The following is a 141,126-nucleotide window of genomic DNA, read 5'->3' as shown; positions in this document are numbered from 1 at the left end:
TGATCAAATGACACAGGATCAATTCATAGAGAAAGCGAACAATAGTAAAATAAGGGAGTGTTTGCATATGGAGCCTGACTCTCTCACTGGAAATAGCATGTCCGATCGAAGCAGCCATACTGAAGACAAAACTACTTTCAGCTGAGCAGCCACTGCCTTCATTGTCTGAAAGAGAAACTGCAATACAAGCTTCCCACAGACGCATTTGTGTTAATGTGATTTGCCCACATTGAGCGATGGACGGTATAAACTCCCACACAATAACCTGACATTCAAAATGTCCCCGAATCACCAGTACAGTAATCAAAACAACGAAGCGTGCATGCGGTTAAAAATCTTTACTAAGACACTCATTACACCAATACACTTTTTTTTTTTTACTAAAACCTATGAATGTAATAAAAGGTAAGAACAAAAAAGTTATGCGTGTGCAGGAATGCACAGTACAGGTAGGGTACATTTCTGGAATTTAAACAATCTTTTTTTGCAAGTATGGATGGCAAACTGTCAGCATTTTCTGAAAAATCCCAATTTGGCTCTATATCCGGATGCTGCTCCATAGCATGCCGCTGTGTTAAAAGCACAGCACGCACATCATCTGTGTTTGTTTCAGGCAAAGTGTCTTGGTCACTAAGGTGACACAGCTGAGAATTCTTCCTCTGACATCCCCTCTGGTGTTGTCAGTATTTCAGTTTCGGTTTCATCAGCACGGTACAGGGTAATCGCTCAGTAACAAGGTGCAAACAGATTGATTGATCTGTCAAGCTTTTACTACAGTGGCAAGATAACAAGGTGAAAACAGCTGACTGGTGGATTAATAAGAGTGATTACTACAGTAATAAGCAGTGCATTTGTTATTTAAATCTATGTAAAATAGAACTGTGACAAAGTGGTTTGCAGTGCGCAGGTGTAGGGGTGATGCAGTCCTCAAGACAAGAACAAACAACAAAATACCAGATGAAATGATGGTTTATTTATTTATAATCAACATTCTGATGACAATAGTTAACAATACACGATAACAGGCGATACACAGCATGGTGTATTGCTCTGTTTAATCCACGGGTTCAGTCCTGAAATAATGGTCCCTATATTTTCTGCACTCGCATCACCTCAAACTCAACCTATAAATCTGACCTCATTTTCTTCCCCTCCTCATCTTGCCCCTCTTCTGATCTCTCTATCTCCATTCCTCTGGAATCTACCATGCTCTCTCTCTCTCATCCTCAGCTAAGAACCTCAGAGTAACCCTGGACCTCTGCCTTTCCTTCTCCCAGCATGCACCTGTTGTTTCTTCCTGAGCAATATATGAAGAATCCGACTTTTCCTCACCAACTACTCCCCGCCACTCCTCCCTGCGTCCGCCATCCATCCGCTCCAGCTAATCCAGAACTCCACAGCTTGCCTGGTGTTCTCACTGTCTCGCTTCTCTAACGCTACTCCACTGCTCTGCTCACTCCACTGGCTCTTGATCACCGCTCCCATCCAGTTCAAGACTCTTGTACTTGCCTACCAATGCCTTGACCACACTGCACCCAGCTACCTCCAGACCTTTGTCTCTCCCTACATTCCCACCAACCTCTCTACTATGCCTGCACTAGAAGACTGGCTGTACCTCCTCTACCCTCCCCTGCCTCCCGAGCCTGCTCCTTCTCCACCCTCACCCCGCAATGGTGGAACAACCTTCCTGTGGATGTCAGGACTGCCCAGTCCCTGACCACCTTCTGGCACCTCCTCAAGACACAGCTCTTCAGACAAAACCTGTAAAACCCAACTCTTCCCTTCTGGACAATATAGCACGCTGCCTTTAATGCGCTTTAACTTACACTTATCTGCTCCCTATTTAACTGTATTTAATCCTGCACTTAACCCAATCTGTAGTATTTTGTATTTCACTTGCACTGGTATCTAACCCTGATGTAACTATCAACACTATTATCTGCTCTTGAACTGCCCTGATATCAAATCGTACTGTGTTTTGTATTTGCTCTTATTAGGACTGAAGTCATTGTATTTTGTATGTTGCTCTTAAAATGTATTGTAATTCCTGAGATGTATTTTTTGTACACAACTATAAGTCGCCTTATGTAAGGGCATCTGCTAAGAAATAAATAAATAAGAAGAAGAAGACGAAAAATGTAATCCCCCAATAAACCCAAACATGGTCACAAGTCTGTAGCGAGTGTTGTATTGCTTGTGGTGCAAATACAATTAATTGAGACTCAAGTGCAGTGTTGTCTGGGTTTCATGCTGGCCTGTAGCAACAGCTCTGGATCATGTTAGCCGTCTCATGACAACAAACAAGTATTTTTAAACATGACCAAACAAACAAAAACTCACGATAACAATACGGGTTCTCCTTCCGGTTCAGCATTAACCATAAAAAAGGAACAGATCACCTTGCTACTCCCCCTAATATACCATCAATCCCACCCCCTTGGTTAACGATTGCAACCGCTCCTCCAATCCGTGGCTGCCACATTGTTTCCCTTCCGGGTTGATGATTTAATGTTTATAGATAGTTGACTTCCACCTAACCCTGGGAATGAATTGTGTGGCCATCCAGTCCAGGGCACTCTGTTCCCGTTACACAGTTCCCAGGTCGGGAGGGAGATTTATCACCAAGAATTATTTTATCTCTGTCACAGGCACATAACGAGATCTTGTGTGTGGGCCTGTGTGGCACATTTATCTCTGTGGATATCATTTCACCCTCCAACAGATCACCAGGCTCTGACCAAATTAGTGTCATTATGCCACAAACCTCTTAGGTGATCTGATCGCCTTTACCAGTACAATTTCGAATTGGAGTTTAAGCCTGGCCGACTCAATCAAGTAGCTGATCATCTTTCACAGCAGATCAAACTCCGATGGGAGAAAATACAGAGGAAATGAAGTTAGTGCTGATGTTCCTGAATGCACTATCTGCATTGTAACCCCACGACTTGGAACGAGAGTCTAGGCTGGACACGGTACTGCTAGAACTATGTAAACACATACAGAAGGGTTGGCCCCAGCAGATTCCAGAACATGTAAAAACATTACCTGAGAAGTAAAACTATCGATCATGTGACTACTTCACCCTACCCCCCTGAAGCCAACGGTGGAGTTGAGTGGTTCAATAGAACCTTGAATGTTGACTTAGAACCAGCATGCTGGAAGGAAAGACATTCTCAAAAGCTCTATTAACCACATTATAACACTATAGAGCCACCCCACATGCTACTACTGGAGTTTCTCTGTCCATGCTGATGGTGGGCAGAAACCTCCACCTGCCATTGGATCAGATTTGAAAACCCCAACCGTCAGCAGTACCAGTTGGAACTAGGAGCAGAGCAGCTGAGAGACAAAGATCAACAAAGAGATATACAATCGCCATGTATATCATGGTGTGAAATACCACAATGTCAAACACTTATTAACACTAATAACTACACAACACCTACCATGGACCTTGCTACATAACTGCACTTATTGTTGCTGGTTTGTATATTTAAGTTGCCTGAATGTACATGACTTTTTCTTGCATGTAATTAAAAAAAAAAAAAAACTGTGAGCAATCAACAAGCAATAAGCTTTGTAGCGTTGCTCTTCAATGCTTGTTTTTGTAATTTTTTAACTATAATTAGGAGAGGATTGGTGTTTTATATCCAATGATGATGTCACATTTTAGAACTCTCAAGCATTATTACTTTCTGAATTTGAGAGCTCTGTAAGTAAGACTTTTCTGCCACATCATAACGCAACACACAGTAGCTCTTGTATCACGAGTTTGTTTTCCGATCCTGTTAAACTGTCTCCACTTTGCTCTAGCTAAGCAGTTGTCCTTTACCAATTCTGCACGCAGATAAGTACATGATTATTTATTATGCAGGAAAAACATTTGCAACCATCTGCTTACAAAGTTTACAACTGTTCTGACTCAGTCAAATTACAGTTTTGGAAACGATGCTGATTTATAAACAATCTAAGAGATAATTAAAATCTGATTATGTAGCCAAAGCACTTTTTATGACTTCTGAGACCCAGGTATTCTAAGGTTGGCTATGTTTTATGACCCACCAAACACAGAGGGCATGTGCATTCATTCGTAGCAAACAACATACTGCAATATAAATAATAACTGTCATATAAATAAGCGCCAAGTGGCCAACATTTCAATTTGGTCAACATATCTTTCTAATGGGGTGTCTGACATGTGATATAATGTTATTATGTTTGTATATACCTCCTGTATATAAGTAAGAAGGCGTGAAACTATTATCATACAGGCTGTTTGGGTCCTCCTCTGATGGTACATAATGACGGTAACTTTGTATTTTGTTCAAAGGCCAGAGAGATATGCTAGTTAATAACTGCCACGGGTACAGTCTTAGTCAGAGTTACACGCAGCCACTGTGGGAGAATGCCTCTCCATCTTGTGTTAGTGTTGGCTTTGGCTGCATCAGCTGCGGCCCAGACTGAACAGGATGCTGCAGCCTTCTTGGAAAAATTCAACAAAGAGGCTTCAGCTTTGATGTACAGTTATTCATTGGCATCATGGGAGTACAACACAAACATCACAGACGAAAACGCCAATAATCTGGTGAGTGCACTCTGGTTAACACTTGGCTAGTAAACTACTCAACGTGAATGTTTTTTTTTTTTTAAATATACTTATCAATTGTTTTAATTGTTTTTTAGTGATAAGTATGCTCCATTTGCTTGATTTCAACATTCAAAATGTAGTTACAGGTATTTTAATTCCTGAACTGTGGTTGGTTGCTATTGGCCAGATTCTACTATCCAAACCTGGTTCTGGAAACCATTCTTAATGAGAACTGTACCAATGATAGTCCTTGCTCTATGTAAGTGGGTTTATTTGGGCCTCTGGCAACAGGTAGTAAATCATCAACGCAGGCCGAGTTGGCGCACCTGGCTCATAGCAGGAAATAAGCCATCTCTGAGGCTTGTGGTCAAAAGTCTTAGAGAGAATTGATTTAGAGAACCATCTATACTAAACTGAAATCTGTTTCCCAAAACCTTTAATCTGTCTCAGAGAGGAGTTTCATAAGGGAAACCAAAACTGGACCTTGAGACCACACATTTTCAATAGAAGAAAACCTGTTAGTGGCCCACATTTACCAAAGAAGAATAAGCCTACTACAGCAGTACATGTGGTAACGTTACCAAATGGAGAACGGAAAAATGTTTAATATGAGATTTACAATAACACAGCAGCGATTACATTTCATCCAGTACTTTCCTTTAAATAATTATAACCACATTTTAATTAAATATATTCATTTGTTTATTTATTTGAAATTTGATATAAGATTTGTTTTAAGAAAAACACATTTTGTTATGCTGTCCATTTTTCTTTATCTTTTTCTGTGTTTTGAATTTCTAAGCAAAGCAAACCAAATTGAGTGCCGTCATTTCTGTTGCAGTATGGCATGTTAAAGGCACAAAGGTGACTGAGATAAGTGAAGCCAAGCACATGCTTCAAAATTATAACTGGAACAGTTGAGAAATGTAGCAGATAATTATACACAACCCCCCCCCCCCCCCCCCCCCCCCCAAAAAAAAAAAAACCCACTATTTTAACGATCGTAATAAAAAAGGGAAAAAGAAAGTCATTCCAAGATGACTGTACTGTAAGAATCATATTTAAAAAAGGTATGTTATATAACATTCAAAATAGTAATATTATACTGAGATATTGTCGAACCTTCAGACTAAATACATTACTGTACTTATACATACTATATACAGATATGTTAATTGCTCACCTTATATTAACTCTATCAAAAGAGTAAAGAGCCAACTGTTTACCAGCAATATACAACACACATATAAAGGGTAGGCACAAAATTAAGCAGCATTTATGTACTGTATGCTTAGACTGTAGTTAAAATATGTAAAGGTCTGCCGTATCCTAGAGGAGATTAGCAATAACTTTATTTGCACTACAATAGACAACCAGGACATCACTGATTACAGTTCTAATGGTTTGTCCATCTTCTGTATAAAAAGTTTTATTATGACCTTTATGTTTATGTTGGAGTAGTATTTCAGTATAAAATGGCCAATGCGAATTGTGCCTCAACGCTGCAATCTATTCACTGATGAGAAGAACTGAAGATCAACTGGAACGCTGCTCTGGACCAGTTTAATACAACTTGTTTATTCAGTAACAGAATCAATGGTATAAAAAATGACTTTATTCTATTGGGAAGATTCTTTAACCCTATGCAAATTCTTTGATTTACTTCACAATAAAAGCTCTGCTGTCTAGACTGAAACCTTTTGAGAAGACTTGCTATTGGTGTTTCTATAAACTTTGCATCAATTAAATTATCTTCCTGTTTAGAACTATTTTTTAACCATATACATTCTATTAAAATTAATTTTCTATGACGATTAGGAATATTGAGTTGAAGAATGCCTGACAATTTGATAGATAGACAATTAGATAGATTTATACGCAAACGTTTTCACAAACCCTACTGTATTTTTACATAATGAATCACTTCTCATTGACTTTATCTAAATATTTTCCTTTTCCTAAACAGAATGTAATGGGCGCCAGGTGGTCTGAGTTTTACAAACAAGCATCAGCAAATGCTTCCCGTTTTTCTCCTGATAAAATTGAAAACCCCACTATTAAACTCCAGTTGCAGCTCCTTCAAGAAGGTTCCAATGTCTTACCAAAGGAAAAACAAGATCACGTATGTTTTTACTGTACTCTATAGTTACTGAAAATCTTTTTTTTTTAATACAGTGAGCCATGCAGTAAACCTTATAATACTACATATTTGCATAGCAGCTGTCCCTATAATCTACCGTATATGGAAGTTGCAGTTTCCCTTAGACAGTCAACCCCTTTGTTACAGTTGTCTTGGTTTTTCTTTTGCTGACTCAGTGAACATTATGGAAATGTTTGCTAACCTCCAAATCAAGTGCTTGTCAACCAGATTCTCATGTTCATGTGTTCACTTTAAAATTAAAATGCTGAAGTTGCTAAATTAGCCCCATATTTATTTTCGAGTAATCTATTAAATATTTAAAAAAAAAAAAACATTTTGCACAATCAGGGAAACAAATTTATGAAATACATTGATGAAAATATGCTTTGATAGCCTTGCATTCATGCTTGGTTCCTCTCTTTACAAACTAATAATTAGTTATTTTAATTAACCATATTCAACTTATAAGACAATAAAAGCATGATTGCAAGGCATTGAAAATGTACATACCAATACACTTGTTTCTTATAGTACAATACAAAGGTATGGGGCAATATTATGGCTTGCTATATGTTAAAATAATATATTACAACACTGTTGGCCCTTTTTTTGTTACATGTGCAATAACAAAAGCAATAATTACTTAAGAGTCTTAATTGTATAAAACTAGAAAGATACATTTGTTTGAAATCTCCTACCTACAACTAATATGTTTCTTGCTAATGATCTGCCATTAAAGCTATATATAGAAAAACCTTTTCCCTGTTCACTTGTTTCTAAGCAGGAGCCTAGTGAATGTAATGGTGTGCATGTGTTCATTTTTAAACTAGGCTTCTGAACAGCAGTGTTTTTACAACTCTGTTATCGGTTCATTGCAGCTAAATCGAGTCATGAATGAGATGAGCACAATTTACAGCACTGGAACTGTATGTCAACCAGATGACCCCTTTAATTGTTTAACATTGGAGCCAGGTAATCGTATCTTCATTGTATTTTCCACAAGTTGAAAACAGTTTCCCTTTCTTTGAATGTTGTTCACTTTCTACCTTTAACATAATGCAAAATAACTGCTGAATGAATAACCTGCTAGAATGTATTATAACACACCTGCAGTCTTGAAAGCTTCATTTTGTCAGTTCTTCGAAGCTAAACAATGTTGGGCACAGTTAGTACAGGTACTTAGATGAGGACTGTTAAGAAAAAATCAGATGTTGGTCCTCTCTCTGAACTGTGCTGTAGAGAGGATCTGTGAACACAGTGCTCATTAAGGATCCCATGGTTCTTTCAGTCATGACAAGTAAAACATGAATACAATTCCCTTAGCCTATATCAAAGGAGTCTCCATTCTCAGTTGGTCCAATCTTGTTACATTAATGCTTTGTTAGATTGCTATTATACTATAGTGTAATCTCAAACTGCATCCTTCTAGGACTGGAGAAGATTATGGCCGAAAGCAAAGACTACTACAAGCGTCTGCATGTCTGGGAAGGCTGGAGGGTTGAAGTTGGCAAAAGGATGAGACCGCTGTATGAAGACTACGTTGACCTGAAAAATGAGGCTGCAAAAATGAATAGTAATTCTAAAAAATAAAATAAAAACTATTTGACATAATGTATACTGTTAATGATTTATTTTAGGGGGTTCCAGGGGCTGTAATGGGGGCATATCTTCTTAGGTCACCAAATTTGAGTGACCTGAGAATTGAGTGCTCTTACAATTAACCCATAGTACAATAAGTAGTGCATCTAATACACTGCGCGTTACTTTTTAATAGTCGTGAGCTTGATACAGCAAGAGCTTGGCTGATAATTGATTAAAATGATACCTGGAATAATCAGTTTGTATATATGCATACTTCTATATTTGAATACTTGCATTTCTGCATATACTTTACTTAACAAAATGTATTTAACAAGAACAACAATAACAAAAAATAACAAAGAATAATAACAGATTTGGCAAGCAAAATGAAAAATAAATAGCATTGGTATTTAGTATGGTACTGTAACTATGTTTTTGTTCTGCAATAAAGAATATAAAGACTATGGTGATTACTGGAGAGGAAACTACGAAACCCAAGACAAGGACTTCCCATATGCCTACACCCGAGATCAGCTTATGCAAGATGTTCGAGATTTATATAAGGAGGTAAGATAAGCGTTCTGGTTTTCTGTTATTCTATTATCTGGTGCTGTTATTAAAGCATAGTTTCACAGTAGCAAAAAAAAAAAAAAGTTTTAACTGGACCGGCTGTGCTGCTTAGAGCAGACTCCAAACTTTGTATATTATTAGAAGTTGCCAGCTGCTGTTAATCGATTAGTCCCCTGAAAAAGGCTTCAAGAACATTGACGGCTCCAGGAGTATCTACAGACGATCTGAACACGTCTACAATGCTTCTATGCAAAAAAGAGTGCTTCTCAGGATGGCCTGGATTGTAACAGATGTATATGTCAAATGTTTCTGGAATTTGTTTTAACTTCATATTTCCCTTTCTCTAAACTTAAGTTCATGGGGCAGGAGCCCAGGCTATTAGAATAGCTTGTTAGTTCGTAGATTGGGTTGGTAGAGGAGAGACCTCTAAAGAAAACATATAAAGGGTTGACTTGTTCGATGAGGAGTGGAGTGGCCTCCAAGACTGTGCACAGCATCCCTCGAGGATGGAATAGGTAGCAGATGCAAAATGAAAAGGACAGAAAAGTAGTTAACCTGGCTATTGGAGAGCTGCTCACGGTGGGAGCAGAGAAACTCCGTCAGGGAATCTGGAAGGTAGAAGGTAGAAAAGTTAGTTAGGACATTGCATAGCAGGCTGTCCCAAGTAAATAATAGAAAGAAAGAACTGAGCCTCTGTTTTCGAGGTAAAGAATAGCGCATGAGCTGTGAAATCATAGGTGTGGTCCCCACTGACTCGATGAGAACCACCCTCATCCAAAGGCTGAGGTGACATCGCCTGACCCAAGGTCGTGGCAATGAGATCACTTGCCCCCCCCAGCAGGGACTGATGACAGAGGCACGTGGTACAAAAGGAGGAGGGGAGGAGGGAAAAGCAAAACACTTGACAAGGGATATAGGCGTGACTAGGCTTTAAATGTGAAGTAGGTGATGACTGACATGAGCCGAAAATTAAAAGAGCTCTAGCTCACGCCCCCCGAATCTCACAAGGTCAAATAAAATAGAAATATTTCAGTTTCTTTATCTCTGATTTTAATCAATGAAACACTATCTAAACTATCAAACAATGTTAACATTCAACTCTTTTATGATCAACAAGGAATTATTAATAAAACACAAAATATACAAATAATAAATTAATTAATTAATAAGTTGAATTCCTTTCTACAAGCGAAAGCCCATGATGCTGTCCTCTGCACCGTTTGGAACAATAATGAAACAGCAGCTTAAAAGCTTAAAGGTTTGAGCCTTGGTGATGTTGAGTTTGTGTATAGATGCTACTGCAGTCGCCGATGTTCCCAGAGCCTTTTGCAATGGACAGACTTTTGTTATTATGAGTGTGAATAAAATACAGTATTGAAATGCATACTGTATCTCTCACTTCAGAACTCTTTTCTATATGTGCTGATTGTTCTGACCGCTTACAAATACTTTTTTGGGCCCAATTTTGAAACTGGATGCAAAGGTGTATTGCACCCAGTTTAGGACTGTGAGCCACAATTCTGGTACGATGCCCATCATTGGTCTCTGTTTTTGAAGAGAGTTTGAATAAAGCCCATAGAAACTACTTTATTCTTACATTGAATTTTTATATAGCTTTAAAAAAGTGACATTTAGATTAATTCTGGTTTTGATTTGCATGAGTGAAAGTGGACTTCAAGGCTTCTTACAGCTGTAAACACATGGGTGTTGGCAAGGTGGCAGCTATGTTTTCCATGTTTCAAATAATTTTTATTACATACAAATGTCAATTTCAGACACTGCCTCTGTATCAACAACTACACGCCTACATGAGGGCAAAGTTGCATGACACCTACCCTGGGCATATTAGTCATACTGGAGGCCTTCCTGCTCATTTACTTGGTAAGATGATGAAAAAAATATGGGCGTTTTTACAGTATATATTCGAATATGCTATAAAAATATAGCATATTAGAACTGGCTTACTGACAACTGTATACGGCACACTTTGTTTTTTTATAATGTTAATATCTGAGCCCTTAGTTACTTCTCTCTTATTTTTTAAATTACTTCTCTCTCTTTTTTTTTAAATTTCCCTTTCAGATAAATGTTTTTTTTTTTTTACAATAAACAATAAAATACATTATTGCAACAAACACACAATGAAGGGGTGTACAATAAGACATGCCTGTATGTGTTGTGAGACATGAGGCCATAACCATACAACCATGGTAAGATTACACCCTTTCGTTTTGTGTTTGTGCTTATAGAATTACTCTATATTGTAATTAAAAATAATATTTTTCATAGTTTGTGCTTAAAATAGCATAACTGCTTGCAAATTACGGGGTTAAAAAAGTTTTTAAAAAGTTTTGAAGTCACCATGCTACAGTACACCATGCTACAGTAGATGACATTTTAAGATGAACAGAAGAACTGTATTTATTGATCTGTTTATAGGAAATATTTGAAAAGCACAGAGTATTATCCAAGCAAGAGTAAGCAGTTGTAATCAGAGGGGGGTGGGAGAAGGGTTACCGGCTTGGGGCTTTAACTCAAGACCATATTACAATGAAGCTATGCATACTGATTGTATTCACCCTAGAGTTTCTGTGTTTTTATGTTCAGGTGACATGTGGGGGAGATTTTGGACAAATATGTATGCTTTTGCAGTACCGTATAAAAACAAACCAGACATTGATGTGACCTCTGCAATGATCAGTCAGGTAAGCATTAGTTCATTTTATAATCAAGGCCAGCAAACAATGAACCCCCAACTTACAGACAGTCAAAGTGAAGAATGGGATGCGTTTTCTTTAACTATTTTTTTTACTTATGTTTTATTTGAAATAAAACTAAACTATGCCATGTTTTATCTAACGTATGCTTTGCTATGTAATAGTCAGTAAGAAGCTTTCAAAATTTGTTCCAAAGCACCCCAGCTGTTAGCATTTTTCTAAAAGACTTCAAGTGAATAATTCTAGTGGTCCTGCAATTTCAGGGCTGGACTGCTGATAGGATGTTTAAGGAAGCAGAATCTTTCTTCATATCTGTTGGCCTGTATAAAATGAATGACGAATTCTGGAACAACTCCATGCTTGAGAAGCCTGATGACAGGAAAGTTGTCTGCCACCCAACTGCGTGGGACATGGGCAATGGAAAAGATTTCAGGTACAGTGAAATTGAACAATCGATTAATCATACATGTTTTTGTAGTGAATTGTATTGGAAGACAATTTCAAGTAATGCAAAATAGCAACATGCTGCTGCAAATTATTTATAATGCCAGTTAATGTTTAAAGAACACATATTTACTGATATGTAATTAGACAGTTTGAAAATATTTACTTACATGTAATTGGAAGTTAACCAAAGTGAGTCATTTAAAATATAAACTTTGTTTTTGATAGTTGCTTTTTGGTATACCGTAAGCTTTCAAGTTTTGTACTAATAAAGGTAACTTACTGAGTGCTATTTTGTGAAGTTAGCTAAAGAGAAATGTAATTCATTGAGTGCTATTTTGTTTTAGAAAAAAAAAATAGCTTTTCATTTACTGACACCGTTTGAAAAAAAATATGTTGAATTAAAAAAAAAAAGATAAACTTCCTTGAGTCCTTGAGACTAATATGATATGGTAAACTTATAATACTTCAATGAAAGGAAGGCACCGGTGAGCAAGTGTTAGTTGCAGTTTTTTTTTTATCATTGTGAAACATGATAAAAACAATGTGAGTACCCTCTAATTTTTCAAGATTTCTTTCTCATGCACCGTTTTTTAAGTAGAGAAGATTAATTGATCAATAATTGATCAATAATCAATAAGCCCACAGGTGTGATTAATCGATTACAACCTGTAATATCTTTTTTTTGTTATATACACAAAAGATTTAAATGATTAACAAATAAAGTATTTTTTGTGTACATCCAAAAAATCTTTAATTCATTTTTGTACACTAGTTATACATCCTTTCAAAGATATATATAAGCTGGGTTTAGACGGTAATTGCATGGGGACCTTGAAACCAAGAAGCTGCATCACTGTCTTGCTTAAATATCTTCACGATGTCACTATAAACACATATATCATTTAAAAGACACTGCACCTTAAATACATTTTTGTGTGTGTGTGCAGGATAAAGATGTGTACTGAGGTGAATATGGACCACTTCTTGACTGTTCATCATGAGATGGGACACATTGAGTATGACATGGCTTATGCCAATCAGAACTACTTGCTGAGAGATGGTGCCAATGAAGGATTCCATGAGGCAGTGGGGGAGATCATGTCTCTGTCAGCAGCCACCCCTGAACACTTGCAAGCTCTGGGCCTTTTATCTCCAAGCTTTGAGCAAGACAATGGTAAGAATCTGTATAGCATTCACTTTTTTACTGTGTAAAACACAGTATTTGGAATCAATAATGCAATGTTGATGTTGTTTTTAAGGACCAAGCTATTTCAGGGGTGCTCCCCCAGGACCAAGTGTTTTTTGGCTGTATTTGACTCTCTTCCTATAAAGAAAATCACTAAAGCTCTTGTACATTATGGGGTACTTTCTGAAGTACATTGTAAAGTACTTTAGAAATCATAACACATGCTCTCTCTTTTTTTCAACACTATTTAGTATTTTTATTAATTTCTTAAAAAGTTAAGTTTTTTTTTTATTATATATTATGTATTCCTCTTAGTGTTTTCAAATAAATTATGCCTTATCATTACAGCACAGGCAAATAGAGTCCATTTAGTTTGTTCTAAACAGGGGTAAATCTTTTTTAAATAAATAGTTAAAAGACCCCATTTAATTATCTCCTGAATTAACTTGTGGAAGCTTCTAGCATTATAATTCTGCTTTCACCCTCTCCACCACGATCCTTTCTGTCTAGAGACTAGCATTAACTTCCTGCTCATGCAAGCCCTGACCATCGTTGGCACACTGCCCTTTACTTACATGCTGGAGGAGTGGAGATGGCAGGTCTTCCAAGGAACCATCCCCAAGGATCAGTGGATGCAAAAGTGGTGGGAAATGAAGTAAGTTGTCTTCTTTTTCACTTTGGCAAAGAATATAATAATTCACTCAGTGACCAATATAGTATTGTACAATTTTGTTTTCTACAGTATATAATTCCTCTGGAAGATGAAAAGATGCACAACGCTTGCACTGAAATGGCCACATGTCACTTGCTTGTCACTAGCCAACTGGGATTAGCCATGGCTGGAGCAGTGCTCATGCCCCAGGAAATCCATATGGATTGTATTAGCCACTTGTTTCTAAGGGGTAATCAATCCCAGGATAATCACATATAGGTTGTTGATGCAATCCAGAGTTCTATAGTTCTGTAAAATGTTGTAAAAAATACAGCTGGGCAGGGTATAGGTTGATCAAGTCAAATAGGCAAGCAAAACAGCTTGTGTCTTAATCAGTGTTTCTTTTCAATCTACTAATTAGTGTTTTTTAAGTTATGGATACGTTGCTTATCAATAACAGGATGTTTTCCTCTGGTTCCATACTTCTGAAACCCCCTTATAAATGAACTTCAAGCCTAATATACTCATCAACAATGTATTTTCAGGAGAGATCTGATTGGTGTGGTGGAACCACTACCCCACGATGAAACCTATTGTGATCCGGCTGCCTTGTTCCATGTATCAGGTGACTACTCTTTTATTAGGTAAGGCTGATCACAGTTTTATCCAAATTCACCTAAAAGACAAAGCAAAGGATGAAGTCATAACACACTTGAAAGTAGAAAATAGAGATAAGATGAAGTATTTGACTTCATAAATATTTGGGAGACACTGTTGTTTGGGTGACTTTAGTTCAAATATGAAAGCTCACATGATGCACACTGCACATCTTGTTTTAAGTCAAATAAAATTCAAAGAACCGCAAAGATGACACTGACAATGAAATATAGTTTCATAATTTGCTGTAGGCAAAATTCTTCCTGAAACCTGTGATCTGTTTGCAGATATTTCACAAGGACAATTTATCAGTTCCAGTTCCAGAAAGCACTGTGCGATGCTGCAGGCCATAGTGGGCCTCTTTACAAATGTGACATCACCAACTCTACGGCCGCTGGTAACGGGCTAAAGTAAATGAATATTTTCTCTTCTTGATAATGCATAAACCATTACATAATTAGGGGCATGTAGTTGTTATAATCCACAGCTAAAGTGTTTTGTGCCATTTTTCTTGAAATGACAAAAAAGGCTAATTAAAAACTCTTATTTGTCACTTAATTTTCAGAAGGGGTTATTAGAGGGGAACTAGGTTTTCCTTAACAATTTAAAATTATTAAAATAAATTCTAACTAAATAACATTTTTTTGTTTTGACTACATTGACTCCTCTATGATGATTACAAGGTTGTGAGCTGAGAAGCTTTTTTTTTGCGTTGTACTAGCTTCTCTACACAACACGCAATATGTTACAACGGTAATAATATTGCCCTGACCTATCTTCCTAACAATCAACCATGAGGAGTCTTTTCAGAAGCATTTTTGGAATAGTAGTTAGCTAAGCTAAAAGAACAATTGAGAATTGTAAAAAAAAAAAAAAAAAAACACACGACATAAAATGTAATCACACTCCAAAGGTGTGAGAGAACAAACAGTCCTTCAGCCATCACTTACACTTTGCCAGAGAATCAGCATTTCCGATGATCCCTGGGAAAGCATACCAGCGACCTCCCAGTGTGACATAACTGATATAGAGTATCCCTTTAAGAAAGAAAGAAAAAACATTTTACACAAAGTCACCTTCTTCCTCTAGGGCCATGCTTCAGTTAGGAAAATCTGAATCGTGGACAAAAGCTCTGGAAAGTATAACAGGCGAGACCAGAATGAGTGCTCAACCTCTTCTGGAATACTTCAGTGAATTGCACGAATGGCTGAAAACTGAGAACGCTATTCATAACAGAAAGATTGGTTGGGACTCAAAGTGGGATCCATGTAAGTACATTGTATGTTATTATGCAACATGTTGTAATGTGTTTACTGTATATGTATAGAGCAGTTTGACTGTAGCTGGTCCCCAACTGGGAGTTAGTTTTCCTGGCTGGTCAGATTAGAAATATTGCCTAGGATTCTGAGACCCATTGAGTCGTAGCATTGGAAAAGTCAATTTAGAGGGCACATGGTGAGAATTATTGATAACAAACTGTGTTTTTGTTTGTGAGGAACAGTTTATTCTTAATTAAAGAGCTTGGCTAAAGGTTTCTCAGTAGTATCCTGACCCCTATATTACTTTGTTTTCTTTCAGATTCAACGTATGCTTTAAAAGTGAGGATCAGTCTGATCACAGCACTGGGAGATGATGCAGTAAGTTGCTATAAACATTCCAGTGTAACTGAATGTAATAAAAGTATTAGTATAATTAAAAATGTATTTAAATGATGTATAGAAAAGCCATAGATGATCTCACAATGAAATCCATTGCAATCCAATTAGATTTCAACTGAATTTCCTTATAGGTGAAAATACGTTTTTAATGTTTTATGCATTAATATCCAACACAACATACAGTACAAATAATTGAATTGCTGAATATAAAGAGTTCTTTGCTGGAGTCAAGGGGCGTAGAATGGTCAATAATCTAGCCAGTATAAACCAAAAAAGAGAAATCTGTTTTTACTGTAGGTTTTATTTAAACTGGTCCATCCACATTCTAAAGACCAGGAAGCATAATACCTTTCCTGGTGCAATAGTGCAAATTCCCCTGAAACAAATCAAAGAAAAATATTTCAGAGAAAGAACTAAATGACACACCAAGAACACATTACAAGTCTTGAGATTGTTTTGGTTTCTGTTTTTATTTGTATTTCTCATTCACAACTCACTGTGAAGCTGTTAAGTACAACACCATGTAACAGACTTTGCCTCCTAGTTAAGGAGAGTAGTGCATTACTTATTCACAGCAAGGTCCAAAGTGCTACTGATTGGTCTTAACAAGAACAAGAAATCCACAAGGTTCAAGGTTGTTTGTTCAATAAAAAGTACCCCACATTAGTACACTACCTAATGTATCCTGAAACATTGCTTTCAAATCCTCACTTACTTACGTGATTGATGTATTGTTGCGTAACGACGGCCTCTGAACAGTGACAATATAAAATCAAACCAAACAAAAACATGACCTAATTCACGTATGCGATTCTTTTTTCTAGTACAAGTGGGATGAAAATGAAATGTTTTTCTTCAGATCAACAGTAGCCTATGCCATGAGGAAGTATTTTAAAGAAGAGAAGAGTCAAACAGTTTACTTTGGGTGAGTGATCTTTTTGATCAGTTCCCTGGGGTTATGGTTCGGTGCATTAATGTAAGAGTTGAGGTTAGGGTTAGGGAGAATGTTAGGTTTAGATGGGAGGGAAATTAAGGTTAGAACTGAGGTTGGGATTAGTTAGGGTTGAAGTTTGGGTTAGGTTAGGGATGGAGCTAGTGTTAGATTTGGAGTTAGCATTAGGGTTGAATTTAGGGTTGGAGCTTAGGTTAGGGTTAGAGGTAAAGTTAGGCTTAGAGTTAGGGTTAGGGTTAATACTACAGGGAATCTGATAGATAGAGAACACACAGGACACTCTCCAGTGTGTATCAATTCCTTCATTCAACATGTCAAGGCAGTTCTGGATATCAAAGTTTGCTGGGCCCTTATGGTAACTAGTTCTATGTACTGCATGTACACTTATATTCATTGTGACTATTGAAGTGTACTTAGAAAACATCATATTTGTCTTTTCTTGTCTTTTATTCCAGTACGGAAGATGTTATTGTCTATAACGAGAAACCAAGAATCTCCTTCTATTTTATTGTCAGAGACCCAACTAACAATTTAGCTATCATCCCAAAAGTGGATGTGGAACGTGCCATATGGTAAGATATGAGTGGGTCCTGGAATAGTGAGGATGGGGGTTCATTTTGGGTGTGGATCTGACACTGAAGCTAGGGATTAAACAGCATGCAAAGTATTGACCATATTTTGCATGGTTGCACTTAAAATAAATCAATAAATCTTTTTTCATCAACTTGTTTTACTAATTAATGAAGAGCATATGCTTGGAACAGTGGTGTCACAAGGGTCCTTTTAAAAGGGACCAGCATGAATTGGACATCCTGCCAGAATTATGGATTTTAAATTATTTTAATACCAAAATCAAATTATTTTTAAACCCACCATAAGTAGTGATGTTGTCGTACGTCATACACAGCAAGTTATACATTTATAATAATAATTGTACTATTCTAACATTATCCTACATTTGCCACAACCACCCTCATTGTAATTACAAACTTGATTCTACTAAAATATTCCACAGGTATGTCTTTACAGCAAACCTCCAAAACATTTTCTTTACATTCTTCAACACATCTACGGCACCAGCAGACCACCATACTGTTTGTGTCTCCACATGTTTTCCCTTGCTGAGCAGCCATTGGTTTATCATGGTTATCTTTGTATCTTTTAGCTCCACAGAGTCATGCTTTAAATTAAGTCTTTATAATATAACCAGTAAATGTTTTTTTACAGGTTGTCAAGAGGCCGGTTTAACAGTGCTTTCCTACTTGATGATAAAACCCTGGAGTTTGAGGGTATCCTAGCAACATTAGCCCCACCTCCTGAGCAGCCTGTGACAGTGTGGCTTGTTGTGTTTGGTGTGATTATGGGGATTGTTGTGCTTGCTGGAGTCTACCTGGTCTTCACAGGATACCGAGCTAGGAAGAGGTAAGTATAAGGCTTGCTGTCTTCAGAATTCTATTCCAAGGAAATCACCCAAGGATAAAACAGACTTGTGTTCAGAAATTCATTGTTCAGTTTAGGTACCTGAAAATGAACCAGACATATACTAATTGATGGTAATACATACTAGACAAGATTTGCTAGAATTAATTTGTCATGTATATCTTAATGATTGTGGTATATATTGTATTGTATAATATATATATAAAATGAAAAAAGGGAGCAGATCATAAAAAATACTATTGTGTATTTATGGTCATGATGTTGATTTAATTTCATGAACAAATACCATTTTTCCTCTCATATAGAAAAGCGAAGGAGCAAGAAGAAAAAGAAGCATCACAAAACCCATACGAGGACGTTGGAATTGAGAACCGTGGTTTTGCTGCCGAAGAAAATGATCAAACAATTTAAAATCACTTTTAAAAAGTTTAAAGTGCTGTATAATGGTGATATAGATCATTGGAGTGTTCATAATATGTTTTTATTGACTTTTGCAGAATTTAAGATTCGGCTGTTAACCGAGGAAACTTGACTTATTGGTATTACCTACATTTTCAGATTCAACATTAGGGTGTAGAAAATTAGAAAAATGATTATACAGTATTGACAGACACATCATGTTGCTATATTTACATTTTAATTAAACTATGATAACTCTGTGCAGTTTTTTTTATTTTGTATAAAAAGCTGAAAAAAAAATCAGTTAATATTTGTTTTGTAATTCAGTACTTTTTAGAAGAACTGTGACACAATTACATAAAATGGATTCAGGAGAGTTTATTTTTCAGTAAAAATATATTTTATAAATAAATGTTAAACAATATGGAGGAATATTCAGTGACAACCTTACAAATGATCTTAATAGTGTTTAAATTTCAGTTTCCAAAGATTCTGTTAAAATGTGATAAATAAAAGAAATTTCTCTTTTTAAAATCTTTTTGTAGACTTGTGGGTGGGTAATAGATGATCATAGTAACCGCTTAAAGATACATATTTACTCCAATTTACACAAACAACAAACACTGGCCGAGATTTAAGGATTTTTTTTTTGCATCTGCATTATACCAGCATGCAATCTTTCTAGGCGCTGTATATATACACATTTAAATTATTTATATCTAGCATTTCAGTATATTGTATGTGGACCAGCACAACTATTCACACATCATCCCTTTAACTCTTTTGCTAATGTGTGTTTGTTGTTTGTATTTTACACATTTATCTATGAATTGATTGTGGTTGCAAGCACTGCACTGTAAAGCTCATTTGTGTGTGTGTTGTTTTTTTCTGGCTACTCTAAGCTTAAACATTTACACCACATACTGTACAATGCACATATTCCAGAGTGCTGTTACTTGGGTGTTGTCTGCAGCTGGCATTGAGTTTGACTTGAGAGTGATTTAAAATTGACAATTAATTTCTATAGGCAGCAGAGCAATATACATGGAATTTTTTGAACCACTAGTTTGGAATTCACTCAGAGAGAATTCACTAAGGAATTGACTAAACAAACCATTTGCAAGTGACTTACAGTGACATAATACAAGACTAGCCCAGTGCTGGCCCTAAGCAAAGCAAACCTTGCTTAATACAATTAGGGGGAAAGCTGCTGTTGAAATATGTTTGCATCTCTGTCATGTTCATCCTGAGAAAATAAATAAACACTGCTTGCAATACTACTGTTGTGGTGAGTTTATACACATATATATATATATATAGTGGACAATCTGGCCATAATTTGGGTTTGTGCCCCTTTAAAAATGTGACCCAGAAATAAAAACTTTGATTTTTAGCACTTAAATTCAAAATCCAAACAAACACAAAAGCAAACAAACAAACCCCTAGCTCCCTCGATGCACTAACTAAACATTGGCAGGTCCCTGACTAATGCTCAGGACAGCGACACTGTTTACCTGCCAAACAAAACATAACACACTTTTGACAACAAAAACTTTTAAACCAGACATAGGTTTTACCTCTATATCTGCACAACAGTCGAGCTCTTCACGCTACAGCCACAGCCCAGAACAAACTGACTGCACTCTTTAAAAACCCTGCACCTGGCTTCAATTTACAATTACCTCCAGGTGCAGGGGATAATTAACAATTAACAAATACACTTAACAATTAAATTAAACAAAATGTGCATTTTCACATGTTTTTAGGCAGGGAGGAATCTGACCCTCCCCCTGCCACCTTACTATATATATATATATATATATATATATATATATATATATATATATATATATATATATATATATATACAGTGCCTTGCAAAAGTATTCAGACCCCTGACCAATTCTCTCATATTACCGAATTACAAATGGTACATTTAAATTTTGTTCTGTTTGATATCAATTATTAATCAATTATTGTAAGCTGACATTGGTTTTATGTTGGGAAATATTTTTAAGAAAAATAAAAAACTGAAATATCTTGCTTGCATAAGTATTCAACCCCTGTGCTGTGGAAGCTCCCAGTTTGCACCGATGAAAGAAATTGCCCTAACGAGGACACAATTGCCTTACCATTGGCCTCCACCTGTGAACCATTAAAGTTGCTGTCACATTTTCTGGATAAAAGCCCCACTGTTGAAGGATCATTGGTAAGGCTGTGAATCTGAAGGAAAATGAAGACCAAAGAGCATTCTACAGAAGTTAGAGATAAAGTTATACAAATGCATAGATTAGGGAAAGGGTACAAAATAATATCCAAGTGTTTGGATATCCCAGTGAGCACAGTTGGATCAATAATCAGGAAGTGGAAGCTGCATCACACCAGCCAGGCTCTGCCAAGAAAAGGCTGTCCCTCAAAACTGAGCGCTCAAACAAGAAGGAGACTTGTGAGAAAAGCCACAGAGAGGCCAACAATCACTTTGAAGGAGCTACAGAGTTCAATGGCTGGGAGTGGAGTAATGGTGCACGAGTCAGCCATATCAGAGCTCTGCATAACACTGGCCTGTATGGGAGGGTGGCAAGAAAGAAGCCATTACTCAAAAGGTACCATCAGAAAGCACGTCTGGAGTTTGCCAGAAAGCATGAGAGTGACCCAGCTGTGATGTGGGAAAAGGTTTTGTAGTCAGATGAGACCAAGATAGAGCTTTTTGGCCAAAACTCAAAGCACTATGTGTGGCGCAAACCTAACACTGCCCATGCCTCAAGACACACCATCCCTACAGTGAAGTATGGTGGTGGCAGCATCATGCTATGGAGATGCTTCTCATCAGCAGGGACTGGGCATCTTGTTACAGTTGAAGGAAGAATGGATGGAGCAAAATACAGGAAAATACTGCAAGAGAATCTGCTTCAGTCTGCTAAAAAACTGAAGCTTGGGAGGAAAGTCACCTTTCAGCAGGACAATGATCCCAAACACAAGGTCAAAGCGACATTGGAGTGGCTCAAGAACAAAAAGGTGAATGTCCTACAGTGGCCCAGAAAGTCCTGATCTCAATCCCATTGAGAATCTGTGGCACTATTTGAAAATTGCTGTCCACAAGCGTCGTCCAACCAACCTGAACAACTTGGAGCAAATCTGCCAAGAAGAATGGGCCAAAATCACTCCGACACTGTGTGCAAAGCTGGTACATACTTACCCCAAAAGACTTACAGCTGTTATTGCAGCGAAAGGTGCCTCTACCAAATATTAATGTATGGCGGTTGAATACTTATGCAAGCAAGATATTTCAGTTTTTTATTTTTCTTAAAAATATTTCCCAATATAAAACCGGTATCACCTTACAATAATTGATTTTGAGTTTAAGTGTTTTAAAATAAAATATAGAACAGAACAAAATTTCAATGTACCATTTGTAATTCAGTAATATGAGAGAATTGGTCAGGGGTCTGAATACTTTTGCAAGGCACTGTATATATATATATATATATATATATATATATATATATATATATATATATATATATACAGTGCCTGTAGAAAGTCTACACCACCTTGAACTTTTTTCACATTTTATTGTCATTGCCTCAGAGTTTCAAATATTCAAATGAGGATTTTTTTCCACTTATCTACACACCATACTCCACACTGTTGAGGGGAAAAAAGTTATTGGATAAGTCTCCACCCCCCTGAAAAAAAGGGGAAAATAATTGGATAAGTCTCCACCCCCCTGAGTTAATACTTGGTGGAAGCACCTTTGGCAGCAATTACAGCTGTGAGTCTGTTGGGATAGGTCTCTACAACTTTGATTGGGCTCTGACTGGGCCACTCAAGGAAAGTTGCCTATTTGTTCCTCAGCCACTAGTGTGGCTTTGGCTGTGTGCTTTGGGTCGTTGTCATGCTGAAAGGTGAACTTCTGTCCCAGTTTCAGCTTTCTTGCAGAGGGCAGCAGGTTTTCCTCTAGCTCTTGCAAAGTTGCCATTGGCCTCTTGGTAGCCTCTCTGATCAGTCCTTCTTGCTCGTTAGTCCAGTTTGGAGGGACAGCTTGATCTAGACAGGGTCTTTGTGGTGCAATACACCTTTCACATCTTAATAATCATCTTGACCATGCCCCAAGCAATATTCAAGGCCTTTCATATTTTTTATACCCATCCCCTGATCTGTGCCTTTCAGCAACTTTGTCCCAGAGCTCTTTTGAAAGCTCCTTGGTTGAGTCTTTGCTTTGAAATGCACTACCCAGCAAAAGGAATCTACAGGAACTGCTGAATTTATCCTGAAATCATGTCACTCACTACAATTTAACACCAGTGGAGGCCACTTAACTTGGTGTGTGATTTTGGAGGTGATTGGTTACACCTGAGCTAATTTAGGATTGCTTTTACAAGGGGGGTGGACACTAATCCAACCAAGCTATTTCAGTTATTATTTTTAATTCATTTTATACAAATTTCTAGAATATTCACTTGGAAGTTGTGGGGTAGGATGTGTAGATAAATTTAAAAAAAAAGTTATATCATTACATAAACACCTCAACAATATGTAGTAAAAATAAATGTTCCTTTTTTAATATTCACGCTGTTATGTAATCTTGCCTTCCAATTTTGCTACCTTTCTCTTACCTACTGTATACAATTTCAAAGTTTTACTTTATTTTACTTGCTTTATTACCAAGTCCTGCATTTCCCCTCCCTCCCCCCTCTGTGTCAGAATGTACTTAGCTATTTACATCTCTGCAAGGTTGTTTGTTGTATTCACACTGTATCATGGGGGGGGGGGCACTCCATAAACAGAGATATAACAATGTGAATCAAAACACATTTCAACATTGAAGACATTGAGAAACACAATCAAAACAACTTAATCCTTTCTTTTTGTATCACTACATACACCACCATTAAGTATTTCATTGCTACGGATGGTAGAACTAAATATCTCACACAGGAAATATTTGCTATGGGATTTCTTTTGACTGTAAAAGGTATACTGCCTATAGAATAATTGGTCACATCGAGAATTCAGAAAACAAGATGGAAGACCATATAAACCTGGTGTTAATGCAGGGAACTGCAGTTAGGAGGATTACATATTGCAGTTACATGTGGAACAGTGAGGTTAAACGTTTGCATTTTTTTTTATAAAGAAAAAGAAAGACTGCTCAGATTCGATTCCCTTTGGTTTCATCCTCACAGCTCCCTTCAAGGGCTCGCTTAAAAACCAATTCCGGTACTTTGCAGATTCAAATCGGCGAGCGTTATCTGCATTTGCTTTCATGTAGAACACAAATTGCCAGGTGGGAAGGTCATTTGAGATGTGCCTAAGCTCTTCTTTATGGCAAGCCTGGAAAAGAAATAACAATGGAACGCACATTAAACTTTGATAAACCCATAAATACTGTTACTGTTTGTTTCCTCACTTGCTATACAACCCTCATTCTGGGTCATGTGGTGTACTATACAGCATTTACCCAGTGGTGTGTCTGCCTCCTCACACACACACATACACACACACACATTAGTAAGAATATTTGCATTGGTTGCAATCTTCACTTTTATAGGGATATGGTGCAAAAAAAAAAAAAAAAAAAAAGTCAAAATAAACAGTAAATTAATATAAACAGTTTCATATTTATTCAGATGTCACGTACAGTAGCAGTTTAGCTTAAACTTCTCTGAAAGACATGCAGCCATTGCTAGTACAAATAAATATGAATACATTTAGTAGTCAAATACAAAATAATTAATCAAAGAATCACCTTGTCCACATTCTGGTAAATATCCAACTGTGACTAAAGCATCCAGTAGTCCCCAATTATGATTTGGTTTGGACAAAATAAAAACTCCTGTCGCAATACTGTCAATGTTGTTGTGAAAAGTAGCTTTTTGAATGTCAAAATATTTATTTTGGTATCCTTGAGGAATCCGAAAACAAAAGTAATCTTACCTGTCGCTTTTAAAAATGTTGCTAACAGTATATTTTCCAGGTATAGAGAATCTACTTACATCAACTTTCAGAATCACTTTATCTTCAACTTTATCGCAGCACAGAAAGCAGTTGCTTTTGGTGAAGTTCAGGACAACTGGTGTTCCAAGGAAGGGTCCGTCCACGTAATCAGACTTATAATGATAGATGGTCATGTTGGCTGAAACATATGATAACCACTTTTTTTTTTTTAAATAAATATATATTATAGGTAAGAATAACATGTTGATGAGCAGTTTATTGTAATTTGCATTATGTGTTTAATTTATTTTAATATCTTTTATTAATAATTTACAGCTTTATTAATTATATTTGGCAATCAGATTCTCAGTGTCTAATGTGTTATCCTTAGCTATCGTGCCATACAAATAATATACTTCCACATTAGATATTTTATTTACTGACCAACCTAAATCTGGGTTTCTTAGTGGTCGAGATGACACAACGGAAGGGAAGGTTTGTTGTATGTAATTTTGGCTCAACAGGCTCCGGATTATAATATTATCCTGTGTCCTTTCCAGCAATAAATTAGGGCATCCACGTGACACTAAAGAAACAAGAAAACAGAATAACACAATTAAAGCAAGAGTAAGGAACCTGTTATGTTGTTGTTTCATTAACGGCCTGGAATAGCTCACTCAGTTAGAATTAGGCCAATGCCACTTTCTATCTGTATCCTCTTCTGTCACTGCATGCATACTTGTTATGTTTTCTATTGATGTATCTACTAATTATAATGCATATATGTTTTTTCAAAGTTTTGAAATGGCAACTTTTCGAATCCCATAGAGCTCACACAAACAGTTTTAAGCATTTCTAAAAATGAAATTAAAAAAAAAAATTAAAACAAAAACATGACAAAAGGGGATGTGTAAGATACCAGAGATGAGATTATAAAAAATATCTATTCATCTGAAATGTTTATGAGCTTTTGAGAAAGCGATTACCATTCATTTCTGAATGTCCAGCTATGAGTACATAACCAAAACCATCCAGTTGTATTGCCTGCAATTATACTACAGCCCTGGATTTTATGCCTCAATTGTATTACAGGCAACATAGATGCTTGGTTCATTTCAATCACAGCACCTCTTGATTTCTTTAATAAAGGTTAAGATCCCTGTGCTGGACCAGCCACTGAGCTCACAACATCTGGCCTTTCTAAAACCGCACAGATGAAAGGAACTATAAACGTTAACATTCGAATCGTTGCAAAGAGTTGCTAATAATACACCATTGCAAAGTTTTTTTCTCCAAATAATTTTCCTTCCAAGACTGGTTTAAGCAATGTTTTTTTCCCCCAAGGATTTTTTTTGTTAAAAGGTTAAACAGTTATTTTTTAAAACTGAAGATATATTTCTAACCTTCTCTAAAGCTGTTGAAAAAAGGTTTTATGGACTGCAAAAACAGATTGCTTAATTAAAATGGGCTTTAAAAAGCAGTCCTAGACAAAACATTCATTATAACTCCCCTTCAAGTTTGTGAATAGGGCCCAACATGACAATGAAAACAAACAGTATCACAAACAACATTATTGAAAGCTCACGAAGTGGTTTCTGTCGTAACATGGAAAAGTGTAAATCTACTGACCGAGTGTCAGCGTGCTTGCTTTTGACAGCATAACGACGTCATGCAGATTGCAGTTTTTACTGTGGCAGGTGCTGCAGCTGGTTCCAGGAGGTCTCTCGTGGCCTCTCCCCTTCACAATGGTGACACTGGTTTCAGAGAGGGACACAACCAGCAGCTCCTCAGCCTCACACCTGCCTTCATCAGGAGGACCACTGGCTCCAGGGTCCTTCTTATCATCTGAAGTACCAGCTGTTTCTTCCTCTTCAGTTTTATCTTCTCTTTCCATCTCCATGCTGATGTTTATAACCGCCATCTCTTTGAAGTAAGGCTGGTAGACACCTTTATTCAAGGATTTCTGTGGGGTCTTACTAGGCTGATGCACTGTCTGAAAATAAATAAAAACACAATCAGAATGTATTGCATTTGTGCATGTATAAGTGGTAAAGAATTAAATTAAAGCTAAAACCACCCTTCATTTTAAAATACAACCGGTTGCACCAGTTAGTCAAATAATTAACCCAGACAACATTCCTTGACTTGCCAATAATCTTGTGAGGTTGTATTTTGTTACCTGTCATAGAGTTGCTCAAGAAACTGTTTTGGAATTTGAGAGTGGCAGGAGCTTCTCTGCGCCTGCAAGCACACCTCTGTCCTCACCTCAACTCCTCCTGCCATTCCCAGACTGACAACTCTGTCAAACTGTGACAAACTTTGTTGTGCTAAATACAAGAGCTACTGTGTGCTACATAGCACACATTTACTCCAGTCTTTGTTTTTCGAAAGATGAAAATTCGACGATAATTTACCTAACTGACAAACAAACAACCTGAGAGTCAATTGCATTGATAGTTTTTCTTTTTTTTTTTTTTTTTTTTTAGAAAAACAGCAGTTAGATAAAGACTGTGAAATTATTATTATTATTTTTAACAAGGAATACAAAATCAAGGTCCTTAAAAAGTTATAAGGATCATTATAGGAACTGCAGTAGACAACACTGTACGTGGAAGTAATAACATTGTTGCATGTGATAAGGGGAAATACAATTTAATTAAACTGACCTGGAACTTCCAATTCATAAACTGTCTACTATACTATAGTTCCTCGAAGATATGAAAACATCCTCAATAGGGCCATTGTATTTTTATTTATTTATTTATTTATTTTTTAAAGGAAGGTCAAAGCTTCAAAGGTCACCTAGTAAACATAGTGCAGGTGAAGCAGGGATGTCACTACCAAGGATACAAATGTTCAGTACCTTCTTACAAAATGTTTCTGTTATTGGACAGTACCATAGTGCATGGACGTAGCTGTCTATCTCATCTCCTGAACAGCACTGATATGTCTGGGTGTCTTAAAGACCTTTCAGAAATAACTTTCTGCTGGAAATGTGTGCTCTGTGGAGAACCTTATATTGGATATGGTTCACTTTAGCATTCCTAGAAGCTAAAAGAGTATCACTGCATAGTTTACCCCAGAAAACAGAATCATGTGGCAATCTAAGATCCCTCACCCACTTGTTAATGGGGGCAACAATCTCCCCTTCATAGGATCCCAAGAAACGATAAGGCCATTATTTCAATCATGAAAAAAAAAAAAAAAAACATTTAACTGATATATTAATGAATTCAAACCAAGTTGCTACTTTGAACTCAGCTAAGATATAAGGTGATGAATAAAGGTTAAAAAATGAGAAGAGAAACATGCAAGTAAGATTTATTTCAGTGAACTACTCAAGGGCACTGAGGGTAACATGTTTTTTTTTTTTTACAAGAAGACAACGGATAGCATCCTGAAGGAAATCAACAGTGAAAAGGGAAGATCCTCTTGTGGCTTTTAATAATACTTTCACTGCTTTATTTTGAGAAACAAAGATGTTCCAACTGTCAGCTCTGAACACGTACTGCACAGAAACCTTGCCAGAATACAGGGCAGGGTTCTCCCAAGACTCCACGTCAGGGAAACAGACCTGGGTTATGTGAAATCAACAAGCAGAGCAGAGAGAGTCCAGTGAGAGCCCTACAGTGGGTCACTCAACCTTGTCCGGCCACTATGACCATACCACCTCGCTGGGTACTTGAGCATTAATACTATGATTTTATTTTTCTTTTCCAGGGAAAGTCAAATATAGATTACAGTGCACACTGCAATATAAATGAACATTAATTGATATTTATGTCTATTTGAATAAGGGGTGATTTGGTACCATGATGGGAGAAGCCATTGCTGGATTTTATTAAAGTATTTTAGAGCACTGGGGAGTCACCCTGGATTGCATCAAACACTGATCAATGGTTATCCTACAATTATCCCTAAAACAGGGCTTGATTCAATCCAGGTTGATTCCCCAGTGCTGTTAATTGCTTCAATAGAAACCAGCTGTGACGAAGCGGGGTATTGGTTCATCCAATTAACTGCTTAGTTAACAGTTTTTTGCTCTGTGATGTAAAATGAACAGTCACTTACCAGCAAGACTGAACCTTCACCCAGCAATTCTGTAAAAGATTCTGGGTTCAAATCCTCCAGATTAATCCCATTAATCTTTAGTAGTTTATCACCTTTACTGAAAAAGAACAAACATGTTGTTTTACACAAATGTGTCTTATTTATTTATCTCTACTCTCTCTAATCATCTCTAATTATACTAAATGCAGCAGGGTCTCGCATGCTTTTAACTGCCTGTGCTCTACTTTATCAGTTTCATTGTTTCTCATACAGAGCACTGAAAGCTGTGTCACTTCTACTACCTTTTATTACGGTACTAGAGAAGTGAAGAAAATAAATGTGGTTTTCATTGTTTTTGCAAATGTGAAATGAATACGCGGTGTATAGAGTGTCTGTCATTCTTATAAGAGAAGTCGCTTTCGAGCAGTTTGTCTGCTCAAACTGTACAGAGTGATTTCTGTTATAACAAGAGACACCCTTCATGTGTTAACTTATTACAAATCACAGAAATGGACATGTGTTACTTACATGACTGCAGGCGAAGTGGGTTAAAGAAAGTGGCTTTTGTAAAAGAACATGTTACTTTATAGTAGTGTCTTCTGTTGTGGTCCCAGAAATTGTAATTACTAATGTGAACTGCCACATGTTTTTTTTTATTTTTTTAGTAAAGGCTACTGATCTAAATCTAAATAACTCTAAATACAACATTTAGAGGACTGACAAATTGTGAGCAATTACAGGGAATTGGCTTGTACCAAGGTGCTATTGTGTAATTACATTAGGTAGCTTTTTTTTTTTTCCTAAATTCCTAAACTTTATTTAGTGACTAACTTAATGCATGTCCACAGCATAGAAATATCCTAGAACCAAACTCTAATCACAGTATAGAAATAATCTGAGAGAACTATAAAGGTTTTCAACGGGAATAAAAAGCTATAATTTTGTATTTGTAAATAATCTAAAATTCACCCTTTCATTCTGTGTAGTTTATTTTATGGCCCTGTAGCTATTAATTACACAGTGTAATTTTTTTTTTTTTTTTTAAGTGTTATTTCCTAATTGCTTATGCCTCAAAAGTATAAAAAATGGCTATTATTCCCCACAAACTTTGCTTTTGTGACCAGGACAGTGATATTTCAAAATATCACTATTTCCAATGGGAAAACGGGCAAATGTGTGTCTTTTCGTTCACATAAAGTCAGAAAAAAACAACATATGGATCCAAATTAACATGTATTTATACTAAAGTAATACAAAAATGACTACAAAAGATTTAGAAGTGAGTAGTTTTTCAAGATTTAGTGTTATTAAAGCACTGACATGAAGTAACAGTAACTCTATGTTATTTATTAATGCCTAAATCCTGGATTGTAACAGAAAGGTTGTTTATAAATTCAAGCTAGCACAAGATTTTGCATTGGTTTTGAAGCACAGTGTCAAAGAAAAAATACCCATTAATCATTCTGTTCTCATATTCTGGAGTGGCACCATTGTTTATTTTGTATGAAAAAAAATATATATATAGTACTACCTTACAAAAGAACTGGTCCTGGACTCGTCTACATATTTCACCACTTTTTCCACTTCATATTGATGTTTTCCATCCACAAGTCTGTGAATAATGGCAACTCCACCTTTCAGAGGATTACTCTGAAAAATGAACAAACACAGTCCTTAAAAACTTCCCTTGGATTACAGGAACATAAGATGATAGCAGTCTTTAGAATTTAACATACAATAGTAACATATTTACAAAATGATGCCCCGTGCAAAATAAACACTGCAGGACAAGTGGAGGATCTGTATGTTACAGAAATAGAAAAGAAAGCAGAGATTTTAATGAGTACAACACCAACAGTATTATAAATACCAAATACTAAATCAAAAACATTTCTAACAGTATACAGTACATGTAATGCACCTGCATCTCAACAACAGGGAAATATATATGCAATATTACAATCACATTGCAGAACTTGTTACTTGCTACATAAAAAGCAATGTTTAGAGTTGCAAACTCCAGTTCCAAGGGTTAAATTTGTTTCCTCATTAATTTAAATGCAAAATAAAACAATTCAATAAATCAAGGCAATTGCATACAAAAGACAGAATCCTATGGTAAATCTTCTCTGTGGGTCTTCCCACATTGTTAATTAATAACAGGAGCAATCATACCTTTTCCATAGCCATTTTCTTTTAGCTGTACTTTTAGTAAACTCTGTTTCATTTATATAGTGGTGCTAATTGGAATAACAATGTCACATTGCATTAGTCTTCCGCTTTTCTGTAAAGCAGAAGTACAGGGTGTGTATAATTGGTCAGGTACTCTTCAGTGGTCAGGTATTAGGTTTGAAAACGGTAGTTCAAGTCATTTTTTTGTAGGGGGGCTGAGTAGTGTTTTTTTTTTTTCTTCTTTGTTTGCTTATTTGCAGATTTGGTGTAATGTATTTAATATTTTTCATGTGATATACACTACCACTGTACACTTGGCTTACTTTTCATGATTTATAGTAAATAGCTTTAAGGATCCAGCCTTGTGTGTCTCTATTCGGTTATTATCAGACAGTTGCCTTCACACATGTCACAAGCACCTATTATAATGGTTCTTATACCAGACAGTCACTCCCATTCCAGTGTGATCTTCCGGGTTGAAGTGCAGGTTATTGATTAGTCCAGTACTAAAATCTATACAGAATAGGATTCCTTATATAGAAAATATCAAACCATGTGTCTTCCTGGGGGATTGAATAGCAATTTTGCAATGTGATAGTGACGTTAAGAGGGAAATTATGATTTACTGTAAGGTTGGGATTTGAGCAGATGCTACTGAAATTGTGGCTGAGAATTTGCCTTTGGATGAAGCAACACCATGCAGTGGAAATGCATCTCTTCTGAAAGTTTCATGATGTTTATTGTGGTGAAAACATAGTAAACTGCAGAGCCTAGTGAAAGCAAGGTAAAATATAGACAATGGGTTATCACAGATAAAAAAAGCAACGTGTTTATTCTGGTTTGCTTTTACGTGCTTCACTGTAAAACATCAGATCCTTATCTATAGCAATGCATGAATCATCGTGAACTTCCTTTATTAAAGCAGAAACTACTAATCAAAATGAGGAATCATGGTGGGTTTTAAAATGACATATTTTAATTGTTTCATTCATTTGCATAACAAACTTAGCGTAATTTATTTGTACATGTTAGAGAGGGTGAGGTTGACTGCCACAGGTTTAGCCTAAAGTGGCGTCATCTTAAACTGTTAATGATATGCCTCTACCATAATATTGTAAGCACATTAAAAGTTTACAGTAACATATAAACTAAAAAGGAGATCAAACTTTACAAAACTTTTTTTTTTTTTCCTTGGGAATATTCACTTCTTATAAATTACCGAGTATTTCGTTTTCAGATTAAGCCAGATAGGTGGATAACAAAGGGCCTTGGTGATTGGCTTTAAATATGGTTGGTCATTAGATGAAGCAGCTAGTTGCTAAGCAAGCAAGTAAGATAGAGTGAGAGAGATTTTTATTCAATAAGATCACTCCATGGCAATGATCCTGTCATCATACACAAAATTCTCCAGCGGTGTTTGAGAATTATATTTAAAGGAAAACATTTCACTAGCATGTAACCTAAGTATACAACATATTGTCTTGACTCCTAAAAAGCTCCATAACAAACAGTAGCCCTGTAGAAACACTCGAGACTGCTCACAAACTACAGTAATGCCACTTACCTTGAAACTTTGCCATCAGCAGCACTCAAAAAGACTCAGTTAAAAAGGCACTCAACTGGGATATAGAGACAGAACTGAGTCAGGTTTCACAGACCGGAACATCGTTTGGATTGTCTCAAATAGCCTCACAGCTGTGGCACTAAATAATACATATAGATACTCGAGCTGTACCTGATAGATGAGATGGTAACAAATTAAAAATATCATCAGAGTCTAACAGTGTGCTTAGAGCTGAACACACAAGACAAGATATACCCCTTCAGACAAGATACGCGAGTATCACAATGACAGCAGGGGAAGCTATGGCAAAACAGAATCAGCAGAAAAGACTAGAAATACTTTAACTATAAAAGCTAGAAAGTGAGTCAGATAACATGAGAGTGAAACTGAAATATATTGTACAGCACATTACTGGTAAAAAACTGTGAAAGACCTGCTCTGAAATTAGATATCAAAACAACTTAATTTAGTAATCTTTTCTGACTGAAAGCTGGATTCATTGAAAAAGTCTGTTGAATTATTTAAAAAACAAACAAACAAAACAACACAAGTTTTTTGCTATGCATTTCTTGTATAACACCTATTTATTTGGAAACATTTACAGAATCTTACAAGAAAAACAACACCCAGCAATATATACAATGACGATCCATAAATTCTTAGAAATTATTTTACCTCACTTTACTTCCTGGTATATAGAATTTAAAATAAATAATAAATAATAAAACAAATACATCAGCGACAAAAATTGACTAAACTCCCTTTCATAATATACGTTATCTTTAGAAATTAAAGTTTCCATTTGGGTCCATTTTATCTGGGTTGGCATATCCATATTCTAAACCTATAATCCACTTTCCAAAATACCTTCAAGGCAACTACAACAGCGTTTTTTAGAGTAGTTCTGTGCTAATGGTACCCATGTATAAAGATATAACAGGGTGAACATTTCTAATATGCTGAGATACCAATGGTATCACGAAAAAAAAATTCATTATAGATTTAAGGATGATATTTCTTCATACAATTGTATTTTTTTCATTTAATAAACTAAAAATAACAGAAAAATATTTATAAAATGGCAAAAGTCTTTGCTGTACAGATCAGGTAGTAGCAGGTGTTTAAAATACAATGCAAATGAAGGTGTCAAAAGCAACTTCTGAGAAAAAGTTCCATACCACTATGTCCCCCAAAACATTTGAAATTTAGGCTTTTCTAAGACTACTGAGTTGCGTCGTTCAGTTAAAGAATCACAGACTGCCATTAAATCTCTAAAAAGAACAGATGACATGCTTTTGATTTGTACTATATGTTAAAGGAAGAAGAGTTTCTCTTGAGGAGCATCATTTCTCTAGAAAGCTTTGGATAGTTTCCAGCAGCTGCTGAAAAGTAGGCCGCTCTTCTGGTTTCTAAAAGAAAAAAAAAATGTATATTTGAATTTGCCGAACTTAGGTCCAGTCCACTGAAAGATATAAACATACAGTACACAACACTTAGTTTAAATTTAGGGTAAACAGAACTTTGAAAGCTGCAAATAAACTTTTATCTCCCTCCAAAACAGTTTAATAAACATATCAAAAACATACTTGCCTCGTGCCAGCAGCTTTTGATTACTTTATAGAAGTCTTCATTCACCATCTGTGGTCTGTAAAGCCTGTATCCCTGCATGACCTTCTGAGCCACTTGGGTGTTATCATAAAGATCGTAAGGCTGCTTTCCCAAACTGAACACCTCCCACATTAGGACCCCTGAAGATAAAACACAACAATCAGAGGTAAACAGAGAGGGACAATTGCTGCAGAACAAAGGCTCCCACAGTGTTGCTCACACAGGGTAGCGCTGTATGCGCAACTCATAATAGACGTCATCATTATATGCTACAGCCAGATCACATGATCAGGATAATAAATTTAGGTACTAAAACAAAGCTTATTTCACAACAATAACCTAACCCTAAACCTAAGATTCATGGGGTATTATGGTACGTAGTAGGGGTGTTGAGGGTCAATGATGCACTATGTAAATTACCAGTAGCACATGTAGCACTACCCTATGTGAGCTACCCTGTGTGAGCTAAACTGTGTGAGCTCCCCTGTGTGAGCTACACTGAAAGAGTTATGCTGTGTGAGCTCCCCTGTGTGAGTTAACCTGTGTGAGCTACGCTGTGTGGGGTGCCCTGTGTGAGCTACCCTGTGTGAGCTACACTGTGTGGGGTCCCCTGTGTGAGCTACCCTGTGTGAGCTACGCTGTGTGAGGTCCCCTGTGTGAGCTACCCTGTGTGAGCTACGCTGTGTGAGCTACCCTGTGTGGGGTCCCCTGTGTGAGCTACCCTGTGTGAGCTACGCTGTGTGAGCTCCCCTGTGTGAGATACCCTGTGTGAGCTCCCCAGTGTGAGCTACCCTGTGTGAGCTACCCTGTGTGAGCTACGCTGTGTGAGTTCCCCTGTGTGAGGTCTCCTGTGTGAACTACGCTGTGTGAGCTCCCCTGTGTGTTAACCTGTGTGAGCTACCCTGTGTGAGCTACGCTGTGTGAGGTCCCCTGTGTGAATTACGCTGTGTGAGCTCCCCTGTGTGAGTTAACCTGTGTGAGCTATCCTGTGTGAGCTACGCTGTGTGAGCTACCCTGTGTGAGGTCCCCTGTGTGAACTACGCTGTGTGAGCTACGCTGTGTGAGGTCCCCTGTGTGAGGTCCCCTGTGTGAACTACGCTGTGTGAACTATGCTGTGTGAGGTCCCCTGTGTGAACTACGCTGTGTGAACTATGCTGTGTGAGGTCCCCTGTGAGAGGTCTCCTGTGTGAACTATGCTGTGTGAGGTCCCCTGTGTGAGGTCACCTGTGTGAGCTACCCTGTGTGAGCTATGCTGTGTGAACTACGCTGTGTGAGCTCCCTGAGAGAGCTACACGGTGGGAGCCTTCGTTCTGCAACTATATACTCTTGGGTAAACAGGTGCTCTGCACCAGTGAGACTGTCACACAGAAAAAAGAAATAACTATTCAGAAAGGGCTTAGCTTCCCAAAACAAACATGTCTTCTGCTTTCCACAAAGAGACGTTGGCCCCAATTACCATATGTTTAACAATGGTCACAAAAATCAAAATGTATTTCATTCAGCAATATGGAGAAAATACACACAGCCATTCATTCAAAGTGTCATCTACACTATTTTTCTAAAAGGAGAGTAAGACTCGTTGAAGTTATAGAATGTGAAATGAACACAATGTTGTCAGTTTACAAATCTTTGCTGTTAGACAACAAAAAATCTAAACCAAAAAGTACATACCAAAAGCCCACACATCAGATTTGCTACTGAATCGGGTGTAATTCAGAACTTCTGGGGCAGACCATTTCACTGGAAACTTAGTGCCAGCTGAACTTGTGTACTGATCATCCATCACATACCTAAGCAATGAAGCAGACAGAGGAAAAGGTAGCTCTTTATTATACAGGACATGCATAGCCATGTAACTACATTGTAATAACTGGGTTATACTAATGGTTTCAGTTCTTATAAAGTAACACATGTGTAATTACATGTAAAAAGGACAACTTGGAAATTGATGTAAGTCCATGGTAACAGCATGGTACACATTCCCACATTATTAGACACGAATTCCCCCATTAGTTGCTATGTACGTGCACAAACCAGTGGATTCTTTATGAACTTTGTTTTTAGCAAGCATGCATTTTTCATTTTCTTTGTTTTTAATAAGAGAGTAAGGGTGAGAATGTGATAGATGTGATTCACCAGAATACTACATTTTATTTTTACATGATATATCAGTAAAAGTAAAAGAAAGTACGATGGATACAATAATCCATCACTTATCTGACTGTGGTGGGACCAGAGTAAGGGTGGATATGTAAAAAGTCAGACGACTGAATCCTGTTTCAAATACCATTATACACAGCTGTAACAATTACTATATTCACACAATTGCTGAAGAGGTTGATCATGGCAGATAAACGGTTAGGGAGGATATGTGACGGGCAGATAAGCGACAGATCACTGTACTGATATTACTAAAAAACATTATCATATTGAAATAAAAAATAAACTAAAATAAAGTAAAATAAACAAAAAGGGTTACCATCATTTAATACAGATATCTTGAAACCCTATGCATCCACACATGGAAATGCTGTGCATTTAGAGACACTCAAGGTTAAGTGTTACCTCTAATTGTTAGACAAATTGATTTAATTTAGTTTTTCCTTTTACCTGGCCATTCCAAAGTCTGAAACTTTTACTGTCAGGTCTTTTTCAACCAAGCAGTTTCTGGCAGCCTGTAGTAGAAATTAATGTTTAACAACATATAGAACTATGATAATAAATAACTTTGGCAAAGTCAAAATGCTTAAACAGACCTGAATCTTATAGAATATTTGTGGGACATTTTTGATTACAGTTAGTGTTAAACTGACACTAGATAATGCTTTGTCCCTTTACAAGTTACTTAAAGCAATCAAGGTTAATTCAAGGGAAATGATTACTTTTTAAATGAGAGTAAACACATATTTTTTACATTACTCAAGCTGGATATGTGGTATATTCAGTGGCAGTCAAGTGGTGAAGTGAAGTTGAAAATCCAGCCTAGTATTTAAAGTCAAGCTGAAGGTGTGCGGTATCACGATTTACAATGCACATTCCAGAGGGATGCACACTTACTAAGTCTCTGTGTATAAATTGCTGGCTCTCCAGGTAGGTCATGGCATCACAGACGTCGAGACACATCTCTAGCAACTGCGCCTGCTGCATCTCCTTCCCATGAGCCTTCATGTAGTCTAGCAGGCAACCATTGGACATGTATTCGGTCACAATATAGATCGGGTAGGCTTTGGTACAAACTCCATAGAGAGACACCAGCTTTGGATGTCTCAGTTTCCTAAAAGACCAAATGGTTTGGTTATGAATACAGGAACCCCAGTGTGTCTTCCGAGTATCCAGTGGTGGCTGCTTTACGGACTGAGGTTTCCACAGGAGACCTCCCACCACCTCCTAGGTCATTTCTCCAACTTACTCCAGGACAAGGGACTCCTCCTAGACACTTGGTAAGTCACAGTAGCATTTTGACTATGACTGGTATAACAGCGACTCGTTCTGATAAACGGCTAAACTATAAAAAACCAAAATGATCTCTTTATAACTAACATTTTGACTTGGTTTTTGTACATGGAAATCTGTATTTTTTGAAAAATAAAATAAAATAATAAAAAAAAGGAACCATGTTATTATTTTCTAACTTTTTTTTAAATTTTAAATTAGACTTTCCAGATCTGTAAAAGGACAGGGGTGGGACACATACAGAAGTGTAGAAAACCTGATGCAGAAGTATAGAACTTATAAAGCAGACACTTCATTACGTTATTCAAAACAGTACTGAGAAATGCGTTAGCTAGTACCCTAGGGCTACGGCTGAATGGAAATTCACTAGTGTACATAGGAGGAGATTCAGTAAAGTTGCTTAGAGTAAATATTACAGATCCTGGCCATTCAAACAAGATCAAGACCAAGAAAGACGTTAACTGATCAACTATCTCAATTGAAAACATATTGTCTAATAGAATTTGTTCATGTGTTAAATATAATCACATGACAGTTTTTTTTACCCCACCTATTCTGAAAGTAGCATGCTATGAATCATTCTGTGAATAAATGAATACAGACAGTGTATGATAAAATCTATTCATCCTACTGTTTCAGTGTTTGAACTCACATCATTATTTTAGCTTCCTCAATGAATTCTTCCTCAGACATGGAGCCCTCTTTGATCATTTTGATGGCGACATTGTACTTCCCATTCCAAATCCCCAGCTGCACCACTCCGAACTGCCCGCTGCCCAGCTCTCTCAAAAGGGTTATTTCTTCTCGTTTCAGCTCCCATTTCCCTAATAGCAGAGAAACATAACTGGATTACAGTGCTGTACACACTAGGGGGAGGGTTCAATCAACACCTTATAAAAGCAGAAAATAAATGACTGATGCATGAAGTGGTCCTTTTTACATGGGCCTCATTGCAGCAATCCCAGCATGCTCAGAATGGTCAATGGTAAAACATATTGGTGATGTTATTAAACATGACAAACTTTCTCATGTTCACAAACATGCCAAATATCCATGAGCACAGAAATAGTAAAAAAATATGATCTAGATCATATACAATGGGATTATAAACAAATATTACATAAACATTATTTAAATGAAGAGTGTATAGAGTATTGCTTTACTGCAAGTTCAGAAATTACCATAAGCTGAGGATGGCACCTTGTTCACGTTTACTGTTGCTGTGTGGCGTAGTCTAGTAACTATTCCTAAAAAAAATTATGATATAAAAAAAGTTTTTAAAATCTGTACAGGTTTCTATCATTCACAAATAGTCAAATTTATTGCGCCATCCCTAATCCTCCGTCTCCCTTTCAAAAGCACTTTACCTCCTGCATTGTGCTGGTGATACTGAATCATTTTCGGGATTGAGTCAAACAGGTGATTCTCTGCCAGGTAATACTGATTGTCAGGAGTAACGTTTACACGGTAATGCCGAATTGACCCATTTTTATCTCTGAAACATAAAACGTGAAATCATGACTTAAAGACTTTCGATTTCATTTAGAAACCAAAAAATTCAACTGGAGAAACTGAAAAAAAAAAAAATAATAAAGTTGTAATTATGAAAGATTTAAAAACACATCTTCCCTTGCCACTTGTTCCCTTATTACTTGCTGTAAATTATTTTTCAACCCTGATTTCCTGTATCCTGTAAGCACAAGAATTGAAAACCAGCTTACAGTGATGTGGCAGTTTTACTTTTGTGGGCTTGACATGAGTCAGAGTGAAAATAAAGTCTAGCATTCAAAAATAATTAACAAAACACCACTAAGTACAAGCTTTAAAAATGACAGTAACTGTTTTTCTTACTTACTGAAGTGCCAGGCTAAAGACAGACACTGTATATATTCCCTGTTGGCTTGAATCTCTGACAATAAAGGCACCTTCTTTCCCCTAAATGAAAGAGGTTAACTTATTCATTTTCCATGAGGAAATATAGTACATCTAAAAATGTTTCCTGTAAAAAGCTTAAAATATATAATAATTACAGTTTATTATTATTATTATTATTATTATTATTATTATTAATAAATAATAATAATAATAATAATAATAATAATAAATAATAAATAATAAACTATATTCTGCCATTGGTATTTTAAATAATGTTTGTTAAATCTGTTTTAATGGATTACAAAAAGTTTTGCATGAAACAGTTCTAGACGGTTGTTAAAAGCTTTGTGCATGCATGTGTATCCAGACTGCACAAATTACTGATGTTACAAAAGGAACAGAATCACAAGGGATGACTATGATTCTAGAGAACAAAGTCATTGCATATTTCATTCCACCCCAAATTCTCTGAAGGAATTAGAGCTGGTAATCATTGAGCAATGGTCATCATCCTTCCAGAACAAATTGCATTCTTGTCAATGTCAAGGTGTTTAAGATGCTGTACCTTCTGCTTCAAAAGTTGTTCTGCTTTTGCTCGAGATATATTTCCTGTGTACCAACTAGAAAGAGAAAAGAAAGTAAAATAATAAAATAATAATAATAATAATAATAATAATAATAATAATAATAATAATAATAATAATAATAATAATAATAATAATATAAGTTGGTGAAAATGTATGTGCGTAGCAAGAGGGGGGCTGTGAGGGGCCTTTAATAGGCCAACACATTTGTTTTTTGCAAGAAACTTACAATTTAATTTCATGTATATGGGTTTCTGCTTTCCAATATGGAACAATTCTATATATACAGTATATGACCTGTCCTGTGACTTTCATATCACCATTACAATAAGGGTTGTTTTTTCAATTTGGTACAATAGGAAACACTGTTGGTTGATTTCACAGACACCTAAGGTAACACTAGGGATGCCAAGATTAGAGGTAATCAATCTGTGAAACCAGTTGTGTATGTGATTTCCAGATGATTTTAAACTATTATTTTAATATTTACATATATAAACTACTGTCTTAATAGCATTTCAATATTTATTGCCAATGAAAGTTCATAACATTATAGTACTCTGTAATGCTTATTTGCTTTAATGATACATATATAATGTGTCTAATGCAGCAAACCTCAGAATACTTACTCATAGTCTTCAACATTGACTGATTGCACACTTAAAGAATTGTCTGAACTGTCTTCACTATCCTCACTAAAGCAAAGCAAAACATAGCAAAATTGAAAAGCACTGCACAGAACAAGTAAAACAAGCAATCCAGCAAAAAGTTTAAACGATAACAGAGATAGTAATTGATTTTGAAAGAAAAAGCAATTAACTGTTCAGATAGTCCAATAATGAAAAGCGGAACAACTGTTGTTACGAGCACTGTTATATGATCTAGACAGCTTTTGTAAGCTGATGGTGATGTTTACCATTTACGCCTGAAAAGATGAAGCATTTTTTTATTTTTTATGAAAGCCTTGTACCTTTGTATTAATTCAAGTGTTTATTAATTCTACACTCAACAGTATATTATGCTCTTTCCAGTGCAATGGTATAGTATGAACTATCCTATTACCTGTGAAGTAGCAATATAAAAAAAAAAAAATTCCCTCGTTTAATAGATTAATAGAAGATAAGTCTTTTATACTAAAATATTTTTCAACAGTAGGATTCGATGCTATGATATTAAGAACCATTAGGTAAGGGTTTATTGATTGATCGAAATGGGTGCTAAAAGTTGTTGTAAACATATCCATGGTGATTATTAGTTTTCAATTGCTTGATGATTTAATACGCTGCAGAACTTCTGAATAACCTTGTATAAAGAGACACTAGTGCATGGCTGTCTGCTCAACCAGAAGTAAGTAGTAGGATTACTGATCTAGAAATGCACTGATTTGCATTTAAAAGATAACCAGGAAGTCAATTACTGTAATTAGAAAACAAAACTAAACAAAATAATTAATTAATTTGTTAAGTAATTAATTAACTAAAATATTACCTCTTAAACATAATCAGTTCAACATAATCAGTAATTCGGCTGCTGAGTCATTTTATTGCAAGATAACAGTGCAAGTGAATGGCTATGGACATTGACAGAAACTATAGCACACTGAAAGGAACAAAATCATTTTAAATGCACAAAACTGGCATTGAAATGCTGGCAGCAATGCTCAATCTTAGCTGTAACCAAATTAACTCCATTTTAAACTGGTTTTATTCCTTTAAGAAAATGTGCCTTTCTCCAAACACTTGTTGTTAAATAGAGCCAGGTAAGTAAATGTGTTTATCTTAAAGCCAGTGAAAGCCCTACCTTAATTAATTACAATGGAGGGGTGTGGCAAAGTGCCCGTCCCTGTGTGTATTTTGTGTTGTATGTTGTGTGTTAATGTTGGTGTATAATCATTGGTACACGGGATATAAACGGGTCTGTGTAACACAAGTGTTTAAAATGTATATTTGTATTTAGGCATGAGGATTGCACAGCACTTCACGTGCAAGTAATAAGTAATAATATGTGAGCATGGGGAATTGCACTTTATTAATTCACATGCAGTTGTACCACGACTCCAATTGAATGATTGATTAGCAATCGAGTCTCGGTACAGCTGCATAAAAAAGCATGTTTTCACTCACTCAGGGTTGTGTGTTCGGTGAGTGGAGAACGGGTGTGGAGAGGAGATAATTAAAAACGAGAAAAGTAAACATAGTAAATATATATATAACTGTTGTTTTCACCCACCGTGTTTGTTTGTTAGTCCACTGTTTGTTTAAGTGTTAGTCTGTTTTGTTTGTCTGTTTATTTTGGCAACGAGTGCCGTGTCCTGTTTTTGTCCTGTTTTATTTTATAATAATAAACCGCGCAGCAGCGCATCCATTTATTATTTCCTCTCGCAGTACTGTGTGTTTCTTCTGGTTTGACGTCCCCACTACAGCCGTCTTTGTCACAAGGGGTTAGTCACATACACTGACATTATAATATAAAAAACAAGATCCTTTGTGTGAAATCATTTTTATGAATTGATAGAATATATATTTTTTTGCATATAAAATTTGCCTACAGATAAGCTTTATGATTCTGTTATGCATGAAATAATGAAATCTAATGAAATCGGAAAGTTTTGCATTTTTAAAAGGACATAAAAAGACAAAAGTAGTACATGATTGTTCCTGATGATATGAATATCTAGGCATGAGCACACGTTGTGTAGGAGAGTCAGACACTCACGAGTTGAGGTTCACGTCCTGGCTGTGCAAGCTTTTGTATCCATCTCAACAGTTTTTAGATTATGCACCAGCCATTAAACTACTGTAAGGGCTGCTTAGGTATTTATGAATGTTTTACCTCTACTGTTTTACCTTATGTAGATGTTTGGTCCTTGACATAATAGTTTGACATTAAATGAACACTTACTGATTAATTCCGTGTGACCGCCTGAGGGTAAAGCGTCCCGTTCTGTAAAGTATTATATTGCGGATAACATTAACATTGAAGATGGAAAATATTTTTTTTAACAGATAATAATAATAATAATAATAATAATAATAATAATCACAACAAAGTCTAACTTCCTGTTGGAGTGTATAATCTCTATCATGAGAATACTGAGAAAAATAAGGTGAATCTAAAATGGTGGGATAAAATGATTAAAATGATAATAATAGGCAATAAACAAGACAAACATTGGAAAACGAGATGAACTCGGGATGAAATTACAGGGAGAGAAAAACTCTTCACTTACTCTGTGCTCTCACTGAGTGACTGCTCTTTTAGGAGTTCACTAGGAGCTTGCCCTTCATTACTATAAAGGGAACCATACAAGTATTAACTAAGAATGCCAAAGGACATTATCAATGCAAATTTAGAACATGTTTCGAGAAGTATAATTCACTGTTCAGTGACAACTACACTTATAAATACTTACTGGTGACATCAATTATTGTTTAAATCTTTATATATAAAACAGCTATAAACACATTTTGTGTACTTTGTGTATATATATATATATATATATATATATATATATATATATATATATATATATATATATATATATATAGATATAGATATATATAAATTTATTATTTAATTAGCAAGGGGTACAACACGTGTTAGGAATGCTCCCTTACGCAGGCTCACTTACCAGATGTCTAGACTTTGCCCCCTTTCGCGTATTTGGTTGGTGGGTACGTAGCCTTCTGTCCTGTAAATAACATTTCAGCAGTGAATATGTTAGTTACGACTAAACGGGAAAACAAACAATACAGAGGTTAAGTGAACATCACATTACATATATATATATATATATATATATAGACACACACACTGGACAAAAATATAAACGCAACATGCAACAATTTCAAAGGTTTTACTGAGTTTCAGTTCATATAAGGAAATCAGTCAATTGAAATAAATTCATTAGGCCCTAATCTATGGATGTCACATGACTGGGAATGCATATATGCATCTGTTGGTCACAGCTACCTTTAAAAACAAGGTAGGGGCGTGGATTAGAAAACCAGTCAGTATCTGGTGTGACCACCATTTGCCTCATGCAGCGCAACACTCCTTAGCATAGAGTTGATCAGGCTGTTGATTGTGGCCTGTGGAATGTTGTCCCACTCCTCTTCAATGGCTGTGCGAAGTTGCTGGATATTGGCGGGAACTGGAACACGCTGTCGTACACGTCGATCCAGAGCATCCCAAACATGCTCAATGGGTGACATGTCTGGTGAGTATGCAGGCCATGGAAGAACTGGGACATTTTCAGCTTCCAGGAATTGTGTACAGATCCTTGCGACATGGGGCCGTGCATTATCATTCTGAAACATGAGGTCATGGCGGCAGATGAATGGCACGACAATGGGCCTCAGGATCTCGTCACGGTATCTCTGGGCATTCAAATTGACATCAATAAAATGCAATTGTGCTCGTTGTCCTTAGCTTATGCCTGCCCATACTATAACCTCACCACCACCACGGAGCACTCTGTTCACAACGTTGACATCAGCAAACCGCTCGCCCACACGACGCCATACACGCTATCTGCCATCTGCCCGGTACAGTTGAAACCGGATTCATCTGTGAAGAACATACTTTTCCAGCGTGCCAATGGCCATCTAAGGTGAGCATTTGCCCACTGAAGTCAGTTACGACGCTGAACTACAGTCAGATCAAGACCCTGGTGAGCACAACGAGCAGGCAGATGAGCTTCCCTGAGACGGTTTCTGGCAGTTTGTGCAGAAATTCTTCGGTTGTGCAAACACACAATTTCATCAGCCTTCCAAGTGGCTGGTCCCAGATGATCCTGCAGGTGAAGAAGCCGGATGTGGAGGTCCTGGGCTGGCGTGGTTACATGTGGTCTGCGGTTGTGAGGCCGGTTGGACGCACTGCCAAATCCTCTAAAACGACGTTGGAGGCGGCTTATGGTAAAGAAATGAACACTCAGTTCTCTGGCAACAGCTCTGATGGACAATCCTGCAATCAGCATGCCAATGGAATGCTCCCTCAAAACTTGAGACATGGCATTGTGTTGTGTGACAAAACTGCACATTTTAGAGTGGCCTTTTATTGTCCCCAGCACAAGGTGCACCTGTGTAATGACCATGCTGTTTAATCAGCTTCTTGATATGCCACACCTGTCAGGTGGATGGATTATCTTGGCAAAGGAGAAATGCTCACTAACAGGGATGTAAACAAATTTGTACACAAAATTTGAGAGAAATAAGCTTTTTGTGCATATGGAAAATTTCTGGGATCTTTTATTTCAGCTCATGAAACATGGGACCAACATTTTACATGTTGTGTTTATATTTTTGTTCAGTGGTGTGTATAAGTAATTGATATATATAGATATTCGTATATCTATATATATAATATAGATATTATATATATATATATAATATATATATCATATATATATATATATATATTAATAATTATAATTTAATTATTAAAAAAGAAGGTGCTGATTTATTTGGAGAATCAAGATCATCATCAAAAAGTAAACCAAAGAAAATGGCTACTTTTACTGGCTGCTGTATATATCATTTATAGGAAAATCAAATTTGAGCCAGTAACTAGGATACCTGAACGAACAACCTATTCAGATTACTATACCCAAACAAGGCACAATCACGTGCTGAAACAGTATTCACTTCATCCACAATCAACATGTGATGAAACCGCATTCACTTCATTCTCAAGAAAACGCAATCAACATGGGATGATCATGCATGTTTAGGTGATGTGTACTCTTTGGTGTCTGTGACAATGTAAATTCGATTGCAAAACAGACATTAAAGGACATCAACTGTCTATCAACATGGGCCACCTGGCCCGTCTTTCCTTGTGGTGAAAATGTTTCCTTTCTGTGTCTGTTTTTATTTATTTCCTTTAATAATAATAATAATAATAATAATAATAATAATAATAATAATAATAATAATAATAATAATAATCTATTGCTTACTGGTACTTTCCATGCCATAGATCAAATGTTCAGCTCAGGTAGAGGGATGTTATTTTAGGAAGTTTTTTAGTGTACAATTCAGTTGTCACTGTTTTTTTTGTAACTCCAGGGCTTCCTTGGAAATGAGAAGCAGGCTCTAATGGGTTCTCAGTATCTCCAACATAAATCCTCACCCTTTCGTGTCTCTGACTTTCCACCTGTCAAGACTATGTTCTTCTAAAACATAATACTTGTCTCCTTTCACCAGGCTGAGTTCAGTTTTGTCCTGTCTGTTGTAATTGTACAGAGCCACCACAATCTTCAGGGAGGTTTTCCCATACTCCGGGATGGGAGGAAGGCATGTGCGTTCCCTACCCTGTAAAATATGTATATTTCATGTCTGGAAATATCCCAAACATATTGTAAGACTTTAAGTAGTCAAGGCATCAAGAAAACCAGAATAATTCTACCTAAGAATATAAAAAGGCCTTGAACTAGATACAGTTTAAAGAAAACAGCTGCCACCAAGGCCTGGATTAAATCCAGCATGGGTCACATTTCACATTTTATGATAAGCATATATATAATAAAGGGCAGCTGGCTCTTTGAGCTGAATTGTTTTTTCTTCAAAGCTACGAATAGACAAAATTATATTTCAATGCTGCTTTTCTGTCACATCCTACATTCTACTACAGGGTACGATTTACTGGAATTATTTTCTGCGTTCTTTCCTACTGTATAAAGTGTCAGTAACTCTTTTTGAATGACTAAAGCTAGACAATGCCATTAACTTGGCATGGGAAAATGGACAATATTCATTCAAAGGTCAAAATTCTCTTACCTGTCCAGGTATAGGAGGAAGTTGTTTGTTGGTATAACATTGATCTGGCTGCAATTTTCCTGCTATAAAATGAAAAATAACACATTATTTGAAACTTATATTAAGTTGCTCCAATTGCATGCTTAAACTATACTTCAGATATAACCAATTTTATTTTGGTCTTTTCCCCCTTATCGCTAAAACTGAAAGTATAATTAAAATAAGCCCTTAATGCTGTTTTGCAATTGTAAATCCTCTAAAAAGAATATGGTCATATAACACAACAAGCAGGGCCCTGGTCTTGAAACAGCTGCTGAATTTCTAAAACTACACTCTCTCATTATCTACAAACTATAGCCCACACATTGAGAGTGATACATGCAGACCAGATACATGAGGAAATGCAAAACCAAAATAAATAGATACGTAAATAAGGGAAAGGCCCAGAACACAGTTTTGATAAATGTAAGGATTTAGTGACATCTAGTGTCACTGATACAGTACCTCACATACGCAAAACAGTGATGCTATCGGAGAAGAATACTAAAACAAATTACCTCTCATTGGCAAAAAAACTTTCTTCAAAGACCATCAATTCTTTTTTTTTTTTTAAATTTGCACAGTAGATTGTTTAGCTGGCCAAGTTAATACAATGTGTAATGGTTGTCTCTTGTTGTATAAAAGATGTCATCCTGTGCACTGTCCATGATAGAACTGCAAAGTGAAGCAGCAAAATGACATCACACCTGCTCGCTACAGACATTTACGCAGCTGCCCACAATGCCCTACATGTGGCAGTATAAAGTAGCTTTGGAGCAATACCGAAGTCGCCCCGTCGGAAATCAAAATCAAGATTATTGTTTTGTTACCTGTTGTAATGACTGAATCGTGGGAGAGACAAGTGGGTGGTTCTCTGTTGTTAAACCTTACCCTGGTGTCATCTGAAAATAGTAAATCCTCCCAATGTATGTCATAACAACATTTCCTGAGCACCCTCCTCCCTGGTTGCTTCAGAGCAATAATATCAAGATCAGTTATTTTACACAACATTTACCCATTTTTGAGTCAGACCTGATTTCACTGTAGTTGCCTTGACCGTTTTCTGCACTGGAACCCCACCCACAAGGTATTATGGGAAACTGCAAAATCCCAAAGGAACATGGTCCGGGACACCTCGTAGAGCGCCTAAGTAGCGGGGTTCCAAAAAAAATAGCGGCACACGTTCCCACGTGTTGCTACAACTGTTTATATAACTTACCCGCAATTTTTCTTTTCATTGTTGACATCCTGACAACTTGGATCCTGATATTGTACTCTTTAAATTACACGCTACACTGTGCTTCACTTGTAAGGTGCCAGATAACGTCAATCAGAAAATGAGGCGGTTTAGCTGTGGAGCGTTTACCTGTGTCAGATACTGAACTGTACATGACAGCACTTCAGTTTTCTAGAGAGGGCTTTTGCCTTAGCAAGAGAATACTGCATTTTTTTAATTCTTAGTAAAAATAATGAAATACATTACATGAATCCCACAGGGTGCAACCTGGGGCAGTTTTCACTGCCTGCTTACAGCAAAGAAACTTTTTATCCACCCAGAAACCGCTGTGGTACGTCTTAAAAAGGTTTGAATTTTTCTTGATTTCTGTAAAGCAGAGATTAGACATCAATTTAAAAAGAAAGACACACAAAGACATGTATTTATTTTACTAGACCCTGGGAAACTTTACTGTATTCTTTACTGTATTCTACAGTGCACAGGCTCCATGGATACTTGGGCACTTCAAAAACTATAGCATTTTCATTTGATGTCCAGTGGGGTCAGAAATGCTACACTAAACACACAACATCTGTTTTTAGATATATAAGTAAAACAAAAAATAAAAAAAACACATTATGTTACCATGTTTTAATGCTTCCAACCATTTTATCCGACTGCGTTCATTGTTTGCAAATACGTACAGAATTCCCTCATCATACACAATCTGAAAGAAGATTTTATAAAAAAAAAAAAAAAAAGTCATTAAAATTAGATTTAGGTCACATAATCATTACGTAACATTTCCATTATTAAGATTTTGTTCAGTCCCTGCTTAGGGTTATTTACTTAGATAATGAATGGTAATGACCTTATTCTAACCTTCAGTTATGTGCAGGTGTACCCACAGTGCTTGACCTCTTGAACTTTTACCCTTATTGGTATCATATTACAGTATTGTATATACGTAATGATATTATTTAGTTAATTTAGATCAAATTCTATAGGTGAAGAAATATATTTAATTTTCTTTAAACCCAGCACCAGGGTTTCAATGCTATTATTTTAGCAATATGCAATTATTTTGCCGATTTCAGGAGTCTGCACTGACACCAGTGACCATGTATTAAGCCATAGGGTGGTTTCACAGACCTCAATTAGCACTAATCTTGGACTACCTAATGCTACTATTGTAGGTATACTGTAGCTCCACTCAAGTTCTAATTAGTTCTACCGAAGGTTGTGAAACCAGTCAAGTATCTTCATTAACAAACCTGGAATGGATACTGTCTCTCGACCGGAGTCTGTTCTTCAAGTTGGACGGTCTCAACACAGCAAATTTTTTCGATTAAAATGAATCCTTTCTTGTTTCCTCGTTTCTGGAAGAAAAAAAAAATTATATGTATGAATATATATTTGCCCCAATGGATATGAGTTGTCCTTTCTATTTTTTGGGAACGGTTTAAAAATATGAATACAGAACAGATCAGCTTGGCTACAACAGCAGGATGCTTTATCCCCTTTTTAGAGAGATGTGGAATTAGTATGTTCCCATTAAATTATCAGAATTGTTTGACATATTGAAATTAGAATTTGGTGAGCCATCAGCTTTTCTACACCTGAAAAAACAATCACAGGATTCTTAAAGGCTTTACCTTTTCCCATCTACAAGCTTGTGTAATATTTGATTTCTGACCTGCGTATTACCCAAAAATCCAGGAATTGTTAGTAACCCTAATGAACAAACAGAATGATAGAGAACACACATAATATGGAATTACACATGTAAGAATTATATGCCATTATATACCATTTATGAAGAAATCAGTATTTAGCAGTGATTTTAGCAGTCATTATGCCTCATTATTAAATAATCATGGAAATGTGATTTCCGAAATTATGCTGATTTCTGAAATAATGTTAATATCGTAACGAGCAGTGCTTCTTGCGACTATTTCTTTTGTTTGAGTGGAAATTTAAAAGGAAATCTGTGTTAATTGTCACAATTTGTCAGGCGTTAATTTGCACTTGGAAAAGGATGGTTTTAATTAATGAAAGAGTATATAAGCTTGAAACAGAAATGTAACAGATCACGGCTGTGATGGTGACCAGTGGCACTGGAACAATTTTTAAAGTGGGGGTGCTGAAAGCCACTGAAGAAAACTGTAACCCCTGTATATGATGGATGCCATGCAAAGCCAGGGGGTACTGCTGCACCCCCAGCACCCCTAGTTCCAGCAAGCTTGATGGTGACGATACAGAGAGACAATGTAAAGGACCAGGGTTAATTTGTTACAGACCACTTAGATAATTCAATATTTGTCGTTGAAATGAAAATATATAAGCATTTTCTATACTTGTGGTTATGAATGAGATTTATTCATTTGTTTTAATCATTTGTAACCTTACAGAATGTTTGTTGTATTGCTAACATTATATACCATTATTTGCACCCAGTGTATTGTTACAGAACTTATCAATGCGACTGCAGCTGAACTCTGGATACGTACATTATATGACTGCCGAGCTCTATTGTAGATTTTATTTGAATTATAAAAACATAAAAGTAAATAATGAAATATTGGCATAGAAAATGGCACAGTAGATATTGCAATAAAGTTTCCTTACAGGTAACAGATCATTGACATGGATTTTGCCTAAACCTATTTCGTAATATTTTCAGACTCCCCCACCACTTGATGTGCAAGGTACAATTTCACCTTCACACGTTTGTATGCATATACAATGTTCTTATAAGTTCTTTCTGTTCAGTGGCTACTTCTAATCATGTTGAGTTTATTTATCGCGGAGGCAAGCAAAAAGTAACAGAGAAAATGCATGATTAGAGGAATTCATAAATTTAAACCAAAAAAAGATTGCAAAATGCACATTAAAAGAGCTGTATATAGTAAACTGTGTCAAAATATTCCCCCAAATCAGGTTAAATGACTAGTGAGGTTTAATTTTTTTTATTCATGCTGTCTGATTTTTACTCACACGTCAGATAATCATAAATCAGCATTTTATATGTGGTGTTCTAAATAAACATTCTGGATAACAAAATGCACAATTTTAAATGAAGTTCACAAATTATACACAAAATAGATATTCCCATTATTTTTCATTTCCATTTGGCTGCTGCTCACTGGTGGGACAGCCGTCTCTCTGTACGCTTGTAGTTTCTATAGCAGCAAATTATGCGTCCATTCATTTTCTTGATCTTGTTAACATGCATTTTGATTAACAACCTCATCGACTCAATTTCAAAGCATTAACAGAACAATTTTATTAAAAATTTTGTTTGAAAATCACTTGCTACTAAAGCTGACGTTACTGTGGTAATTTATGTAATGCTGTTTTATGTAGTGTTAAAAAAAAAAGTTCTCACAGCAAACACCTACCATACAGTTAAAAGACACTACAGTCACTACGAGACCTCACATGACCAAAAAAGGCCATCTTTTGTTCATTAGGCACTGATGCAACCTTTATTTTTAGCAATATAAGGCATGCCAAGGCTTCTCTTCGTGGGTACATTGGAAGACACAATAAAATAATAAGACTGAAGACACAATAAGGGGGCCAGTTAAGAATAAATAACATGTGTTGTTTCATGGTTGGCTGTAAGATCATTTAATTCCCTTCAAAAATGTACCATCCAAAAAGTCACATACACTACCACCTTGCTGGGGCACCTGTTTATCTCTTGCCTATGGGACAGGAATTAGACAAAACATTTGTCTACTTCATTTAGCTTGTCTTACATGTTTTACCTCAGAATTTATAATTGAGCACATGAATCTATTATATTGATGGATTACTTACTGTTGTTATCCATGGGTAAAATAAATGTTTTGCTATACTGTAAAAATCTCTGAGGTCAAAATCTAAACTCTCCATATAAACAATTAATTGTATGCACACAAGTGCATGCACTTCAGTCCTGGCACTACTGAAGTCTTTAAAAAGTAGGTAGCGTCAAGCGTCACTCCAGACAAGCTCATAGCAAGCTCAATCTACTGGAGCAAAAATAGTAAGGGATGTGTTAATTACTTTAAAATATCATCCACCGTACAAAAAAGAAATACAGACTCTTACCCCTTTCTCGTGCTCGTAGTATGAAAGTGTTGTTTTTGTTAACTCAAACAGTCTTTCCTTGTAGTTTTTTGGTGATATTTTCTTTTTTTGCTGTGACATCTTGAGAAGAACTCCTTCCATTATAGGGGCTACATCCATCTTTTAATGACTGGAATACAGTACTGTAGATGACAGTATTGAGCATTAAACAAATGTGGTTATATTTTATATAAGAAGACAAAACTAAGACAACATTTGTTCAGGTCAACAGGAAGTGAAATGCAAAACACTCAGAAGGTACTGTAACCATGATAAGAGGCCAAAAATTAGGGAAAAGGATAATTATTTATTTTAATATCGTAAAATGGTTTGGTTAAGCAAAGCAGATTCTTCATACAGAGAGGTCTGTGAAGCAGTGTTTTTTTAAGAAATGCTCACTTGTAATGAAAACACATCATTCTGAGAAAATACCAGTTCTCCAGTTGAAATAGAAACACCTTTCACTTCTTCATTTATTATTTTCCATTTCTGCAAAACTTCTTACTGAATCTGGTTATTAAAGCAAAAGGCACACTCAGTCGTTTTAAAGACAATCCAAGCATTTCCAAATCTGGGAGGAAAGCCCTTTGTCTAAAATGAAATCTAATAAAAAATTAATATTTCTCATTCTGCAGTCTGTGATGCTGAACTGGTGACTAGCAGTAGAACTATTACTGATAATATCCAACCCTAAAAAGGCTGCTGCTGATAGTAGATTTTCTTCTGGCTGTAGTCACTCTCTATTATTAAAACTAGACTATTTAACATGTTTTCATTACCCATGTTTGTTTTGTCCTTAAGTTACTTTAATTTTACACCAAACATACAGAAAGAAGAGATCCTCATTGGAAGAGACTTTTTGATAAGTTGCTCTTAGTCCATTGGTTAACTGTGCCCTGGGACTTTTAAGTAATCAGTAAACATTTAGGCCTTTGTAATATTTTAAACATTGTTTTTAAACATTGGTATTGTGTTTAAAATCACAAAGTTGTGAATTTTCTCAATTATTACCAAAGCATTATTTTAAATATTACAGGTCAGAAAAACAACTTATTGATATTACTACCTGCTATTGCATTTTCCTCATCAGTATAGCCTTTTTTTAATGCAGGCTACACTTATTGTACAATATTATACTATAACAGTTTACAAAATTAAAACAGCAATTAAAGAAAAAATAAAAACTTACCTACAATTACAATTTTAAATAATTAGTAACCCTTTGTGTCTCCAAATCTATTCATATACGTTCACAATGTTTTTTTGTTTTTTTCCTGGTTTTAAACAGTGGATCTGTTTTACTTCCATCAACAGCCTAGCAAAAAAAAAACTAAGCTTAAACAAAAGTACAGTGTACTTAAAGTACTGGCAGTCAAAGAACTATTTGCATGCAGTTCATAGCTCACCTTCCATCCACACAGAGTCCTTTTGTGCACCACTGTATCTTTATCATTAGTGCTGCAATGTCACTCACACTTCCTTTTTTTATTTTATTTTTGAAGTTGTAGTAAACTTAGCAGATCATTACCACATGATAACCAATGGCAAATGCAGTGACAATGACAGTCCAGTAAATGCTATACTAATGAGCAGTGGTGTCACCAGAGCTAGATGTAATGATGAGCCTTTCTTTAAATGGTACTGCAGTAGTAACATTTATTTTGTCAGATGTACAGAATGTACAGTCTCTCAATGAACTGGAATACATCTTGAGTCACATAATGGAACTATATCATAATATATTAATATTATTGCTTAAAAAATTCTGAAGCGAGGTAGTTATAAAAGGCATGTGCAGCCAAAGGTGTCTGCCATTGTAATATCATACCTACACACCCTGGTCATCATTTTCTAACCCACCTCCCTTCAGAAGTTCAGCTTTTAGTGGAGTCTTGCTTGCCACAGTTTGGTACAGGTCATATTTTTAAACGGAAATTGAGGGAAAACAGCTGGTCACCAGTAGTGTAAATTGGGAGTATCAACCAAGTCATACAGTAATTTGCTGTCTATAGTATTGCTCCCCTGCAATTTGCATGTTGTTTATTTTTTACATGTATCTCCTATGGCTGGTTTAGACTGGTACTATTTGTAAGTACTGTATGTACTGTGTGGTTCAATCTATTTATAACCGGAACCCTCCCACCACTTGCGATTGCCACCTCAAGAATCCAATAAAGCCTGCTTCCAGAACCCCCCCCCCCCGAAGCTGCTCGAGTTACGGGAATATCTTTTCGGTGACAGCTGTCAGCTCAGCTGCACCCTCTTTTTTTTCCCTACAGTGGGTTTCTCCCAGGATTGCTTGTGTCTGGGTCTCCGTTTTGTAAAGTTAAGTTTCTATCTATTTTCCATTTCATATCCTTCCTGCTTCAGACCAAAATCTGCATCTTTCAGGTATATTGCTTTGATTGTTTTACTAGTTTACAAAGTAGAATTTAAAACACAAAAACAAGATCAAATGTAAACTCTTCTTGAAGGTGTTTAAACTTCTAACGTACATGAATTAAGTAGGGAGGCCATTTATAACCCAGCATTTATCATTTGTAGTAAAGCATAAGAATATTATTTTGAATTAGGACAAGGTTGTATTTTATTAATGTATTTTGACAGCACCATAGCTTTGAATAGCGTGTTCTTACCAAAGCTAATCTGACTACGCTATTAATACATTATTTGTCTTTTGTTATATTTCTGGCAGTTATAATTATACTATGTTCTACTGCATACTACATACAAAACCTGTGTTTGAATTACATTGTTGCCTTGAAGCATAAGTGGTCTAGTAAGTTTATTTTTTGTCATTCAGAACTTTTGACAAAATACACTGTATAGGGCCATTATCACAAAGCATTGCCCCATTTTTTTCTAAATTCAGAAAACAAGAACTATATTTCACACGATTATTATTTATTTTGAAGCGTTTTCATTATCAATAGTATAACTATATTGATTGAGTTATTAGCTCTACGGAAGCTTATAGCTGCCATGTACAGCAAAAAAAATAAAATAAATAAATACGTTATTACGGGATAATAATTATTATGTTGTAACAAAATAATGATTTTGTTACAATGTTATAATTATGTGAAAATTGAAACAGATACCACATTTTATCAGGCTTCAGAACATCATGCAGGCTAATACAATACTCACTAGCACAAGTAAAAAATCTGAAATCAGGAGAGACTGTCACACATGGCTAATGTAGTAAACACAATCTGATTCTGTTTTGGATTAAGCTTGAACCAAAATGATATTGTGGAATGTTTAGTGCATTTGGATGGAATTGTTATAAGCTTTGGAACACTTAGACTGTACTTGAAAAGTGTAAGACTCCATTGGCAAAAGCACCAATCTGATATATTATATGTGATGTTGTATTTATCGAAAGAAATTGAACACTCTATTTCATGGATACAGATTAATGCACTTGAAATGCGTTCAAGAACGATTTGCTGTCAGCCAGAATGATGTTCAGACACTAGGGAAAAACCAATGCAGGTAGAACTCGGAGCTCTTGCCAACAGCACTGCTGTCTGAAGCCTCAAATTCACTGTTGTGCTTTAACAAAGTCTAAAAATGGGCATTTCTAGTATGAATTCATTTTCCAGCATACATCACAGAGTCATATCTGTTTGAAAAAACAGCTAACATTTGGAATAAGTATGTTTTATGTGGGATTCATCAATAATAAAATCTACATTATTTCCCGTTAGACAATTTCCAGCTTATAATGAAAGCTGTTTTATCAATGAAGAATGTCTAGCCCCACTGTAATTGATCATTTTAATACTGCATGTATTTTACACATCTGCATCCAACATGAAAATGCCCTTACCGCATCTGTATATATTAGTTAATTAAGACTGGCTTTTCTGTGTAAAGAATGCCTTACCCAAAGACAATGGCACATGCTTTGTATATAATAGACTTATATCTCTTAGGTTTGTGGCAATGTGATTTACATACTTGCATTAAGTATTCAAAAAAGTCACCTGCATCAGTATATAAGGGTATAAGTGTTCATTAAGGGCATTGTTTATATATGCTAAATGTATTGCCCCAGGATAATTTCATATTTTCTATATAGCGAGAACTAATATCCACTAGAAAATATAGTCAAACATTTGGGGCAATATTATTTACATAATTTTATTGACTGTATACCACGACTGTATATAGTGGTTCATGTAGGCTGTCATTTACATATGAAGAACGCTTTGCCCCAGTATAATGCCAACTGTATAATACAGTTTGGACCAATATATCTTAGAAAAAATAGTTAAACTTTTGGAGCTATTTACATACTATTATTAACGACGTCACTCATGTGAAACTTAAAACTAATTCTTGAATACCAATGAAAGCTTATGTCTTTTGTGTTGGCAAAATATATATATATATATATATATATATATATATATATATATATATATATATATATATATATATATATATATATATATATATTTTAATTAAAAAAGTGTTTTAATGATTTTTATTTCTGCAAATGACAAGTAGTTTTGAATTGCTGTTTTCTAAGTGGTATAAACCACTTCAGGCCATGTGGTTCCTATGAATACATATGCACACCTGGGTGGTTAAAGGCCCTTGGCTTCGCCTCTGGTCTAATCACAACCCAGGCATACGTAAATTTCATGGGAACCACATGGCCCGAAATGATCTTACCTTACATAACTAAGTAATTATTTTGTTAAAACATAATAACTGTCGCATTTTACCAAGATCATTATTTTATTAAAACATAATAATTATCATGTAATAATGTAATAATTATTTAGTTCTAATGTTATATGAGCTTTTTTTTTTTTTGCTCTATATATCATCAACCTCTTATCATTTGGAACATGTTATACATTATCACATAAAAAAATATATTTTAAAAAGATGCTTGTGTTTGTTGTCTTGTCCTTTCAGTATTTATAGTTTCCCTTTTTCCTTAGAAGCTATTGTGATGTTGGATGTACTGATAGTAGGGGGAGGTCCACATGCCTTAACCCTGGCCACCCTCTTAAAGAACCCCTGCTTTCAAACAGGGTCCCCTCACTCCGAAGTATTAGATGGGATTGTGTTGAGTAAGAAAAAGTCTAACAACGGGAGAGCCAAGACTGCTGGAAAAAACAGAGCCAAACAAACCCAAGCAGGTGAGAGACTATTACAAATATTCCTTTTCTAAAACATGTGTCTTTAATTTACTCATCTCTAAATACAGCTTTTTGGGATAGATTCACAAAGATAGCCCAAATTGTCATTAGTGTAAATATTTTCTGTAACTCTAAAAAAACAGCCTGAGAAGTTTACCTGTGTTTTTTTTTTTTTATTTGGTTTTATTTTTGTGTGTGTAATACAATGTGCTACTAACAATTTGGAGTAAATAGCTTTGAGAATCTAGACATTCTGAAAAGGATAAAACACCCATTACAATCCTAAAATATGTTACCGGTACTATGAAAAATTATTTACAATACCAGCACCTGAATGACATAAATGTTTGCTTGTTGCAGTTTGATAACTTTATCTGTGGTCTTAAAATAATTTTTGGCTAGCTGCCATAGAACTAGCATATAAAACATATTCTGTACTATGGCAATAATATTATTATTAACCTGCTTGGAAACATCCTGCTCTCTGATTGGCTAGCTGCATTCCATCAGCCATAATCAATCCCACACAACCTTTCAACAGACACATCAGCTTTGATTCAAATTCCTCTGCCTCTTACCTGTCCTAATTCTATAACATTTAATATCTATAATTAGAAAACGATTCCGTGTCAATCAGCTTCCAGATCTAGCGGGCATTAATACCCAGTAGATGGCCACTGGATGTCACTGAATCACTTGCATATCAAATTTAAAATCAATCCGCACAAGTATTGGCTTTTTCATTTTGACTTGCTGTATTTTTAAGCATAGTTCACATCTATTGGACTAAATACTAAACAAAAACACAATTGGTCCAAATAAGAATTTGGATCCGTCAAAACCAGTCAATTAATACTATGAATCGACGAAAGCAACAACTCCTGTCAGCCTGAGCCAAACAGCTCAACTGCATCTTTCAACAATTACAAAGCGAGACATGGACAGTTCAGTAATATTGCTCCATAAGTACCCCGACAAGTAAAAAAATCTATTTGTTTAATAAAGTTTTTTTTTTTTTTTTTTTTGCTTTGTTTTCCTCTAATTATGTATGTGACCCTTAATGATATTTTTTTGGACTTGTGACAGATCAAGTGCCCTGCTTGTAAATAGTGTTGGTGTTTATGTGTTTTTGTGAACAGACTACCTGGGAGCTAGAACAAAGACAAGGTAGAGTGTTTTGAGCGACTTCTAAAAGCATATGTGACCGGAAAACAGCTTAGCTGTCCAATATAGTTTAGAACTGAAACGTTTAGTTAGCACTCCTGGAAGGATTTAGGTTTTGTTTTTGTTTATTTTGTTTTGTGTTTAAAACAAACATACAGGCCTTTTTTTTTTTTTTTACATCACTGATTTATAAAGTGAATTCAAGTTTTATCAGATTTATCTGTGTAGTTCATTAAAGTTTAAAAATGTATGTCCATGAATGAAATAGTAAATTAACAAGTAAGAGATAATTGATATATAGAAATTATTTACTTAGACATTTTAATCAGTATTTATTATATTTATGAATAAACTAATGTACATTTATAAAAAAAAAAAACAACACTTTTAACAAATGTTTATTTTTCACTGGAACTATTTTATTTTGCGTAGTGATATTTACCGTTATTGGAAAGATTTTATTGCTGTGTTAATTTAAAAAGTAAATAAATCTAATAATTTTATAATAGCATTAAGACACACTGGGGGATGGGTAAATATGATATAACAGCATACTTAAGGGTTCAAGGCACTTGGCTTTGCATCGTGCCTTAAAACACCTCAAGTGTGCGGTTATATCATGTTGACATATTTGTGTCTCAAAGAAATAATCAACTTAATTTAACTGGAAAAAAATATTGATGATGACTGTTGTATCTTTCTGGCTTCAAAACATGCCAAAGAAAAGTTGGCATAAAACATTTGTTACAGATACAATCGCAGCACTCTATACAAGTGCATATGTATGCATTATGAAACAAAAACACATTGAAAATGGGGGAAAAAACGTCACATTATCAGCCCAGCTATTAAAAGTGGAGATATCAAAAACAGAAGCCAAGAAACCACTTGGTCAACCTTGCCCAGCACAAAGCAAATAGATACAATTGTAAACCAATAGGGGACAAGGTTGTCCCAGTTGTTTGTCCTAACTTGGCTTGTGTTTTCATGCAAGTTTGATCCACTTTTATTGTGCCTGAAAAACACAAGCCAATTTATCAGAAACAATTGGGACAACATTGGCCCCCATCGGTTTTACAGTTGCGTCTATTTGCTTTGTGCTGGGCAAGGTTGCACCAGTGGTTTCTTGAAACTTGTCTTGTGTTTTTGATACCTCCACTTTAAATGGCTGGGCACTTTTGATAACTTGGCTTTTTTTACATTTGAAATGTGTTTTTGTTTCAGACATCACTTCTGTTTTCACTTATTGGATAATAACACACACTCACACACACATTACAGGAATAGCGAAATTGTTCAAACTATACTAAGGCAATGTATTGCCGTTGGATAGGGTAAATGCAAATAGTAGCCTAGTCTGTTGAAAGGATTAAGATGTTAATCTGTGTAGCATAGCTGTTATGTAGTTGCAATGAATGTATGACTAGTTAGGGTTCAAATTCTGCCATATGTATAAATATTATGTTGAGAGGAACGGCATTTCCTCACACCAAGTTATCAGCGAAGCATGAGAACTTCCAGACTCTTCTTACAGCAAGGATAGTTTATGCATTTTCAGGGTATTGGTGCAGCAAAAGTAAATCAGCCTAAAACACCATTTCACTTTTAATTTGTAGTTCCCAACACTTTTAGGTGAAATGTAGGAAAAAGGTAAATAGCTGTCATACAGTAAAAGAAATACTTTTTTTACAAAAAAACCCCAGGCATCCGAGTTTAATGACAATTAACTTGTTTTGTCAACATGGAAATATGCTAGTGAACGCAGTTATTGTGACGTCTATATCATTTATATGAAATGATTTATTTCTATTTTAAAATGGAACATTTGCCTGCTATATATATATATATATATATATATATATATATATATATGAAAGAAAGGTCTGATATATGTGAGATTTGAACCTATAACCTTCAGTTTTCAAGTGTGTTGTGTTATACTGTCAGTGCTGCACGATTAGTTAAGACAAGCAGCATTTTGAAAAATGAAGTCGGCCACTGAGAATTCGCAGGACTCATCTCAAACAAAAACACATTGGAAATCTGAAAACGCCAAGTTTTCAAACGTGCCCAGCCATTTAAAGCAAAGCCTAGTGGGGCTCACTAGTGGTGCATCTGGTAAAGGCGCTCCACATAGAGCGCAGGATATGCCCTATAGCCTGGAGGTCAGCAATTCAAGTCCAGGCTATTCCACTGCCAGCTGTTGACGGGAGCTGCCAGGGGGCCAGGGTGTCCACAACTCACAGACAACCAGCAGCCCTTGTGGTCTGGCCGGGTCCCTGTGGGCCTGTAAGCTGCCCAGAGCTGTGTTGTCCTCCCACGCTGCACCTGTGAGGTGGCTGCATGGTGGACCTGCAGTGTGTAAAAAAAGCAGCTGGCAAACAGCACACGCTATGGAGGACAGCATGTGTTAGTCTTCACAGCTCCCAAATCAGTGTGGGGGTGGTAGCTGTGAGCTAAGCCTAAAAATAATTGGCAATTCCAAATTGCAGAGAAAATGATCAAAACAATTGGCAACTACTAAATTAAAAAAAAATAAAGAAAAAACCAAGCCAAGTTTCAAGCAAATAGGCACAACTGTAAAAGTAGTGGAGGTCAAGGTTGCCCCAGTTGTTTCTACTAACTTAGCTTGTGGTTTTCAGGCAAAATAAAAGCAGATCAAATTTACATTTATTATGTGTTTTTGTTTCATATACATATGTGTGGATCCTTTTTTGGATAAAAGTTTATTTTTATTTTTTTGCCTGCGATGCGTGCGACTAGTTCATTTTAAAATTTCAATAAATCATTTAATAAACATGATTCAGATGTCAAAATTGTCAAAAAGTATTGACTTTTCTACATTTTTTCTACATTTCACCCTAGAGTGTTTGGAACTAGTGAAATGGTGCTTTTGGCTGATTTACTTTTGCTGTGCCAATACCCTGAAAACACGTAAACCGTCAATAGAGAGTCTGGCAGTTCTTGCTGATAACTTGGCATGAGGAACTACTGTTGCTCTCAATACTTACACCATCTGGAAAAAAATAGGTCAAGAAGATGAACCAACGGCACACAAGGATATGCCATCGTGCCCCCCTTTGAGTATAAAAGTCATTGATCTTTACGGAGAGTGGATGACATTATGGGAGAAACAGTTTGCAGCTTTGAATATACCTCATCTTCGCTCCCATACCCTGGTCCACACTGACCCCTTGAACAAGGTGAGGACAACTTTATTTTCTACTTTTTTAACGTGAAGCTCCAAGTTAGGACAATTCAAATCTGTGACCAGTTAGAATGTTAAGAGTCCATGGGGCTCCAACAGTGAAGGCCTGATGATCTACAGAAGGCAGTCATTTTATTTATTTATTTAGTTAAATTTGTATAGACATGAATGGGATACAACAGCAATAGAAGACAAAGGTTACTGACTCCCCTGAACAGCAGTTCCACTGTTAGTATACAGTAAAAATCCCTATAACAGGGGATGTCATAAAGTAGGGATTATGTGGAAATGTTTTAACCTGTAGTTCACAAAACTATGGAAACTTTTAACTTCCCTAAAAAATGATCTACATCAGGAAGATTGATGCCCATCAGTCATTATTAATGCCCGTCAGGCAGTGTGGTCCAGTGGTTAAAGTCCATAGTTTATAAACAGAAGGTCACTGGTTCAAATCCCACTACGTTAGGGTGTATGACGGTGACTCACTGAGTAACGTACTGGGACAAGTTCAGTGAATTGGAGGAACCTGGGATATTGTATGATGAGACGTATATTACATTTACATTTTGTGTATGTGATATCGTGAATGAAAATTTGAGTCCAATAGAATTACGAAGGTTATCTTAATCATTAACAATTTAGGTTCCAAGGTGACTTACTGAGATTGTAAACATTCATTACACACAATGTGGTCTAGTGTTCCTCTAATTAATTGTCACATGCTCAGGGTCACATAATGAGAGCTAGGATTTGAACCAGGGACCTCCTGTTTTATGACCCACTGTTCCGCGAAAAGAAATTGGTGTTGTTTAATTTCAACTTCAAAGGCATTTTTCTCTCTTTTGAAAAAAAAAAAAAGTAATTTAAAATAACCCCCACACTGAGTCTTGGATGTCAGAACCTCAAACCGAGTAATAATTTAAATATATAGGTATATATATATATATATATATATATATATATATATATATATATATATATATATATATATATATATATATATATATATATATATATATATACTAGCCCACGACACCTCAAGATGGCTCAACTGTGATTCTGGTGTCCCAATATCACCCCCCTCCATCCCCCACTCAGCTCACCCTAGCTTACTTACCTGTACATCAGCGTGGCTTTCTTTCTATTGTGCTTGAGATCCCCATCCAGAATCTTTCTGTCTCAACCACAGCCAGTTGCTGCTTCTTTCTGCTGTTCAGATAAGTTCTTCACTGTGCGATGTAACTCTTGGCCACTGAACCCGACGTCTCTGAAATCCTTGACAACCCACCTCCACTGGGTAAATTCGGACTCTCCATCCTCGCTGTTCTGCTTTAGCAGCTAGTTGAGCAAGTTTCTTCCTCTCATACGCCTCATCTACAGCATCTTCCCATGGCACTATTAACTCTACCAGATGAACAAGGCATGCTGATCCAAACCACAAGACAATGTCTGTCGAAGTTTGGTGGTGGCAATCTCAAGTGGAAAAATAAGCCATTGACCAACATTTGCCAGCATCTTCCAGTCTCTAGCAGCTTCCAGTTGTCATGAGCGAGGCTTGATTTTAACACCTTTTCTTGGTGGTTGCTCTCCTGGATGGAGGAATATTGCCTTTTGTGTGTAAAGCTTTGATGGAACTGGTGTCAACTTATTGTCTTCCAGTGCTAAGGCCAAACATCGCAGCACCTGGTCATGGCACCAAGTAAACCGTCTTTGGCTAAGACCCACCTTATATCCTGTCAAAAGGTGCCTTAATGTTGGAAGTAATGAACACAAAGGACATGAGGAATCATCACCCACCCAGAGGTTTAGGTTCTGTGGTGATGGGAGAACATAATATGCTTACCTGATGGGGAAACTGATCCTGCTCTGTTCCATTGTCCATAGGTCTTGCCAGCCGATCTTGTGTTGTTCCACACTTTCCCATCTCATCCATTCTCCCTGCTTGGCCTGGGAAACGGCCTTTACACACCTGATCTTCTCCTCCTGCTTTTGCACCTCATTGACTACCAGCTTCCTCCGTTGAGCCGGGGTTGCCTTGTGCCATGTAGGAGGAGCTGAACAGACACCAAAACCCCCTTTTCCATGCTGAACTTGCCCCATAATATCACTGATTCAAAGGGCAGCCTTAGCATCTTCCATAGCTTTCTTTGCAGTCCATTTTCTTCCAGTTTTCAACACAGGTGCTGCCTCCCTTACGCATTTGTCAAGTGAATCGACTAATGTCATTTCCAGTCAGACTTTGGCACACTTAAATTCCTCAGTTAGAGCAGAAATTGATAGCTGCAGTAGTCCTTTACCATAAAGTTCCACTTTGCTGAGGCAGCGTGGAACTCCCAACCATTTCCTGACGTCTGAACTGATTAAAGCTTCCAGCTTCTCAACTGTTGTCAAGGAAACCACGTACACAGTCAGTGGCCACAGCAGTCTTGGCAGTAGACCAAACTGAAAGCACCAGAGTTTTAGTTTGCCTGGTAAAGCGCTGCTGTCTATGCTCTTCAACCCTTCACTGCTTGTTGTCTAACTTCTCCCACACGAACTGTGTCCTTTAGATCCCCCTCGTACCATATCCCTAGACTTTTCACTGGCTTCTCAGATACTGTTGGTATTGCCTCACCATTAATGTAGAACCCTTTATCTACTACTTTACCTTTAATTATAGAGATGCTCCTTGATTTGGTGGGCTTGAATTGCATTCGTTCCCATTCAATGTTATTGGTTAATTTGCCCAATAACCGATTAGTGCAGGCTACTGTTGTAGTCATTGTTGTCATGTCATCCATGTATGCTTGAATTGGTGGTAGTCACATTCCAGAAGCCAAGCGCTCTCCTCCTACTACTCATTTTGATGTCCTTATAATTACTTCCATTGCCATGGTAAAAGCCAGTGGAGAAATGGTACATCCTGCCATTACTCCAACTTCTAGGCATTGCCATGTACTGCTGAATTCTGAAATTGAAAAACTTAATTGCAAATATCGAAAGTAGGTTTTTGCTAAATTTGTTATTGTCATCGGTATGTGGAAAAAATCAAATGCTGCCCAAAGAAGTTCATGTGGCACTGAACCATACGCATTAGCCAAATCCAGGAATGTCACATGGAGTTCCTTCCTCTCCTTTTTTGCTGATTGAATTTTTTGCCAGATTACTCTGATGTGTTCTAAGCATCCTGGGAAACCTGGAATGCCTGCTTTTTGTACTGAAATGTCAATGAAGCAGTTCTTTAATAGGTAAGTTGATAATTTCTGAGCAATAATGCTGAAGAAAATCTTGCCTTCTATGTTTAATAGGGAAATAGGATGAAACTGACCAATGCTTGTAGAATCCTTTTCTTTTGGTATAAAGACTCCACCTGCTCAGCGCCATGCTCTTGTTACAACCTGTTTTTCCCATGCCACTTTCATCAATTTCCACAGGATTCGTAGAACTCCAGAAGCACTCTTGTATACTCTGTATGGAACTCCATTAGGCCCTGGAGATGATGATGCCCTTGCTTTTTTCACAGCTTGCTCTACTTCTTTCCACTTAGCTGCACAGTCCTCCATTTGGTATTTGGGTGGATTGATAGGTAGACCATCTGAAGGAATTGACATAGGCTCCTGCCTTTTTGAATCTGTATGTGTTTCCTCCAAATATCTCTCCAGCTCAAACTTAGATGATTTTAGTGTGCCATTTTTCTCACTGGTGAATATCTTCTTTACAAATGTGAATGGATATTTATAAAAGTTAATTCTTGAATGCTCTTTCTTTTTGTAGCGTTTCCGTAGGCGTTCAACTCTATGCAATGTTGCAAGCTTATCTTTTATGACCCTTTGTAACAGATGGAGTCCCTCCTTCTGACTTTGTTCTGCTTTTTTCCATATATATATATATATATATATATATATATATATATATATATATATATATATATATACACAGATACGACATTGAATTCCCTAACCTGTTCACACTTAAGGGACAACATAAAAGTGTTTGTTGTGTTGATAAAAATGTTTGCTTTAAACCATTGTAAAAATTATATATATATATCCTTTTACTCCATGATCTGTATCTTTCCACTGCTGTATTTATAAAAAAATGTCAAAATTAATGAGATCAATTTAATGTGATTTAATTTCACAGAAAGCTCTGCAGGAATTTGTTATTGAGCATGAGCGCACAGGGGAATTACACTGTTTGCCCGAACACATTTACATTCAAGATGAAAACGCCTTTTTCAATGACAACCGCCTGGGCAAGAAGGACAAGAAAAAGCTCTCTGCTAATAGTAGCCTGCGGAAGAGCCTTTATTTCAGCCTCCCAGGCACAAAGCTCAGTATGGACTTCTTCATGGAGCAGGTTTGACTGGATGCTTGCTGGGTGTGAGCACGTTGCCATGGCATCAGCTGGAACAGAGTGTTGCACCCCCAAATAATCTCACTACTCTGCTATGCCCTTTCTAAAAGCATGCATGTAAAAGGTAGGTTGTTTCGCATGGATTCCTAAACACCTAAAATATACTATTTGTGCAGATATATCTGTGATCTCTTGTGTATATGTGCGTATAACTACTCTACAACAGGTAATGATGGACCAACAACTAGAAAAACCAGCCAAATGTGGCAAACCCTTGGCTACCTTTCACATGACTGATTAATGTTAAACAAGATTACCAGATCTGACAAACATTGATAGAGCAGGGGTGAAAAAAAAAGTCTGGACCAAAATATAACAATTTACATAGGCCAAAATAAAACTTACATATGTAAGAAAACTACTTACCTCAAGTTAATAAGCTGTTCAACTGTTCAGCATCTTTGAAAGTTGGCAGAGAAAGAAACTTTTTCTCTTAAAACTGATATATATATATATATATATATATATATATATATATATATATATATATATATATATATATATATATATATTGAATGGGAGAGACAGTCAAATAATTGTTATTTTCACAACTGTAATAATATTAATAATGATAATAATCAAAATATAAAAGGGGAGTATAAAGCTGTTTTTCACAACTTTATCCATAATAATTCAAAGTTTAGATAATTGTTTTCTAAACCCATCTGCGGTCTGTACTGGTGGATTCCAGAACATTATTCTTCAAGACAAATTCTTGGCACATCCAATTAAACGTTAAGATGTTATACTCTGTGGAAAAATGATACACCGTCTGTCATCAACACAAGTCCTGTAATTGAGTAACGCTTTCAGGTTAAACCACGGAACAGCACTTTCTACTGTACCTCATAAATTAAGATTCAGTTTCTTCTGTGGTACTGCAGCTGTAACTGCATGATATATATTCTTCCCTCTGATTATTGCTTTTCTAACATGCAAGGTCTTGCCTTTGAAATATTAATCATAAACAAACCACTGTGTGGAAAAAAAAAACCAAATACATTTCTTCTACCACATTTGTATCTGTTCCATTAATCCAGCCTGTAAGAATCTGCTGGCTGAATGTTACATAAAGATTAACTGTAGCTAATACAGTACTGTGACAGGGTAGCCGAGGGTAATGACATATCCAGATCAGACAGCTGACAGATAACACAAACAGGTACTGCTGTGAAAGTGCTCTGGTGCGCCATTTGTATTGCACATAAATAAAATTAATATTTAAACAGAAAACACTGCTCAAAGAGCAAAATAAAAAAGGCAAACAAAACAAATCACAAGCACATAAAAACAAAACAATACCTTGGTCAGGCTGGGCAATTGCCTTCACTGATCCTGTAGCCTACTCTAGTTTAATTTTTAGTTTTGTTTTTTATTTTGATAGTCTCACTCTCACTCTCCCTTCTCGCTCTCACCCTCCTGTCTCACTCTCTCTCGCTCTCACTCTCCTGTCTCACTCCCACTCTCGGTTTCACTCTCACTCTCACTGTCCTGTCTCAGTCCCGCTCTCACTCACTCTCGATCTCACTCTCACTCACCCTCCTGTCTCACTCTCCCTCCCTCCCTCTCACTCTCCTGTCTCACCCCCACTCTCGGTTTCACTCTCACTGCCCTGTCTCAGTCCCACTCTCACTCACTCTCGCTCTCACTCTCACCCTCCTGTCTCACTCTCTCTCACTCTCACTCTCCTGTCTCACTCCCACTCTCGGTTTCACTCTCACTCTCACTGTCCTGTCTCAGTCCCGCTCTCACTCACTCTTGCTCTCACTCTCACCCTCCTGTCTCACTCTCTCTCACTCTCACTCTCCTGTCTCACTCCCACTCTCGGTTTCACTCTCACTCTCACTGTCCTGTCTCAGTCCCGCTCTCACTCACTCTTACTTTCACTCTCACTCTCACTCTCACTCTCACTCTCACTCTCCTGTCTCGCTCTCGCTCTCACACACATTCCTCCTCTGAACACTGAAAGCTGCTGGCTTGTATACTGGTAACTAGCAATTAATTAATCAATGAATTCATCTGGAGATGGGTTTCAAATATTTGTGTGGTCGACGGCAACTCTGTTTATAATTAAGCCACTGGCAACCACACATTTTCACAAGATGTCTGGCAGAGACGAACTGCCAACAATCGCCCCTGCCAGACCACAGCCAAACCATACATTTCTAAATAACACAAGACACATTTAAACCATACATTACCAAAACATACTCATTTTGGTTAAACAGAAAACACTACAGTATTTTCAAATACTTTTTATATACCACTACGACTACTACTACTACTACTACTACTACTAATAATAATAATAATAATAATAATAATAATAATAATAATAATAATAATAAAAAACTCAAGACATTTAAATCAGCAGGACTTTGCCCTGCCCCCTCTCATATGTGCATGGCTTTTCCTCTGCCTTGCCACAAGTACCTATACCATTTCTCTATAATTATCATTTGTAATTCTTTGGAAATTACCCAGATAGTATAATTAATTGACAGCCATCCTGTCACCCATGTTTTTTTCTGTCCTACTGGACAGTGATTAGGGGAACTTTCTCAACAAGCTGGAAGGAGAGACTTTCACTGCCAGCCTGCAAACCTAACTAACAAAGGTTCTGGTTCAAAATGGTTTGATTTTGGTCTGCTGCCGTGAAAGTTTGAGTTTGTTGTGCTGTTAATAAGTTTCAGCTATATCTCCTTTTATGCCAGTTTCCAAAGTGAGTAAATGGATATTAATATAATTGAAATATATGTGGTAGGGTAAGTCAATTGTTAAAACATATATTAGACCGAAACAAACCAAGCTCAAGGTTTAATTAAATATTTATTTTAGATAGCCATAGTAAATAATGGTATTTTTCTTTATATGTAGAAAAACAGTGTTATACATTAAACAATATAACCCACAATATTTAGTGTTCTAATAATAGCAAATAAATGCTTAAGATAAATAAAAAGATAGCCTCCTGGAATACAAAACCCACAATAAAACTTCATGTAAAAAATGCAATATACATTCAACTGCTCCTAAAAATCCAAACTACATTATAAATACACACATTTCATTTTCAGGCTGCTTCTGAGCAAAAGTGACATTATAAACTACTTAGTTAATATTAGTATTAAAACAAACTCATTGAACAACAAGCATACCGAATTCCTACATGACATGTAAAAAGCCTTTTCCAAAATCCGAAATACAAACTACCACCCCCATTAAAATACCTAAAACTCATTCATTGTACAATGTAATCCGTAAAAGCATGGTTGCTCAGACACTGCAAAATCTTTCAGGAAAATAGTTTTCAGCAATTACACTTAAAAGCATGCGGCAGTATTTGTATAAACTACAAACCCAGACTGTCAGAAACGGTGGACTGCCTCAATGGAGGTGAATGACAACTAATAAATCATACCTGCCAGCAAATGTGTAAATAAAATTACTGCCAGCATGGAAAGTTATCAGCCCATAACATTATATTGAAATCTATGTTTCAGGGTTTTTCATGAATTACTCCTATCATTAACCAATACAGTATTTTGACTCACTTCATGGATATGTATGTCTTGCTCAAGGCCAGTTAATTGGAATAAATTTTTTCCATGCACAGTATGTCTTTGACCTGTATTTTACATTATTGAGTAACTTGTTGGCAAATTGCCCACTCCATAATAAATGTCTGAAGTGGGAAATGTGTCCACAGTGGAAAATCACAACAGCTTTACACAACAGGTATGACATTGGGCTGTTCTGTCTTGAGCAGGTCCAGAAATACCATCTGGAAAGCATTCTTGTCAGAAGTACTGTGGATAGAATCATCCCAGTCCTAGAACCCCCCACTGATGTGTTGCAAAACCAATGTGACCACAAAAGGGCACTGTACTTTAAAGTGGTATTGCAGAGTGGAGAGACTATTGAGTCAAGACAGGTCGTTATGGCAACAGGACCCACAAGAACACAAATGGCAAACATTCCATCCTGGGTTACTGCAATCAGTGAGAGTTACCCAGAGGAGCGGCTACAGCATACTGCGCAGTTAATGCATCTTCACGATGTCCATCAGCAAAGTAAGTCAATGGGTGTGACGTTGGACACTTACTGGTAAAAGCGCACATTCTGTCCATATGTAATTTCCATGGAACTTTCATAAAGATTGCATTATTATGAGTAAATTAAGTTAGTGTATGAGATATTTTATCATGAACAGACACAGTCAATATTCAAAATAAGGGCTGAATGCATCATCAGTTAATAGGTTACTTCAGAAGAACTGAATTGAACACAGTGTTGTAGGAAATCAGATGTTTGTGATGAGCAGTAATTGTTTTTGGAATTAAAGTACTTAATTAATGTTTGTGTACATCAGCAGGCTAATTCGTGAAGTCGTTAAAATTAGCTATACTGTAGTATTTCCACATATTATGACTTGCTGCTTAAAAACTAACAAACCTAAACATACCAAAACTGGGACTGTTAACTAACATGAAACCCTTGGTAATTAACAAACAAGCGGTACACAATATCTTCCTTTTTAGACCAACCACATGTATGCCAGAAAGGGGATCGGCTGATGGTGGTAGGAGGAGGCCTGACGAGTGCTCACATCATCTCCTTTGCCTTACAGCAAGGGGCCAGTCAAGTCACTTGGGTTATGAGAAAACATTTGCAGGTATGGACTGAACAGAAATATGTTTGATTATTTCCACTAATATTGATCTTGTTGAAGAGTAAGTAGCTCGGTTCAGAAAAATATAGTTTTACATGTCCCCACATGTTGCTACAACTGTTTAAATAACATGCCTGCAATTTATCTTTTCATTTGTGCAGTTTCCATGCGTGTCTTTTTTTTATCTTGAGACATTTGCTCGAGAAAAATGTCTTGCGCAAAATGCTTTTTCGGGTTTCTATTAGCTCCAGTTATTTTACTCAAGTAAACATCGCTTTTCACCCGACGTTATGCAATTGAAGGGGAAAGTTGGGGTTGATATGTAAATTAGCTATGCGTAAAGTTCTTGTGCTGTTTTGCAGATGGCTCGAGAACTGGTACACGAGAGAGTCTAAGCTACGATTTCTAAATAACTCATGCCTGGTTGTTTAATAATATGTTTTACTGCTCTTGCCCAAATTATTTTTCAAATGTCATTAGTAGGTTGTCATGTCGTTAGTAGTGATTACTGTTTGAACTAATTTATTTTACTCATTAATTAAAAATTAACTTGGAGGTATAAAATTAAACTGGCTAACAGGTATTGCAGATCACCATGGCTGAAAACTGGCAGAGACGTTGTATATATTTCCCTTTCATCCAGGCATATAGCACATAGGGCATCAGGTAATGTTGCATATACTGCTTCCCTGGCTTATGAAACCCTATCTGTCCCGACGACTAACAGCTGTTGAGGAAGCATTCAACACCATGCTTGGGCAAATACGGGTAGTGGGCACTTGAAAGGGATGTGGCAGATACTGATGAAACAGACTGAAGTGCAGCATGAGTTTATTCCCAAAATTGCCACTGGCTGCTGTATCCTGCACAAACTCTTGTCAATAACAACATGAGATGTTCAGGAATCAGTGGCTGTCTGTGAGACAGAAAGGGAAGGTTACCTAAGTCGCCAGTTTCAATTGGACAGCAGCGATCTGAGAAGTTTCATACTGTCAGAGATTCTCTCCTTTATTTTAAGTTGTGCTCGATTTACTGTTGTGTTAAATATCAGTGATGCAAACAAATAAAATACAATCATTATATTCATTTACAGTTTTATGTGGTCAGTTCTGAGAGGGCATCAACAACTTGTTGGTATATATGTTTGTTGCTCTCGTGACATCCAGTTCATCAACTATATTTATTAAGGTGGAGGGCGGAAACGCGTTGTCTTTGGACATAGCTGGGATCAAAAAAAAGCACAGCACTTAATTCAATTAAAGACATTTAAGCAGCTCACTTGTTCTTCATGATTAAGCAAGGATATTCTCAAACAGCTGTTTTAATAATATAAGTGTACACCACTCTTCATGGTATGTTTGTAAGTGGTTTTATACAGAACTGTAAACCTATACAGCATGTCAGGACAGACACAAACAGCAATAAAAAAGCTGCCTGCATTATCATTAAGGTGAAATACACCACTGCTAACCATAAAACCACCCACTTGCTGCTGTCTTGGAACCCACAGTAACAACTGACCTGTTCCCTTGTAATATTTAGATCTGTGTCACATACAGATAACAAGTTAATTTGCATTTTCACATGAAATGCGGGTTTCCATGTGAAAATGGACGTGGATTTCCTGTGTTTTTCGTCATTTACACAAGTAAGTGAGATTTACCGTATCCCTCTCTTTGGCAATTTTTTTTCAGCCATAAGCCTGATTCACACAAGTAACTCTCTCAAATGTGCACACGTTAACATCCTGACAACTTTTTACACTTAAACTTTAATGATTGTTTCAAAGCTCTTTTCAAAATGTCCGCTCTAGTGCGCTGATAGTGTAAGGATTACTGCCCACACTGTCAAACAGGTAGCAAAACAATAACAATCCATGATTTGGTATGGAATAGAAAAGCCATTCTCTTCTTACAGTGATTTAGAGGACCAATCTCAAACCCCGGTACCACTAGCGCGGACATTTGGAAAAGAGCTTTGAAACAGACTTTAAAGTTATAAGTGTAAAAAGCTATCAGGATGTTAACAATGAAAATAAAAATGACATGTACCTGTACTTTATTTAAACTGTAGCTACACGTGGGAACATATAACGCTATATTTTTCGGAACTCCGCTACTTTATTAACTTACTCTTTCAAGGTAGCTCTCAGTTTGCATACCATACTACCAGGTAGTCATGTCAGCAGTGTCAGCAGGGTCAAAGCATGTCACTGGCTGTAAGACATGTCAGTCATTAGAGGAACCAGCTGTTAGGTAAATAAAATACAGCTCGAGAAGTGAAAAATATAAATAGTTATCAAACATAGGACTGTTAATAATGAATAAGAACAGATACATTGAGAACACTTTATTATTCAAAAGCAAGAACCACAAAAAGAACATGTGTTGTCTTTATTAAAGCAAAATGCAACTGAAAACATGATTATGCTAGTAATATAACACAAGGGTTACCAAACTGTGTTGGCATTTTGATTTTGATCCACTTTTGTGAGAGAGGTTGTTTGTTTGTACCAGTAGAAACATTACTGCTTTCATTATGTTTAGTGTCATTTGGGAGAAAACATTTAGTATGTGCTGCGGCCCTTCTGAAACCATCCTCGGACCCCAGTTTGAGAGCCACTGATATAACATTCTCCAAACATGGCACTAGGGTGATTTATTAATCAATGAATTCTTGATTTATTACAAATTACCAACTTGGTTAATGAATTTATACCCCTGAACCACATTTAAAGCAATAAAGGAGAATGGGTATACTGTATGTTTGTTTATATATATATATATATATATATATATATATAATATATATATAATATATATATATACATATATAAGCCAGTACCCAGTTTTGTACAGCGACAAAGTAACTGAAACCAACAGCTTCTGAAGTGGTGTTTAAATGTTTCTAATATTTTGCAGTTGAAGCAGTTTGATGTTGGGGACATTGAAACTCTAGTTGGACGGTACAACCACGTTGAGCATGGCATTAAGCTAGATGGGCTGGCTTATCTCCGTCAGTTCTACAATGAGAGAAGCTTGCAGAAACGCCTGCTTATGATACGCCAAGCCAGAAAAGGAGGAGCAGTAACACCTGAGGCCTATCAACAGCTGCAGCCCTTCATCAGCAGTGGCAATCTGATTGTTAAAACATACTGTCAGGTAAGAGGATGTAAAATCTGCTAATTGCTTCTGTTGGTTGTAGTCAAACTAACTCCTCTCTCTCTCTCTCTCTCTCTCTCTCTCATATATATATATATATATATATATATATATATATATATATATATATATATATATATATATATATGACAGTAGCTTTATTAACTATTATAATTTACTTGACTGATTCATAAAACAAATATGAACTTCAAACCTTGGCTCATAGTGGAAAACTAAAGTCCCCTCTGGCATTATAACTATAGCTATAGTCCATAACTTTAGTTATAGTTTCCCGCTATGAGCCTCCTCTCCAGTATGTATGTATGTATGTATATATATCTATATAATCTTTATTTTATATAGCGCCTTTCATAGTGACCCACCATCACAAAGTGATTTACAAAATGTAGTAACAACAAGAAAATCCATCCTCTCTCTCTAAATTAAGAGAAATGCATAATACAAGCTAAACAGTAAAAAACAAACACAAGAAAACAAACAAAACAATGCATAATACATTATATACAGGGGAAAGTGCAGATTACATGAAATTGTTGCATCAACACAGCAGGTAATAGCAGATATGAGGCTTAAAGAGCATTGAAAACAAAAGAGAACAGGTGGGTCTTGAGAGCTCCAGCTCCAGCAGCAGAGTGTCTTCAAACACCAATACTGGGGCACTGTAGCACTGTTTTAGTGTCTCCACTTCCAGAAGCTCCTTTTATTATTCTTTGGAGGTCTCTTGGAAAAGTACCGACAAGTTCTATGACATTAACTTACAAGAACTGTCAAGTGTGGAATACTTTCGGCTTAGTACAAGTTGAAATGGCTGCAAGCAGAGTACATATTAATTTAAGCAATGAACATTTGTAATACCAATAATTAATAATGATAAAAGGGACATGAGTTAAGTTACATAGACCCTGTTCACACGATTGTGCTGGCCCAGGGCCGCCGCAACTCTATGCAACCCTGCAAATGTTCACACTGTTAATTTGCAGTTTAAGGTGCCTTTGCGCCTTTCACATATGAGACTGAAAAGCAGGTCTAAAATGTGGTGAATTGATTTTTTTTTTTTTTCTGGCCTGCACTCAGAATGGAAGAGCTACCAGGATATACAGTAATCCTTGATTTGTTGCAGATGTTGCTTCTTCTTCTTTTTTTTTTTACAATGCAGCACAGTAGCAATTGTATGGTATATATTCTTTATGTATTATTGACTATTTTGACTTTAATGTTATGGTGCATCAACAATCTTAATATTTGTGGATGAGAGCAGTGTTTTATATGTGTGTAAAAGCAAGCAGCTAAAATAAATTGTCGGCATTTTAACGTAAAGACACTCACTTCTGTAGCTATGTGTATTGTTGCGTGCAAAATAAACAATGGCAGCTGAATATGGCAAATCGCCACATTCATGGCCCTGCCTTTTCTTTTTTGGAGTGTTCACATATGAGAAAAGGCAGCCCTTAAATCACAAGTGTGAATGAGGTCAAAGTCATCCTTCAGCTCATTCGTTTTACAGTGAAGGAACAGTGTAGTGAAACTTGATCCTTTGTTGTCAACCCTTTTTGCACTAGGGCTAGAGAAAAACTGTACTATTATCAACATAGTTGACAATGATTATAGTTTCATTTAGAATGACTGTGGATTTATCAGGTGAACCATGTTATAAAAGGCAGTTTGTACACATATTTTTTCACCAGTGGCGATGTCATGGCAAATTTTTGATACTCCAAGAAATATCTTTTCTTCAGCCATTGTTTATTGAAGGCACGCAAGGGAAACTGTTCCTAATTGGTCAGTTCCCCAGCTGTCGTGTGACAAAATCGCAAAGAAGACACCAATCTTATTTTTTTTCACATTGCTTTGCTTCAGAGTCGCCCCGTCTCATTGCAGGCAGTGTGAACGTCATGTATCAAAAATACAAGTTTTATTTTATTTTTGTGTCGTGGTGCAGTGTTTGGTACAACACATTTGTTTGTGTGTGGAGACCTTAAGAAAGCTATACAGAATATTCTAGAATTTGATAAAATGAAACTATTGCATATATTGACACAGTGTGGTATGCAAGCGCCTGTATACACTTGTTTGGTTAAATTATATATATATATATATATATATATATATATAGATATATATATATATATATATATATATATATGATATATGCATGGTATACGTACGTCATACAAAAAACCAATATGCATGCAGTATGTGGTTTTTCTGGGTTTTGTTAATTGTTGTTATAACAATTTACAATTGTGCAAATTCTGTGACCTCGCCATTATAAAGGTATTAAACTACATATTGGTTTGTTTGTTTAAATATGTATTAGGTTGAAACAAATACATGAGGGACACTGGTACCATTATAGTTTTATAATACAGACATAATAAAAAATGACAGCAAGTTAGAGCTTGATTCAGTCAGGATACAATAAAATTAAAAGGGTGCATCCAGGTATGACATTTGACTTAACATGGTTTGGCATTTAGCCTTGCCTTTTAAGACACAGTGTAGCCTTAGGTAAGTAGGTAGTTTGATTATCCGTTCTTTTGTATATTATTGATACCGTAGGACAGAAAATTTGATATTCAAATTTCAGGTTTGAATTGATTTGCTTTTGCCTTTTGACATTAGTAATGTGAGAAAGTAATGTGGGTGAGATGTGTGTTATGGAGCAAGGAATGCAGCTCCAACCATTTTAGCTCTGCACATTCCTGTAAATGTGTAAATACTAACTCCTCTGCCAGAGATAATGATTATTTAACTGGTTGTTTTGAAATGTTTGCTTTAGGTATCTGAAGCCAAGTGGTCTTACAAAGATCAGGAGTGGGCCGTCTCTCTAAGTACCAGTGAATGCTGGAGGGGTGACAGAATCTGGCTGGCAACCGGCTGTAAACTTGACGTCACCCAGGATTCTTTACTGTCTGATGTCATTAAAGAGTTCCCAATCCAGGTACTAGAGCTTCCCTGCAGTATGCAGTACTATTAAGAGTTCTGTTGGGTTTCTCTTTGGGAATCTTTTTCCTTTTTTTTGGTCTGCTTCTATACTTTAAATTGTAATTTGATTTATTTTTGTATTATACTACTGTTAGATTTAAAACTATTGCGACAAGATATAGCTTAAAAAATGCTGTGTAAGAAATAATTCGTATTTAATATTTGAATATTGACAAGTAAGTAGACATCATTGTTTGTGCATGCCAACTATTACAGCAAAATATGCTAATTGATTACTGTGCTTGGGTAGAAAAAGGACTACCTGCAAGCCTTTTCAGTTATTTTAATGTACCTTGATCGTTTTACCCTACCCTTCAGGGCCTTCTTTCCTATCACTAACCAACCAGCTCCTTTTCTTATTGACTGACATGGTTTATTGCCAGTAACATTTTCTGACCCCAAAGCAAGAGTGTACCTACAGTGTACATACAGCAACATATACAGGTGCCCTGTGTCACTTCTGAAGGCTAAATACATGGTACCTGCTGAATATGCTTGGTTGTATAGTCATTAGTGTTCTATTTACTGCAAACACCACCAGCACGTCACAGGTTAGACAATGTACAATAACAAAATAAACAAAACAGGATAAAGAGACAGTCATTTATTGTAAAAAAATATATATGTTTTTGGAAAACCTCTGGTACAGACCTGTAGTTCACCAGTTTGGAGGATCGAGTGTGCGTGTCGTGTGTGTGTGTGTGTGTGTGGTGTTGTGTGTTTAACCATTCTGCTTCTCCTTCTAGATTTTAGATGGCTGGCCTTCAATCTCTGAAAATCTTCAATGGGCTCCTGGCTGTGACCTCTATTTAATGGGGCAATATTCAGCACTTCAGGTTTGGTTTGGTGTCTTGCATTCTTGCATTGTAATTTCTAGTCTTATGAGTGTACACATTTCAGGATCAGAAACCTTCTGAGATCATCAAAAAAAGTCCTGAGAGACAGCACCACAAGTTGTTTTATACAGAGAGCAAATGTTATTATGATTATTCTACAAACATGCAGGATTATTCCCACAGCAGTGGCAAGTTTATCAAATGCTTTTAATTAGAGGATTTTTGACGTCTCATGAAACGTGGCTTTAGATTGATATAAAGCCTTGGTGAACTGAAAAATAATTTTCTTGAAGACTCATAGAGTGAAGGACTGTAACCCTCTTACAGCTTTTAAATAGACACAGAATGAGCTCAGGCTTACTGTGCACATTCATGTGTGGGTCTGTTTAAATAACTGTCACTTCTGTAAAAGATGCTGCAGTTGTGTGAACCTCTCAGCCAGATCCTCATTCAAGATGAGTGAGTGGTTTATTTATTTCTATGCTTCCTATTTATTTTCAGAAGGGAAGTTGCACTGACTCTAAAGCTTAGGGGTTGATTTGATCAACCTCCACCCTGTTGTATATTCTACACATTTTACAGCACTGGGGAATAACCCTGGATGTTGTCAACCATCTGTCCTGGGATTACCCAAAGAAATAAGGGAATGCAATCCAGGTAACTTCCCCAGTACTGTAAAATGCTTTTAAAAAGCAGTTGTGGTTTATCCTGGCAGGAAAAAGGTTAATCAGATCAATCCCTTTATACAGCTGGACCAATCAATAAGAAATGAATGATACTATGGCTTATTATGTTCTTATTGTTTGGGTTGTACAGATTGGACCTCATGCAGTCAACCTGGCTGGGGGACAAGCTGCGAGCGCCCGGATTGCCAAGGCCATCCATTGTAAACACAGAGAGCCGGGTGAAGAATGTACTGCCCTGGACACAACACAGGCTAAACAGACTCAGACAGAGGCATACATTCAGCAGATGCATGGGCTGATGTGGCTTTGATTTCATAACAGTGTTCCATCTATAAAAAAAAAAAAGATAAATAGCCACCCTCCAGTAAAAGGCCAATAAACTTTAATTTGAAATGAGGTCACTTCAATCATAATTTTCCGAATATCTGTCCATTGTAAACATCATAGTTTCAACCAGGGCCCATTATTATACTGTGTATTTTTATAAACCTTTTTTTTTTCCTTAACAGTTTAACAATGACTCTTCTTCTGTTAAAAGTGTGTAAACCTGTGCTATCTCTTGTAAAAATGTTGTCGACAGCAGCAATGGGAAGACCCTGGTCAACACCCTAGAGACGTGTCTCCCACTTTAGGACGATGTTCTATTTTTCAGGCAACACTAGGGCAACGTTTTCAATGCCAGCCAATCAGTTGCACATGATAATAAAATGTTGATGTAGACACATGATTTGGAAGTGAAGCAAATGGATTATTTTACTTTTATTGGCTTGAGAAATAATTACATATAAGAAAATAAAAGGTTCCTGTGGAGGCCATCTGTTACTTTATGTTGCCTGCGTGTCAATTTGTATTTATTATTATTATTTTTTTTTTTTTTACAATAATTGAAAACAAAAGAAAATAAATGTTATTTTTTGGTCACGAGATAAAAAAATTAAAAGGTTGTAATGGTTGCGTTTTTGTAACAGTTTAGAAAAAATGACTACTTTTTCACCACATTTTAGAAAAGGTTTGTTTTTGGTGCAAGTTTCAAAACAAGTGATACAATAATATTTCTTCACATCTTATAACCCAGGGCTCTCCTCTTCCTCATCTAACATGCAGGAGCAGCCTTCCTTCACAGCGTGTTTACGTCTTGTGACAAAAATGAGGATTATGATTGGTTTGCATTATGTTGATGCCAGCTTGTCGACTGCATGATTGTCTTTCGTGTGCAAGTCAACACGCAGGCAACAAATGTGTTCCTCTTGTTGTCGTCAACGGATGTGGCACGTGTGACCATGCCTTTATACAACAAACACTGCTAAATATGGTCGTGACACCAGTTATGCAAAATAAAGCTGCCAATGTACAATTGCACATTAGAGACCTATATGTAGCTAGTGGAAGTGCAAAGTGGCAAAGATTTATATAATATTTTTGTTAGCTACAATAACTTTAAATTGAATCTGCATTTACAACAAAATTAGATTTTTAATAATAACTATAATAATAATAATAATATTGTAATGACCTGTGCATTTGTGTTGTACTGTACTTCTGCTGTGTATGTGTGTTTACGTACTGTGTATGTGTCTATGTCGTTCCAATTGTTTGTAATTGTGTTCCTTTCCCCCTCTGTATTTCCCGCGGTTGTTTAACCCTATCCTGCATGTGGGGGCATGTTCTGTGTCTCCCCTGTGATTGGCTCTGTCTGTGAGTTTCTGTGTTCACGTGTTCTATGTGCTCTCATTAGCCCAAATTGTGCGGTGGAGGTCCAATGGGAGGTGTAAGCTCCGGTAGCTGATTACAATAAAGGGGCGGAGATAATGTTATAAGAAGGCACTGCGCTGCCATTTGTTGTTGTTGTGTGTGGTTGCCATCATTCCTGAGTGGCTGACAGGGAGCTGTGTACTGTGTGTGTGTGACTGAGGGAAAACGGTGTTTGTCTCCTGTTTTCTGGCTGCCCTGCGAAAAGCTACATTGGTGCCAGAAGCGGGATTAAGAACAAAACCTCAGCATCAAGCAGGAGCAGTTAGGAGAGAAGGACCACTGGATCCGCTGCAACCCTGACCCATCCCAGACCTGGTGGGATGGCAGACTGGAATACCTCCTTGGTGGTCGTGAGGATTAAGGCTGATGCCTTACCTGCGGGGAGTTCAAGCACAAGGAGGTATGCTGCCCCTTCCTGAGGTACTGCCTGCCCCGAAGCAAAAGAGAAGAGGCAGCCGTTCTCACAGGCAGGCGAGGGAACCTGTGCCATTTCAAGCGTCAGAAGGGGAGGTGTTGTCCGCCTGGGCACCAGAGAGCACAGCCTGTGTTCGGGAGGGAGAGAGGGACCAGTCGATCGGCTGGAACCTGTACCCGTCCCAGATCTGGTGTGATGGTGGATGAGAGGATCTCTTTGAAGACCTTGAAGACCGGGGTTGGTGCTTTTTTGCGGGGAGTTCGGGCACAAAGTGACTGTCCCCGTCAAGATGGAGAAGAGCTGCCTGCCAGCAAGCAAAAGCAGAAAAGGGGTGGCCATCCCCTGCACAACTAACTGAGAGGGAGGTGCTGCCGGCCTGACTGCCAGGGAGAGAAAAGAGACTCTAAGCGCCAGCCCTTTCAAGGGTTCCTGCAAAGGGCGCAAGCCAGGGGCGGGATGCCAGTGAGGAGCAGGAGTGACGACTGCTGCCTGTCCCACACCCCGAATCCCGGAAAGCGCCAGAGGCCCCGCCACGACCTGACTGCCCAGAGCCGCCGCCTGACTGCCCAAAGCCGCCGCCTGACTGCCCAAACCACCGCCTGACTGCACAGAGCCACCGTCTGATTGCCCAGAGCCACGGCCTGACTGCTCAGAGCCACCACCTAACTACCCAGAGTCGCCTCACATTTGCCCAGAGCCACATCCTGACTTCCCAGAGCCACGTCCTGACTTCCCAGAGCCACGTCCTGACTGCCCAGAGCCACTGCCTAACTGCCCAGAGCCACCTCACGTCTGCCCAGAGCCACTGCCTGACTGCCCAGAACTGCCTGACTGCACAGAGCCACCGCCTGAGGGCCCGTGTCACCCCTGCCAGAATGCCTGCTGCAAGCACTGGAGGGTTTCGTGCCACTGCTGCCGAGCTGCTCGCTGCAAGAGCCGGAAGGTCCCGAGCCACCACTTACGAGCTGCCTTCTGCAAGCGACAGAGGGTACCTCGCCACCGACAGCATTGTCACCGCTTGTAAAGGAGCCCCGACGGGGCAAGTCACTCTGGTTTTGGGGGTAGGAAGGGTGTTAAACAGGCACCTCATTACAGAAACCCAGGGGTTACCAGAGGGGTTAAACGGGCACCCCTGACTAAAGACCCAGCCTGGCAGAAGGGGGAGAGGAGACCCACCCACCTACAAGGATCCGGAGGGGAAAAACCAGACATAAGAAGAGAGGGGCTGTGTTTTAAAGGGGGAGGTGGCCGATTGCAGCAACGAGATGCATTGCACCTTACAGACTTTTTAGGCACAAAAAGAGACTAAAGTAGCGGCAGTGTAACGATCTGTGCATTTGTGTTGTACTGTACTTCTGCTGTGTTTGTGTGTTTATGTGTTGTGTGTATCTATGTCGTTACTGTTGTTTGTAATTGTGTTCCCTTCCCCCTCTGTATTTTCTGCCGTTGTTTAACCCACTGTTGTTGTGTGACCCTAGCCAGCGCGCAGGGTCATGTTCTGTGTCTCTCCTGTGATTGGCCCTGTACCGCTGTATCAGCCGTGTAATTCATGGTCTGTGTCTCCCCTGTTTTTGGCCCTGTTTGTGCATTTCTGTGTGTTCACGTGTTCCGAAATGTGCGACGGAGGACCAGTGGTAAGAGTACCTCTGGTACCCGATTACACTATTGGGGCGGAGCTAATGGAGTGTGGTAACCAACGGTGTACCACAGGGATCAGTATTAGGTCCTCTGCTATTCCTAATCTACATTAATGATTTAGATTCTGGTATAGTAAGCAAACTTGTTAAATTTGCAGACGACACAAAAGTAGGAGGAGTGGCAAACACTGTTGCAGCAGCAAAGGTCATTCCAAATGATCTAGACAAGATTCAGAAAAATGACATTTAATAGAGAAAAGTGTAAGGTACTGCACGCAGGAAATAAAAATGTACATTATAAATATCATATGGGAGATACTGAAATTGGAGAAGGAATCTATGAAAAAGACCTAGGAGTTTTTGTTGACTCAGAAATGTCTTCATCTAGACAATGTGGGGAAGCTATAAAAAAGGCTAACAAGATGCTCGGATACATTGTGAAAAGTGTTGAAGTGTTGAAGGGAAGTAATGTTAAAACTGTACAATGCACTAGTAAGACCTCATCTTGAATATTGTGTGCAGTTCTGGTCACCTCGCTATAAAAAAGATATTGCTGCTCTAGAAAGAGTGCAAAGAAGAGCGACCAGAATTATTCCGGGCTTAAAAGGCATGTCATATGCAGACAGGCTAAAAGAATTGAATCTGTTCAGTCTTGAACAAAGAAGACTACGTGGCGACCTAATTCAAGCATTCAAAATTCTAAAAGGTATTGACAGTGTCGACCCAAGGGACTTTTTCAGCCTGAAAAAAGAAACAAGGACCAGGGGTCACAAATGGAGTTTAGACAAAGGGGCATTCAGAACAGAAAATAGGAGGCACTTTTTTACACAGAGAATTGTGAGGGTCTGGAATCAACTCCCCAGTAATGTTGTTGAAGCTGACACCCTGGGATCCTTCAAGAAGCTGCTTGATGAGATTTTGGGATCAATAAGCTACTAACAACAAACGAGCAAGATGGGCCGAATGGCCTCCTCTCGTTTGTAAACTTTCTTATGTTCTTATCTTCTTAATGTTATAAGAACCGCACTGCGCTGCCATTTGCTGTTGTTGTTGTTGCGGTTACCATGGTTCCTGAGTAGATGACAGGGAGCTGTGGAGTGTATGATCTTCTAAGAGTTATCTCTGTGAGCGCACCCATTGACTAAATTGGTCAAGTTCTGCACAAAATCTGCGCAGAATGATCTCCGTGAATGCACCTGGTGTGTGTGACGCTGAGGGAAAAGGGTGCTAAATACAGATTTTGGAACAAGCGTGTCTGCCATTGCTGTTTTCTGGCTGGCTTGCAAAACACTACAATATTTTTTGAACAACACTTAAAAAGGAAAATGACAAGACCATATGTTACTGGTTTAGTAAAAGCGTTACTTAACGATATAATAATCGTGTTTTCAGTCTGTTAACTTTAAACATTAAATTACAAGAGTAACAATACAATACAATTACATTGACAAACACTCTTTGCCCAAATTGTTGTTCTAATTTTATTACCAAAATTGTTATTTTTACTTTTGAAGCACTAAAAAGTGAATTGAGTCATTGTTGTGCCAACCTAAGAAAAACAGTTGTTTGCAGAAGAAACAGTCTGGGGCACACATAAGTCTAAGCTTTTTTAAATGAATTTTATTGTTAAAACACTATTTAAACTGAACTTCACAAACGTGGTACAAGACAAATAAATATGTGTTACTAGACGGCGCGTGAACGCGCCTCTTTGAAAACGCGTGCGCGTGCAAAAGTAGCTCGCAACACAGGAACGGAAGTCAATATCAACTAGAGAATAAATATAATTACACAGAGACCAATCACACGGTTGTACATTTGGTATATTTTCACTCGGTTAGTTGTATTAATGAGGAACTTGCTCCCTTTTCTTTGTAAACAGCTTCTGTTCCGCGCCTGTGTCAACTAGCTGACCTTAAAGAATTCATTTCACCGGCAGCCGGTTTTGCATGTTAAGTTAGGTATTGTTAGCATATCATAGCATACAAACCTACATTGTTTCTATGATTGAGATTCGGGCTGTAGAACAACGAGGTTTGTTATATTTATTTAATGTTTCATCACATCATTGTTGTAAGTGTAGTTGCAAATTGAATTTGCTTAGTCATGGTAGTGATAAAAACAAACAGAATTTGCTGAATCATTCTACGCTCGCTAATATTATTGAATTGTAGACGCACTCCTGTTCTGCACACAGTCTCATTCTCGGTTGTCATATGCAAAGACGTGAAACTGGTAAGCTGTGAGCATTATAAAACATGCTCTTTAAATAAATCTCAGGTTTCGAGATACTTATAAAGCAATGACGTGGGTGTCACTTTATGGACATTTTGTGTAGGCTAAGCGTAATCTTGTTGTATTGGTAGTTTATTTATTGTCTACTCAACAAGAAATGCTAAAAATGTAAATCTTGTTAATATAATTGCAGTATGAAGCAGCGTAATGTTATGTTTACACATCTGAGACCGAAGTGCCTTAAGACAAACATTTTATGTTGGAGCTGGGTTCTCAAAAGATTCGTTTGTTGTTGTTGTTTATTTATTTGAAGACGCCCTTATCCAAGGCGACTTACAGTTGTTACAATGTATCCCATTACAAAATATCACCTTACATATAATAGCAGTTATAAAATACAATAAAATCAGTAGTAAGAGCAGATTCAGATGACAGAAAATAAAAATACAGTAGACAGATTACGACGAAGAGCAATTTAACTTTAAATAAGTAGTTATAAGAGTTATTACTTTTTTTAGATATTAGAAAGGCTCTCTCTCTCTCTCTCTCTCTCTCTCTCTCTCTCTCTCTCTCTCTCTATATATATATATATATATATATATATATATATATATATATATATATATATATACTCAAAGTTTGAGTTTATTTTTTTCAAACTTTAATAAAAAAATTATGAAAGGACACCTTTAATACTAATCTGTGGTAGGAATATAGTTTTTGCATAGCAGAGAAGTGTCACAGGCTTTTTGGAAAGATTTTAGCAAAAAATATAATCTACTGTACTGGGTTGAAAAACAAAACAAAACAAAACAAAAAAAAAAAAAAAACAACAAACGTTGGCATCAGGGCAGTGAAAATGGGGGTGGGAGTCTGCAGGGAAGTCTGTTCTCTCTTTGAAGACTGAATGTCAATTCATTTGTAATGTAATAGATTTAGATATTTGACAATGTGTGTTTTTAAAATATTTTTTCTTAACAGGTGTGAATAGAGTCTAGAAATTCTCATTCTTAACAATGGCCCTTCGGAAAGTTGTCAAGACTGTCCTTAGTGTGGAACAACAAGAGGGCGTTGGGGCCCGTGTTCGCAGAAGCATAGGTCGGAAAGAGGTAGGTGGTAAGACATTGCCAGTGTTCTGTAGGCCCATAACTAATTACTTGTAGCAAATCTCCAGAGATTTCAACAGGTGCAGTGTTAAATGCCATGTCCTCACAGAAGTCTAACCCTAAATTGACTGCTAAAAATAATGAAGTGAATTTAGTGCTCATAAAAGCTGAGGATCAAAAGGCACTGAAACAATGCAGACCACATATCAATTAGCAGAACATTCTATTAGTCCTAAGTTGTTGTTTTTTGTTTGTCTAATTGTGGGGTTTTGTGATGGATTAATGACCACTGGGGGGCGTTGAGACTACCAAACTCATTTAATTTGTAAACCAGATTTGAATACATGCCTCCTGAGGTGCAGTTTTGTCCCTAGATAGCCTCTTTCCTGATGTTGGTTCCCCTTGGTGCCTTTGCATAGCTTTGAAAATTCTGTTAATTTCTCTCAGGGATTTCATTGCTAAACAATGTGACCACCTGGGTTTCATACAAAAACCTTAGGCACCATTTTGATCATTACATTCTTAGGTTTTAGGGTTGGGGCAAACATGTTTTTCTAATGATTATTCTAAGTCTTTTATTTAAAAAAAAAAAAAAAAAAAAAAAGGTTAATTAGTACGTTATTTCAGTAAATAAATCTAGTCCACACTACATTGCTTTATGCTATGACATCTTGCAGTAGTATGTATTACATTGGTTCTTTTCTCTAACTTCAGCTACAAAATTTAGATCCTTTTTTGATGTTAGATGAATTTAAAGTCTGCAAGCCAGCAGGCTTTCCTGACCACCCACACAGAGGTTTTGAGACTGTAAGTATTTTTTTTTTTTTAACCATGTTTTATTTTTATTAAAGCAATACTTTATCTCTAACCCTCAAAGGGGAGGCATCTCCTTTCTTCTCTGTCTAATTCATTTTTCTTTCTTGACACCCTGTAACTTTTGAAAAAGTTAATTGTTCTGGACAACTAGGTAAACATCTCCTGTGACCTCCTAATACAGAAGTCTCCGCATAAAGGAACACCTCCTAAGAGAACACTTTGGATTAGGTAACAACCTTGCCGTGAAATTTTCCCATTGTAAATGCTCTGCCTAAAGGAATAGGAACTTAACTTTAAAAGAACACTTTTTTGGCACCAATAGCAATTAGTTGCTAACCGATTCAAAACTGAAACAGTACTTTTTCGTAATCTGACAACTCATCATCATCAAACTGGTTTATTCCGTCTTTTCAAAACTGATTTGTGAGCTGTTGCTGCATTTTGTAACAGTTGTAGGGTGGTGGTGTGTTAATAGCCATTGTGTCAAAAGTAATTATCGTATTCATAATTAGTTAGAGCCGCTGCTGCATTTTTACCGTATCTAGGGTGTTTTTGTTTTTATTTAGTTTGTCAGTTAGTTTATTTTTATTGTAGTTTATTAACATCACTTGCGTATTGCTTTTCTCTTACTCATTCTGTTCATTTCATATGTTGATACACGTGCATCATGACAAGTAATAAATAAATTTGTATTTATTGATTCATATCATGATTGGCCTTGGCATATTGTGTCCGGTGGCCAACTTCTGCTAAGAGAACACTTTGCTTGCTTCCCAAGGGACGTTCTCTTAGCCAGAAACTACTATATGTCATAAACCATTTCACCTTGCGCCTTCATATTTTCAGTGTTATGGAAACTCCTTAAGGTAAACTCTAACAGCACCCTTCATTTTAAACTGTGACATTAGATGTCTGCATGACAAAAACCTAAAGCGTTGAGATATTGGCTTCATTCTCAGTACACAGCTGTATTCTGTGATTGTCTAATTAAAGTTCCATTACAGATGGTGCTCAGAAGAAATTAACTATTTCACTACCATATTATAAACCTCACCAATGATACTTTTCCGCTTATTAATATGATTTCATGTTTACAAATCATTCAGTTGGACATGACATTCCTCTTAGAGGATGCCCCCAGGGGTGCTTTTCTATTTCTAGTTGTTTTTATGTTACAGTGCATTCATTTGTTTTAATATGAAAGCACGTACAATATTAATCTTAAACTCTGTGAAAGGTGCAACTTACATCTGAAATAATCAGTATGGTTGTTCAGTTTCTAATTTTTCCAGCATAGGGTACATGTAGGTCTGACGTCAATGAAAAACTAGAATAACACTTCCATAAAGAGTATGTATGAACTGGAACAGAGATGTACAGTATCTAAAAAAAGATAACAATAATAGAAATCATAAACCTTACGGAATCCTGCACCCAATCAGATTTCTAGTAGATTGATAAAAAATAAATAAAAGCATTAACAGTTAGTTTTGTCTAAAGTAGATGTTGGCATTTATTACATTCTAGATAGCTGTTATTCTGTTATTGTCTTAATTGTTTCCACAGTCTGTTACCCAGTAGCCTTATTAATGGTGTATTTTATAGTTTGATTGAATTTGGCATGCCATTGACTCACATGCTTTGCATCCAAGTGGAAAATCCAGACTATCCATTATGATCTAATTTGGTGGGCTCATTTCACTGAAGTTCATTATAATAGAGAACAAACCTGATCAGTAAGAAAAAAATGTCATTGTCCTCTTGTGGTTTTCAAGCACCTGAGAAGATACTGTTTCTGAAAGGGCATTTTTTGTGTACCTTAGCATGCCTTTGAATGCTTGTAAGTGTGTGCTTTTTCTGATGAGAAGATCCCTATGTTGCACCCATTACTTATTTTTATTTTTTGTTTGTGAACTTGACTTAGCAACAAACACCTGTTCCGATTTTCCTGTAGGTTTTAGTCACTGGAAAATCTAAGACCACAATGTAGTCACGTACTGATGTAGAACTGTCATGCAATCCTTCCGCCCTAGCATTGTGTGTTCATGGCTTTTGAAGTAATGAAGTAATAGAGTCAAAGTCTTACTGAGATTTGATTTATCTTCCACAAATTATGTTCCCCTTATTAACTATGCTCCCTCCCCCTTAGGTTTTCACAGCCTCTATTGATTCCTGCTTCACTGGCATAAACAGTTGCCACTTTCTTCTTCCCAGAATCCTACGTGAAAGTGATGCTATAATGCGGTCTTCCTGGTTTCTTCATTGAATGTGGGATCTCAAGGCTGACTGCAGAATAGCAGTCAAAACACGCACATAACAAGTGCAGGCAAGCAATTTATTTGCCATTGCAACTGGATACATTTTACACTTGCAATTATTCTTAAAAAGAAAAATTGTTAATTATTTAAGAACTTTTAATATGATGTTAAGCAAACATGGACACATTTTTGATCAGGGTTTTGTTCACTGTCTAATATTTGTCAGTGGTCAAACAAGCTGACTGCTGGTCTACTTGTTAGTGTTTTTGAAGAGCATATCTAAACATTCTCTTAGGTTAAACTGTGCTTTGAAAAAAATATAATTACTAAATCCTGTGTAAAATAGTTGAAAAGTGTTTTATAAATGGCAAACTTGTTTCAATTAATCAAAATGGGATTTAAAAAAAAAAAAAAAAAAAAAAAAAAAGTTGTAAACAAAACAGTCCTTAAAATAGGCCTAATAGTTTTGTGACTAGGGCCCTCCATTCCTAATCAACAAAGTTCGATACAAAAACAGTACCCACTGGAAACAAGGTTTAACTTACCAAATGGTCAACCTGGGGGAAGACCTGTAAAAATTCATGGCATTGACATAAATAATTAAATATTGAGATTGAAAATCAATTTTTCTTTTTAATCTTGTAGCGATGCCATGCCAATCTAAATAGACTTGCTGAAGAACAAAATGTTCCTGGATAAAAAAAAAAACAAAAAAAAAAACTTGGCAGCAACATTATAGAATTATTCTCACACTTCTTTCCACTGTCTACCTGCACCCATCTTAAGTCAAAGCATGCTAGTTTTCTGGCACTTGACAAGCCTTTAGTAGCCCTTTTGGTGTCACTTTCTTGTTCTTCCATTTCCTTCTTTTGCATGTAATCATGTGTTCTGATTGTTTGATGCAAAATATTGAAATAGTTTACAGCAGGCTGTTCAGACTGTTGAGTAGCCTTTTCACTGCCCTGTGTGCTTCTGGTGTGTTGTGATGTTCCCAGGTTGCAATACCTTTAGCATACTTCATCACAGTTCTCTAATCCAAGTTCACAGGATACTCTCAGAATGAGCTCAGGAAACTGCGCCAGACACAGCTGCTGACCTCTAACTTGTGGCTTCATTCAACCTGCTGGGTGCCAGCAATGGCTTGGATAATATATACCGCTAAAGAACATGATGTTAGTGGTGTTGATCGCAGTGATCCGATTATACTTAACACATAATCACGTTACAGCTTGCTTAAATGATATACGTTACAATTGCAGTCAGTATGTCATCAGAATTACCAGTAGGCTTGTTGTGTTTCACTATGTATAACTTTCTATAATAGACACATATGTAGCCAATTTTAGGCTTTTAGTTCACTGTAAATTACTTGAACAGGTCAGACCAGACCATTTTGCAGATGTATATTTCACTGTTTTAAGAATGGCCTTTTATAGTGTGAGTAAAATAAAGGAGACATTTTCTTGGACCTAGAGCAACGTGATTAGAATATACATTTTTATAATCTTCAACAGGTTATGTAGTTTGGCAAATTAAATGTTTTTTGTACAGAAAAAAGCTTTTAAAAGCTGTAACAGGCTATCACATTAGGCTGTTCAAACTTTATCTGCAGAAACCAGTTCTACTGGGAAGTTGAATATGTTTTACAGTACACAATCTACAAAGGGTCTCTTTCTGAGAAATGTTAGTTAGGTCTGCCATATATTATGATGCCTCTGCTAATTGTACATTCCATTTGAACTGAAGCACTGATCACTTGAACTTGCTTAGTACTCGCTGTTACAGTAAATTTTAATATTTTGGGCTTCTCTGAGTTATTTCCAAGAACAGCTGACATGATAATACCGATTCATGAGTAAATGGTTGAAACTAGTTTAAACGATCTTTGAAAAGCTGGTATCTACTATACTTTTGCCTGACAGAGATCCTAGGAATTACATTCATCAAGGGGATAGATGACATTTAATTTGGCAGGTTGCTAATTTCATGTGGTAATTGGATTACAGTATATGGGCAGTAGCAGTAGTTAATTGAAGATAACTTGATTCTGACCAGCTGCTTCTTCCTGATGCTAATACATATCATGTACAGTAATTATTCATTAGCAAAGAATAACAATAACATAATAAGATTGTGTGTGTTAGTATGAATGTGTGGAAATTATTCTGACTTCCTTCCCATTAACTAATGTAGTTATATATAATTACCCCAACTTATTATATATTATAAGTATAGTAGTTATATATATTATAAATAATGTATCTGATACCTACTAGGTTGAAGTAACTCCCCCTTTGGTATGTAATACCTAAAGGTACATTAATAACAACATTCAACAATATCACTTGTATTGAATAGTATTCTGTCTGCTAGAGGTGAACCTACTATACACATTTAGATGCACAGAAAACTACTCACAAAACTACTGACTGGTCTGTGTATTTGTTTGATTGTACAATTTGAGTTTACAATATATTCTGTAGTGTTTCACTGTTCTCTTCTAACCCTTCAGGTTACTTATTTAATACAAGGTACTTCTGCCCATGAAGATTTTTGTGGTCACAGTGGTACAATGAAAGCAGGAGATTTACAGGTAAAAAATAAATATTTTTCTTTTATGTGGTTTCCATAAATCTTGCCTGTTGTGCACTTCCATTCATTACATAAGTCTCAAATGTGAAGCTGTGAAAGCAGCACGTTAAAGTAAACATGTAACTATCAATAAAGAACACTGGGGTGTACATTACGTGCGATTTGAGAATTGCAAAAAAGGATTGTGATTGAATTATATTTTAAAACCATGATATTTGGTCCTTTTTCATATGAAAATACATGTTTTCTATAACATATGTTTATTCATAAAATGCCTACTGTATTTGAGCCCCATGTATTGTGGCAAATGAAAGTGCTGAACAGGAAAGATGTATGGAGTTACTCTGTATTTTGTTAGCCACAGTCACCTTAAGCAAAAAGATAATACATATTTGAAAAGTATATGTATGAACATATTTTAATGTACATATATATGTATATATACACACACACAAACACAATGCCTATAGAAAGTCTGCATCCCCTTGAATTTTTTTCACATTTTGTTGTGTCAGTGCCTCAGAGTTTCATGCAGTTAAATGAGGATTTTTCTTTCACTTATCTACACACCATACTCCACACTGTTAAGGGGAAAAAGTTTTTATTTAGAAAAAAAAATATATATTAAAAACACAAACTGAAAGATCATAATTGGATAACTCTTCACCCCCCTGAGTTAATACTTGGTGGAAGCACCTTTGGCAGCAATTACAGCTGCGAGTCTGTTGGGATGGGTCTCTACCAACTTTGCACACCTAGATTTGGCAATATTTGACCATTCTTCTTTACAAAACTGTTCAAGCTCTGTCAAGTTCCTTGGGGAACGTTGATGGACAGCAATCTTCAAGTCATGCCACAAATTTTCGATTGGATTTAGGTCAGGGCTCTGACTGGGACACTCAAGGACATTTACCTTTTTGTTCCTTAGCCACTCCAGTGTAGCTTTGGCTGTGTGACAAGTGCCCCGGTCCCTGTCGATGAGAAACATCCTCATAACACGATGCTGCCACCACCATGCTTAGCAGTAAGGATGGTGTTCTTTGGGTGATTCGCTGTGTTGGGTTTGCGCTGAACATAATGCTTTGCATTTAGGCCAAAAAGTTCAGTTTTAGGTTTGTCAGACCACAAAACTTTTTGCCACATGGCTACAGAATCTCCTGAGTGTTGGCATACTTCAAACGGGATTCAAGGTGGGCTTTCTTGAGTAATGGCTTCCTTTTTGCCACCCTACCATACAGGCCAGATTTGTGGAGTTGTTGGGATATTGTTGTCACATGCACACTTTGATCAGTCTTGGCCATAAAGCCTGTAGCTCTTGCAAAGTTGCCATTGGCCTCTTGGTAGCCTCTCTGATCAGTCTCCTTCTTGCTCGGTCATCCAGTTTGGAGGGACGGTCTGATCTAGGCAGGGTCTTGGTGGTGCCATACACCTTCCACTTCTTAATAATCGTCTTAACTGTGCTCCAAGGGATATTCAGTGCCTTTGATATTTTTTTTATACCCGTCCCCTGATCTGTGCCTTTCAACAACTTTGTCCCAGAGCTCTTTTGAAAGCGCCTTGGTGCTCATGGTTGAGTCTTTGCTTTGAAATGCATTGCCCAGCAGAGAGAACCTACCGGAACTGCTGAATTTATGCTGAAATCATGAGAATCACTACAATTTAACACAGGTGGAGGCCACTTAACTTGATGCATGATTTTGAAGGCGATTGGTTACACCTGAGCTAATTTAGGATTGCTATTACAAGGGGGGTGGACACTTATCTAACCAGGCTATTTCAGTTTTTATTTTTTTAATTAATTTTCTACAAATTTCTAGAATATTTTTTTCACTTGGAAGTTGTGGGGTAGGAATATATATATATATATATATATATATCTATATCTATATCTATATCTATATATATATATATATATATATATATATATATATATATATATATAATATATATAACAGTATATATGAGAACATGAAACAGTATTTGATAAAAGTATTGACTGATTATTACTGTTGAACAGCTATTTAACTTTGTGCCTAAAGGGAAGTTACCATACTCATTACTGGAATAAAGAGTTGTACGTTTTTATAGCCTTATAATTTAAATTATTTCCGGCAAAGTCTTCCAACTAACCTCTGGCAATTTCTTTAAGATTGGTCTCCAGTCTGGTCTCTGCTGGATCTGTGTTTTTCATTCCATTATGCAAGTGGCACAATCTTTCAACAATAAAAACAGCAGCAGCAGCTTGTGTTCATGTACAGTAGTAATGATTTTACATTTAATCAGCACTTCAAGGTCCTTATGAGTATTTATAAGCAGCAGCCAGAACTACAATTATGGCCAAAAGTTTTGCGTAACCTACAATTTTAAGATTGAGACATAATAATATTAAGTAAAAGATATGAACATAATTTAGGTTAGATTTTTTTTAACATTGTATAATCAAATAAACTATAAAATGATATTGCAAAAGTCTAACGGAAGTCATAATAGTAGTACAGTATTTCATGTTAGATTTTTCAATTTTTGTCAGTTTTTTGTTAAGTATATGGAAAACTACAAAACAGTATGCAATTCAATATGCTAACGTAACATTGTTCAGCAGGCTTCATTCAACTTTATGAAGCAAAATTAGTTAATTTGACTGGGTGAAGCAATTCTGGCCATAGTAGCTGTAGATTGCAATTGTAAGCCCCATTAAACTGCTAGTTGTTCAACATACTTCTAAAACATGTAAGTGAAGAAGTAATGTATTTTCTCTCTCTCTCTCTCTCTCTCTCTCTCATATATATATATATATATATATATATATATATATATATATATATATATTATATTATATAAAAATATGCGGTAAAAGAAACCATCGTCACAAATGCAAGGAAATGCGGTGTAAGGGTTTTTATCAGGCAAGACTTAGAACATACAACTCTTTCCAGGTGACACAAGAGACAATGTGAAGTACATTATGGTCTTCCGGTGATGATGTATGGTTATACATGTTTACTTCAACACACAGACATCCACTTAAGGTTGTAGATCTATATACACTTATCAACAAAAATAACTTACACATATGTTTATTTCCAATATACATATGAAAATAATTGCCATTTGTACTGTTACCATTTTCTAGCACTTCAAAGCATTCATTATAACCATATAGGTTGGCTGGTACGGAGCCTGCAAGGCTTAAAGGTTATTGAACCAGATATTGGGGTCATTCCATGTGTACTGTTACCTCATTGGCTACATCCAGGGACATTCCTACCCAGAAGTCAGAACACATCTGTACCTCTCATTAGCATATTGTGTTACTGTACTTGGTTATGCAATCTCTTTTTGCCTTTACATTTGGTGTCAGTGCACAGAGATCGACCACCTAATCCTGCCCGGTGGCCGAGAATCAAGAATTACCTCTGGTCCCTCCCATTTTGGCCTGTGGTTGACAACCCAAAGAGTGCATTTGGCTACTATCTTCATATCAAGTTAGCACTGGTTTGCCGACAATGGCACAAGAGATGGAAGACCTGACCATTTGTCCCTGTCCAGTGTGCCAGCCCTACCTTGATGTTGGCATTACTCAATGGCAAGCCATTTTAACCTGTGCATATGACTCTGGTTGACCAAGATGTAATTGACATTGTCTCTTGTGTCATCTGGAAAAATGTTGTATGTTCTATGTCTTACCTGATTACGGCAGTCTATAGTTGCTTGTTGCGTGGTACCTTTGGCTGGGGGTGGGAATGGTGTTAAAAACCCTAATGCCACATTTCCTTGCTTTTGTGGCGATGGGTTCAACCCTAACTGCTGCATTAACATAGTCTTTTTGCAATGAATTTCCTTGCTTTTTGAGCAGTTTTTAATTTTGCGTTAGATACATGACTGCTGCATTTGACTACATTTTATTAATACAAAGAGTGAAAACAGCATCTTCTTTCATATGGCTTTGGTGGATTGCAACAGTTTTTAAAGATTTTTTTTTAAAGTGTCCAAAATTCTTGAAAAATCCAATATGGCTGCCAAAGCATGTGACCTATGATCTTAGTTTTCGCACATCTCTGGGGGGCAGGTCTGTATACGAGTGCAAAAAAAAAAACATGTTAAGACTAGGGTGAAAAAGGAAAGATTACCAAAAAAAAAAGTGTATTCAGATCTCGGAAACTACATAAGGTAGCAACACGTGGATCTAAACATTGAAATCGGTATGTGATTCTGACAAACGCAGCCAAAGTTATTGAGGTGCACAGTTAGCAGTTTAACATTGAGCACCCAACTCAACTCTAACTATAACCACGCTGTTATAATATGGAAAAGAAAGAAATCCCTGTCATTGTTGGCATTTATATATATATATATATATACTATTAAAAAGTGAGTACAGGAAATGTTTAGTGTTTAGGTATTTCATTGAGAAAAGGTGCTTTTACAATAGGTTTACTTTTTTTAAATGTGTTTTGCAGTGGATGACAGCTGGCAGGGGAGTTGTTCATGCTGAAATGCCTGTCTCAGATGAACCTGTCTGTGGTCTCCAGCTCTGGGTGAATCTGAGAAGCTCAGAAAAAATGGTGGCACCTCAGTACCAGGAATTGAAAAGCAAGGAGATCCCAAAACCCAGCAAGGGAGGAGTGACGGTAGCTGTCATCTCTGGAGAAGCTCTGGGAGTCAAGGTAAATGTAGTTATACTCCATGTGAACCATACATTAATTTAGATTTAAACATAGTTTCCATCCAATTCAATGTTCACAAATGTGATACCACATGCCAGGTAGTTTGAAAACATTTGAAAACTGTCTTCACCACCCTTGCCAAGTAAAAATACATGGTTTATAAACAGAATACAAAATGAATGTGTTTGTTGGTTATTCAACCGTCCTTATTCATGGATTAACTACAGTAGTCCATAATCCGTATTGGAGTATGTGGTAAAGTGGTTTGCAGTGCACAGATGTAAAGGTGATGCAGTGCTCAGGAATGATTTGAAACAACACAGTTCACAGTTAAACAGCTCTTTATTTGATTGGGTTGCCTGTTTTGCAACCATAAATAATAATATCTGACTCTACACAACAACGTGCATCGCGCAGGTAAACCACAGGATTCAGTCATTATAATTACAATAATAGACACTAAACAAGACACACACAAAAACACGGTCACAAGTCCAGAGTGAGTGCTCTTAGTGAAAGTGGTGATTTACAGGTTTATACGTGCACAATGGTGAAGTGTAATCTGGGTTTAATTGCTGGCTATTTAGCTCCAGCTCCCGGATATTAGCCTTCCATAAACAACAAAGTAACAGTTTAATAGAGAAACAAAACAACACACAAAAACTCATGGTTTCTTTATAACACATTACTCCTTCACTGGTCCTTTCGTAACCATAACAAAGGAACAGATTGCTTTGCTAGATCCCCTGATTTACCCTTAGCCACGCCCCCTTCTGTAGCAAGTGCAATCGTGTAACTCCAATCCATGACTGATACATCGCCTACAGCATTAAGGTGAAGACTTCTGGTATTGTGACTTTGCCCCCTTTCTGGATGGCCGACTTCCGACTGACCCTGGAATGAACTGCCAAACCATCCAGTTTGGGGCACACTGTTCCTGTTATACCATGCCCTCACAGGTGGGGAGGGAGATTGTTGATTAGGATTCACTCGCTCTCTTTCACAGAGTATCATCTATATGTAAATATATACAGTAGATATAGAATATTCTATAGGTTGCCGTACGACACAAGTTGATATCCACCCCTAGTGCCTTTCAGTGGGGTGGAAATTAACTTCTATCATACAACACCCTACAGTACACTATCCTTTATCGTATAACTAAGAAACAGCATATCTACTCCTAACTTGACATCATGTCCATCTGATAGAAATGATCTGATCAGAGTCTACTTTGGTTTCTGAAAAGCTTGGAAGGCTGTTTGGAAATACATTTGGCATGGCGTAACAAGTGCATTAACAGGTACCCTGTTATTCTGAAGAGAACTTGTCAAATTAGGTGTATTATATAAAAATTACAAACATATGGCTTGATGCACAGTTAATTTTAGAGGGTTCATACATATACATTTTGTCTTTTTCCAAAGACTTCCTTATAATCAATCATTGCACTTCAAAAGGCTTATCCAAACATTAAACAAATCGGGAAGATAATATTGCTTAAATGTACTTTTTTGGCATTTTTTTTATACAAGGTTTTGTATAAGTACGATAAATGTAAGGTTAGGTATAGCAGATGGCCTGTAAATCTACTGTGGTTTGTTTCTTTTCAGGCTGGTTATTTTAAAATGGAAGTTTGTGTTATTTTAGGCTGTATACCAAGAAACATGTCTGACACGAAATATGTATTGCTGGCAAGAGTACGTAGCTGAGCTCTCACTTCCAGGTTATATTTATCTAAGGGGTGCTTTTCTTATGAATTCAGTTGTCTTTGACTCCTTGTCTCTCTTGGGTTCAATTATGGTTCAGCGTACAGGTAAGATGAGTTTGGAGGCATCAGTAACTAATGGAGAGAAATTCTCCAAAAAAAATGTACCTGATGTTTATTGACATTAAAATATATTTTCTCTTTCAGTTTAGTTTTGGAGCATGCATTGTAGGGAATATTGCAGAGCATAGCACTGACCCTGGTTGAGGTTAAGGTTCTCAAAACACAAGGACAAGCTTTAAAACTGAGCGTTAGGGAGTGGCATTCATTGTCAAGAAAGGAAGTAAGACTTGCCAACTGCAGCATGCTTTAGGAATGCAATAACAACCAAAAAAATTTTCATGATAGCCTCATCGTCAAGTATGATAATTGCAGAGCAGTTGCTCTGTTGGGAAGGAAGTATTGTTTTTGTAAGATGTTCATTTGTGTTAACTAACCCAAATTTCAAAAACTTTGCACTGGAACATTTTTTGGGTATGCTATGTGCTCCAAAGGATCTCAACATGGTGTGATACAAGGATTGCTATGTAGAGAAGCAAATCTGTCCACTGCTTTTATCCAAGTTCAACTGTTTTGCTCGCACGGCTTCTATCCCAAGAACTTCCAAGTCTTGCATCACCCAGAGAGTTTTGCTGTTTGCTTCTAATCAGATGAAGGAAAGAAAAGTTTCTTTCACATAATGCTGATGTTGCTGGTATTGCAAGTGCACTGCAGGGAAAACATCTCTGCAAAATGTGCAGATTGCAAAAGTGAACCATTTGGTCTTGCTTTCTTTGTACCAAGTGCTTTTCCTGACTCAATTCCACTTACTATTCTGGCAATATTATGTCTCTAGAAAGGAAATAGGGGCTTGCTGGATTTAAAGCACAAACTGCATTCAGTAGTAAAAGGTTGGCGACATGAAAATATAAAATTCCCCAGTCATATTATTCAGTAGTACAGATGAAAGCAATAGTCTGCATCATTCTACAGGTGATTTTGTTGGCCAGTACTTTCTATCATCACATTTTCCGTCATGTGATTAGACAGTTTGTGTATTCTCACGCGTAAATTCTATTTTGGTCTCCGTTTTCTGTGTAAATTCTATAATTTCTGACCATAATTTTCTCCATGATGCTTCATTTCTTCATATGTGAAGATCATCTTACTGTTTCTACCATTTGCACAGCAGATGTAATGCCAAGAGTTGGAGATTGCAACAAACCTGACAAAGGTTTTGTTTTGCATAGAATGTACTCAAACAGTACTAACCCCGTAATGAACTGATTATACCTGTGACCTGAACTGCTTTTGGCCTTTGCTTGTTTCTGCCACATCCCTAAGTTTAGCCATAACTTATGGAAGTGTCTGTTTAAGAGCTTTACAGTGTGCATGCTGGGAAGCCCAGTGTGTATCACATAATTATTTTAGCTCAATCTTTACTGCTCAGGCCTTGTTACTTGCTGATTTGTTAAACTGTCATGCACAACAGATGATGATGATGATATAAAACAATACCAATTTTCAAGTAAAGAAAAAAAAAGTTGTCTGCCATCTTGAGGGACTTTGAGCAGTCTACAATTGTACAGTAGTTTGATCCTGTGATTTATAGGAGTGAATGTAAATTGCTTTTGGAGATTTTTTACGTATCTTCTGAAAACCATTAAACTGTCCACTCATTACTGATGCCACCTTCATAACTGTGCAACACATCTGGTGATGTCTGTATTACACTTCTGAAGCAATTCACAAGTGCAAGTTGTCAAGTAAACACCATACAACTTGCGTCCATGAGCAAATTCCATGAATTCTTCATGTATGCTTCCATTATACATATTTTGTTACATCTACTATAGTAGAAAACTACTGATAGTTTTACTTCACCAAATTAGGATCTGTTTTGGTCTGCAGATGTATAATTTCAAGACGTTGTCTGTTTTTGTTGTCTTCACTTTCCCTGCGACCACACTGGGCTTTTTTTTGACATGCTGTAAAATGCAAAACTTCAGCCAGAAGTTTGATAAAATGGCTGTTCTCTGCAATTTCTTTTTTTTTTTTTGCTGAGCAGAAGAAAGAACTTGATGTCTGACCAGCAGCCTTGTGCAGTTTAAAATCATGCCGCTGAATCATGGCCTGCTAATGAAATTAACTTTTTTATGCTTAGACAAGCTACCATCTTTTCCACTATTGAAATCCACAGCTTGTGAAAGCATTTTCAGGAGTTTTGCCTGCCTATGGAAAAAGTTAAAAGACCGCCACTTATTTCTAAACTGACGCTAGGGATATCTAGAAAGCTTTGGCTGTTTTGGCTTATCTGTTCCACTTCGTCAGCTGGACCTGGTGGCTTACTGGTTTTTTACACAGTCTCTTTTTCTCCAGTATCTGCAGTTTTGCTTTCTTTACATTATGTTTTCGTCATCATCAGATTAATTTGCATTACTGTCACTGTCATCAATTCCTACATATTCCCACTCCACAGTGGAACTACATTCCTCAAATGCCTCCTCTTCTTTTGACTCTTCTTCCTAGCTGGGCTTGAAGCTTCATCACACTCATCTGACTTTTTTCTGAAGTAGAATGCTGTTGTTCCTTTCTAATTTGACTATTAAAGGAATAATATAGAATAAATAAGAGTATAATATATAATAAAGAATATTACATCTACTGAAATATTATGGCTTATTTAAATAATGTTTCTATTGTGTTGTCAGCTTTAAACAACTGCTGGAATGTACATGGTTGTGTTTTTGAAACCCTAAACATGTACATAACAGTAAGACTCTTTAAACTGAGTTATGTTTAGAAAATACAGTGAAAATGTACTTATTTAAATATTACTTGCTTAAATATTATAAGATATTTGTGATTAAAACAGTAGGTTCCTGACAGGGTTTGTAATAAACAAATTATTTTTATATAAAAACTTCACTTGCACTCATCTTCCTACCAAACACTCATTCCTTTCGCACGTAGGATGCAGGCTACTGCCTATATGTTCACAGCTCTAAAAAGTGCAGTACCCATTGTTCCTGAGACCATTTATTCTGTCGCGTGATTGACATTTTAGATATTTCACACTGTATTTTCTTTCTGAGATCTGGCTAAATATTTGCGTTGTAGGCTTTACCAGTGGAAGTGGTTTTACCTTTGGTTTTACTTTTATTATTTTATTGAAGTTGCTGCAATATTATACCAGGGCAGTGTGTATTTTATAAGAATTCAGAAAATAACAAAAGTAGAATTGTAGTCTTTGGTCTCATATAAATAAGAACAATATATACATTTAACATATTTTTGAAATTCAGTGTATTAGTTTGAGGTACCTCTTTCTATCAGTGTACAGTCTATAAAGTTGCTGTAGTACAGTTTTTCTTAAAGCAGGACTGCATGTTTCCTTCCTTAAAGCCAGAGTGAAGTTGCTAAAGTAAATGTAATACCAGGGCAGATGAGGAATGTGCTGCAGTCACGCTTGCTGTATAAACTACAGGGTCTCTTTTTTCATTAACAGTGATGATTTCATTATGATCTTCTGGTTGCATGTGGTAATGGTTTGGCAGACATAATTGATAGCAGTCTCAAATAAGTCCTTTACATGGAAGAATTCAGAGGGTTGCTGCGTTTGTATGCTTTTCATAATGTAAACAGTGCTAGAAAACTGTATTTACTTTTGCAGCTTAATGTAGGTTATATGAAGTAAATGCATTTTTAAGGAAAGTTTAGAATTAGAATAAAACTAAAGAAACATCTGACCCTAACCCAACCCTAACCCTAATCCAAAAGACAGAGGCTCAGACAGAGTGGGTGGCATTCTCATACTGTACAGTAGCTTATTACTGTAAATCAGTGTGAGCATGATTTTTGTTTACTGAAACAACTAAGAAACAGCTTGGATGCCATATATTTGTGACATCATGTTTCTTAGGTATAGAGAAACTGCACTAAAAAAAATAAATTTCAGTGCCACAGAGTGTTTCAATGCAATACAAGTTCAGCTGCTTCATCTCAGATTTGTTCAAGCTATTTGTACCAGACAAAAATGTATAAATGGTTGCCTTGTTAAATCTTTTATTTAGAGACAGAACATCATTTATTACACATTTACATTTCAAATACCACATTTTAACAACAAACGTCATGCCTGATGAGTACAAATACCAGAAATAATGACTGCTGCATATAAGTAAGTAGGTAAGTGGGACTGTAAATAGGTAAGTGCTGATTGATAGGATGACTGAGGCTGAAGAGGAAGTTTTTTTTTTAATTGGATGGAAACAGGAAATTCAGATCAGGCATTGATGGAAACAAATGTTTTTAATTAAGAAAAAGAAAAACGTGTGCCTTCAGCTGGTCAAACATAACTGAAAAATAAAGATATACTCTAACCGATGTTGGAGGTTGGAGGTAATAGTTATGCTATAGCACAGTCTTTAAAACAGGTGAGTCTATGGGCCATTCTAGACTCTAGACCAGGTTTCGGGTTATGCAGCACTTGGGCCAGGTTCGGGTCGGATCTATATAAGTAATGTTAATGTCCTACATTGTATCCCATTATTCCAAAAGTTATGCTTTACTATTAAAAAGGTGATTTTCTTTGCTAGTATTTTTTTACTGTTGATCAACTTTTCACAGTACCGCTGTCGTACCAAATTTTACACCCTGACGAATCGTATTGTGGTGTCAGAAAAGGCTACCCTTCTTGATACGATTGGAATACGATTATAAATTCTGATGGGTCATATTGTGGTGTCAGAAATTGCTACCCTTGTTTGTACAGAACAGTGGGAATAAGATGGTAATACATTCTTTTCGATTTGGAATACACATTGCCCATGTTTTAGAAACAGGTTAGATGAATGAACTGTGTTTGAGAAAGTCAATAAACACCTACTACCTTCATACTACATATTTTCATTTCAGTTAAATAATCTTAGCAAGGTAGTGTTACCCATGTTGGAAAAATAGTCAATAGAAATCAATTTATCCATTTATTCTTACTTAATTCCAATAAATTAAAAACAATTTAAGTAGGGAGCTTTTTTTGACTTAGTAAGGGGAAAAAGAGAAGTAAAACAGTGGCGAGCATGCGCTGTATAGAAATTTGGCAAAAAGAAGAAAAAACTGATGAGAACCTGTCACGGATAGGCTTGTGGGTGACGTCAGACCAGGAAGGGGACACACAGGACTGGGGTATGGAAGCACTGATGTGCATGTTTATTAATTAAATAAAAAGAGTGAACAAAACAAAGCTGCACGTTCGCCAAAACAGACAGACAAAAACACACACTGAAACACTAAATACAACAAGTTTCTCTGTTACTCACGTTCCACTTCTGAACAGCCAACCCCGTTCAGCCAGACCTGTGAGTTTTTATACATGTGGCTGTCTCCAGATAAGCAATAAATTAATCAAACTGGAGACAGTCACATTCTACATGAGTTTAGTTAAAATTCCCCATCCATGCTGCAAAACAACAATTGCAAAACATTGTGTTTTTACACACTAAACAAATACATTTTAAAAATAATAATGCACAATAATACAAAATACAAACGGGTGGGGTGTACCCTGTCACAGAAGCAAAAAAATGACGGAACACTGGTAATAAACTGGAGAAACCGGCCATTACACACAATTTTTGTGTTACAATTTTTGTTACACGGTGTTAACAAAAATTGTTACACGGTGTTATCTATATTTTAATTTTGAACAGCAATATGAAATAAAGTGCAAGAATATGTTTTGTTTCGTTTGTTTGATTCAATTATGTGGTTACTTTTTTTTAAAAATATTATTTGTGTGAGGCAAAGGGCCTCTGGAGTGGCGTTCTGGACTCTAATCCCGCTGTGTGCCTCCAAGTGCCTCTATCTACGTTCCCTATGTGGTGTTTCTGCTGCCATGTGTAGTGTACATTTCTGGGACTGCACTCATAATGGGGAAAGCCCAAAAAGCAAATGAACCATTATTCTTTCGGTTTGGGTCAGATCCAGGTCTATTATTGCAAGTTTTACTTTAGTAGGATTGGGTTCGTTATTTTATCCTTTAAGACTTCTTGATTCGACATAAAATCAATGCTAATCTGGAGAACAGTAGAGATATAGTTTGGGTGTTATTGTTATTAATTGGTAGGAAATCTATAGTACAAAAATTGTTAGTCTTATAATGGATTTTAAGATGAATATTGTCTTGACATACTTTCCTCTTTTTTTTTTTTTTTTTATCCCCAGTCCAAAGTTTACACAAGAACCCCAACCATGTATCTTGACTTTAAACTGGAGAAAGGAGCAAAACATGTGCAACCAGTTCCTATAGGTAGGTAAGCAAATAAATAACCTGGTTGAAAAGATCATTGGTGAATGATTGTCCGTAACAAGCACTTTTTGTAAAATAAGTGATCCACATGAATGTCGAGTATATAACATGCTTACTGCTTCCGTCAGGTAAACACACATTAATTAAAAAAGAAAAAAGTTATTTTTTCCCTTATTCAGTCTTACGTCAGGTAAGCGTGCTTTAAACAAATCGCATCACTAGAAACGGAAGTCCCAAATAATCAACAGGTGTGTTACAGTGTGGACATTAACAAGATGAGCGTTCTTGAATTTACTTTCCAGTGTGTCAGATGTGACACGGGAGACCACACATAACTGGTGAAAGGGTAAGCCTTTTTACATGTGAAGCATCAAATTTACTGCAACATATGGAATATGGACACAACTAGAAGGTCACATCTGAAAACAGTATTGTTGAATTTGACCTTGTGTTTGACCATGTGTTTGAGCCTTGTTTAAGTCTGTTGGTCTGCACAGAGATATAAAATGAGAAAAAAAAAAAAAAATATCAAAAGCAAATGACCTGCAATGTAATTGCACTACCTAAATTATTACTTGCCATTAGATGTGTCTCCCTCTAATATGTCCACACTTAATTTGTATTACGGTGATAATTAATTTTAAAATATCTTCTACAATAGGCCTCTCAACATTTTTTGCTAAAGAAGTGTGCTTCCCTTGGTGGTTTTCTCTCCCAAACTGATGCTCTATACACATGTATTAACTAATGTAAGACATTTGTTTTTTTGGAATGCAATTTCAAATTAGTGATATTTGTATTCTGTGTGCTAGGCATACTGAGGAAAGTCATCTAGGATTGGTTTGCCAAGCAAAATAAGAAGCTCCCTGCCCTTAAAAACATATCTCTGGTACGAAAATGTTTATCTGCGCTATAAATCACTAGATCTAAAATGAGTTCACTACTGCGACTGGATTTATTAATTGTACTAAATACCTAGGATGAATGATGTTATTATATCAGTTTTCAGAGCTTGTTTTCTGTACGAGTGTATTTCTCCAGAATATTGAAAAATCTTAGTTCAGAGGTAAGTTGGAGTTAGCAACTGAAATTCAGCTACTTCTGTAAGATCGCCTACACTCATTTTAAACATTTTTAACTTTGAACGTCTACAGGTGCTTACCAAACATTGCTATTATAATTACTTATGTTTACATAATTCTCATGTTTTTGGCTTACTCGTCTGCAGCATTTTAAGAAGGTCATCAGTAAGGTCTAATTTGTAACTCTGTGTTTTAAATTAAACTTTTTTTTTATTCACTGGGAATGCCAGTGAGATCCGAATAACCCCAGCATTGTCAGAAGCACCAAGCATGTATTGTGTCTATTCTTTTCCATCCCCCACCCCCCCACATCATAATTCAGCTCCATCGGTTGCATTTCTTTTGTATTGTTACTATGATACAATGCTTTACTATTTGTATGAAGTAAAATACGTCTCTTTTATACTTTTCTTTTCCTCAGAAACTCGTTAGTTTTTTAAAGTTAGTTAATTTAACTTTTGAAAACTGTAAAAGAACTGGAAGCAACAGTATATTAAATATTTTAGAATAGGAAGTGCACTGGCCTTCCAGGCTTTTTGCCTGCCAACCTAATTGCCTTATTACATTATAAACAATGATCTTTCTTTTTCAATAAACAAATAGTTGTAATTACAGGTATCTTTTTCTGTTTCAGGATGGACTGCATTTGTCTATACCCTCTCGGGATGTGTACATGTTGGTAAGTGAATACAGTGTAGTTGGTGATATTGGAGTGAAAATGTAAAACCCTTTTCATGTGAGTTGAAGGTGTGTGTATTTCTGCACATTAGATTTTTTTGTTATTAAATGTCATCTTAAAATGGAAAGATATGAGAATTGGTAATTTGTAAAATTAGTTTTGAGTTGAAATTTGAGACTTATTTTGTTGTAAAATAAATGTCATGTTTATTATGATCTAATGATAACATGATTTCGAAACCTAGTGACACCAAATAACAGGAAAATTTGTCTTTGTTATGTGGACATGTCGGAAAACAACTTATAACTAACAACTGGAGGAAATTAATAAATGAAAATGCGTATATGAACACTTTATTTTGCTGATCCTTTACTTCTAGCCATCGTTTGGTGTAATGTATTGTTTATGCTATACAAAATGGATGATGCACACAGCTGTCTCCTAGCAATTGAAGGAACCACTGTATTCTGGATGCTGTAGTTAATTCTAGGAACATGTCATCCGGGCACATTACATATCACTGGAAAGCCCCAAGCCTCCTCATTTCATTTGACTGTGTTCCTAGCTCTTTCTGTTTTTGAGTGACAGGCACTTGAACACACCGATTTTCTGACGTACCGATTTTCTGTGCGTCACAGCACTGGAGCACTGAAAGAGGGGGTGGTAGAAAGTGTGCATACGGGCATGCAAGACATCAATGGAAAGCGCAAGGCTTGTGGTTTTAAATGATGTTGAAATCGGAACGCTATCTGTTGAGTAATAGGCAACAAACGAAACTTAGGAGCTGGCTCATGTCACATGACTCAAGCCTTGGTTTTGGTTTGCTGTAGTTTTACTTGGGAACATGTGTTCAGGACATATGCTACATCACTGGAAATCCCAAATCTGCACTTTCAAACACGCCTTGAGCCAGGAAGCCTGAGATATTCACAAGAGAAGGTCGGGCCCGCCGATATGCTATGCCTGCGGTCCATATGGACCCCAGACTTAAAACAATTTGTGAAATTCAACCAGGCCATCTGGACTAAAATTATCCTGTGCATAGTGTAACAGGATGGGTGCCTGACAACTACCAAAAAGGAAACAAAAATCATGTCACTAGATCCACATAATAACTGAATGGACCCCAGGTTACTTTATGAGGGTTAACCAACCATATGACTGTAAAGCATTGGTTCACCTGAAAACAACATGGTTTTCCATTGAATTCATTATTCCCATCAAGGGTCATGTTAATGCCCATGCATTCAAGGCATTGTGGAAGATCTGGCTGCAGTCATGTAAATTGTGTGTCTGGGTATTTAAAAAGGGCAAAACAAACCTCAGCCGCAAGCCTGTGTTACAGTGGTACAGACCCAGCACACATTTAAAAAACTAAAAATAAACAAAGTGGAAATAGGAGACCTGATAAGGAAATTGGAGAAGTAGGAAGTCAACTGCCTGCAGCGAGAGGCCAGTCGGATGTAGAGACAAGAGTGAGGGTTGCCAGACCCGGAGGTCTCGGAAGCAGAGGTGTCGAAGCTGCAGCGGGTGCTGGCAAGAGTGATGTAGCCTGCACCACAACAAGAATCGTCTACGGAGCAAAGAACGCTGGTGGTGGAACAGGACTCGGTTGCAGCGAGGCTGGAGGTGCTACCGTCGACTACAAGCCCTGACCACCACCCCTTTGATTCATTCCGGAGCCACTGGGTGCGGTCCTTTGCCCCATACTCCGGGACACCCTGCCAGAATGCTCGGACCTCTCTGTGCTGGACCTAGTGCCTAGGTCAGTGCACCACCAGGTACAGTTGGTCGCCTGGTCTCCCAATCCGCTCCCCCTTAAGCTCCAGACGTTATGGCGTAGTCGGCTGATGTCACTTACGTTCCCCCTGCCTCCTACTGTGTTCTCTCTGGAGAATCGGATGTCCGGAGCTAAGACTTCCACCTCTGCCTGCTGCTGCACCCACCAGGTTACCGGCCTGTGCGTCAGTTGCCCCGGTCACCCCGTTTGGGTCACCTGTAGATGGTTCACGGTCCCTTCCCGAGGTCGCCGGAGAAAGGATCGACCCGTCGGCAAGTCTGCGCAGAACAGATAAAGAGGAACAGTGTGGGACTTGAGGGAGGGTGGGGGAAGTGACCTTGGAATGGCCGGTGTGCTACGCACAAGGGGGAAGAAATGTGGCATACTATGGGGAAAAGTAGAGAAAAAAGTAGTCCAGGAGGGACCAAAAGACTACATCCTCCAGAATGCCATGAGAGAGAGCTAGGATGAGGGATGAGCAGGCAGGTATATAATTAAATAAAATGATTGTTCTGGGTTGCCTCCAGTCTGTGTGAAGAGAGGTTGTCACAGTTAAAAGTTAATTGTCACCTGCCTGTAGGAGGTATTTAAACAGAGGAAAATATTTGTTCTGGGCAGTTTCCAGTCTTGGTGAAGAAGAAACCTGTGTTGTTTTTATAAAAGGTACTGTGTGAACCTTTTTGTGCATGTTTAAAAACGGTTTTGTTTAATTGGTAAATGGCTTAGCTGTCCATGTTGAGTTAAGGTACCAAAACAGTTTAGTTAGTACTCTGTATACAGTAATCCAGCTATATATATAACAACGTTCTACTGGCGAGAGCCTTGCACTGTCTCGGTGGAATTCAGATTCAGGTATTTATAATGTTGTAATTATTAGAATATTATATAGTGGGAAATGTGGTTGAGTACGGTAGCCTATTGTAGATTTACTACCGGTATTTTGAAAATGTACTGTACTAAACATTTTGACTGGATAATTGTTATGTCATTAAACTAAAGTGCTGGATTTTAGCTCTATCCAACTACCATAAGGATCAGAGTTGCCGAAGCTATGGTTCTTTAGGAAAACTTGTAGCTATTATATATGTATGTCAATCAAAAATGTTTAGCAAATAATAAATGGATAGTACATAGAGCTTTTTTATGGAAGGTTTTTTTTTGTATTTGTATTTTTGTAATGCTATGTCTTGTTTTTTTTTATTTGTTTCCCTGTTTTTTAATATTTGTTTGGTTAGCCGAATGAGGTAACACAACCAAAAAACTTAGTGGAAACCCAGTTTAAGAAAGCTGCACAATATCAGTCATTGCGCAAAGCCAAATTGGAAAGCAGGCAGAAACATTTAAATATTCCCTCCTGTGTTTTAATTTTTTTTTTTAATTGGGTTATTAGCATTTGCATTCCTAAAATAAACTACATGGAAACCCAAATTACTCGAAAGGTTTTACCAAAATAACGTGAGAAAGGGTGAGACTTTTTTTTTTGTGGAAACCACGCCATTGTGTGTACTCTAGATAAAAATGTAAATAGAAAATATTTCTTATCATATTTGACAAATTAGGTAAATAGGCAAGAGTAATATGCAGTTAATACAGAGTTTATTGTTGAAGTTGAGCTGTAAAGAAGAAAATAATCTTTTAGAAAAAATACAAAATCAAATAAATCATTTTTTTGGGGAATTGGAAACTTGCCTTGAAAACTAGCTGTTGTAGTCAAATAGATGGGTGTAATACATGCACAGGAAGCCTGTTAATAGGTAGGTTGACATTTTTTACAAACAAGTAATGCATTTAACCATATAAATACCAGTATTCAGGTGTTCTGTTTGTTATATAGTTTGTGTAAGATGGGAATGATGTCACTACCTTTTTACCCTTATTTAGCTATATATCATCTGTTTGTTTAAATTCTAGGTGTGTGGAATGATCTTGATCAAAGAGAGTGCAATGCTTAATTCATGTCTGTTACTATTATAAAGGCATTACATAATAACTTTCCCACATATGATATTTCATGCAAATTGTTATGATTTCTAACCGTTTGTTGTGCTTTTATTAAACTGATGATTTACCAGCAAGTCAAAAATTATTTAACTGGTACACCAGGGTTGAGGTCAATTCCTTTTTTTTTTTTTTTTAATTCCATTTCTAATTCCTTTTTTAAATCAATTCCCAATTCCAAGTCCTTCAAAGCAACAGCAACTTGACTGTCGAGTGACCTGATTCGATTTAAGTCAGTTCTGCACAGAAACAGCACTTAACTGATTTTTGTTAACTGAAAATGTTATTATAAACAAGAAACACCAAAGTGCTGGTCATTTAATAGCAATACCTAGAGGATGCACTGAGTGTGCTTCTAGACTTTGTCTCAGATTTTATCCACCTGGAAGACTTATCTCCCTATAATACATGCATAGGTACTATAATTGCTTCATAACTAAGCAATGTGATGACACATCACCTATTTATGACTTTACCAACCATTTTTCTTAGTATTCTCTGTACATCTTTTAAACTGCCGACTGTTTTTATTTTAAAAAATCCAAGCATGGAAAATGTGGGCCCGTTTTGAAATCCCCATACCAGAATCCAGAGGATCATTTATCAGAGACCAAGAAAACAAACACAACAAAGAAAACTACCTTTCAATATGAACCTTGTGAAATATACCTACAACAGGTAGGAGACCAGAGACTTGCATGACATTGGCAGTGGGGCGCTCAATGTTCATTTAGCCAATTTTATATTCTGTATAATGGAAGGTAGAATTAACTAACACCTCTCAAAATACATGCAAAGCCTATTTAAATTGCATTGACAAGAGTGTCACAGTACAAAGTCTTTAACCACTCCCCACCATGGAAACGTTCAAAGGCAAGAGTTAAACTGGACACTGACAGTGACAACGATTAATTTGTGATGCATTACTGAAAAGCCTATTCATTTTAAAAAATGGCGTTGAATCCCTATATTATAAAATCTAACACATGGGACTGAAGTGTATTACTTTAGATTATAATTACATCTCATTGTTCTTGTGCATTCCACTGAACTTGAGCTTCGCTCTTGTGGTTTATGATGTCAGCAGAACCCTTTGATACAATTATAACCATGTAATTCACTGCAACCCTCTGTTATTCTAGATGTACACTATATGTGCTCAGAATTATTGCTTAATTTTAGATATCTAAGATAGCTATTGTTTTAAAGTTTCAGTAATTTTACTTTTTTACCCTTTTGCAGGTCCTGACAGTGACCAGAGACAAATCGAGCCGCACCATACAGTTGTGTTTGATGATGGAGAGGGTATACAAGTGGAAAATAAGGTATTTCTCCTAATCCCTTTATATGCTTCTTCAATTAAATTGTTTTGAAATGTTATTTTTTTTCTTGATATTAAAGCAAATTGTTGTACTGAGGTTTGGCTAAATAAATAATTTAATGTTTGTAAAAATACACGCATGAGCTTTCTGTGGGTCAACAAGAATATAACAAAGTATTCATAATGTAATTCATGGTTGTCTTAGACTAGTATTCTATTCATTAAATTATTGCATGAATACAAATGCTAAGAAGACTGTAGCCTATATTGGTCTGCGTCTTTCAAATTCAATAGAGCAGTTCCAGATGTTTAATACATATTGTTTTTCTTGTTTCATTAAGGATGCTGAAGTAGCACACTTCGTAATAATTGCAGGAGAACCAATTAAGGAACCAGTTGTACAACATGGTAAGGAAAGTAACGTGATAAAAGTTAAGAACATGATAGTTCTGTAACTGTAGTTTGGTGACAAAGGAAACGCATAACCATGTGAGTCATTTGGGGAAGTAGTAATCTCTGCTTTTCAGTGACTTCCATGTTTTCATCGCCTCTACATTATGTTATGCAGGTACTTGTCGGAAGTGCAGGTTTACAGCTCCTTTTCTCTCTCTGTCAATGACTTTAGAAGCTTAGAAAAGGAAATTTGAGTCATCTTAACCAAAGCAGGCCTTGTTAGACTTTAGATTTTCTGGACCAATTAAAATACAAATAAATAAATATCCAGTAGGATAAAAGTGGAACAGATAGGTATAGAAAGTCACTGTCCCATGAGTCACTGTCCCATGAGACATATTTTATAATCTGTAGACATTAACAACATATTTAATATTTTTAAATTGGCCTTTATGAGCACATTTTTGTAACAAGTGGGTAGGTATATTATTTGTATTCTAATATGCTCCTTTGATAGGTATCTGCAGGCAAGGAGTCATGACTATGGAAGACTAGTATTATTAGGCAAACATTTCTATATGTAACTAACAAACTTTTTGCTAGTTTTATATTTTTAACATTGCCCTTACAGAATAAAATGGGGGCTGTCGGTTTCTCACTCAATACATTAAAAAACCCTTATCCAGATAACAGTTTAATCTAAAAAAGTAGTTTTGTAGTAAAGACGTTGAATGTCTTTAGCTGCTGACCTGGGGGTTTAAAATGAGTGTAGTTTACTTTAGTATATGTTACGTAAGTAGTTTAGTGCAGAAACACAGCTTGACAACTGTATCAAACCATCTTCCTTTTGGCCCGAAACTGCCCTACAGTCCGAATGGTAAGATAAATACATCCTGTTTACACTGTTTATAATGGCATTTTTATTTAATTTACTAGGTCCTTTTGTGATGAACACTGAGGAAGAAATAACACAGGCAATCAATGACTTTCGATCTGGCACCAACGGGTTTGAACGGGCTAAAATATGGAGGTCAAAAATACGATACAAGTGAACATTTTCGGCATATGTTTGTGTCAACAAAATTTGACAAAAACAATGAATATGTGATGCTTGTCTAACAACTTTTTGGGGGTTTTCTTCTCTATGGTGCATTATTTAATGATGAAACAAATTCCACGTTTTTGAAAGGGATTTTAGTAGATAGTGGGATAAGCGTGTGAAATATATCTTCAAGCTCTGCTTTTATAAATGTGTAGAAATAGCAGCCTTAGCTGGGAGTCAGTTTGTTAATTTTTACTAAGATCCATAAAAGCATCTTTTCATAGTGCTTTGTGAGTCTGTAATTTTGTTTTTGTTTTTTTTGTAAATGTGAAAAATCCATTAAAAAAATATAGGAATGATTTTTATTGAATTTCCCTTCAATCGATGAATATAATTCATAAATGACTTTTCATATATTGGGGTCTATTCAGTTGATCTAAAAACTGCCAGATCAAAACATCTTACAGTGCATACTAGTCCTTTAAGTTATTTCTGTCAGTAGAGGACAATTTCTTGGATATTCAAAGCTGTCTATTTTTTCTCTTTTTGACACTTAATTTCTCTTTCTCAGGACCAGCACCAGCAGAGGAGAGGTGCTTCAATAGTTAAAATAACAACTGCCTAGAACAGGGGATGCCATATTCTTGTTTCTCAACAATAAGCAGGGAGTTACACCTTATGGCGAATTCTTTATCCAAGAAATGTAATAAGTGGCAGTTTCAGTATTGTCAATTGGTCATGTTTTTCTTCATTTAAAGAATTGAGTGAAAAACAACAGACTGAATAAAAAACAATTGATCCTCGCATTAGTTGTATTCAGATTTTCAGAAATTCAGATATGAGTGTAAATTTTTACCAGTATATTGTTCTTTCTTGTTTTTTGAAAAATTAGAAGCCCAGTCACACTGATCAGGTTTATCCCTAAGTATAGCAGTGCCATACTGTACACTGAGGAGGTGGTGAATTTACCTATTTACCTATAGTTCCAGATCACTTGATAATATATCTATCTGTAAGAAATGTTAATGTAAGATAAAGTACATCCTTAATGCAATTTTTTTTATTGAATTCAGATTGTAGGCCTACCCTACTTCTAACAGGGTTTTGGGTGCATTGCGAGTTTTATAATAGTTATCTCGTTTTACATTAGAAAAATGATAAGCGCATGCCATTAAAAACGTGGAGGCTACAACACTAAGCTCCAAGTGTGGTAGTTTCATATTTCGGGTTAATTACGCCCCAGGAAGAACGACAGCTTGCACCACAAGTCAGTAGGTTTCAAAGCTCATTCCATTGGCTGCTGTGCATGAACAGGGTTTGGGTGGGATCAAAGCCAGCTTTTTTTTTTTTGTCTGCTGTGGTCTGGATCAGATTTAAAACACATGCTTCTGCACGCTTCTACAAGGGCAGTGAATTCAAGGAAAATATCACAGAATTGGATTAAAGCTTTCAGCAACTAGAAACCTGTGTCGGTTGAGTAGAATTTCAACAGGAAAAGAAAAAGATTTATCACTCAAAGACGGAATACATACTTTTATGAGTATTCTTCTGTACAGATCACAGCATTCCAGAATTGAACAGCTTATGAATTTAACAAAACTTTGAATGGGAACCTCTAAGGTGTGTAATTGCTTCTTTTTTATGTTTTGAATTATTCAGTAAATTTCCATACTTATCAGTTTTTTCCTTGCTGAGAATCTGAGTTGTGTGACTACAAGCTCAACCCATTCAACTCATGTGCAAGTGTAAGCCTATGTCTGCTGCCTGTCAGGATTTAAAAGGCTGAATTTTCTTTTCTAAGGAAATGTAATACCTGTCTGACTGGTCCTGCTACAGAATATACATATATATTGGAGTTCTAAATAACACAATGAAGACACACTGCTGTATCATTATGCACCTATTGGCAGTTTCGTTTGCACGACTAATGCAAGGGGCAGAGTATGATCATGACACTCAACAGGTAAGGTGGTTTCATATACATCTTTCTAATGTACCATATATGCACTCTTTTTTAGTAATTCTATTTTACTTACTATATAACATTGTCAACGTATTAAATTGAATAGTTAGCAACATGGGCAGCTGCATGGTGAAATTTATTCCCACCCACTGCCCTGGCAGTGACCCTCCACCCATGACACAAACTGCTCATTGACATCTCAGAAAATACACTGAATAGGATGTTGAAAAGAAAGATGGTAAAACCTTTAGAATTTCATAGAAACTCATTGGGGTGGGGGGAGGGGTGTCTTTTTACATGCAGTACTGTATCTGAGAGACTTCCAATTAGGTGGTGTCTTTTGATAAATGTGGATATTCACTAGAAAGTTGGAGAAAGAACTAATGTCCAAGGGTAATGTGTTGAACATCTTAGTAGACAATACTGAACATAGGAGATAGATTATTTATTTATTTTTCTGTTTTACAAAAACTGCTAGGAGTAGTTTATTACTACTAACTTTATTTTAACATGAGGCAAAATAGTAATTTAATATATATTTGGGTTGAAAATACAATAACCAGTGAAATGTGAATATAATACATAAGAGCAAGATGGGCTGAATGGCCTGTCGTTTGTAACCTTTCTTATGTTCTTATGTAAAACCTTGTACATAATCAAAATAACACTAGTTACAGTCAGCAATAACTTAGCTGAAAAGTAAAAATATAAACAGCATACTTTGAAATAACTAAATCAAAATGTTTGTCATTCTTAGGCATTATTACAATAAAAGTGTTGATTTTAAATCTGCTTGAAAAACAATGAAGGCTCAGTTTGTGAACCCATTCTAAATCCACTTAAAGCTGCCAACCTTGCCATCCTCTTCTCCCTGGTCTACTATTGCTACCTGCAAGTTACCAGCTCCACAGTGCATACTTTTCCCCTGGCATACCAATGAATTGCTCAAGTCAAGCAACTTTTGTGTTTAATATATCTGACAGTTCCTGACATTATTCATTGGACAGACAACTGACAAAACATTACTTGGTAACTACATACCATCTAAATAAAGGGGGGCTTATCTGTGCATTATTATATAGCAGTAGTAATAACCTGATAACATCACTAAATTCAATTATTATATGGGAATTTGGGGGAATTGCATAGAAATTAATTATATGTGTGACTGAAAACATACCTAAAGGCTTAAACTCCAGCTAGTTTATCATAAGTTACCATGTTTTCATTTTGTAAAATTAAGCAAGATATCTGTTCATAGTTACTTGACTGTGATTTTGAACAATTGGGCCCTAGGGAGGATAAAACTGGAGCCAACCAACTTCACTTCCCACAGCTGCTGGGAACTAAATTCACCTTGGAAACGGCTAGTTTGGAACTTAACTATTCACAACCGTTAACAGAAATTCTGTTGTAAATGTTAATTCCGAATTCAATTTCAGAGAGAATAATAGTACAAACAAAATGTTCAATAAACTGTTTCATTCACATCCTTTTCAGTATAATACTACAACCACCAGATGCCTGCACAGCTGCAAATGGTTTAATATGCAACTGTTTCCTTGTGAAAGCAATCCAATTTGCTAGAAAATGGATGCATGACCCAAAGAAACTATTGTCTCTGACATAACACCCTAGCTCAGGGCAGACTTTTATAATGTACAGAAATTAACATGGTTCATAATGGTATCTAGTGCTGAACAGAAATTATGTTGAAATATTTCACATTACATTTTCCCAAAACTGATTATTAATTTACATTTATATCAGAATTATCATTGTATTCTTTTAAAATAAGCCACATTAAAACATGGAACATCACATCTAAAATTGTATCTATCATAAACAACATTATTAACATCACGTCAAATACAAGCCGCTAGGTTCTCTGCTTGATAATAAAACGATTTTGGAATGTATTGCCAGCACACAGCCAGTGCATGTGCTATACTGTAAGTGTGGGATCTAATTTCAGCCATAAATAATGATGTCTGGGTCCTTGTTCCCCACTGCAGGAGGGTGGTTTCCTGTGGGTGGGGCAGCTATTGCTTCCCTCTGCTACAGTAGGCTGTAAACTCATGGACAATGATTTTGCACATTTATAAGTTACCTTTCAACAAGTCCTGCAGCTCCCTTTCTAACATTTTATATTATGTGTTTTATTACACATGCAAAACTAATTTTCAGACAGAAATATTCTGTGATTTTAACACTGCTACTTGTAAGCGTCATGAAGATGTGGGGAAACGGACCTGGGAATGATGTGTTCTCTCTAAGACAGAGGTTTCTAATTGAATTGATTTCCAGTACTCAGTTTCTGACTGTATCTGTGGTTCTGTGTTATTCTGCATGCATCGTCAGTTTGGGGGAAGGGGTATCTCTTGGCTGCCTTGGAATTGGATGTATTCTTCAATTTATCACACACACATTGTATTTTATTGTATTTGGTTAATTTAAACCAAACAATCTCAAAAGTATTTGTGTGAGGAAAGGCCCACCCACCCAGGGTAAAGACACAGCTTTCAGCAAGGTCCAGGACAATGTTTAGGGAGGAAAAGTGGGGAGGGAGGCAAATGTTCTGTAATGGACAAACACTCCTGATTCACGCACCTCCTTCTTCTCTACACTCGAATGATCGGCCTTATATTATTCTATTATCGTATAGCATTAGAAAATTGTGCTCTTGTTTAGTAACTTGTTTCATTCATGCTGGTGTTTTGTTTAAATGAAAACACTTAAAAGTTAGCTTAAAAGTAAATGCTTTATTGGCTGAACCACACTGAAATACACTACTGTATTGTTTTTCTCTTGTACCTCTGACCTGGCCACCTTGCACAGTCCCTCCATATGTCCAGTGCCTCAATGCATTGTCTGAGAAATGCAGCAAGCATAACAATAACTACAAAGCATCAATGGTGGTATGTAGCCTTAAAAGATACAATTCTAAGACAAATATTTAATCTAGAAGTCTTTGTCTTCTGGTACTTCCAGCACAACTTTTCTTCCCACAAAAGTGACTCCTTGTCTGGAATCAAAATGTTGAACTTGATCAGCGCTGTCAACTCCTTCATGCAGTGAGGATAAACAGCTATTAGCTATCCGCTACTGACACACTGATTCACCACTTTCAGTTTTTTTGACTCACTTAAAACAGTTCTAATTCAACCGATATACTTTCAAAATGCAAATACCACTGATAATATCCAAAGTGCCGTCATGGAAATGTTTTAAATGAGGATATTTCACACAAATTCACCTGCTCTTCCATTGCTTTAAATATTTTTTTTAAATAGCAAAATAACACCAATTATACTGCAGGCATCAGCACTTTAATTGGGAGCTGAAAAGTCTTCTCAGTTCTAAATATTGTGAATTTGAAACAGTTTAAGAAATAATCAATATAAGTATTCAATCAGTTGTATAATTGGTTCATTCAGCTCTACTTTCTTCAGCCACCATGCAGCAACAGTGCAAAAGAATGACTGTCAAAATCACCTCTGCCAACTTGCCCTGCTACATCACCATTACGCAGCAATTCTACTTACAGCCTCTGCCCTACTGGCTTCTTTAAGCTGATTGCTGCATACAGTGCTAGGTTCAGTGACTGTATTTTAAAGTGGGGGCAAAGACTAGGTCCTATTAAAGCTAACGATAAAGATGTAAATAATGAAGCACACTGTAATAATTGCATTTCATGAAGGTGAGTAGTAATTATAAAGATGTGCCTGAGATGCAATGACTGGCACTAGCGGAGGACGTTTCCTGTTAATATTTTTTTTTTTTTAAATATGAGTCACTACAGTTTGTAAAGATGAAGATGAAGATGTGGGCATACCCTCTAATTTTCTTAAATCATCTTTTATATTCCTTCAGATAATTTAATATGCTAACAAGACCAGCTAATTTAAAATTCAGCACTCAGGACGCCACACAATGTAAGGCTAATGTTTTTTACCAATGCTGGAGGAAATCTTTCTGGTCATGATGGAAATAGGCATGTTTGTGCCTTTGTAGTTGGTGCCAGGTAGCAGTGTTTGGCATCGTCCCAGCAATGTGTATTGTGCTAGCGCATTACAGATTAAGGACTCACATTCATGGTTTAACTGTCTGTTCTTGCAAACCACATTTTCTTTTCCGTTTTCTTTAGAATGTACACACTAGTGTTTGTTCATGCACAAACATGTTGAGAAATTGAGGTGTGTTTAGCTATTTGTGGTTTTGTTTGAAGTTTCTATTTCACACCCATAAGCAATAGAGATATCTGCCTGGGTATGTGTGAAGCGTTTTTTTCTGGATACTGGTCATCAGATTCTAAAAAATAAAAATAAAAAATTCTCGAGGAATGCGGCTCCAAACAACAGATTTTGTAATGGAATTTGGTTTTATTAAAAATGTGTTTACTTTTTTTGTGGCAACCAGCGTGGTCAGGAACCTCCTAAATCTGTATAATAAACATTGACATAATTTACATTGAAGATTCTTACACAGATTCCTGAGGTATTTTCTGCCTGTACGAGTTTCAATCTGCATCAACCTTTCTTTTTTAGAAAAGTATACGGCAGTAAATAGTTGACGCAAACCAGTGAGTACAGTACTGTGAGGATACTGTGAACACCTGCTTTGCTTGTTCTTCTTTAAAACACATATGCTGTGTTCTGACTGTAAAGGGAAATGGTCACTCTAGTTTAGAACTAGTTGAAAACACAGAGCATTTGTTCAAAGCTGTGGTTTTACTGAAAGTGAGTCAGGAAGAACATGAAATGTTATGAACAAGTGGATGCTATTTGTCCCATCATTTCTTGTCTGGGCGGGCGTCTAGTATCTTGATCTAGTCTGCCCCTCAAAGATGACGCAGCAGCTACAGTGTGGCTTGGTAAACCATTCCATATACTCAGCCTTTTTTATTTAAACTTGTCCCCTTGTACTATCCAACTGTGTCCTATTGTCCTGATCTCTGTACTTGAAATAGCAAAACTTTTTAGGAGGCTAGTCAGCTAATATTATTATTGTAAAGCCCATAACAGATTAACAGTGTCCTTGACTAAATTATCTGTGTGTGTGTGTGTCTATATAATATGTTATAGATACATTGTTTATCTGTTTGTTTAGAAACAATATGTTTACTTTAGGTTTTTTCACATCTTTCATATATATTATACGTGTACTGATTTAAACAAGCAACTTAAACTAAAAAACTATAAAGAGAGAGAGATTTTTTTTCATATGTGCTATTGGGTTAAACAGCAGTATAGTCCAGTATAAACCATTCCTATTTGTGTAGCCCCTAAACCAAAATACACATTAGCTTAGTCTACAGTTTCCAAAAGCAACCAAGTCTGGGGGACAGTTGAAATGGCTTTTTTTTTTTTTTTTTTTTTTGTATTACAGCTCAGCCTGAATTTTTTTTTTTTTTTAAATAAAAAACCTATACTGTACCTGATGCACACACCTACAATTTACACTATTCATTTCTTAGGAACGACAATGCCATCTAGAGGTAAGGAGAGAAAGCCTAGCTTGTAAACCTCATTTCCACTGATCGTAGGGCATGTTCTGTTTCACTTATTCCTAGTAAAAGTTATTAAGACATTGTAATGTTTTGTGAGAATGAAAAAAGGTGGAGGCAGGGATCAGTTCTCAAGTGCACGGTTTATTATTTACAGGTATTTGGTCACTGTCAGCCGTGACCTACACCTCCAAACCAATAAACCTCACTGGCTAATGATGCCTCTCTTTTAATCGTACTATTGGATTTTCTACTTACTCTCTTTCCTTAACAAACTATTTTGGCTCCTCTTTCTCTCAACAACCAAACCCTTCTACCGTTTTACCGTTGTCAGCTCGAGCTCTCTTCTTTGAATATTTAAGACTCTGGAGTGCTCGCCTGCCTCATGCTGCTCAACACTCTCACCATGTACGAACACCAAAACAAGTAGTTAGCGCAGACGGCCAGATGTTACACAGATCCCACTTAGAGACCAACAAAGTCCTGAAAACGACCCGGAGCCTGAATCAGCGTCAGGTGGGCATGGGCTCCCAGCAGCCATGGCTGGTAGACTGTTAGCCCTGGGAGAACTGGAACCTCCTGGTAAGGGAGTAACAGGGATGAAATGGGGAGCAAGTGGGGAAAGAGGACTATCAGGCAAGGGGGAGACAGGAGCTGCTGGGTCAAGTTCTGCGGGGTCCTGTCCTGAGTAGGGGGCCAGTCAGTCTCGCTGGTGGACCACCCGTCGTCCTCTGGGAGGTAGACCACGTTGCTGATCCTCTACAGGACCCAGTCCAAGCCAGTGGCTCTCGAGTCTGGGACAGCGGCCCCTCTTCTGCTGGGGGCTGTAGATCTACACAAGTTCCCAGTCTTCAAAATGTCTTCCCAGTGCCTGAGTGTCATTGCTCCGCTTCTGCCGAGAACCTGCAGCCATCTGTTGGACCCTGGTAAAAGGGTGAGCCATCTCCAGGTGGTCCAGTAGCATTCTGACGAACTCGGGACCTGGGAGCTCATCTGGGCGTCCAGTGGCCGGCTAAACAATGCAGAGTCCAGAGTGCACGTCGCAACATGCGCAAGGCAGGGGTGCAGGAGGTTGAATCTTGTACTGCTGTCTGGATTGTTACAATATGAATACACACATTTGATTATGCAGTGCATTGTCCAGAATCATTCATGTTTTTAAAACTTGTCAGGGTGCAGCTGTCAAAAAAGGGTCCCCTTTCTGTCGTTTTTTATTATCTATATAACTTCCTCCAGTGGAAATAAAATAAAGAAAAGGATCCTTTATAAATACAGCACTATGACAGAGATGGTAGGCTATATTGTTAAAGCATAGCGCTGATACCGCTGTACAAAAGAGCTGGCTCCCTTGCAAGGAGCGTATATTGGGCTTATGTCTTCGTGTGATTATGTCACCTACTAGCCCTACTGCTGCTTTCCCCTGTGCACGCTAAAATATTAAAGGGCTTTATATAGAATGAGATGCACATTGTTTCAAAATGAACAAAAAGAATTCAAAAGAAAGAGCATTGTTAATGTGTTTGTTATTAGTGGGTGGCTTTGTCTTACAAAAACTTTTGAACATCAGCAAGAACTGAACTTTTTTAATTAAACCTGTACCATGAAAGCATGGTAGCATAGCAAAGCTTCAACAAAACTGTGTAAAAATACTGTTGTAAACTTTTATAAGGGCTCCCAGCATTAACTTTGGAAAATACATAAAGAAAAACATGAGCAAGGTTGGATTTGGTTCACACTGACATAATTGCTGTGAAAAAACTATACACATATTGTTTCCAAACAAACTGATAAACAGTGTCCTTGACTAAATTATCAATGTTTATTGTTAAGTAAAATTAATAAACAAAACATCAAACTCACAAAACAAAGATAATTAAATAGATCCACTATGGGCATACAAGGTGCCACTGAGTTGATGTGATTATTCTACAAATATCACATTGATACTTAATGAAAATTGCTTCTAAATCCCTTGGGTGAGGGAAATGCCACTTCACCTCAGTGTCTTGTTAGTCTGTCTGCCTATCATTTATTCCATTTATACACCCCACTACACAAAAAGAGCAGGGAAGCCGTGGAGCACAGGATTAGATCTACCTCGAACCTAGAGGAGCTGCTGCAGACCACGCACTACGAGGACTGGAAGCTGTGGAAGTGCAGACTGAAACTCAAGGAGCTCGCGACCAAGAATGATCCCCCCTTGCTGACCTCTCACCGTTCCACGCGGTATGCTGCTGCCGTCTACGACCTGGAAATTCTGAAAGGCAAGTCCACTGTATGAAGAGACCTGGAGTCTGGGATCTTGGCAGGCTCACTTGGCCAGTTACCAATTATTTAGTGTTTGGGAAATGTTTTTCCTGCTGAAGGAAAATCTGCAGTAATTCATTTGAAGGGTATATCATTTCTTGAAATAAAACATGATCTAAGTGCTTTTTTTTTTTTAATTTGGCAGACACTTCTGTGTCCGCGGGTTAAACCATTTGTCAAACTACACCCTATTGCAGAAAAATAACAGGCAATTTTATAAAATAACCATAATCACATTGCCAAAAACTAGCAATGAGGCAGGTGCCTATTTAGCAAGAATAGTTACTACTGGGTGGGACAAGTTTCTTTGAAATACTACAAGAAACACCAAAAATACTTTTGCTGTTGATAACATATTCCTTTACTCTATGTTTCTTATATGCTGTACTTCTCACACTATTACTTGTGATAATCACATTGCCATTGTCCTTTTCTTGAAGCCATTGATGATGAATGGCAGAAAATCCAGTGCACGCCCCGGGAGACATGCGTAGATGTTGCCAAGGAGCTGGCCACTAACACAAACGTTTTCTTCAAGCCGCCTTGTGTGTCTGTCTTCAGGTGTGGTGGATGCTGCAATGAAGAAAGCCTGTCATGCAGAAACACGAGTGTCTCCTACATCACTAAAACAGTAAAGAGATGTATTTATTTATTTGCTCTGAATGTACAGTTATGTTCTCTCAATGCAGCAAATGCTCACAAATACCCAAGTCCTATTGCCAAGCCAATAAGGGATATTGAAACTGCTTGGATATCACTGCCATTATACCTAATTGATGTATTTTTGCATTCTCTCTGTAGCTCTTTCAAATATCCATTCCACTGACATACATGCCACAGCCTGTGACCTTAGGAGTAGCCAATCACACAGCCTGCAAGTGTATGCCACCTACAATGATCCGAAGACATGCTCCTCACCACCACAGAGACAACAGGTGTGTGAGTTTTTATGAGTTCAATGAGGAGGCATAGCTGACTGAGTCCTGATGAGAGGAATGATGAAAAGAATAGGTTGGATTTTCTGTCTAAACCCTGATATTACAGTTTTGTTTTTGTTTTGTTTTTAAATATATTTTTACAATGAACATACTATGATTGCTAGGAGGCTAAAATACATATTTGTTATTACTATTGTTACAGAATGTAGTACAACATAATAAGATAACTGAAAGTTGTGTTAAAATTGCCCTTTTATTTCATTTAAATATTCCAATTTTTAAACTATTTGAGATACAAACATCATGTTTGCAGGGTTATACATCGGGAATCATGTGACCTTTTGCATCACGTGACACTTCCCCTTATTAGGTTGTGTTAAACTTGCCCTTTCCTTTTTAAATCCCAGTTTAAAAGACATTCATATGTGAAAAAAAATGTTTAAAAGGAAAATATGAACTAGCCTTACTAATTTATTTATTTTGTCATTTTTGTTTTCTTCACAAAACTCTTTAATTTTACACGAGCCAAGGTTTAATAGGTTTTTAGACTCAATAGTAATCTAGGTCAAAGTTTTATTAGACTGTGATACTCTCTAATGACACATCAAGCCATACCACTTCTTAAATAATTTTCAATGCATCTCTTCCAGTTGCCACCATTCACCAAAACCATGTAATAATGTTGAGTTCTGGGACAGTACAACATGTCAGTGCGTGCCATACCCACAGAGGAGGATGAGAGCAGGTAGGCGTCAGCTTGTTGAAAACATCTGCAGGATAACTAGTAATGTCCATTTCTGTGCCGCAGTTCCCGATATGCTATATAAATGATAATAAAATAAAAAGTTTATTTTATGCAATTTAAATAGTGTCTGAAAATTGAATTGACCGATACTTCTAATGTTTCTATCTGCTTCTAGTGTTTTCATGTGACTTAGAACCTGCTCAAATTCAAAGCAACAAAATCCAAAAATCTGCACCATGAAAAAGAGGAAGTTAAAACTCCTGATAATAAAGCTCTGGAACAAATTTGGGATTTTTAAACAGACAACATAACGAACCAAACAGATCATTGATAAACATTTAATTAAAGGTGAAATTCAAAAACAAATCATATTTATACTTTTCTAATTGATACAAGTGACTCATATTGCAGGGCCTTTCAGGTTAAATAGCTCTAGTTCCAGAAAGCACAAATATATCAGGATTTTCTCCCAATTTGGTATGCCCAATTATTATTATTATTATTATTATTATTATTATTATTTCTCCTTCACCGCGGAAATTCCAATCACACAGCTCAGGGACACAAGGCTCAGTGGGCAGGAATTCGAGAAGGGAGGTTGGCAGGCTACTAGCCTCTGGGAGGACAAAGACCAGACCAGCAAATCTCCGCCCCCAAGCTCACCTGGAGTCTGGCCTATAGGGGTCACCGCAGAGCAGTGAAAAGAAACAGTCTAAGCCAGATCCCACCTCCCCAACCCGGGGAGCGTCAAAGCCAATGTGGCGCCCCCGCGGAATCCCCAGTGAAGACCGGCTGCATCGCACAATTAGAGGATTTTGTTTTTAAGATCCTCTAAAGTACTTTATTGATCTAGAAATTAAAACTTTTGACCTTCTGTTCTAGAACTTTCTCCGATCGCAGAGCTGGCAGTCTGTGGACCCTTTGCGATGTTTGATGAAGATCTGTGTGAATGTGTCTGCAGACGGGAATGCCCCGTAAACTACTCCATGAACTTTGGGAACTGTACCTGCCAGTGTTCTGAAAGCTCTGAGACCTGTGCCCAAAAAGACAGGCTTTTCGACCCAGAGTCTTGCAGGTAACATTATGAATGTCCTACTCAACCATAAATATTCAATCAGTCTTTATCAATGACTGCGTGTGGCAAAGTGGTTGATTGTGTACAGGTACAGGTGATTAAAGAACAGACAGACACCTGTAATCTGTAATCCAGGTGAAAAGGTTTGCTTTAATTATTTTTAAGTCCAGTGCCTGATGACAAAACAAACAGTAAATAATAATGGAGGTGAGTAATACAGCGGGGTGTATTACTTATGTGCTGGCCCGCAAATAATAATCCTGCTTTTGTTATACACCCACACAAAACACAAAACACATACACAAGTCTGTTAGTGAGTGAATTAGTGCTAGTGGTGCAAATACAGTTTTATTTGTGTCAAAGGTGCAGTGTTGTCCGGTTTCGTGCTGGCCCCAGGCGACAGCTCCGGAACTGTGTTAACTGTCTGGTAATGCAAGACAAGATGAAACAGTTACAAACAAACAAAAACACAACACTTCCAGTTTTTAGTAACAAGCTACTTTTACTGTCCTTCTGGCTTTAACTCACTATAAACCAATGTGAAGGAAACTGATTGTGATTCTCCGCCCCCGTTATATGCTGTCACTGATGACCCCTTGGTAAACGAATGCAGCTGCCTTTACAATCTGCGGCTGCTACGTCGTTTCCCTTCCAGGTCAATACGTTCTTGCAATGGAGTCTCGCCTTTTTCCACACTGACCGACTTCCCGACCCAGGGAAAGAACTGTCAAACCAGCCCGTCAAAAAAAACTCTGTCCTCACTTAGTACCCTCACAGGTCGGGATGGAGATTTACAACCAAGGTTCATTGTATTTCTGTTGCACTGTGTCACAAGCCAATGTGTCTATCCCCCCAAGGTGAATCAGTGAGGCCATGAAACGTGTTGTGACACGGGGATGCTTTGATTTTGCTCACACATTTCTAGTTTGTACAATTTTGATTGGCCGCTGATAAAAAAAAAAATAAAAAAAATATAGCAACATTTTATTTTAAATCTTGAATTATCAATATCAAAATCACAGTTGTACAGTATTATTGTTTGATTTAACCATTTGAGATAAAAAACAACAAAAAAAAAACGATAAACAAAACAAAAGGAAGGCCTGGTCAAAGTGGCGGCAAAACAAACGATTTAATTACAAAGTAAAAAACAAGAGCAGCCAAAGAAAGAACAGTCTTCATTTACTCCTATCAAATTCACTATCAAATTCTGTGTTGATTTTAGGGTCCAAAAATAAGGTGGGAGCTCATTTTGCACTTTCATTCCTCTTTTCTGTGCAGCTGTAAGTGGGAGAGGGAGTGCCCAGTAAAACACTGTCAACCTGGAAGGTCTAACAAGCTGAAAAACTGCCATTGTGTCAGGGAGAGAAAGAACCGCCACCCCTGAAACAGGGAGAAGACAGAGTGAACTCTCTTCAGAGCATCACTTCATAAGCTTCACTTAATTTATTAATGTGTTTGTATTATTATCATTACTACACAATGTAATGTAATCTAACTCTTAATCCCCTTACATGCAATATTAACATATTACTGTTGTATGACTGTTGCTTTTCCATTAAGTAAGCACTGAACATTTAATCTTCACTTTAAAGTTATGGTATTTTTGTATTTTTTTGTATGTGTTTAAAATGTCTTTTATAAAAAAAAAACATTATTTGTGTGATATTTATATATATATGAACAATAAGTGTTAGTGTTTCTACGTATGGTATTTAAAAAAAAAAAAAAATCAGATACGTTTCAAGGGTCAACCTATACCCTGCTGGGATAAGCCACAACTGGATTTTACTGGATCTTTACAGCACTGTGTTGAATCACCCTGGATTGCATCAACCGCCTATTAATGATTATCTTGGATTTACCATTAAAAATATGGGTTTGACGCAAATCAGAGTGATTCCTCAGCGCTATAATATTTGTCAATTAGAAATCCAGCTGTGGCTTATCCATGTGGGGTATAGCTAGGGCTTGTTTTTCGGTTTATATTCATTTCATTTATCAGTGCTTAATTTTAACTATTTTCGAGTTTTACGTAAATCTTTAATTTTTTTTTAGGAGATTTTATATACTGTATGAAAGTTTACGGTTACTTTCTAAAATGCTTGGGTGTTTTTTGTCACAATATGTATAGTAACTCGATTAGTATTTGCACACTTAAGGTGTATCTTCTTTACTTTGCTGTCTTCCACAACGAAATCCTTATGGTCACAGGCACATTCTGGAGTTTTTGTGTGTCTAGGCATATTATTTTACATTTCGCCACAATTTCTAGTTCTGTTTTAAATTCCCCCTATCTAACTATAATATAGCTTTAAATCCTACAAACAAGCCTTCTGATTGTAATCTTGAAATCTAGCAAGCGGATTCTCCAATAGAAATATAGGAATTTGCTGCCATCAGTAGTTGGGGTGGGTTTAAATATTCAGATTGAATCAATAATAGATTCGAGTCAGGAAGGAGAAACATTAGCCAACTGCACTGGGAAAGGTAGTTAGTTTTTGGGTTTTTTAATGGGAAAGGAGTGAAGTCAACGTGAATTGAGTAACCATTTTGAGTGTTTTTCCGATGTTTATTGGCTATACACCGATTTCAATGTTTTTGTGTTGAGGGTGTTTTATCAGGTTTTATCTGTTAAAACTGAAAATCTGAAGCTCTAGGTATTATGTTAATTTTCTTATCACTCTTTAAGCTACTTATTTTTGGTGTGGATTGTTGTATGCCAAAGTTGTATCAAAACAACTGGCCAGTGGACACTGTGAGAAAGGTACCCCAAAGTATCTATTATACTGTCTAGCATCTAGCCAGTCTCCTATGTCCCAGTCCTACAAAGCTGTAAATCAGGATACAACAATGACGCATTTTAGATGAAGGGTCTTCCAGATAAATTGGTGCAACGTTATGTGTGGACTAGCATAATTTTAACTGCCTTGTGTGTTCTGCTTCCAGATACCCATGGAGTGTTCTGTCACTGTTTCATTGGCAAGTCTGCTATTTCCGTTACACGCTGTGTGATACAGTTTAAAATAAGAAGCATCTGCAATGAGACTGTCGATTGGGTGTTGGGTCACTATGGGCAGCCAGGGTGGTTAAGGTGTATATGATGCTCACATTGTTGTGAAAGGATACATGATCATCCCCCATCCAATTCATTAAAAGGCAACACTTGTGAAGCCTAACTTCAAACTTCAATCATTTGGTAGCACCAGCCAACTGTGAGTTTAGTATCAGCCCAACACAGAAATTCAACTTTTTATGTCACCATTTGGATTACAATTTAATTTCCCCATATTACACAAAACAGCGTGCTGCAAATGGCATGTTTTATTTTGTAATACCTGTCCCATACATGTGAACTAGGGCACACATGCCTATTAACACTTGCACACAAGACATATAATTTGTTCTTTCATGTCCCCTCCCAGGTTCCGTAGAACTTAAATGGAAACAGTAGCACAAGTTTAATGAATGTTACTTACAAATAGAAATGCATGATTGAAAAACACACAATAACTGCTGTACCGAACGCCGTACCCCTAACTGGTTATAGCGGTCACAGTGTGTGTTACCCAATTGAAAATTAACTGATATACTGTATTCAAATAAAATGAATTACTATCATTAATAAATAGTATTACATCACACTTGCGATTGAGTTCATAGCACAAGGACGAAATAGGGAGGGGGGGATGGAGGGGAAGCAGGGGGGCTCATTCCCTGACCGAGAATTGAACGCAGGCCGCGGCGGTGAGAGCGCCCAATCCTAACCACTAGACCACCAGGGATACTTCCACAAAACGCCTGAATTACTACTCTAATTTGATAATATGTTTAATAATTATTTTTTTTTGTAGCAGAATCTGTATTTAGCTCAGCATTAAACTGTTCCTTACCATAACCAATCATCTCGTGCTATGTATGGCCTAACAACCTTGACGACGACGTACCCGTATATGTAAGAGTATACGCGTCGACGCTTATGTGGACGGTTCGACACACACATGCAGTATACATATGTTGATATGTATGGAATGAACATGTTTTATGTTTACAATGTAATGATAATTTCAAATCTCAGTGTATCTAGGAATTAAGCTAGAAAAAAAAGTATTAAAAAAAACATCGAAGTGAGCTTTTATTCTTGATACTATGGTAGGCTTATTTATCCCAATCCCAACACGCTCAGCGTCATCATTGCTAAGCGGAAGGGATTTAACACAACCCGGAAAAACAAATGATTAACCGTGACTGAACAAGCAAGAAAAAGCTGGTATGTTTCTATTTTGAAAAGAGAGCGCGTTAATTTAAGAAGCACCAAGACACAAAAGGAAATGCTACTCGGTGGTAGGAACGAAAAGATCATTATTTTAATCTATATCTAAATATAAAGCGCTTGATTTCATTTGTACACCATTACCGACAGTTGTTTGCAGCCGCCTTGCTGCTTACACACATATTCTTGCCAAATATTTAATTGCCATAATGTTTTAATAACAGTATACTTATTGAATTGGGAAAAGCCGTGTACTAGTTGTAATTACCGGTACACATACACACGAGAAAGATTCGACTATGCTACTCTTCTTACGTTCATTTTTCGACTAGGCTACTACTCTTACGTTCATTTTTGTAGGCGTTTCCTTCCTTGACGGTTGGTAGAAACAACGTGTCATGTCATATGAGTAGTTAAATGTATTGATATGGCGTGTATATAAACTTTCATTTTTGGTTTATAAATTCGCTGCTTTAATGGTTTATGCTGTTTTAATTTTCGCTTTTAATTTGAAGCATAGTCTTCCAGAACTGAATTAACTAACCCACCCATAACTAACACACGAATGGTAATGTAATGTTATGGCAGCTTTATATCTTAACATAATATGAAAGTACCAATACAAACTAGCTACTGTAGAATGCATTGTTCTGCAAGACACTTGTACTGACAGCAATCGGTTGCAAAGTTAAAGACCTGACGACCTACCATTAAATTGTGTGTGTGTGTGTGTGTGTCTCTCTCTCTCTCTCTCTCTCTCTCTCTCTCTCTCTCTCTCTCTCTCTCTCTCTCTCTCTCTCTCTCTCTCTATATATATATATATATATATATATATATATATATATATATATATATCTATATATAATAGATATATAATATATACTATATATAATATATATATATGAGAATATCAAATACTCTTGTGTACTGCGCAGGTAATGTGGTACTGTAGCTTTAATTTGACACGCACTGTGACGTTACTGTTCACTGTTTGAGTTATAGGTTATGTTTTGGGGGATGATCTTCAGATCGTGTTCGGATTAAATTAGTTTCTGCCTAATTCGCACGACAACCCCACCTCGAACACGAAAATAATTTTACATTTACCCCAACCCGATCTAGATGGGGGGGTGGGGTCGGTATTTTGTGTTGGGATCCTTATATATATAATTTCAGACCGGGGACCCAAAATTTCTAGGACCTGGACCTCCTGACCCCTTAGGAGGAGAAAAAAAAAAAAAAAAAAAAAAAAAAAACTAAACATAGTATCAAAGTTGGAAACGGATTTATATTCCAGTCATTATATAAATAAATAAAAAGAAAGAAGTCAGGACTACTTTAGTAATCATTAACCCTTCATATATATATATATATATATATATATATATATATATATATATTATATATATATATATATATATATATATATATTTTTTTTTTTTTTTTATTGGGTTAGTATTAGATATTACAATTGTTATTGTATTTTTTATTAAGTATTTCATATTCACCACGTTTGTGGTAAGGATAATGATAATAAAATTGAATAGTTAGGGGTGTGTTACCATCAGTGCTGTAAAGGGATGCTGCAGTATTTGCTCCACTACTGTGTGCTTGCACCACACTTGTTGTAAATAATGCATATATTCTCACAATTTACATATAGTAGTAACATAGTAGTGGTCAATAGCCTGGTAGTGCTGGTCACAAGTCTTTAAAAAAAAAAAAAAAAAGAAAAAAAGTTTGGTATTGTTAAATGTTTAAAATATATTTACATTTAATTCTGATTAATTGCAGGGAATGTCATCTGTGTTTAGAGTAGTTTTTGATCTTAACTTTGAACATTGAAGTAATTTCAAACTAGATTAATTTTCATTTGCTTTAGATTGAGCTTTCTTTGCCTGTTACAAGACCACGTGGTATACATTACTATTACAATCCGTGGAGGTTCAAATGGGATACTTTGCATAATTTAGATTAAGATAAAATAATCATTAAAAAAAAAAAGAAAGAAATTGGATGATGTGGTAGCTGGGTTCATTTACCAACTATAATGTATTTGTCATTCAAGACACATTTGGTTTACAGTACTGTGTACAATGAATTGTTTACCCTCATGCCAGCCCCTTCAACCTCTCAGCTGGAAATAATGAACATCATCTATTTATATCTTAGGTACATTTGTGTCCATCTGGGTGACATACCGAAGACAGGATGAAATAGCTGTGACTGGAGAGCTTGTATGAAACTATGGGTCGGAAGAAGGGAGAGGGGCGGAATACACCCATCCCTGACAGTTTCTTGGATTTTGCTGCTATGAATCTGAAGGAAGTGCCTCGGAAGCAGAATGTATGCATGGTGTCTGATTTCTTTTATCCAAATATGGGAGGAGTTGAAAGCCACATTTACCAGCTATCCCAGTGTTTGATTGAAAGAGGACACAAGGTGATTATTGTAACCCATGCTTATGGAAACAGAAAGGGTATTAGGTACCTCACTAATGGGCTAAAAGTGTACTACCTACCTCTGAAGGTCATGTACAACCAGTCCACATCCACAACAGTCTTCCACAGTCTACCTCTGCTTAGGTATATCTTTGTGCGGGAGCGGATCACGATAGTTCATTCCCACAGTTCCTTTTCATCCATGGCACACGACTCCCTCTTTCATGCCAAGACGATGGGACTGCACACAGTTTTCACAGACCATTTGCTTTTCGGGTTTGCTGATGTGAGTTCTGTGCTGACCAACAAACTACTGACTGTCTCTCTCTGTGACACCAATCACATTATCTGTGTGTCCTTCACTAGCAAAGAAAACACTGTACTCAGAGGTGCAGTGAACCCGGAGATAGTCTCTGTGATTCCCAATGCTGTCGATCCTACTGACTTCACTCCAAACCCATCCAAGAGGGACAAAAATAAAATAACCATTGTGGTTGTTAGTCGACTTGTTTACAGAAAAGGTAATTTGTCACAAATACACTTTTACAATAAAATAAAGCCTCAAAGTTTAGCTTGGCAAAATAGGTCTATTCAATAGGAGGCTGTGTGGTCCAGTGGTTAAAGAAAAGGCCTTGTGACCAGGAGGTCTCCAGTTCAAATTCTGACTTGCTGTGTGACCTTGAGCAGGCCACTTAACCTCCTTGTGTTCTGTCTTTCAGGTGAGACGTTGTTGTAAGTGACTATGCAGCTGATGCATAGTTCACACACCCTAGACTCTAAGTCGCCTTGTATAAAGGTGTCTGCTAAATAAGCAAATAGTAATAATTTAAACACAGCTGAGTCTTTTAAAATACTGAATAAAATGCACATTTTTGGTCAAATATTTTTACAGCTATAATAGACTTTTTAAAACGGGTGGATGTTTGATTTTAATAACATTGGGCTCTATTCATTATTTAAACGGTGGTGGTATTTAGGTCCGGTATCGTTTAGATCAGGAGATTAGAATTCACATTGTGTTTATATTACCGTTTTCCTTAAAAATCTTAGAAAGAAAAATTGTGCCTAAAATACAGTAATGTGGCATGATGTAACAGAACTTCTCTAAAACATGTATGACAGACTATATTGCCATTTTCCAAAAAAAAAAACATGTAAATGTTATGCAAAATTTGGAAAAAGTATAAATGTTAAAATTAAATTAATAAATTCAGTGACAAACTTTTTGACTAAAGATTAAAGCAATTTCAAAAGACATTGAAATGTTGTTGAATTTATTGTCTTTTTTTCTTGTATTTCTAAATGTAGCACTTCGAGGTGTTTTGCAGTATGATACGTCTGTGAACTATGCTATTGAGATGTTTGTCTTGTTAAACATATTTACTCCTGTTGGAACATAACTTAAAAAAATCAATTGATACCAGGGATGAACAACTCCAGTCCCTGACCTAGAAGGGTTAAATTGGTTCAGTTAAGTAATTAAGGGTACAGGTGGAATAAAGACTTTGGCTCAATTTCATTGGTAAACATTTTGAAAGAACGAAAGTAAAAAAAAAAAAAAAAAAAATGAAACCTTATCATACCTGATATATCATGTTACTGTAAAAGATTTATGTGCCCAGCTATATGTTTATTATGCAGTTTTCATTTACAGTTTAGTTTCATTTGAAAAACAAGACATTTTATTGAGTAACATGATTTTTCTTATTTAGGAATAGATTTACTTGGTGGCATAATTCCTGAGCTTTGTCAGAAATACCCTGACTTGCAATTTCTTATTGGTGGTGAGGGACCCAAAAGACTTGTGCTTGAGGAGGTCAGAGAAAAATACCAGCTTCATGACAGGTAAAGTGAGATCTCAATTCTTTAGACATTTTCCATCAACATAAACTGCCCTATTTATAAATAATTCATACATTTGAGATATTAATACAAAAAACAAGAAAAAAAAACAACTGAAACCTTACATACATTTAATACAACTATAAGACATTAAGTTGTTCAAGTTGATAACTTCTATGTCACATCCCAGGTGAATAACATTGAATAATGTATTTTCTTATAGGGTACGTCTTTTAGGAGCCTTGGAACACAAAGATGTTAGAAATGTTTTAGTTCAGGGTCATATTTTCCTCAATACATCTCTAACAGAAGCATTCTGCGTGGCCATAGTAGAGGGTGCAAGTTGTGGGCTTCAGGTAAGTCTGCTTTTTAAAGTTGCATTAAGTATGATTTAGTACTAATAATGTATTAGTTTTGTTTTCTGGAATTGATATACAGCCCTTTAAGTTTTGCATAACAAAGTTAATCAGTCCAGTTACGCTTGTTGAAATGTGTTTCTTAGCTGGTTATTACATGTGGTATATCTTGGAAATGACTTGCTGGAAGAAGGCCATGCAGCCTGTAAGTATTATACCCACACTGCTGTGCGTGTGGCACAGAAGAATCAGTCTTCACATCATCATTTAGAACAAATAAATCACTGGTTGAGAGCATGAAAATCATAACTAACAAAATAAATAAAAAATAGGTTAATTTAAAAATATAAATCAGCCATCCAGTGTTTCATTTTTGTGAATTTTGTATACATTTTCTTGTCCTCAGCCTTCAAAATTGAACTCAAATTATAATTAATGTCTGTTTGTGCAATTCAACTCATTCCAACGTGTTTGTTTTGTCTAGGTTGTTAGCACACGTGTTGGGGGCATCCCAGAGGTGCTCCCTGAGGATCTCATTATCCTTTGTGAGCCCACAGTGAAGTCTCTGTGTGAAGGACTGGAGATGGTTATAGCCAAACACAGGGCAGGGAGTCTGCCCCCACCTGCTGCCATTCACAACAGAGTAAGGACCCTCTACACATGGAGGAATGTTGCAGAGAGGACAGAAAAGGCATGTATATAATGTACTTGTGTACGTTTGTGTGGGATTTCAAGTTTGTGATCTGTGACCACTTATTGTCACAGCAGCATTTACTTCATGGTTAACAATTTATATCTAGTAGCTAAATCATATGGTGATGGTACAGACTAAAATAAAAAGATCGCTGGACAATAAATGCCAGTAGACTGAGATTTAAGTATATTAAAGGCTTCCATGGAAGTTATCCCTCCCTTTCTTATGGTCATTCTATTTATAACCAGTGATCCCTGTCAACTACTGATGATACTTGTAAATTCCATTATAGGATTATTTCCTGGGTGGCTAAGTAAAACATTGTAAAACCAATGTTCCCTAGCTTGAAACTAAAATACATGTTTTTCTATTACTTTAGATTTATGACAGAGTGGCTAAAGAAGTTGTCTTGCCTATGGGTGAACGGCTTAACAGACTGATGTCTCGCTGCGGGCCTGTTGCTGGCTGTATTTTTTCACTTTTCGCTGTCTTGGACTTCCTGATCTTGGTGTTTCTGAGATGGCTCGTACCCGATTCCAATATTGACATTGCGGTGGATGCTACAGGAGTTCGAGGAGCTTGGAGACAGATGTCCACTCCTCCTAACACACGCACAAGCACAGGTTATAATTTAAACTGCCAAATAGCAAGAGACTTAAATCACACTCAATAAGTCAATACTATTGACTCAATGGGTACCTATGATTGCATGTTTTATTTCATTGAGTGAAAAGCTTTACATCTGATGTTGAACACACATCTGAATTGTAATTTATTAAAATGACCTCCTCCCTGGTAGTTTTTACAAAATAGCTCCTAATTTTTGTTTCTTCTCAGGTGGTAGAATTTTATTTGTGCCAAATTGCTTGTGAGTTTATTATGTATGTTTTTTTTTTTCCCTAAACAAGTAAAACTTAAAGGGTTGAACATTATAAAAATGTCTATTATTGGAACTAGGATTAATGTATAAATATGTGTGCTAAAACAGGATTATATTGTCTAAACTAGGTACAGTGCTCCCTCGCTATAATGTGGGTCTCGTGGGGGACACACAATATTAGCATTATAACCAAAGAGCCTTATAAATGGGGAGGGGAGGTGGGGTGGGGGGCGCCATGGGACACACAGCACATCTGACTAAATACAAAATAGAATAACTTCCTCTCTATAATGCACATATAGTGAAGCAAAAATGTAACATTCCGTGAATTAACCATGCATAAAGCACCAGTAATCAATGCTATATTTTATACAAAAAAAAAAAAAGTAACATTTTCACTTGTGGATCATTTTAATTAGCAGTTTTTAAACTATAAATAGCCTGGCTAAATGGCGGTCGGGAGTTCAGTTCGAAGCAACAGACAACCACACCAAGTGCAAGAAGGAGAATGGGTCTGGACAGGGAAAGAGGGAATGGGCTCGCCCTAGGTTCGGCTGCCAAGCGGAGCTGAAGCATCTTATCTTCCACAGAAAGCTGCAGCTCCTCTTGCAGCAAAAAAGTAAATGTATTAGGAAAGATAACCACGTAATAGGCCTATTATTTATTTAGTTATAAAATGAATGCTGATTAAGATGTCTGTGTTATAAAGTGCCAGCGCAGTTTTTTTTAAGTTCAGATACTGTATTTTTTTCATTTATCTACACATCCTACCCCACAACTTCCAAGTGAAAAAAAAAGTTCTATAAATTTGTAGAAAATGTATTAAAAATAAAAACTGAAATAGCTTGGTTGGATAAGTGTCCACCCCTTGTAATAGCAATCCTAAATTAGCTCAGGTGTAACCAATCATCTTCAAAATCACACACCCAAGTTAAGTGGCCTACACCTATGTTAAATTGTAGTGAGTCTCATGATTTCAGGATAAATTCAGCAGTTCCTGTAGGTTCCCTCTGCTGGGTAGTGCATTTCGAAGCAAAGACTCAACCATGAGCACCAATGCGCTTTCAAAAGAACTCCGGGACAAAGTTATTGAAAGGCACAGATCAGGGGATTGGTATAAAAAAATATCAAAGGCGCTGAATATCCCTTGGAGCACGGTCAATATGATTATTAAGAAGTGGAGGGTGTATGGCACCACCAAGACCCTGCCTAGATCAGACCATCCCTCCAAACTGGATGACCGAGCAAGAAGGAGACTGGTCAGAGAGGCTACCAAGAGGCCAATGGCAACTTTGCAAGAGCTACAGGCTTTATGGCCAAGACTGATCAAAGTGTGCATATGTGACAACAATATCCCAAGCACTCCACAAATCTGGCCTGCATGGTAGGGTGGCAAGAAAGAAGCCATTACTCAAGAAAGCCCACCTTGAATCCTGTTTTAAAGTATGCAAAAAAACACTCGGTAGATTCTGTAGCCATTGGCAAAAAGTTTTTTGGTCTGACGAAACTAAAATGGAACTTTTTGGCCTAAATGCAAAGCTTTATGTTTGGCGCGAACCCAACACAGCACATCACCCAAAGAACACCATCCCTACTGTGAAGCATGCATGGTGGTGGCAGCATAATGTTATGGGGATGTTTCTCATCGACAGGGACTGGGGCACTTGTCAGGATAGAAGGAAATATGAATGGAGCAAAGAGCAGAGAAGTCCTTGAGGAAAACCGGTTTCCCTCTGCAAAAAAGCTGAAACTGGGACGGAAGTTCATCTTTCAGCATGACAACGACCTAAAGCACACACCCAAAGCTACACTGGAGTGGCTAAGGAAGGTGTGTGGCTCTCCCTTAGGGATGAAACGGTATAAAATTTGCATGGTATGATAACCATTTCAAAAAATACCGTGGTAATCTTAATATCACGGTATACAGTACATCATGCAAGTTATCAAATAAAGGCTCAAAAGAAAGTAATTCATAAAAATAAAACCAACAAATCACACTAACTTTCATGGAATGATTTAAATATTTATTATTTAGTATTTTACTATGCCAAATAACTTGGTAGGTTTCTTTTTTATTAAGACAATCATAATAATAATAATAATAATAATAATAAAAAATAGAAACCTAAAGTTTATACTGTTAACGTTATACTACAACAGTGTTAAGAGCTATTATTTGCTCAAAATGAGCAGAGATGAGTCGTTTATTTTTTCAACTGGATAAATAAAATATGTATAGCAAAAAAAAATAAAAATTAATACCAATATCACCTTACAATAATTGATTTTGAGTTTCAGTGTTTTAAAATAAAATATCGAACAGAACGAAATTTCAATGTACCATTTGTAATTCAGTAATATGAGAGAATTGGTCATATATATATATATATATATATATATATATATATATATATATATATATATATATATATATATATATATATTTTGTGCTCCACCCTACTACTAAAATCTTTAGAACTAAATAATACAGTGCTTCCTCTTTATAACGCCGTAGTCAGGAGCCATAGTTAAGAGACCTTGCTATTTGTGTTCCATCTTATAACGAGAATACTAGTTTTAGTGTGATGGCATTATGGGGCAAATGGGAGCCATGACCGTACCGCCCTCTAACCTGTTCCGCAATATAATGGACCGACTTATAAAGGGAGAGCACTGTATATTTAAAATAACATATCCTATCTATGTAAACCTGTTCATGTTTTTCTCTGGAACTCAAGACCAAAGTCTTGAGGTATTCAGACAATTTGTACAATTGCTATTGTTAGTCTTTTCTTAAGTTGCTGTTTTTTATAAATGTTATTGTTTACTGGATAAAAACTCCAAGCTCGGTAAAACATCCAAATAACAGGAGGTCATATGTGAGCCCATTTGAACTTAAATGTTTCTAATGACAGAGGCATTAGACAAAAGTTTGACTTATTTTGACTTTTGTCATTAAACCTTTTTTTTTTTTTTTTTTTTTTTACTCGTATTACTATCAAGAAGTAAAAAATAAATAAATTAATTGCATTAAATATTTACAAAATGCCAGTACACTTTTATAATTTATAGGAGGCTGAAAAAACAACAACTTTTGCTCACTTACAAACTGGCATGTACTGTAGCTGTTAGCTAAACTTGCTCATTTTTCTCATATACCGGACATTCAGATATCTTCTGGATGGGAATCATGAAGTTTAAAAGACCCAAATAAGGAATTTGTAGAGTTAACCAAGCATTGATGCGTTGTCTATATTTTGGTTTATACACTGAAGTTACAGTGGCTTGCGAAAGTATTGACCCCCCTTGGCATTTTTCCTATTTTGTTGCCTTACAACCTGGAATTAAAATGGATTTTTATTTGGATTTCATTTAATGGACATACACAAAATAGTCCAAATTGGTGAAGTGAAATGAAAAAAATAATTTGTTTAAAAAAATTCTGAAAAATAAATAACGGAAAAGAGGTGCATGCATATGTATTCACCCCCTTTGCTATTAAGCCTCTAAATAAGATCTGGTGCAACCAATTACCTTCAGAAGTCACATAATTAGTTAAATAAAGTCCACCTGTGTGCAATCTAAGTGTCACATGATCTGTCACATGATCTCAATATATATTCACCTGTTCTGAAAGGCCCCAGAGTCTGCAACACCACTAAGCAAAGGGCACCACCAAGCAAGCGGCACCATGAAGACCAAGGAGCTCTCCAAACAGGTCAGGGACAAAGTTGTGGAGAAGTTCAGATTAGGGTTGGGTTATAAAAAAATATCTGAAACTTTGAACATCCCACAGAGCACCATTAAAGCCATTATTAAAAAATGGAAAGAATATGGCACCACAACAAACCTGGCAAGAGAGGACCGCCCACCAAAACTCACGGACCAGGCAAGGAGGACATTAATCAGAGAGGCAACAAAGAGACCAAAGATAACCCTGAAGGAGCTGCAAAGCTCCACAGCGGAGATTGGAGTATCTGTCAATAGGACCACTTTAAGCAGTACACTCCCAGAGCTGGGCTTTACGGAAGAGTGGCCAGAAAAAAGCCATTGCTTAAAGAAAAAATAAGCAAACATTTGGTGTTTGCCAAAAGGCATGTGGGAGACTCCCCAAACATATGGAAGAAGGTACTCTGGTCAGATGAGTCTAAAATTGAGCTTTTTGGCCATCAAGGAAAACGCTATGTCTGGCGCAAACCCAACACCTCTCATCACCCAAAGAACACCATCACCACAGTGAAGCATGGTGGTGGCAGCATCATGCTGTGGGGATGTTTTTCATCGGCAGGGACTGGGAAACTGGTCAGAATTGAAGGAATGATGGATGGCGCTAAATACAGGGAAATTCTTGAGGGAAACCTATTTCAGTCTTCCAGAGATTTCAGACTGGGACGGAGGTTCACCTTCCAGCAGGACAATGACCCTAAGCATACTGCTAAAGCAACACTCGAGTGGTTTAAGGGGAAACATTTAAATGTCTTGGAATGGCCTAGTCAAAGCCCAGACCTCAATCCAATTGAGAATCTGTGGTATGACTTAAAGATTGCTGTACACCAGCGGAACCCATCCAACTTGAAGGAGCTGGAGCAGTTTTGCCTTGAAGAATGGGCAAAAATCCCAGTGGCTGCATGTGCCAAGCTTATAGATACATTCCCCAAGAGACTTGCAGCTGTAATTGCTGCAAAAGGTGGCTCTACAAAGTATTGACTTTGGTGGTGTGAATACTTATGCACGTTCAAGTTTTCTGTTTTTTTTGTGTTATTTCTTATTTGTTTCACAATAAAAAATATTTTGCATCTTCAAAGTGGCAGGCATGTTGTGTAAATCAAATGATACAAACCCCCAAAAAATCAATTTTAATTCCAGGGTGTAAGGCAACAAAATAGGAAAAATGCCAGAGGGGGGTCAATACTTTCGCAAGCCACTGTAGCTACCAAAATGCCATACACAAAAGCAGTGTTTTTGCTTCAGTATATGAATATTCACCACTTGCTTAATGCAAAATATATTACCTGATTAAAAGCACTGCTAGTCTTTGACTACCCAGTGTTACTTTAGGTAAGATGCTTCAGAATAAGTCAAGGTCTGTGAAACTAGACATATATCATTACTAGAACAAATTAAAATCGTGAAAATGAATTGAGAGCAACATATTTTTATACTGTATATACAGTATATATTGCACATACACCTCATAATTTGAACCAATAACATTTTATTGACATCTATGATTTCTAATTTTTTTTTTATTTATTTAAAGTTATGCTTCTGTCATTTTAGAGTATTTCCTTCAACCAGTTAAGTTCTCAGAATTATTTTACAACTTAACATTACTACTTAGATAATTTTGGAGAACCAAGTGTAAACAAAAAAAAAAAAATCAATGTAAACCTAGAACAAAATAAAGTAAATCCAGATGTCTGAGTATGAGTAATTGTTCCAAAAAAACACAAATGAATTGTTTTTGGTTGTGCAGCTGTTTGTTTGATGTTTTTTATTTTATTTTTGAAGTAATGTTTGACTGTTATATCTTTCCTGCTCCACAACCATACTAATTGCAAGGAAAATGTAAGATTTTGTATACTTGAATATATATTGAATAAAAGCAAACTATTATGTGAATCTAT

The 141,126-nt window shown here is 36.8% G+C and overlaps 7 protein-coding genes across 14 annotated transcripts; 5 read left to right on the top strand and 2 right to left on the bottom strand.

Annotated features, from left to right (window-relative positions):
• Positions 1 to 4,405: 4,405 nt before the first annotated feature.
• Positions 4,406 to 18,574, top strand: ace2 (angiotensin I converting enzyme 2). Its single transcript, XM_041259120.1, has 17 exons — positions 4,406 to 4,585; positions 6,555 to 6,710; positions 7,607 to 7,700; positions 8,158 to 8,301; positions 8,761 to 8,876; positions 10,655 to 10,760; positions 11,487 to 11,584; positions 11,860 to 12,029; positions 12,991 to 13,217; positions 13,740 to 13,884; positions 14,427 to 14,525; positions 14,826 to 14,948; positions 15,628 to 15,806; positions 16,117 to 16,175; positions 17,021 to 17,121; positions 17,604 to 17,720; positions 18,376 to 18,574. Exons 1-17 carry the CDS (start codon positions 4,406 to 4,408, stop codon positions 18,572 to 18,574), a joined length of 2,313 nt encoding a protein of 770 aa, XP_041115054.1.
• Positions 18,575 to 23,454: 4,880 nt separating this feature from the next.
• Positions 23,455 to 31,201, bottom strand: LOC121321067. Its single transcript, XM_041259977.1, has 7 exons — positions 31,150 to 31,201; positions 30,506 to 30,647; positions 28,996 to 29,092; positions 26,554 to 26,917; positions 25,373 to 25,510; positions 24,984 to 25,123; positions 23,455 to 24,321 (listed from the first exon to the last, which is right to left on the bottom strand). Exons 1-7 carry the CDS (start codon positions 31,199 to 31,201, stop codon positions 24,097 to 24,099), a joined length of 1,158 nt encoding a protein of 385 aa, XP_041115911.1. The 3' UTR covers positions 23,455 to 24,096.
• Positions 31,202 to 33,305: 2,104 nt separating this feature from the next.
• On the bottom strand, positions 33,306 to 53,850 carry LOC121320625 (cytoplasmic tyrosine-protein kinase BMX-like). Of its 3 annotated transcripts, none has more exons than XM_041259118.1 (21): positions 53,766 to 53,850; positions 52,342 to 52,502; positions 49,518 to 49,622; positions 48,889 to 48,970; positions 48,511 to 48,630; positions 47,010 to 47,071; positions 46,363 to 46,544; positions 43,862 to 43,921; positions 43,460 to 43,519; positions 43,132 to 43,173; positions 40,860 to 40,925; positions 40,212 to 40,266; positions 39,627 to 39,706; positions 39,139 to 39,266; positions 38,953 to 39,018; positions 38,424 to 38,595; positions 37,376 to 37,592; positions 36,929 to 36,993; positions 35,990 to 36,108; positions 34,301 to 34,458; positions 33,306 to 34,119 (listed from the first exon to the last, which is right to left on the bottom strand). In XM_041259118.1, exons 2-21 carry the CDS (start codon positions 52,477 to 52,479, stop codon positions 34,054 to 34,056), a joined length of 2,043 nt encoding a protein of 680 aa, XP_041115052.1. In that variant the 5' UTR covers positions 52,480 to 52,502; positions 53,766 to 53,850; the 3' UTR covers positions 33,306 to 34,053. The 3 variants fall into 3 exon arrangements, with proteins under 3 accessions (XP_041115052.1, XP_041115051.1, XP_041115053.1); XM_041259117.1 differs by lacking the exon at positions 53,766 to 53,850 and adding an exon at positions 53,549 to 53,665; XM_041259119.1 differs by lacking the exon at positions 53,766 to 53,850 and adding an exon at positions 52,759 to 52,827.
• A 758-nt stretch (positions 53,851 to 54,608) lies between these two features.
• On the top strand, positions 54,609 to 79,476 carry zgc:113276 (uncharacterized protein LOC553748 homolog). 2 transcript variants are annotated; one of them, XM_041259115.1, is made up of 10 exons: positions 54,609 to 54,750; positions 57,414 to 57,521; positions 61,716 to 61,888; positions 66,016 to 66,231; positions 70,058 to 70,361; positions 70,830 to 70,963; positions 73,882 to 74,121; positions 76,922 to 77,083; positions 77,874 to 77,963; positions 78,780 to 79,476. In XM_041259115.1, exons 3-10 carry the CDS (start codon positions 61,748 to 61,750, stop codon positions 78,957 to 78,959), a joined length of 1,467 nt encoding a protein of 488 aa, XP_041115049.1. In that variant the 5' UTR covers positions 54,609 to 54,750; positions 57,414 to 57,521; positions 61,716 to 61,747; the 3' UTR covers positions 78,960 to 79,476. The 2 variants fall into 2 exon arrangements, with proteins under 2 accessions (XP_041115049.1, XP_041115048.1); XM_041259114.1 differs by having other exon boundaries at positions 57,321 to 57,521.
• A 4,725-nt stretch (positions 79,477 to 84,201) lies between these two features.
• Positions 84,202 to 112,838, top strand: pir (pirin). Of its 2 annotated transcripts, XM_041259112.1 has the most exons (10): positions 84,202 to 84,688; positions 85,670 to 85,797; positions 86,509 to 86,601; positions 91,381 to 91,461; positions 95,921 to 96,127; positions 104,100 to 104,184; positions 105,901 to 105,945; positions 110,966 to 111,048; positions 111,386 to 111,452; positions 112,374 to 112,838. In XM_041259112.1, exons 2-10 carry the CDS (start codon positions 85,705 to 85,707, stop codon positions 112,487 to 112,489), a joined length of 870 nt encoding a protein of 289 aa, XP_041115046.1. In that variant the 5' UTR covers positions 84,202 to 84,688; positions 85,670 to 85,704; the 3' UTR covers positions 112,490 to 112,838. The 2 variants fall into 2 exon arrangements, with proteins under 2 accessions (XP_041115046.1, XP_041115047.1); XM_041259113.1 differs by lacking the exon at positions 91,381 to 91,461 and having other exon boundaries at positions 84,203 to 84,688.
• A 93-nt stretch (positions 112,839 to 112,931) lies between these two features.
• vegfd (vascular endothelial growth factor D) lies at positions 112,932 to 126,622 on the top strand. 3 transcript variants are annotated; one of them, XM_041259110.1, is made up of 8 exons: positions 112,932 to 114,099; positions 114,281 to 114,442; positions 122,011 to 122,212; positions 122,696 to 122,886; positions 123,057 to 123,190; positions 123,844 to 123,938; positions 124,821 to 125,013; positions 126,295 to 126,621. In XM_041259110.1, exons 2-8 carry the CDS (start codon positions 114,350 to 114,352, stop codon positions 126,398 to 126,400), a joined length of 1,014 nt encoding a protein of 337 aa, XP_041115044.1. In that variant the 5' UTR covers positions 112,932 to 114,099; positions 114,281 to 114,349; the 3' UTR covers positions 126,401 to 126,621. The 3 variants fall into 3 exon arrangements, with proteins under 3 accessions (XP_041115044.1, XP_041115045.1, XP_041115043.1); XM_041259111.1 differs by lacking the exon at positions 114,281 to 114,442 and having other exon boundaries at positions 126,295 to 126,622; XM_041259109.1 differs by lacking the exon at positions 112,932 to 114,099 and having other exon boundaries at positions 114,106 to 114,442.
• A 2,436-nt stretch (positions 126,623 to 129,058) lies between these two features.
• LOC121320621 (phosphatidylinositol N-acetylglucosaminyltransferase subunit A-like) lies at positions 129,059 to 135,830 on the top strand. 2 transcript variants are annotated; one of them, XM_041259108.1, is made up of 6 exons: positions 129,059 to 129,283; positions 131,459 to 132,248; positions 133,440 to 133,572; positions 133,793 to 133,925; positions 134,410 to 134,616; positions 134,999 to 135,830. In XM_041259108.1, the coding sequence occupies exons 2-6, from the start codon at positions 131,534 to 131,536 to the stop codon at positions 135,290 to 135,292; spliced, it is 1,482 nt and encodes a 493-aa protein (XP_041115042.1). In that variant the 5' UTR covers positions 129,059 to 129,283; positions 131,459 to 131,533; the 3' UTR covers positions 135,293 to 135,830. The 2 variants fall into 2 exon arrangements, with proteins under 2 accessions (XP_041115042.1, XP_041115041.1); XM_041259107.1 differs by having other exon boundaries at positions 129,059 to 129,357.
• The last annotated feature ends 5,296 nt before the right edge of the window (positions 135,831 to 141,126 follow it).

The sequence above is a fragment of the Polyodon spathula genome, chromosome 9, assembly GCF_017654505.1.
Source record: "Polyodon spathula isolate WHYD16114869_AA chromosome 9, ASM1765450v1, whole genome shotgun sequence".
NCBI lineage: Eukaryota > Metazoa > Chordata > Actinopteri > Acipenseriformes > Polyodontidae > Polyodon > Polyodon spathula.
The sequence above is the reverse complement of the archived record's forward strand: the minus strand, read 5'-3'. Positions and strand labels throughout refer to the sequence as shown.

Excerpts from the sequence above, each read along its gene's own strand:
- vegfd (XM_041259110.1), top strand. The coding sequence starts at position 114,350 with ATGAAGACACACTGCTGTATCATTATGCACCTATTGGCAGTTTCGTTT. Across the intron at positions 123,191-123,843 it reads CACCACCACAGAGACAACAG|TTGCCACCATTCACCAAAAC; the intron begins GTGTGTGAGTTT and ends CATCTCTTCCAG. Across the intron at positions 123,939-124,820 it reads ACAGAGGAGGATGAGAGCAG|AACTTTCTCCGATCGCAGAG; the intron begins GTAGGCGTCAGC and ends CTTCTGTTCTAG.
- zgc:113276 (XM_041259114.1), top strand. The coding sequence starts at position 57,332 with ATGTTGGATGTACTGATAGTAGGGGGAGGTCCACATGCCTTAACCCTG. Across the intron at positions 70,362-70,829 it reads TCACGATGTCCATCAGCAAA|ACCAACCACATGTATGCCAG; the intron begins GTAAGTCAATGG and ends CTTCCTTTTTAG. Across the intron at positions 77,084-77,873 it reads TTAAAGAGTTCCCAATCCAG|ATTTTAGATGGCTGGCCTTC; the intron begins GTACTAGAGCTT and ends TTCTCCTTCTAG.
- LOC121320625 (XM_041259118.1), bottom strand. The coding sequence starts at position 52,479 with ATGGATGTAGCCCCTATAATGGAAGGAGTTCTTCTCAAGATGTCACAG. Across the intron at positions 39,267-39,626 it reads GTCTTTAGCCTGGCACTTCA|AGATAAAAATGGGTCAATTC; the intron begins GTAAGTAAGAAA and ends TTTATGTTTCAG. Across the intron at positions 37,593-38,423 it reads GAGGAAGCTAAAATAATGAT|GAAACTGAGACATCCAAAGC; the intron begins GTGAGTTCAAAC and ends TTGGTCTTTTAG.
- LOC121321067 (XM_041259977.1), bottom strand. The coding sequence starts at position 31,201 with ATGAAACAGAGTTTACTAAAAGTACAGCTAAAAGAAAATGGCTATGGA. Across the intron at positions 30,648-31,149 it reads AGAAAATGGCTATGGAAAAG|GACTGTGTTTGTTCATTTTT; the intron begins GTATGATTGCTC and ends GAAGTTTTTAAG. Across the intron at positions 24,322-24,983 it reads AAGTGATTCTGAAAGTTGAT|GCTTGCCATAAAGAAGAGCT; the intron begins GTAAGTAGATTC and ends TTTCTTTTCCAG.
- pir (XM_041259112.1), top strand. The coding sequence starts at position 85,705 with ATGGCCCTTCGGAAAGTTGTCAAGACTGTCCTTAGTGTGGAACAACAA. Across the intron at positions 86,602-91,380 it reads CACACAGAGGTTTTGAGACT|GTTACTTATTTAATACAAGG; the intron begins GTAAGTATTTTT and ends CTAACCCTTCAG. Across the intron at positions 91,462-95,920 it reads TGAAAGCAGGAGATTTACAG|TGGATGACAGCTGGCAGGGG; the intron begins GTAAAAAATAAA and ends TGTGTTTTGCAG.
- ace2 (XM_041259120.1), top strand. The coding sequence starts at position 4,406 with ATGCCTCTCCATCTTGTGTTAGTGTTGGCTTTGGCTGCATCAGCTGCG. Across the intron at positions 16,176-17,020 it reads CAGCACTGGGAGATGATGCA|TACAAGTGGGATGAAAATGA; the intron begins GTAAGTTGCTAT and ends TCTTTTTTCTAG. Across the intron at positions 17,122-17,603 it reads AGTCAAACAGTTTACTTTGG|TACGGAAGATGTTATTGTCT; the intron begins GTGAGTGATCTT and ends CTTTTATTCCAG.
- LOC121320621 (XM_041259108.1), top strand. The coding sequence starts at position 131,534 with ATGGGTCGGAAGAAGGGAGAGGGGCGGAATACACCCATCCCTGACAGT. Across the intron at positions 132,249-133,439 it reads TCGACTTGTTTACAGAAAAG|GAATAGATTTACTTGGTGGC; the intron begins GTAATTTGTCAC and ends TTTCTTATTTAG. Across the intron at positions 133,573-133,792 it reads AAATACCAGCTTCATGACAG|GGTACGTCTTTTAGGAGCCT; the intron begins GTAAAGTGAGAT and ends ATTTTCTTATAG.